The sequence below is a fragment of the Cynocephalus volans genome, chromosome 3 (genome assembly GCF_027409185.1).
Source record: "Cynocephalus volans isolate mCynVol1 chromosome 3, mCynVol1.pri, whole genome shotgun sequence".
In the NCBI taxonomy this organism is placed as follows: Eukaryota; Metazoa; Chordata; class Mammalia; order Dermoptera; family Cynocephalidae; genus Cynocephalus; species Cynocephalus volans.
In genome coordinates this window covers 6,625,238-6,766,811 of record NC_084462.1, presented here as the reverse complement: position 1 = coordinate 6,766,811, position 141,574 = coordinate 6,625,238, and the positions used below count along the sequence as shown (strand labels likewise).

General features: G+C 40.1%; 1 protein-coding gene across 7 annotated transcripts; it reads right to left on the bottom strand.

Moving 5' to 3' along the window:
- Nucleotides 1–43,945: 43,945 nt before the first annotated feature.
- On the bottom strand, nucleotides 43,946–100,672 carry ZNF331 (zinc finger protein 331). 7 transcript variants are annotated; one of them, XM_063090271.1, is made up of 8 exons: nucleotides 100,588–100,672; nucleotides 100,273–100,370; nucleotides 99,509–99,581; nucleotides 59,210–59,281; nucleotides 51,648–51,753; nucleotides 51,168–51,237; nucleotides 49,777–49,903; nucleotides 43,946–47,314 (listed from the first exon to the last, which is right to left on the bottom strand). In XM_063090271.1, exons 6-8 carry the CDS (start codon nucleotides 51,174–51,176, stop codon nucleotides 46,059–46,061), a joined length of 1,392 nt encoding a protein of 463 aa, XP_062946341.1. In that variant the 5' UTR covers nucleotides 51,177–51,237; nucleotides 51,648–51,753; nucleotides 59,210–59,281; nucleotides 99,509–99,581; nucleotides 100,273–100,370; nucleotides 100,588–100,672; the 3' UTR covers nucleotides 43,946–46,058. The 7 variants fall into 7 exon arrangements, with proteins under 7 accessions (XP_062946341.1, XP_062946339.1, XP_062946343.1 ...); XM_063090269.1 differs by having other exon boundaries at nucleotides 100,495–100,605; XM_063090273.1 differs by having other exon boundaries at nucleotides 100,546–100,592.
- Between the last annotated feature and the right edge of the window lie 40,902 nt (nucleotides 100,673–141,574).

The window sequence follows — 141,574 nt, the reverse complement described above, 5'->3', positions numbered from 1 at the left end:
GAAAAGAATAGCCTAGAATTTCAGGAAGTCAATTTCTCTAGGGAAAACTTTCAGCCAGTGGGGGGTGGGGGTGGAATGTGAAATTTGGCATATAAATGCTCCAGACTCCCATCTTTCTGGTAGGGAATTATATGAGGGATCATATACAGTCTTCAGTAGGTTTCAAAGTAATCAAGCCCCCATTGCTCACATCATGGACTTCAATAACTTATCCTTATATTGGCTTCCCTTCCTTCCCTTTCTAATTCTCCCTCCTACCCTCCCTCTTGATTTTTAGAATCACTTTCCAAATAAACCACTTGAATTAAGCCTTTGCTTCAGGCCTGGCTTTGAGAAAATCCAAATTAAGATGGTGTCATTCTGATAAACAGAATGGGAAGAGATGAAAAATCAGATTCAAAACTGACAGAAGTTCTCCATTCCTCTAAAAACAATGAATCAATTAGAGATTCGGTTAGTTAGAGCCTGGCCTTGTAACACCAAGATCAAGGGTTCAGATCCCCATATTGGCCAGTCTGCCAAAAAAAAAAAAGGAAAAAAAAAGAATGACAGAGGTAAAATACAGTACAAAAGACTCAGAGACAGAAAAATGGAAAGAAATGAGAGTTAGTAAAAGTGCTTTTTCCACCCATTTTTTTCTCCCCAGTCATTCATATTGCCTCTGGATTCTCATACTATGTTTAAAATAATTCTTCTGGGGAAAAGATACGATGGTGATCAGGGCTGGCCAGTTAGCTCAGTTACTTAGAGCATGGTGCTGGCAACAACACTAAGGTCTAGGGTTCCATCCCTGTACCAGCCAGCTGCAAAAGAAAAAAAAAAAAGATATGGTGATCAGGAGTCCATCAATGTGTAAGTGGTAAAGACAAGAGCTGTCTAATGAGCATGCTAATAATAAAAAATTAAAATTAAAAAAAAATTAAGACAAGAGCTGTTAACATGGAAATCATAAAAGTTCCACCAGCAACCCTAAATCTGTCTCTACATTCTTTCTCAAGTCAGTCCAAGAAGACACATCTGTGATGATTCGTGTTCTAATTGAAAGTAGGAGAGTTCATGAGTGAGGGCTTGAATCAATGCATAGGTTTTAGGGAGCTCAAAATGCTAAAGCGAGGGTGTATACCATGGAATTGGGAACCAAGACTGAAGCCTGATAGAAGGTCACCAGACTGGCTCCAAGGACACTGTGGCTATGAACTTGTCCTTGGCTAATATCCAAATCATCCAAGTTTTTTCTTTTTTCTTTTTTGACAGCTGGCTGGTACAGGGATCCAAACCCTTGACCTTGGTATACAATACCACACTCTAACCAACTGAGCTAACCCAGCCAACTTTCATCCTAGTTTTTATTTAAAAAAAAATTTTTTTTAAAGGTCACCGGTAAGGGGATCTTAACCCTTCGCTTGGTGTTGTCAGCACCACGCTCAGCCAGTGAGCCAACTGGCCGTCCCTATATAGGATCTGAACCCGTGGCCTTGGTGTTATCAGCACCACACTCTCCCGAGTGAGCCATGTGCTGGCCCCTAAAAATTTTTTTTTACATTGTATGTTGATAAATTAAAAAATAAATTTAAAAAAATTTTTTTGGCTGGTCGGTGTGGGAGTCCAAACCCGTGACCACCTTGGTGTTATAACGATGTGCTCTAACCTCATCTGAGTATCTACTGTGGCTTTTTCTGCTGCTGAGTTTATGTGTCTAGTCTTTCCTGATTGAGCCTGTCACCCCTAAACCAGAGCCGAGGAAAGAGCAATGGCTAGCCCCACCAGGAGAGTTCTCCTCCACTTCAAGGCAGCTGCCTCTGGGTGAGGATCTTTGTTTCATTCCTCTTCATCTTAGATAAAATTAAGAGTGCCCCTGTTAATTGGCCCCTAGCCAGGTGTTTCCAGGATAAGGGAGATCTGAGATGGAAATTTGAAAAACTACAAGAAAGGGGAAACTTCAAGAATGCCGACAGACAAGCATCAGCAAGAAGGGCCCTGGGCTCCCAAGCTGGGGTGGTGGGTGGTGAGGGCTTTTGCCACAGCCTCCTGACACCTGCACCCAGCCCGGCAATGACCAAGCCGCCCCTGGAAGCCCCCCCCCGAATGTGAGGGTGCCACAGGCCTCAATCCCACCCCTCCTCCTTCCTCCTCCCATCCCATTTCCTTCCCCTTTCCCCTCTCCGCCTCCCTCTAACTGCCCAAGTGCTCTGCAATAACATCCTAGAATGTAAAAAAAAAATTAATAAAACTACATTTAAAAAAAAAAAAAAAAAAAAAGAATGCCCATGGAGAATGGAAAGATGAATAAGTTTGTCCCAGGGGATTTTTAGCAGGGTTCGATAACGTGACTCTGTTGTCTTTTTTTTTTTTTTTTTTTTTTGGTGGCTGGTAAGGGTATCCAAAAGTTTGACCTTGGTGTTGTAATGCCGTGTTTTTTTTTTTTTTTTTTCAAAAAGATGACCAGGGAGGGGATCCCAACCCTTGACTTGGTGTTGTCAGCACCACGCTCACCCAGTGAGCAAACTGGCCATCCCTATATAGGATCCGAACCCGCGGCCTTGGTGTTATCAGCACCGCACTCTACCGAGTGAGCCACGGGCCGGCCTGTGATGCCGTGTTCTAACCAGCCAGCCCCGTGAGGTTATTCTGTAGTTTGGTCAGGAAGATCCAGGTTTAGGGTATTTTTTCCTGATCTTAAGAGATTTTAATTAGTTAATCAATTTTTGGTGGCTGGCCAGTACAGGGATGAAACCCTGGACCTTGGTGTTATTATAACCACACTCTAACCAACTGAGCTAATCAACCAGCCTTTTTTTAAAATTTATTTTTAATGTATCATTGTTTTATTTTATTTTAGGAGGATTCTTTTTTTTTTTTTTTTTTTAGATGACCGGTAAGGGGATCTTAACCCTGGCCTTGGTGTTGTCAGCACCACGCTCTCCCAAGCGAGCCATGGGTCCGCCCTAGGAGAATTTTTTAAATTAGAATATTCATTATTACAAATCACGATTTTTCTTTATGCCCTTTACCCGACTTATCCTTCCCCAAACACCCTCCCTCCTTCTTTACCCCCCATATCTAGTAAGCTTAGGTTTGTTCTTTCCTTTTGAAAGTTCCATGAATTGTCGTGGTCTTTTCTTTCTTTCTTTTTCTTTCATTAAAAAAAAAAGTTGTTTGATAACACCAAGGTCAAGGGTTTGTTTGGATCCCAGTACCGGCCAGCCATCAAAAAGAAAAAAAAAAAATTATTCTATATTTAAGGTGTACAATTTGATATATAGATGTTCCTCAATTTACAGTGGGTCTATGTCTGATAAACCCATTGTAAATTGAGAGTATTATTAGTCAAAAATGCATTTAATACACCTAACCTACCAACCATTATAGCTCAGCCTAGCCGAACTTAAACATGCTCAGAACATTTACATTAGCTTACAGTTGGGCAAAGTCATCTCACACAAAGTCTGTTTTACAGTAAAGTGTTGAGCATCTCATGTGATTTACTGAATAATAAATTACTGTTATTATGCACTGTTGTAAAGTAAAATCACTAAATCAGACCATTGTAAGTCAGGAACCATCTGTACAGATAAGTAGTGAAAGGTTAGAGTATTTTGAATAGGGTCTGGGATGCGAGGCTTTCAGGGATTATTACAAAGGGTTTCTGATCTTTTTGTCTACTCTTTTTTTTTTTTTTTTATCTGATTAAAACTAACATATTGCTTTCATGATCCACTAATTTGTTATTTTCCAGGTTTTGAAAAACACTGCTGAAATGGGGAAAGGACAGTTTTCTCAATAAATGGTACGGAGGGCTGTCCGGTTATCTCAACTGGTTAGAGCACAGCCTTATAACACCAAAGTCACGGTTTGGATCCCTGTACCAGCCAACTGCCAAATAAATAAATAAATGGCACTGGGACAACTGAACATCCATATGGGAAAAAGGCATTTGACCTCTACCTCATGCTATACACAAGATTAATTCTTGGCCTGTCCGTTGCTCACTCGGGAGAGTGTGGTGCTGATAACACCAAGGCCCCGGGTTTGGATCCTATATAGGGATGGCTGGTTAGCTCACTGGCTGAGCATGGTGCTGACAACACCAAGCCAGGGATCTTTATAAAAAAAAAAAAATTGAGGATTTGTGTTAATCAAAAGACACTATTAAAAGATTCCCTGATATTAATACCAAGGTCACAGGTTCAGATCTTCATACTGGCCAGCAGCAAAAAAAAAAAAAAAAGATTCCCCATCGCGTAATGGCAGGCACCTAAATCTGAATCTCCTTACATCCTTTAAAATTGGACAGATCAGCAGAACAAATAAAATCACCCATTGCCCACAACTAGAGTATCACACATGACCTTAGCCCTACCTCATCCCAAACACAAAACTCAATTACAAATAAATCGCAGTTCTAAAATCAGAAGGTAAGGGCCGGCCCAAGGCTCACTTGGGAGAGTGTGGTGCTGATAACACCAAGGCCATGAGTTTGGATCCCTACATAGGGATGGCCGGTTAGCTCACTTGGGAGAACGTGGTGCTGACAACACCAAGTCAAGGGTTAAGATCCCCTTACCGGTCATCTTTAAGAAAAAAAAAATCAGAAGGTAAAACTATATATATATATTTTTTTTTTTCCAAAAAGATGACCGGTAAGGGGATCTTAACCCTTGACTTAGTGTTGTCAGCACCACGCTCAGCCAGTGAGCCAACCGGCCATCCCTGTATGGGACCCAAACCTGTGGCCTTGGTGTTATCAGCACTGCACTCTCCCAAATGAGCCACGGGCCAGCCCTAAAACAATATATTTTCTAAGAAGACGATATAGAAGAACATCTGTCATACATGTATTTTTTTTTTAGAAGACTATCTTTATGATTTAGGTGTAGGCTAAGATTTACTACACAGGACACAAAAATTCTTACAATGAACAAAAATATATAAGTTAGACTATCTTAAAATTAAAGACTTCTGTTTTTAAAAAGACACCATTAAGAAATTGAGGGCCAGCCCGTGGCTCACTTGGGAGAGTGTGGTGCTGATAACACCAAGGCCACGGGTTCGGATCCTATATAGGGATGGCCGGTTCGCTCACTGGCTGAGCGTGGTGCTGACAACACCAAGCCAAGGGTTAAGATCCCCTTACTGGTGATCTTTTTTTTTAAAAAAGAAATTGAAAAGGCAGTCTACAGAGTGGGAAAAGATATGTATAACAAAGGACTAATATCCAGAATATAAAGAACTCCTACAAAAAAGAAAGACAATCCGATAGAGAAATGGACAAACAGATATTTTACAAAGAAGATATCCACATAGCCAATAAACATGAAAAAAAATTCCTCAACTTCAGTAGTCATCAGAGAAATCAACTAGAGAATTATTTGGGGTGGGGGGGCTTATTATTATTTAGAGGCCATCTTCTATCACAATTCCCTACGAAATTATTGTTATGTAGCTTTGAAATGATTCCAAACATATAATTGATGTTTTGGAGTATATTCCCACCTTCCTTCCAGACTGTGATGTCCTTTTAGGCCCCATACGTGAGAACTTGGAGCAAACTCCCCCTGCCCTGGGGAATGTTACGTCACACCTTATCAGGTGCATGTGTGAGTTACTGACCTCAATAATGGACTTCAAAATACGTATAGCTCAAGAGTTTGACAGACACTTTGAGAGCTTAGGTTGTGGCAGGCGACACTGTTGGCCATTTACCCAAAGATTCGAGAGCTCAGGCTGCGACAGGACAACACCCTTTCGGCCTTGGAGCTACTCCCCCAAGCCTCGCTGATGACCCCGCGCCGCCCTCTAGCGTCGAGGGACCTGACCTGTCCTCGCAGATCTCTGCTGTGGTGGTCAGACCAACTTCTGAGAGTCACTGGGATAAATGTGCACCTCAAACTTCAGTTAGACCTTGCTTTTCACATAAGCCAGCTTCCACCCTAACTGAGCAGCTAGATTTTTAATAATTTTGGAACCCACTCACTGTGTGGATAATGTACCTTGTCTTTTGAATGTATTCTCTGTGGTGTTCACATTATTCTCTCTCTCTCTCCCCTTTTTTTAAGGGGGTAGGGGTGGGGACAGCTGGCAGGTGTGGGGATTGGAACCCTTGACCTTCTTGGTCTTATAACACTGTGCTCTAACCAACTGAACTAACCCGCCAGACTTTCCTCTCTTTAAGCATTGTGAACCTAAGAAGAAAATTCTCTATATGGCAATAAATGGAATGATCTGTGAAATCATACCTTATTTCTCCCATCGCCAACAGCTATCATGAGAGCACTCCCTGTCCTGTCAATACGTGATTTACTTTTTAAAAAAAATCGTCACTTTGTTTAATTTGTGCTCAGGGTAACCCCAGATAACAGTTCCCAAGTGTGCAATGTTGACTGACCGTCGTGGGTGGCCTCTTTCTTATTTGCCTGCATCAAACCTGCTCCCTCCTGTATATTGCCATACGAAGAGAATTTTTTCTTAGATTCACAATGCTTCTGCTTCCTGTCTGTTTTCTCACTATATTCTTTTTTTTTTTTTTTTTTTTTTAAAGATGACCGGTAAGGGGATCTCAACCCTTGACTTGGTGTTGTCAGCACCACGCTCAGCCAGTGAGCGAACCGGCCATGCCTATAAGATCCGAACCCGTGGCCTTGGTGTTATCAGCACCTCACTCTCCCGAGTGAACCATGGGCCAGCCCTTGTTTTCTCACTATATTCTAAATTCTGGAGCTTAACTTGATAAGTGGGAAGATTTCACCAAGGGCACTTTAAAATTAAAACGGCCGACGTGAGGACCTTTTAATCTATCAGAAATAACACATATAAGAAAAGCTGTAGAAAAGAAGGCAGGCAAAATACCAAATATTCAAGGGTCAGATGCTGAGGACTTAAGAGAACACAGAGTCTAAAATAGCACTTACAAAAACTCTTTAGCAAAAGGCAAAGAAAGTAATTGTCTTAACATTTAAACCTTCCGAGATCTACTTTTTTGCACTACATTTTCTATCTAGTCTTATCTTCATCACTGCCCCCTCCTTCCCTCCCCCCCCCCTGACACTTTTGCTCCTTTTCCTAATGTTGGAGTGAGCAGGACTGAAGCCATTTTGGGACCTAAAACTGTCTGGGCTGCAGGAGGGTGGGAAGATTTTTAAAAGGACAGATTTTTTTTTATCTCTACTCTTTCTTCCTACCTCCTGACTTTCTTATCTTGTTTGCTAAATAGGAAGACAAGGCTGGGAAGCTAATCAGTACTGTTTACAAAGCTAATAGTTCTTTTTTTTTTTGAGACTTCTAGAGTTTTGAGACTTGATCAAGGCCAAATGACTGTAAGTTGACCTTGGATACCAGCCACGTCAACCAGAGCTCGGTGAAGTGAAACTATGCAAAAGGCTTTACAGAAAAGTTGATTCTACTTAGGGGCAAATCAAAACCTTGCAGGGTCCTGAGATTCCTGAGATAACAGTGAAGATGAGAACAGAAACCAGACGAGGTCTTGTATCTGACTCAGACATGGACGTCTCCTAGCTTATGTCTCCTCTCCTGCTTTTCATTTCCCATGTTCCATTCTCTTAACAGCCCCCTTTAAAAACCCCTCAGTAAATGTAAATCTTTGAGATGGGATAGCCTACCATCTCCTTCAGCTGAATACAGCTGCTTTTCTTTTTTTTCTTTTAAAAGATGACCGGTAAGGGGATCTTAACCCTTGACTTGGTGTTGTCAGCACCACGCTCACCCAGTGAGCAACCGGCCATCCCTATATGGGATCCGAACCCGTGGCCTTGGTGTTATCAGAACCGCACTCACCCGAGTGAGCCACGGGCCGGCCCTATAGCTGCTTTTCTAAACACCAGCCATTTGACTTCTGAGTCTTTTTTTCTTTCTTTCTTGAGCGGGCGGGTAGCCAGACCTATTAAGTTCGGTAACAATATTATCCTAAGTGAGCAACCTTTTTTCTGTTTTTGGGGTTTTTTTTATTCCTAAGGAAACAACAACCACATTGTACAATATATCCTTAAAATTTTTTTCTTCGTTATGTCATTTAAATTAAAAGACCAGAAGGTAAATCTGAAAATTAAATTTATTTATTTTTATTTTTATCTTTAGTTACAATGGCTAGAAACATGGAAGTTAAATTTAAACCCTGGAGGCTGGCCCGTTAGCTCAGTTGTTGACAGTGCAGTGCTATAACACCAAGGTCAAGGGTCCGGATTCTGCACTGGCTAGCCACCTCTCAAAAAACAAAAACTAAACAACAGAAAACCCTAGTATAGAGCTGAGTTAAGGGTTACAGTTAAGGATATTCCTAAACCTCAAGCAGGTAGATGAAATTGCTTAGAACTCAGGATTTTGTTAGATACTTACTGTCATGGAGTACTGTGGTCCCTCGGTATCCATGGAAGATTGGTTTCAGGACCTCCGAGTATACCAAAATCTACAGATACTCATGTCCCTGATAAAAAATGGGGTAGTATTTGCATATAAGCTATGCTCATTTTCCTGTGTACTTTAATCTCGAGTACTTATAATAAGTAATACGATGTCTACATGTAACTCCACTTATTCACGTGGATTCAACATAATACCTAGTATGCAGCAAATTGAAGTTTTGTTTTTTAGAAATCCCCACCCCCCCCAATTTTGGTCTGTGGTTGGTTGAATCCATGGGTGTGAAATCCATGCATAGTATGATATCTTACTAAATAAATGGTTCACTTAATTGTTAGACTGTCAGAGAAAAATAGCTGAAGGCAGAATATTGAGAAAGACCAGGATAGAATGAAAATAAACTGTGTGCATTGGCTGGCCTATGCAGCCAATTGATCTGTACAGCAACCAGCCTTCAAAAAAAAAAAAAAAAAAAGAAAAGAAATCATTATCTAGACCAGCAGCTCTCAAACTTTTTGTTTTAGGACCCCTTTATATGCTTAAAACTTTTTTATCTTTTTGGAAGGGTTATCTGAACCCTTGATCTTGATGTTATCAACACCAGGCTCTAACCAAGTGACATAATCGGCCAGCCCCTGTGTGCTTAAAACATTTTGAGGACCCAAAGGGCTTTTGTTTATTAGGTTACTTTTACAATCAGTATTTGCCATACTGGAGAAATTTTTATAATATTTAATTATTAATTAATTTTTTTTGTAGGGGGGCAGGCCAGTAAGGGGATCCAAACCCTTGCCCTTGGTGTTATGACACTGTGCTCTAACTAACTGAACTAACCAGCCAGTCCTAATTATTAATTAATTAAAAATAAAAACCCACTACGCAGTGGCATAAAAATATATTTTTGTGAACAATAACTATATTTTCTTTCTTTTTTTTTTTTTTAAAGATGACCGGTAAGGGGATTTTAACCCTTGACTTGGTGTGGTCAGCACCACGCTCAGCCAGTGAGCGAACCGGCCATCCCTATATGGGATCCGAACCCGTAGCCTTGGTGTTATCAGCACCGCACTCTCCCGAGTGAGCCACGGGCCGGCCCCAACAATAACTATATTTTCCCAAAGAAAAAAAGATTAGGGTGAGAAGTGGCATTGTTTTACATTTTTGCAAATCTCTTTAATGTTTTGTTGGAGTGAGCAAGACTGAAGCCATGTTGGGATCTAAAACCACATGGGCTCTAAAAGATTTTTACAAAGCTTTTTTTCAGTTCCCTCTTTTCCCATGGTCATTTGATATTTGGAGCCTTGGTTATGGGGCAAGATGACATTATTTACATGAATGTAAAGTTTTCCAGCCAGCCTGAAGCTGCAGATTTACACATACTATCCCAACACTGGGAAACAAGGAAGACATCAGTAAAGCTATGATGATTTCACCCTCTAGCAGGACCCTGAGATAAGAGCAAGGACAGGAGCAGAAACCAGATGGAATCTTGGCAAGATTGTACCTGGCCCCGTTGCATGCCCCCTCCTTCTCATTTGTCTTGTTCCACTCCCTCAGTTCCTCTTTAACCACACCCCCTCCCTGCCAAAGTCCTAAAGCAGGAAGACAGTTCTAGTCTGTCTCCTCAGACATCTGGTAATAAACTTCCTGCCTTGCACCAATATTTGGAGCTGATGAGTCTTTTGTTTCTGAGCTGAGGACAGCAGGACCTGGATGCTGGTAACAGTTTGGCTTAATAAAAGACTGCTGAATTTTTATATATGGTTCTGCATTCAATTTGTTTTTTGTTTTGTTTTTATTTATTTATTCATTTTTTATTTTATTTTACTTTTTTTTTTTGTTTTTTGCAGCTGGTTTGTATGGGGATCCAAACTTGCAATATGGTTTTTTTGCTTGGTGTATGAAAAAAAAAAAAAAAAATCCAATATCACACAGATATGGATTTAGAAATGGAAGAACATTTTGGGGCTGGCCCGTGGCTCACTCGGGAGAGTGTGGTTCAGACAACACCAAGCCAAGGGTTAAGATCCCCTTACCAGTCATCTTTAAGAAAAAAAAAAGAAATGGAAGAACATTTTAATAGACTTTTAAAGGTAATTGTTTTTTTTTTTTAAAGATGACCGGTAAGGGGATGGTAACCCTTGACTTGGTGCTGTCAGCACCACGCTCACCCAGTGAGCGAACCGGCCATCCCTATATGGGATCCGAACCCGTGGCCTTGGTGTTATCAGCAACTGCACTCTCCCGAGTAAGTCACGGGCCAGCCCTAAAGGTAATTGTAAAGGGCTGGCTGGTTAGCTCAGTTGATTAGACTGTAGTATTGTAACACCAAGGTCAAGAGTTCAGATCCCTGTACTGGCCAGCTGCCAAAAAGATAAAATAATATAAAATAAATGAAGATCATTGTAAATATTCTTCTTTGATATATACCAAAAGTCAACAAAGGATAGTTATCTAAAGGCTGGTTGCAAGACAATCTGACATCACATTAGTGAACTTCTCATACTCTGTTACGTTAAAATGCATTAGTTTGTTTTGCAGTTTGAATAAATCTTTTACTCATTTCTGATTTTGTCATTTGGAAAATATTCGTTCACTGAGTTATGCAGTTTTCAAATGTTGGTACATTTCATTATAAAATATGAAAAAAAAAAAAAAAACCCGTCCAGCTGCCAAAAAAAGAAAAAAAGAAAAAAAATCACATTCATTAATTGTACCCTAAACTCACTAGTAGAGTATTTACTATTGGGAAGCTGTCAAGCTCATGGTCACAGGTAAAAGATTTTCCAACATTCTTATTTTTACTTGAAAGCTCAAATTTTCTCGTTGACGAAACATACTGCCACTTTTTTAATTTTTATTTTTGCTTTGTTTTGTTTTTTTGCGGGGCAGCTGGCCAGTGCAGGGACAGAACCCTGGACCTTGGCGTTATCAGCACCATGCTGTCACTTATTTTTAAAGTAAGAGGTTCACTTATCTCATTTTTGAGAATATGTTTGCCAAATACCCAAGTCTGAATAACCATAGTTTGTCAGTTGTTCTTGTAAGTAAAAGTGGTTCCTCTTAAAAATAGCAGATAGATTAGCCTACAACTGAATCATTCAAGGGCTTTTCCTTGAGCAACCATTATACTTTGGTATGCAGCACAGTGCTTTAAGTTAAAAAGGCTGGTATTGAAAAATCAAGATTTAATAAAATTAATAGTTTCTACCACTTTATTAAGACTTTTTTTTTTTGCTCTTCGTGGCTAGTCAGTATGGGGATCTAAACCCTTGGCCTTGGTGTTATAATACCATGCTCTAAACAAAATACATATTTAACTGAAACTGGTATTTTACTTTTGTATAAGCACTTGACAGTGAAAAATGCAATGATTACTAGTACAGTTTAGTGCCACTGTCTCTATCTGCAGGCTATAGTTTGAGAATAACTGATCTAAACCATGGTCTGTCAGCTCAGGGATGGCATTATCTAAGGAAAGTTTACAAATTCTCCAAAATTACCAAAGATCAACCACTATAGATATTTAAGAGAATTTCAGAAATTGAGGATTGCACACAATCTCCTTCAGAAAAGCTGAATTTGGAAGGTCTCTGCTTGATTTGATTAAATCATTCAGTACCACTCCCATGGAACACAGATCCTGCAAAAGCCTTCAGTAATCTCAAAATACCTTTTCAACAACCACTCAGGCTAGTATCCAGATGAACATAAAGCTTTCTTTTTGTATGTACATGCAAGGTTTGGCCATGCTCTTGTTGTGTAAACTCAGTGGCACAGCACATGTCAAAGACCTATTAGAGCCTCCCTTGACTTATTGTAGCATCCTAGTCTTGCCTCGGAGCAGTTGTAGCTGAAGCATCTTCAGATTTTGTACTAAGAAAACCTTTATACCTAATGGTACCATAGGAAGAACAGCCTCTTTTGCTAGCTGAAAATACCCAACATTTTTCTGCTAGGTGATTAAATAGGACATGTTGTTTTTCCCTTCCCAAATTACTATACACTGTTGTAACACTGTCTGTCCACTGACTTCATCTTCCTTACCCAATGAAGAAGAATCTAATGATCGTATTTTGTTACTGAACTCAGGTCCAGTTGCCCATCCCCTCGAGTAGGAAAGAAAAAAAGACTCAGAGGTCGAATGGTTGGTGTTTCGAAAAGAAGACGTATTCAGCTGAAGGAGATGGTAGGCTACCCATTTCCAAGACTTAGATTTACTGAGGAGTTTTTAAAGGGGGAGTTGAGGGAATGGAATGTGGGAGGTGAAAAGCAGGAGGGAGGGGCACGTGAGCTGTGAGAAGCTGGTGTCTGTGAGTCAGGTACACTGTCTCTTCAAGGCCGTGTCTGGTTTCTGCTCCTGTCCTTATCTCAGAGTCTGGGTAGTACATGCAAGTCTGCAGCTTCAGGCTGCCTGGAAAACAACTTTACAATCACGTAAATAATGTCATCTTGTCCCATAACCAATGTTCAAAATATCAAATCACCGTGGGGAAAGAGGGAACTCAGGGAAATGCATGGCAAGAAAAAAAATGTCTTTTAAAAATCTTTTAGAGCCCATATGGTTTTAGGTCCCAACATGGCTTCAGTCCTGCTCACTCCAACATTTTGGTGGTTTGAGAATTATCTATATCCAGAACAGAGCTTTTGGATACTTGCACACTAAATCCTAACTCAATGTTGTTTATTGATGAGTTACCATAATTCAGCATCACCTCTGACGCTGAACTTCTGGTCTTTTTTTAAAGATGACCGGTAAGGGGATCTTAACCCTTGGTGTTGTCAGCACCACGCTCTCCCAAGTGAGCTAACCGGCCATCCCTATATGGGATCTGAACCCGTGGCCTTGGTGTTATCAGCACCACGCTCTCCTGCGTGAGCCACGGGCCGGCCCTGAAGCATTTTTTTAAATTAAAAAGCCATAGCACTCACAAAAATAACTACAAAAATAGCTACAAAAATAGCTGGATATTGCATTCCCTACCTTTTTTGATTTATTCATCTAGTGATTGAGGAGCACATTTTACTGGGATAATTACTTATTAAACATGCAAGTATTTGTTCTTACTTAAAATTGCACTGTCATAATTTAAAAAAAACAAAGAAAAGAAATTTCACTGTCTTTACCACTCCCAATCTAGTGGAACAGTGAAAAGATCAAATAGAATATTAAAATTGAAATTTGCTAAACTATCAGCTATCCTTGAACTCCCATGGAGTTCAAGCCACCAGTAGCTCTTATGACCCTGTACTCCTCAAAGACTGTCTCCTCAAAGATTGTCTTCTAGTTAGTCACCAGTAGGATGACATGATTAAAAAATAACCACTCATATTCGATGCCAGTCTTTTGCAAGGCGTTCAAGCTAAATATTATAAAGCTTTGATCTCTGTACCGGCCACCTGCCAAAAAAAGCCAAAAACAAAAAAAGAAATATTATAAAGGACTAATTCAATACACTCAGTCCTATCATTACATTAATAGGCACTGGCTGCTTTTTCCTCACTAGTCACCTAATCAGCTCTCCTGAGATCTAAAGCCAGCCAGTCTTGTTCTTCTGGCAGCTGGCTGGTCTGGGGCATCGGACCCTTGACCTTAGTGTTATAACACCTTGCTCTAACCAACTGAGTTAATGGGACAGCCCTAAAGCCTGGTGATCTAATGTAAAGGAAAAGATTTTCAAAGTAAGTATCTCTTCAAAACTTAACTGGAAAAGACCTAATGAGGTATTTATAACTACCAGCATAGCATTTAAGTGAAAAGGAATTAATCCTTGGATACATGTTTCCAAGTAAAGTGACATCACCCATCTGACGGAAGTTGGAAAGTTATACCCATTAAAGGATCTTAAGATTCCGCCGAGGGCTTCCCGAAGGGGATGGTTTATGGAAGTGGATTGCTAACCCAAGATCCTAAGAACAAAGTGACATCTACACAAGGACGATTTCCAGCCAAAACCCTTAGACAGGATTCTCCTATGTCTCCCACTCTGTTATATGTTCTTTATTATCTTTGGTCATGCTTTTCCTCTTTACTAGTTTAAGTTAGACACTTCTGACTTAGTCTATCACATTCCCTTTAGTACTAATAATGACTTACCTAGTCCAGGTGTGACTAAATGACAATTGTCCCTCTAACTCTTCCAAATTATTTCTAAGGCAGCCAGCTTAAAGGACTTGTTTGGTTAGAGCTGATGTCAAGGGTTCAGATTCCAGTACTGTCCAGCAGCCAAAAAAAAAAAAAAAAAAAAGATTGTTGGATATGCCACTTCCTAACAACACCTGGAAAACAGAAAGTGACAGCCACAATTGTTTTTAATGCCACAAAAGTGAATTTTCATTAGAATACTCTAATCAACAAATAATTTTAAGCTATTTTAGACTGATCTCTATCAATGAAATTTCAAGACAGAGTTGCTGTAACTACACTTAGGAAAAAGCTGTGACTCAACCTGATCTTATGAATTGGTCCAACCCCCGCTCCTTGTGTTGGCTTTACAAGGTATTTCCTTAATTTTGCTTTTTTTGAAAGCAGTCACTGTTTGGAGACAGCCGATCCTGCGTGCACAAGGCAGAGGCAGCGGCGGCGGCACCTGCACCTGCGAGCGGAGGCGGGGGCGGGGCATGGTGGCACTGGCTGTGCGGTGACAGCTGAGCGGCCTCGTCCCGCCTTGCGCTGGCAGCCCTGCCATGACGGCAGCAGGTCCAAAGCTCGGGGCCTGTGCCCTTCTCCTCGGTGGCGGGCGCTGACTAAGCTCTGGTGCAGCCTCGAGGCCGAGCCCACGCGCTGTGGCTCCGTGTTCTATGACGAGGATGCGCATCCGGCTCACGAGTTCTATGCGGAGACAATCGTCACCAAGAACGGGCAGATGCGGGCCAGGCTGGGGCGGGCGCATAAGAATTTGATTCCTCGGGGCATCGTGAAGCTGGATCCCCCTCTCCTGCACACGGATTTCCCTGTGATCCTCTATGAGGTGTGAGTCTGGCGAGTGGCAGACACAAGCACCCCCTGCCCCAGCAAGAAATCCCCAAGCTCAAGATGTGGCTTCCCGAATAAACTCCACTGGGGAGCCCAGGCTGGGCCACAGGCTGGGGCCACAACCCTGAATAAACTCCACTGCCCCAGAACCTTTAGCTTCGAGTGGGGCAGTTCCGCGGTGTTGGTTGGATATTGGTTGGGTAGTGCTTTGTGTATGGACAAGAGGTGGCTGGGGGCTGGCAAAGGCTAATGGCAGACTTACCAGCCCACCCTCCTCAGCCACCCCTGCAAGAAGCATGGCAGGGTATAGGTCAGCCAGGAATGCCTGGTTCCTGGTTCCCTGACTGGCCTGCTTTTCCTCCAAGCTTGCCTGGTGCCCAGCCCTGCTAGAGGCTATAGTGCTTTACAAGCAGGGTCTGTCTTCTTCCAGCCCCTGGGCTGTGGGGCTATAAATAAGTGGGAACTTCCTTTCCCTTACTCTCCTTACCCCCTAGTTGGTGCATTTCAGCCGTTTGCCACCTGGAGTCCTCCTGTGGACAGAGGCTGGGGGCAATGCCAGCCTGATTCTTCCCACCTACCTGCCCATCTGTTCCCACCCTCAGGTGGATGGACAGTTTGCTGGCTGTTGATAGGAGTTGGGACTGGTGAAAGGGGCTTCTCCCTCCACCTGGGGCTAGGCTGATCCTTCCCGCTACAACTACCTGTTGCCCCCAACCCCCGCCCCAGCTGAGAGGGTGCAGGATGCGGTCAGGATGGGCTGTGGATGCCTGTGCCTATGAGGAGTTGCCCCAAGCCACCTATTCTGTCTAATTTGCCTTGTCTTTGCACCAGCTCCCCTGCCCCCCATGGGAGGAGACTATCCACCACTCTGTGGTTAGGGACAATACCCTAGGGGTGGTGCCAATAGCTATGAAGAGCCCACCACCCCTTCCCTTACAGTGTCCCTACTGTAGGATCAGTCAAGGGAAAATACTGGATCCCCTGGGTAGGGACAGAAAGGACGGAAGAAACATAAAAGGAACTTTAAATGTGAAGGCTTGTAAATAATCTAGACCATAATGATGTTGGGTTAGAGTCTGATTCATCTTTTTTTAAATTCCTTACTGTGCAAACTCTGTGCTTCTAGAATGTGGGAAATGGCTTGGGGAGGGTGGCCCCCTGCCCAGGAAGACTGCCATGTTACTTGATCAATTTTGATAAAATTATTTATAGATCCTGAAAAAAAAAAAAAAGAGAGAGAGCCGTCACTGTTTATTAATTGACCAGATTACAGAATGGAATCGTGGCAGGCATTTTAGTCATCCTCCTAACGAGCCTGTTGATGTGATCTTCCCTGTTGCCGTCTCCACCTTCTGCAAAATGGGTGGCCTTTCTCTTCAATACACCTCATGGAGAAGATAATTGGAAGGGCCACAGGGTATTTCCTTAGTATTAACACTACAGATGAAATTCCAAAAAGAACTAAAACATATAAACCATGAATTATTCTATTTGCTAATGTTACTCTTTGTAGAGCACACATAAATGCAAAAAAAAAAAAGAAAGAAAAAAAAGGCCTTGGGAAGAAGAGAGAAATATATATATATATTCTTGGGATGTAAAAATACATGTTTGTCATGACAACACCTACAGACCGTATATCTTTGCTGTGAGCATGGAATAGAGGTTATTAATAACTTGAAGTGACCACAGTTCTGTCTTTCCACAGTGTCAAGCTTTATTGAATCACATGAACTCAACTCAGCCATAAGCTACTCGGAGTTCACGCAGAGTTATTTCCTGAGTACTATCCATTTGATTTAGTAGCGTGGCAGGCACACAGATCTCAATAACAGGAATCAACATAATTAATACTTCAAATAAAGGAAAATCAAATAAGAAAGGAAATGAGAAGGTGCAAACTCAATCATTCAAGGCTAGGCAGCCGTTAAAGTTTAGGGGTTAACCAGTCCCTGTCCTTGGTGTTGCTTGGCTGGGATCCAGACAGTCAACATCTTACACCTGTTTATGTTCAAGGACTCAGGCTGCTTGGAGGTAGATCTGGTGAATCAGTGCAGCAGAGTGATGGTCTGTGAGTCTGAGCAAGAGTTGACCATGTGTCAAGACAGAAGCAGTTTCTCTTTATAGCTTCAGGTTGTATCTTTTTTTGCCAGAAGTTGCTTGTTTCATGGGTTTGCATAGGCAAGCGGGTATATTCAGTGATTCCCCACTTGCAGTTTCAAGTAAACACTTTTAAACTTAAAAACATCAAAATAAAGTTGGAAACATAGATAACAAAATGGAGTTTACTTATGCTAAGTTGGGGTTGCTCTATACACCTTCAACTTCAATAAGGTTGACTGGGTCACCTGTGCAACTCCCGGGTTCTTTGTCCTATTTGGGAATCAGGCGTCCCTTCTCCCTCCCATGTTTTTCTTTCCATGGACCAGCAGTTCTTTTTACATCACACTGCACCTCTCTGCCTTCATGCTTGGCTCTCCCAGCAAACAGAGCTCCTTGAAAACTGGTACAAAGTCTCACTCATCTTTATTTTCTTCAGTCCCTATGTACAGGACTGGGCATGCGCATGATGCTTGTTGAAAGCTTTTGTTGAATGAATTCACCAAAAACAGAGATCTTCAGTATCCCCTTTCCCGGCTGGTACCCAGCTTGGCTTGGGCATCCTTGACACTTGAGTGTCTCAGGCCGTAGGCAGACTGTGGAAAGCTGAGGAGGGTAAGACCGGGAGGGAGTAGGATTGTGAGTAGGATCCCATGTTATACAGTCCTTACTAATAGGATCTTTAATGGTAAAACAGATTCAAACACTTTAAAAAATCTTAGAACCATATGACCCAGCAATGCCATTTATGGGTACGTACAAACTTTCAATTCCACATTATTGAAAGCAGGGTTTTGAAGAGATATTTGTACACTCACATTTACAGGATCATTATTCACAATATTCAAGAAGGGGAGACAACCCAAATGTCCATCCATGGATGAATGGATAAACAAAATGTGGTACAGAAGACAATTCCTACCTATGGTTTCAGTTACCTGTGGTCAACTGTGATCCAAAAATATCAAATGGGGGCTGCCTGCTTAGCTCACTTGGTTAGAGCATGGTGTTCTAACACTAAGGTCAAGGGTTCAGATCCCCATACTGGCCAGCCACAAAAAAAAATCAAATCAAATCAAATCATGTTTTCAATTGTGCACTGTTCTGTGAGTAGCATGAGAAATCTTGCAGCTTCTCAAGCTCTGCTTACCTGGGATATGAATTATTCCTTTGTCCGTTGTACCCATGCTGTGTACGGTACCTACCCATTAGTCACTTAGTATCTGTCGGGCTAGATCACAGATCCCTCTGCCCTGTGCAGATCATGTGAGTCAGGTGGTTGAAAAAAGACTTTGGCAGCCAATAACAGGATAGACATGGTTTATTCCCATGCAAGCTCTGCCGACCAGCAGTTCAGAGCTGCTGCCTTTTATACCAAAAGTACAGAACACCGGCAATCAGCCAAGGAGTATATGGGTGCACATGCGCAGTTACTCATATAGCTTGTTTACAATGGATATGCTGAATCATACCCAGCCAGATATGAGGCAAGAGGGCCTGACTAAACTAACTCCATTTTCGTCACAGTATCCATCTCGGTCATCAGATAGATCACAAGAAGGGTGAGTATGAGGCACCCACGCTTGCCTAGCTGTGCCTCACCCTGCTGTGACAGCTGACTGAACTGGGACTGTCCACCCCGGATAGAAAGACATCACCCTGTGAGGTCACCCCCTTACCCTACTGCAAAAAAACCCAGGAATGGGGCCGGCCCGTGGCTCACTCGGGAGAGTGTGGTGCTGATAACACCAAGGCCACGGGTTCGGATCCCATATAGGGATGGCCGGTTGCTCACTGGGTGAGCATGGTGCTGACAACACCAAGTCAAGGGTTAAGATCCCCTTACCGGTCATCTTTAAAAAAAAAAAAAAAAAAAAAACCCAGGAATGCTATGGTATACAAGAAGCAGCCCTGCTGCATTTGGGGCTCAGCCTTTGTGTCGTCAGTCCGCTGAGCCAGTGCTGGTACGCCAGTAAACCCTGCTTCCTGCTCCAAGCCTCAGTGTCCTGCCTTTCCTTCCAAGTTTGCTGTAACAAGCTGCGACATTTCTTGGGGGCTCATCCAAGATGGTGGAGGCAGTGGCTTGACCACCTCCCTTGCCTCTCCGTCTCTGCCTCTGGGACACCTGATGATGTGGACTGCACTCGGGAGCCAACGGAGAGTTCTCTGTGAGTGGGAAAGACCTTGCTGGGTGGACACGGAGCTCAAACCCTGAGCACAACGGAACCCAAAGAGGCACAGGAACCAGACCGAGGGAGCTCCACTCATCGGGTTAAGTAAGAACCTGGGTCCCGTTAGGTTCCTACTCCCCGGAGAGTGGAAGGGGAGCCTGATGAACTCCCAATGGGGGGAATGTCTTTGCACTCCATTTCATGGAGGAAACCACATTCCCCATTCAGGTCAGAATTTTAGTAGTTTTCGGGTGGTGAGTGAATGTGCATGAAAGCGTGTGGCTGAGATGTCCCAATCCGTGGTTCCACAGTGAACCTCATATGGCTAAAGGTGACTCTCTCATGAGAGGTCCTGACGGGGGTTTATACCATCTCACCAAAGCCAAGAGATGCCTGAAATATCACTGTGAGCTGAGCAGCCAGAGTCAGACGAAGCAATTGGAATACAGTGTCTGTTGAGACACTGATCACGGGTGGAAAACATGGGAAGAACACCTAGCAAACAAATTCCCCTTGCCTGTATGCTGGGGAATTTTAAAAGGGGCTTTTCTGGTGACTATGGTGTCAAACTATCTCCTGATAAACTCAGGGCATTCTGTGAGGTGAGTTGACTGTCTTTCAATGTACAATGGCCGTCTAAGTGGTCCTTTGACCTTTGCCTTATCCATTGCATCAAAGGGTTGTTATTAGCCACCATGGAAATGACCCTCAGGGCCACCCTGGCCAATATCCCTGTATTGACTCTTGGGAAGACTTAGTTTGTTCTCCACCCTCCTGGTTAAAGGCCTGCATGGAAAAACACTGCCAAAGTCTCCTGGACTGAGAAATGCCAGTCCTAGGTCAGACTCACGCCCAAAGGTAACTGCCATGTGCAGCCCCCAAGCCAGCCATCCTGCCCTCAGATCTGGAGGATCTGCCACTTCCCTATGGGACCGGGCCAACTGCCCCACTGCTCCCACAGTCCTAGTCGCTGCTTTCCACTCCAGCAGGAACTCTTGCATCTCCTCCTGGCCCATCAGATGAGACAACCTCACCCTCCACTTCCCCAGGGACCCCACTGCCACCTGTATGGTCCAAGCTGGACCCAGACTTCTGCTGGGCCAACACTGGGAATGGCTGTCCAGATGTTGCTCTGAGAGATTCAAGGTCCCTTATACTATGATCAGGATGGACACCTATAGGGAGGAAACCCCACCTTCATCTATCAGCCATTCACAATGACTGATCTTCTGAATTGGAAACATACACCCTCCTATACTGAGAAGCCCCAAGCCATGTTTGATCTGGTCCAGTCCATCATCCAGACTCACCTGCCCACCTGAATAGGCTGCAAGCAGCTCCTAATGACTCTTCTCAATACAGAGGAGCGATGCCGTATCAGCCAGGTGGCTCTAAAATTGCACCAAGACCATGCCCCATCTGGGATGGTAAATGCCCAAGCGTATGCTCAGACCCATTTCCCCAGTGGGGATCAACACTGGGACCCCAATACAGATCAGGGCCTATGGATGCTGCAGTGATACCAAGAGGCTTTCCTGGGAGGCCTAAAAGAAGGGGGAAAAAGCTGACAAACATGAGTAAGACCTCCAAAGTCCACCAGAAGCCAGATGAGAGCCCCAGATGGTTTTATGAAAAGCTCTGTGAGGTGTTCACCTCTACATGCCCTTTTACCCAGGACAGCCTGAAAACCAGAGGATGGTCAATGTCGCTTTTGTGGGACAAGCACAGGGGGATATTTGCCACAAGCTGCAAAAGCAGGAAGGGTTTGCTGGCATGAATGTTACCCAACTCCTAGAAATTGCAACCAAGGTGCTTGTCAACTGGGACCTGGAGGTCTGCTGTGAGGCAGACAAGAGAATGAAGAAGAAGGTGGACCTCCTAGCTGTTGCACTGGTCAAAAAGTTGGGACCTCTAAAAGGTCCCGAAGGCCAAGGCTGAAGGCCAGCCAGAAGACAGCCACAGAATGCACCTGGTTCCAGACCACCTCTGAGACCCAATGAATGTGCCTTCTGTCATGAAAACAGTCATTGGAAAAATGAGTGTCCCCAAATCCCAGCCACTGCTAAGGGCACTTTCCAGCCCCTGAGAAAGGGAAAAGCCTGCCAAGGAGACTGCAACCAAGGCAAACTGGCTACCAAGTCACCCCAGCAAAATTTCATCAGCTTGGATGGATTTGACCAATATGAAAGTGACTAGACCAACTGGGCTCCCTTCCCCTGGGCTCCTGGGACCCCTTGGTCCAAATGACGGTAGGAGGCCAACCTATAAACTTCATGGTGGACACTGGAGCTGAACATTCAGTAGTCACCCAGCCTCTCTTTCTCAGAAACAAACCACCATAGTTGGAGACACAGGAATTCAACAGAAACACACCTTCTTGCTGCTCAGAAGATGCAGCATCAGAAAACAAGAGGTCATTCATGAATTTCTTTACCTGCCTGAGTGTCCAATACCCCTGCTCAGATGGGATCTACTAATTAAGTTACAGGCCCAAGTAACTTTCTCGAAGACTGGAGAGATGTCCCTAACTCTGGGAGATTCAGAAGCTCAGGTCCTGTCCCTCACCATTCTCCAAGGGGAAGAAAGGTGGCTGTTTAGCTTAGAGACCATGACACCAACATTGCTGGAATTTCCCTTCCAGGTGCCCAGAGTTTGGGTTGAAGACAACTCACTAGGCCTGGCAAAGGACATTCCCCCAGTCCTGGTGGAACTGAAACCAGGAGCAATGCCAGTCTGACAAAAGCAATATTGTATTCCCTGACAGGCTCAACAGGGGATACAAAAACATCTGGACAGATTCCTCAAATATGGACTTTTAAGGCCATGACAGTCCCCCTGGAACACACCTCTACTGCCAGTTCAGAAGCTGGGGACCAACAACTTCTAACCGGTGCAAGATCTCAGGGCAGTCAACCAAGCAACCGTCATCCTGCACCCTGCTGTTCCTAATCCATACATACTTCTGAGCTTAATCCCTGCTACCACTTACTTCACCTGTCTGGACCTTAAAGATTCCTTCTTCTGCATCAGACTGGCTCCCCAGAGTCAACCTATTTTTGCCTTCCAATGGGACAGTCCCAAGAGGACCCAAGGATAATTGACTTGGACTTGATTGCCTCAGGGATTCACAAACTTCCCAACCATTTTCAACACAAGCCTGGCTTCCGACCTACAGGCTTTCCCAGTCAAACAAAGTGGATGTGCTCTGCTCCAATATATTGATGACCTGTTGCTGGCTGGAAGGACCCATCAAGAATGTATGAAAGGGACTGAACTCTTCCTCAACCCGCTTTAAGAGAAGGGACACAAGGTATCTAAGAAAAACGCCCAAATATTTGGGGTTCTATATCTCCCAAGGACAATGCCAACTGGGGCCAGCGTGCAAACAGGCTGTCTGTTCCATCCTGACCCTTAATACCTGAAGACAGGTTCATGAAATCCTGGGGGCAGTGGATTTGTGCAGGATCTGGGTCCCTAACTTTGCAGTGCTGGCCAAATCCCAATATGAAACAACCAAAAGGGGGGAAAAGGAACCCCTGATCTGGGAAAAAGCTCAACAAAAGGCCTTCATGGACATAAAAAGGACCCTTACAAGTGCCTCGGGACTGGGACTGCCTGACTTGGAAGAGTTCTTCTTTCTATACATCCATGAGAGACAGGGCATTGCAGTGGGAGTTCTAACTTAGCTTCTGGAGTCCTGGCACCATCCAGTGGCATATCTTTCAGAACAGTGGCCCAAGGCTGGCTGCCCTGTCTCTGGGCAGTAGTGGCCACAGCACTTCTGGTAGCCAAAGCTCACAAGTTAACTCTGGGACAAGAAACCACGGTGTGGGTGCCCCATGCTGTCCTCACTTTGCTGGACTCTAAAGAACATTACTGGCTCACTAATGCCTGACTAACTAGATATCAAAGGATGTTAGGTGGAAATCCTCATATACATCTGGAAACAGTTAAAACCCTCAATCCTGCTACATTGTTGCCACTCAGGACTGGAGTCCCAGATCATGATTGCATAGAAGTGCTTAATGAAGTGTATTCCAGCCGACTGGACCTCAAAGATCAGCCTCTCTCAGACCCTGATGTTGAGCACTACACAGATGGGAGCAGCTCTGTCATCAGTGGCCAACAGCAGGCAGAATATGCCATGGTCACTCTTGACTCTGCCATCGAAGCCAAGGCTCTGCCTATGGGGACTTTGGCCCAGAAAGCTGAGTTAATTGCCTTGACCCATGCTTTACAGCTGGAAGCTGGAACAAAAGTCAACATTTACACAGACTCCAAGTTCACCTTTGCCACCTTCCACGCTCACGGAGCTTTATACAAGGAACGAGGCTTGATCACTTCAACAGGCAAAAATGTAAAATACCAAGAAGAGGTGCTTGAACTCTTGGAGGCAGCAGTCTGGGCTCCAAAACAGGTGGCAGTCATGCACTGTAGAGGCTTCCAAAAGGGAAATAGCTCCCAAGCTAAAGGAAACCGCAAGGCAGATCAAGCAGCCAAGGTAGCCACCACAAGCCTGCCTCCCATGTCGAGAGACCAACAAAAATTAATAGCCCCCCTGCTTCCAACTTCTCTGCTCAGCTGGACCCCAGCTTACTCTCCCCAGGAGATAACCCGGCTCAAAACAGAAAATGTAATACTTCTCCTGGAAGGATGATGGAAACTCCCTGATGGACAGGTTGTTATCCCCAACACCCTGGCCCCGTGATAGTTAAGCAGTTCCATGAAGATTCCCATTTTGGACAAACAGCGTCCAAAGCCACTTTGGGCTGCTACTTCCATATTCTGCAGCTTGACAGTTTTGTCTGGACCATCTGCTCATGATGTGCTTTGTGTGCTCACAACAACCCCAAATCACACTCAAGTGCCCCTCCAGGAATCCAGGCTATGTGTGCAACTCCTTTTGAAAATCTTGCAGCAGACTTCAGTGAAATGTCTGGGTCTCAATGCTATAGGTATCTCCTGGTCTTAGTGTGCACCTATTCTGGTTGGGTTGAGGCCTTTCCTACCTTAACCAAGAAGGCTCATGAAGTAGCCCTAATACTCCTACAAGAAATCATCCCAAGGTTTGGACTGCCTTTGGTCATTGGATCCAACAATAGACCAGCATTTGTAGCTGAAATTCTTCAACTGCTAGCCCAGAATTTAAAAATTACCTGGAAGCTACATACTGCCTATTGACCCCCAAATTCAGGAATTGTTGAATGCATGAACAGGACTATAAAAACTCACCTCAGAAAGCTTTGCCAAGAAACTCACCTGCACTGGAACAAAGTGCTCCCTATGATCTTATTCCAGATCTGATCTACCCCCACCAAGTGCATTCTCTCCCTTTGAAATCCTGTACAGGAGGCCTCCCCCTCTGATCAAGACTATTCAAGGTGATCTCACATAGGTTGGACATGTGACTTTGCAACAACAACTCCTAGCCTTAGGAAAAACCATGTGGGCCATTCACCCATGGGTAGGAGAACAACTTGCAGTGCACCCCTACAAGTTAGAAATCCCCGTTTGGGTAAAAGAATGGAATGTACAGCCCCTCAAACCCCTGTGGAGGGGACATTTTACTATCTTGTTGTCTGCCCCTACTGCAGTCAAAGTGGCTGAGATCATTCCGTGGATACATCACAGCAGACTCAAACCAGCCACAACTGCTTGGGACTGCATCCCTTACCCCACTTCACCCTGCAAGCTGACCCTCCAGAAACAAGGACCCAGACCTGCTTCGGAGACCCCAGACAACAACAGACCTGCTTCAGAGACTCCAGACGACATAAGCCCTGCTGTAGTCACTCCAAGGGCTGACTATTCTATGCATGGCAGAAGTCTGAGGATCTCCAGTGAAAAATTGTGCCCTTACATAAATTGCTGAACTTTGCTTTTTGGGACTGATGGTATTTTTCTTTGTTTTGCTTTTCTGTTCAGTGTATCACATTATATCTTTCCCTTGTTAATAAGTTCAGGGACCTCCAGACAAGCTATACTTCCCATCCCCCAAGGGAACATGAACCCTAACCTGATGCTAGCTTGGGCTCTTGCCCTGGTACTCCCCCTTGGGCTCCCTATGAAGGGAGAAGACTTAGAGATGGAAGACCGACCTCCTTCTGGTGAGCCCCAAGAGGCCCAACCAGAGCCTCAAAACTACTCTCTCCTAACCATCCCCAACTTGATGCAAAATTGTTGGATATGACAAAATAGACAACAGTCCCTGGGTCTTATGCACCTCAATTGACCTGGTGGGTGGGATTCAAGATCACCTCCAACAGCCCACCTCTCAGAAGGCCAAGCCCAGCAACACCACTAGCCCCAAGTCCCCTCCCAGCCCAAACTCAGGACTCATCACCCCACTCAAAGCCATCCTTAAAAAGGCTGCCCTAGGGCCGGCCCGTGACTCACTTGGGAGAGTGTGGTGCTGGTAGCACCAGGGCCAAGGGTTCGGATCCCTATATAGGGATGGCCGGTTGGCTCACTTGGGAGAGCGTGGTGCTGACAACACCAAGTCAAGGGTTAGGATCCCTTTACCAGTCATTAGAAAAAAAAAAAAAAAAAAAGGCTGCCCTAGACTTACTCTCAATTGGCCAGAACCTGTTCATCCACCTGGCAGAAAACACAGTCCAAACCCTAAACATGTCAAACTGTTGAATATATGGGGGACCCCTAATGAGTGAAAATTGGCAGTGGAAGGGATCTAGTCTAAGGGTTCTTGAAATCTTCCTATGGAATGGGGCCATAGTCCCATGGCATCTGGCTCCCCTAACAGCTGGCTCCTACCCTGAGAGGTCATTGGACACCATGGCCTAGGTAGACATGGCAAAAACTTCACCCAATCAGTTGGAAAAACTTTCTGCCGACAGATGTACTCCTTAAATGGAGCCTCCTATGCCTGGTAGCCTAGAGTCACCACTCAGTACTGGGCCCAACCTCTAACCAGTGGAACAGCCCCCAGACAGTCTTTCAGATCAAATTCCATGTACCCTCAGTTACAAAATCATACAGGGTCTTGGCCTTTCCAGGGGATTCCAACCATTAACCAGTACTGGAGAAATTTAAATTGCACAGGCCCCAAACTTGGGGAGCACCTGAAGGGCTCTTCTGGATTTGTGGAAGAAGTGCTTATACCCATCTTCCCCCCAAATGGAATGGATGCTGTACTATAGGAACTACTCAACCAGGTTTCTTCCTGTTCCCAAGGAACAGGGCATAGAGTTGGAAATTCCCCTATACAATGACCTGAGGCCCAAATGGTCCATTGAATTGGGGGGAAGACAGATTTGGAATGAGGATGAATGGCCACCTCAACGCATAATACAGTATTATTGTTCTCCCACTTGGGCACAGGATGGTAGCTGGGGGTTCAGAACTCCCATCTACATGCTAAACCATATCATTAGGCTCCAGGCAGTCTTAGAAATAATTACTAATGAGACCGCCACAGCACTAGAACTCCTGATCCGCCACCAATCTCAAATGAGAGTGGCTATTTATCAAAATTGGTTGGCATTAGACTACTCCTAGTGGAGGAAGGAGAAGTTTGTGGAAAATTTAACTCTTCAGACTGCTGTTTACAGATAGATGACAACCAAAAGGCAGTCACTGACATAGCCACATAAATAAGAAATTAACTCATGTCCCTGTACAAAGATGGTCAGGCTAGAACTCAGGAAACCTCTTTGGAGGCTGGTTTAACATGTTTGGAGGATTCAAAACCCTTATTATTATGGTTCTTTTCATAATGGGCACCTGTCTCATCCTCCTGTGTCTACTGCCTCTGGTGATATGCACGATCACATCTTCCCTGGAGGCCACAGCAGCCAAAATGTTCTCACTATGGCAAAACCAGTCATTAGCCCAGGAGGACCCCAAAGGTTATAATAATGATGCTGTATGACTGGGCCATGCTTGGCCACAATAAATGCATCAAAGGGGGGAATGAGGGAATGAGGCACTCATGCTTGCCCCAGCTGCACCCTGCTCTGCCATAACAGCTAACTGAACCAGGACCCCTACCCTGTTCACATGCTCAGTAGGACCTCGCTCCACCCTGCTGTCATGATGGCCCAGCTGTAACAGCTAAGTGAACCAGGACTGTCCACCCATGACAGAAAGATATCACCATATGAGGTCACCCCCTTACCCCACTGCAAAAAACCCGGGAATGCTATAGTATAAAAGAAATAGCCCCACTGTGTTTGGGGCTCAGCCTTTGTGTCATGAGTCCACTGAGCCAGTGCTGGCATGCCAATAAACCCTGCTTCCTGCTCCAAGCCTCAGTGTCCTACCTTACCTTCCAAGTTCACTGTAACACACTGTGACAAGTATAGCACAATAAGGTATTTTGAGAGAGAGACCACATTCACATAACTTTTACTACAGTGTATTGTTTTGTTTTTTTTTTGTGACCAGTAAGGGGATTGCAACCCTTGGCTTGGTGTTGCCCGCACCACGCTCAGCCAGTGAGCACACTGGCCATCCCTATATAGGATCCGAACCCGCGGCAGGAGCGCCGCTGCACTCCCAGCACCGCACTCTCCAGAGGGAGCCATGGGGTCGGCCCTACAGTGTATTGTTATAATTTTTCTACTTTATTATTAGTTGTTAATCTCTTACAGTGCCTAATTTATAAGTTAAACTTTATCATAGATATGTACATGTAAGGGCCAAAGGAAAACTTCCTTTTTTTTTCCCTAAAAAGATGACCGGTAAGGGGATCTTAACCCTTGACTTGGTGTTGTCAGCACCATGCTCTCCCAAGTGAGCTAACCGGCCATCCCTATATAGGGATCTGAACTCGTGGCCTTGGTGTTATCAGCACCGCACTCTCCCGAGTGAGCCGCGGGATGGCCCGTACTTAACTTTCATTTCTGACTTCCTCCTTTCACATGTAGCACCACCCTTCCCAGAACTTCAGAGAAACCTGGTCTCAGGCCATTGCTCTAGGCTGGTACCTACCCCTACCTTCTCTCTCAAGAGGACTGGCACATAAGCTTCTGTATACCCCTACTGGAATTTGGGACATTTGGGACATTACTCTCTTGGAATAATTCTCTGGAATTTGGGAATTAGGGACATTGCTCTGATTCTCCCATGCTTTGCCCTCTCCCAGCGTGATAAATAATAAAATTTGTTATGCCTCTTCATGTTGATCTAAATTCGTCAGTGATTTTTATTATGTTGTGAGGCTGCCACATGCAAAAGGAACCAGAACACCCAACTGAGAATTTAAAAGGGGGGTTTTACTGGCCGGTGACTGTCCGTCCAAGAAAAGTCTTGGAAGGAAGCAGCCCTGAATTGAAGTTTAGAGCGATTTTTAAAAGGTACATTTTTACATTAGTCACACAGTTAAAATTATCATCTAATCAAACACACTCCCTCCTAGTGTGAGGAGGGAGGCAGAGGCCTAGCGCAAGCTGGTAACAGACGCTGAAACAAGCCTGTTAATCCGGGGGCAGCTTGGGTGGGGAACATTAACCAAAATTCAAACTTCTCTCTCTAAGTGCAGGCTACTATTTAGCTTTTATCTTCTGGGGGGGGGGGGGAGGCTGAAGAGCCAACGGGGATTTTTAAACAATAGCATGTTTAAGCAATTCAAACACTATTTAAACTTAATTAATCTACCTTGTCACACAGCAAGCAGTTTCACAGAAGCGAGTTGCACGTATGTTATGAAAGTGGGGGGTCTCCCTATCTCCATTAATAAAAGTTTTGTTTGTTTGTTTTGTGGCTGGTTGGTATGGCGCTCCAAACCTATAACATTAGGGTTATTGAAAGGAAAAGCCCCGGCCGGAGCGCAAAAGAAACACACCAGGAGACAGGGACGCAACTGGAAGTGTATCAGGCAGGCGGAATGAACAAGCGGCTGCCCTCTTGGGAGTGGGAGCAGCGGCAGGGAGAGTCGGGTGGGCCTTTTATACCCAGTCAGGCTGAGCTGGACTGTTCCTATTGGCTGAGAAGGAAGGGGCGGGGAGCGAGCAGGGTTCAGGCTGAGCTGGACTGTTCCTATTGGCTGAGAAGGAAGGGGAGGGGAGCGAGCAGGGTTCAGGCTGAGCTGGACTGTTCCTATTGGCTGAGAAGGAAGGGGAGGGGAGCGAGCAGGGTTCAGGCTGAGCTGGACTGTTCCTATTGGCTGAGAAGGAAGGGGAGGGGAGCGAGCAGGGTTCAGGCTGAGCTGGACTATTCCTATTGGCTGAGAAGGAAGGGGAGGGGAGCGAGCGGGGTTCAAGCTGAGTTGGGGGTTTTCTATAGGTGGAGAAATTCACAGGGGAAGGGGATGTGGTGGTGAGGAAGACGGGGGAGGGGTTTTTTTTGTGATTCTTGGAAAACGTGCTGTTCTAGGGACCTGAAACTCCACAGCCATTGTGGGTGTTCTCCCGTCCACCTGCTGCCGTCTTAGCCATCGGCTAAAACATAATTGCCTAACGTTTATAAGGCTGATTCTAACCAAATGAGTTAACCAGCCAGTTCCCTATTAATGAAACTTTAGGGGTTGAAGAAGTTTTCCTTTGGGGCTGGCCCGTGGCTCACTTGGGTGAGCGTGGTGCTGACAACACCAAGTCAAGAGTTAAGATTCCCTTACCGGTCATCTTTAAATAAAATAAAAATAAAAATAAATTAAAGTTAAGTGAGACATCTTGTATGCAAATCATCATATTTCAGGTAATCTCACAGCGGACCCCAGAAAGAATAGATAGTAGCCAAAGGAGGGACACCTCAGAGGAAGGCTGGCTGTTTGCATCTATAGATGTAAATTTCTTTTCATGAAGAAACAACCTTCTAGCCAATCTTGTTTTTCCAGTCTCTTTGAATTAGTCATCTTGAAATATGTCAAAGAAATGTATTTGGGGGCTGAAATATTTTGCTTTCCCACATGCAAATATATATATATAAAAAAAATAGTATATAGAGAATTTGGTACTATCTATAGTTTCAGGCATCCACTGAGGGTTTTGGAACATATCCCCTGAAGATAAGGGGGAACTCCTGTATAGACAGACAATGAAATATAATTCAGTCTTGTAAGAAAATTCTGATGCATGCTTCAAAGTGGGTGAAACTTGAGGACAACATGCTAAGTGAAATTAGTCACAAAATGACAAATATTATACGATTCCTCTTCTATGAGGAACCTAGAGTAGTCAAATTCATAGAGACAGAAAGTTGAATGGTGGTTGCCACGGGCTGCAGGGAGAAGGGAGAAAGAGGAGTCATTGTAATGAGTACAGAGTTTCAGTTTTGAAAGATGAAGTTCTGGAGATGGGTGAGGGTGGTGGTTGCCCAACAATGTGAATATACTTAATGCCACCAAACTGTACACTTAAAAGTGGTTAAGATGGTAAATTCTATGTTATGTGTATTTTATCACAATTTTAAAAAATAGGCTGGCTGGTTTGCTCAGTTGGTTAGAGCATTGTGCTGATAGCACCAAGGTCTGAGGTTCTGTCCCTGTACCAATCAGCCACCAAAACAAAACAACACAATGAAACAAAATCTTAGAATTGTCTCTTGTCCAGAATCACAGAGCTGTCAATCTGATAGCTTCACTGCAGATAAGCCCTGCCTTGTCCATCTTCACCCTACCCAGGAGTCTTTTGAGCCTTGGGGCTCCCAGCTGCTATTTTAAAGATATATCAGCTTCGGTCCAACTTCTTGACTTAAACTCAACCTCATTGACTCTTATCCAGTGCTCCAGGGTCTGCTCCAGTAGTCTGGTGAGTTTTGGGTAATCCCTCTTCTATGGAAGATACCCTAGTGTTCTGTTGTGTTGAGGATGGAAAGACCCATTTATCAGATAAAAGCAGTGTAGACTTGGAATCCAAGCACCATGAAACCACGTGAGACTGTGAAAATTCCCTCTGCTTTCTAACACCTCTCTCCACCTTCCATCACCTCCATTGCTGCTTTTCAGCAAAATCTGGAATGTGGGGGTGGGTGAGCCTGAAGGAGAAAGGCCAGGCTAAAACCATCTCAAAGACTCAGGTTTACTCAGGGATTTTAAAAGAGGGGGTTGAGGGAATGGAATGTGGGAAAATGAAAAGCAGGAGGGAGGGGGTGCGAGTAGCAAGGGCTTTCATGCAAGGTCTCAGGTGCAAAGTCTCACCAAGACTTTGTCTGGTTTCTGCTCCCATCTTTGTTACCTCAGTGTCTGGGTAACACATGTGAGTCTGCAGCTTCAGGCTGGGTAGACCCCACAGTATGGAACACCATTGTTACTGGGTGGGCCCATAATGACCACCCCCCCATAAAAATAAGTTTAAAATCAGGAGTAGAAACCTCTGAAAAAAAAATTCCCTTACAATAGGAGCTGAGCACCTTGGGTAGCTTGGCCCTCCTCTGCCCCACTTCTGTGGGAGCAAGGCTGGGTCCACCAGTGGGTGCCAGCTGCCAGTGGTAGGCTGGCCCTAGGGCTGTGATTTTTGTGACTTTCTCTGATTTCCAGCAGTAGTGTTAACCCCTGATTTCCCTCCTTTTGGGTTGGTGAAGGAAGACATCATTAACGAAAGCTTTAATGAGCTCTGAGCTGGTAATCCCTCTGGGCATCCTCTTTCTACACTGTTTGGTTGTTAAAAGGTGCCATTTTGAGTGTGAGAGATGACTCAAGGATGCAAAAGCTGGCATTCTGTTTTTTTGGGAGAGCTCTGTCTTTTTGGGTTTGAGTAACTAAGTTTGTGTCTTTTGGTCATTAAAGACTTGATGACCAAAAAGAAAATTTTTTTTTCTCAGTTTCTCTTGGCAAGCTTAAGAAGAAAAAAACCATGATCCAGAAAGTTATAATTGGCTAAGTGTTTGGACAAGATTTGTCTATCTGTGCACATAGTTAGAGAATCAAGGCCACTTGGAGATTTTGTTTTTCTTGTACAATTCAGCCAGTCCTAACTAAGTACAAATATTTGAGAATTTAACCCAAAACTCATTTAAAACCAAAACTGGAGGGAAAAAAAGGTAAAAAGTTTAAAATCAGACTGCTATGAGAAATGTTTTCAGAATTATCAGCATACATTCTTGCTGGCTTTACTGGTCAAACAAGCATATATTTGTCTCCGCTAGAGGTTTTTAAAGTTAAAGTTATAAACCCAGCGTAAAACAGAACAGTCTTTGTACAATTTTTAGTGAATGAGGCTAACTGATTTAGTACTGCTGATAGAAACGAATACGTAGGAGAGGAGAGGAGATTAGGAGAAAGCTATAGATGCGAAGATATAGTTGTGGTTACAAAGCTTCAAAAGAAAATAAAACATTTGTGCGAGAAAGAATTTTGTACGTATAATTAAGTTGTCTATAATCAAAAAATTATTTCTAAGTCTTTTTAAAGATTAAACTTTGGTACTAAAAAGACAGATACAGAACTCTTAGAAACCTAATGGATTTGTGAAACTGCTAATTAAGATCAAAAAAAGCATAGACGTTAAATACCTGGTGAAGATAGTGTTTTGTGGTTTTCCTTGTGGAGACTGGAACATTTGCATAAAAAATGAACATACACATAGGTGAGTAATATGGCCCTGTTGTTTCTTCTCCTATGTTGTTTTTGTTCATTGGTCCCACTGGCCAATAGTCTCTTAGAAACTAATGTAGTGGTTAATTTCCCTGGAATTATAGCTCAAGGAAACAACCTATCACAAGGTGGGATATGCCACCAACATCCACTTACTGGCCCTGAGACATAACAGAACCAATTGTAGGATGGTACTGTAATTTAGAGAGCCATTTGGGGGCCACTTTTCCCCATCATCTAGTTTATACTGAGGCCAAGCCACATTGCAGAAGAACATTAGCTTTTTGTTTTTCAGACCATCTAGTTTATTTTATTTATTTATTTATTTATTTTAAAAGATGACCGGTAAGGGGATCTTAACCCTTGTCTTGGTGTTGTCAGAACCATGCTCAGCCAGTGAGCGAACCGGCCATCCCTATATGGGATCCGAACCCGTGGCCTTGGTGTTACCAGCACCGCACTCTCCCGAGTGAGCCACAGGCAGGCCCCAAGACCTTCTAGTTTAAAGTAGCTCCAGCTCCCTCTCTTCTGAAAGTCAGGGTCTATCCATGTATTGAAAACATGGCCTTTATAGGACAGAGTTCACTTGGGAACTCGGCCCCTGCCAGGGTGAGCCCCCACAACAACACACACAGACAGACATGGGTGATAGGCTTAATATTGACAGGCATTGGGACAATAGCCGAGCTGCTCCCTGGGGGAGATTTGCATATCATGAGGTCACCTGACAAATGAAACTTAGTGCTGTGGCCAAGTTAGCTCAAACAACCAGTGATGCTATTCAAAAACGGCAAACATCCCTTGACTCCGTAACTGGAGTTTTCCTCAACAATCTGGCCCTAGACTATCTTCTTCCTGAGCAGGGGGAAGCCTGTGCGGTTATCAGCAAAACTTGCTGTACCTACTTTAATGTTACTGGACAAATAGAACAGGATATTTAAAAAAATATATATGCACAAGCCACATGGTTTCATGCATTTGGACAGAACACCACTAGCAACGGCCTATGGGCTACTATAAAAAGTACATTGCCTAGTGTGACCTGGATTCTTTTTTTTTTTTTTTTTCTTTGTCTTTTTCGTGACCAGCACTCAGCCAGTGAGCGCACTGGCCATTCCTATATGGGATCCGAACCCGCGGCGGGAGCTTTGCTGCGCTCCCAGCACAGCACTCTACCAAGTGCGCCATGGGCTCGGCCCTAGTGTGACCTGGATTCTGCCCCTGTTGGGCCTCTAATGTCAATCCTTATTGCCCCTGCTGTGATTAAACTCCTTGTCTCATTTATTTCCTCCAGAGTGACTGCCATCCAGAACACCATCATGGCACTTCAAGGACATGAGCCCCTGCACCTCTCCATACCTGAGCCTCCCCTGGGGCCACTTGACAGACTAGACAGAGAGTTTCACTCTCAGGGACAGGTAGGAACAACTGTCCTGGCCCAGCAGGAAGTAGCTAGAGGGTCAAGATCTATATACCTTTGCACCCCAAAAAGACTTTCTCAGGGGGGAATTGAGGCTGGATAGAACAGGGACTTGCCCGGAGATATGGCTCATGGATATTCAAGCTACACAAGCTAACACCTGCTAGCAGCAGCTAAACCACCTTACCAATAAGCTTGCCCTTCTTCAGAGCCCTCTGGTTTTCTGAGCACAAAACAAAACCACAACCACCAAAAAAAGCACTTTTTCTTAGAATAGAGCTTACATTTGCAAAGACACCCCCCCAACTTTATCACCCCTTTTCCTGAATATTCCTCTCTTTAGTTAAGATAGAAAAACACCTCTTCTCAGAACAACATATAAACCCTTCCCTAAGAATTCATGGGATGGTCCTCATTTGCAAGGTCACCTGCACACCCTTCTGTGGGTACTTTTGCTTTGCAATAAGTTTTAAGTGTGAGTGTGACTCTGCCGTGTCAGCTTGGAGTTATTGTGGGTTCCCAATGGGATTCTTTCCTCAGGAAATCCAAGAACCTGTGTTTCTGACATCATTACCATGCTCTCCTAAGTGAGCCACCAGCCAGTCCCAGATGAAATTTTTTTTTTTTTAAAGATGACCGGTAAGGGGATCTTAACCCTTGATTTGGTGTTGTCAGCACCACGCTAACCCAGTGAGCTAACCAGCCATCCCTATATGGGATCCGAACCCATGGCCTTGGTGTTATCAGCACCGCACTCTCCTGAGTGAGCCACAGGCCGGCCCTCCAAGATGAAATTTTAATAACATATTTTATTTAACCTGATATACCCAAAATGTTTTAATGTGTAACCAATATAAAAATTATTTTATTGTTTAAAAGTTATTAATGAGGTATTTTACCTTTTTATTTCTGGACTAAGGCTTGCAAACAAGTGTTTTTACACTTACTTTACAACCTAGCCACATAAAATTTTCTCTCATGTTTTCCTGTTGGTTTAGTGCAGGGGTTGGGCAAGCCATCTATGGACTAAATCTAACTTGGGTTCCTGTTTTTGTGCAGCCTAATGGATAAGAGCAGTTTTTAAATTTTTACAAGGTTGTAAAAGTAATAAAGGTAAATATGTGATAGACAATATATGTGGCCTGCAATACATAAGAGATTTACTACAGGTTGAGCATCCCTAATCTGAAAATACAAAATATGAAATGCTCAAAAATCTGAAAGTTTTTTTTTAAAAAAAGATGACCGGTAAGGGGATCTTAACCCTTGACTTGGTGTTGTCAGCACCACATTGTCCGAAGTGAGCCAACCGACCATCCCTATGTAGGGATCCAAACCCGTGGCCTTGGTGTTATCTGCACCACACTCTTCCAAGTGAGCCATGGGCTGGCCCTAAAACTCTGAAACTTTTTGAGCACTGGTAAAGGCTTTTTCTGCATTAATGGAGATGATCATGTGATTTTTTTCAGTCATTGTATTAATGTGATGCATGAAATTAATTGATTTTAGTATGTTGAACCACCCTTGCATTCCTGGGATATTCCCACTTGGTCATTTGTCTAATCCTTTAAATGTGTTGCTGAATTTGGTTTTCTAGTATTTTGTTGAGGATTCTTTGCATCTATGAAACTACTTTTAAAAGATCTGGAAAAATAAAATTAAAATACAATATGAATCTTTCCATGAACATTTTGAAGACCCCTCATATATTCACAAGGGCTACTGGCCTGCAGTTTCTTGTAATATCTTTGTCTCCTTTAGAAACAGGGTAATGCCGGCCTTGTAGGATGAGTTAGCTAGGGCTCTTTCCTCTTCATTTTTTTTTTTTTTTTGGAAGAGTTTGATAAAGATTGGTGTTAATTGCTCTTTAAATGCTTGATAAAATTTGCCAGTGAAGTCATCATATCCTGGACTTTTCTTTGTTGGGAGGCTTTTAATTGTTGATTCAATCTCCTTATTTGTTATAGATGTATTCAGATTTTCTATTTCTTTTTGAGTTAGTTTTGGTAGTTAGTGTTTCTAGGAATTTGTCCATTTCATTTGGTTATCTGGGTTTTGGTGCTCAGTTGTTCATAGTATTTTTTATTTCTGTAAAGTCAATAGTAATGTCCCTTCTTTCATTTTTGATTATAGTTATTTGAGTCCTTTTTTTATAGTTAATCTAGTTAAAGGTTTGACAATTTTGTTGATCTTTTCAAAGAACTATCCTTTGGTTTCATTCATTCTCTGTATTGTTTTTCTATTCTCTATTCTTTATTTTATTTATCTTTGCTTTAATTCTTATTTCCATTTTATTCCTTCTACTAGCTTTTGGTTTAGTTTATTTTTCTTTTTTGAGTTTTTTAAGGTGTAGAGTTCGGTTATTGATTTGAGATTTTTTTTTCTTTAATATAGGCTTTTACTGCTATAAATTTCATCCCGACTACTTCTTTCATTGCATTCCATGTTTTGGTACATTTTCTATTCATCTCTAAGTAATTTCTAATTTTCTTTCTAATTTCTTCTTTGACCCATAGTTTAAGTGTGTTTTTTAATTTTCAAATACAGTCATGAACTGCATAATGATGTGTTGGTCAATGATGGACTGTACACACAGTGGTGGTATATAAAATTATAGGTGTGTAGTAGGCTGTACCATTTGGTTTGTGTAAGTACTCTGTGATGTTCACACGATGAAATTGCCTAACAATGCATTTCTCAGAACACAGCTCTCTGGTTAAGTGATGCATAACCATATTTGTCAGTTTGAAAGCTTTCCCAGTGTTATTGATTTCTTGGTTCATTCTATTGTGTTCAAATTTTCTTTCCATGAATTTAATCTTTTTCAATTTATCAAGGCTAGTTTTGTAGCCTAACATATGTTCTATCTTGGAGAATGTTCCATGTGCACTAGAGAAGAATATGTATTCTGCTCTTGTCAATGGAGTGTTAGATGTAATTGGTTTCTAGTATTGAGGTATCAGTTTCCTTATTGATCTTCTGTCTAAATGTTTTATCTATTATTGAAAATGGAGTGTTGATGTCTCCAACTATTATTATAGAAGTATTTCTCTCTTTAGTTCTACCCATGTACTTCATGTATTTGGGGGCTATGGTTTGGATGTTTGTCCTCTCCAAAACTTATGTTGAAATTTGACCCCTAATGTGGTAGTGTTGGGAGATGTGGCCTAGTGGGAGATGTTTGGGTCATAGGTGTGGATCTCTCATGAATAGATTAATGCCCTCTCTTAGGTGTGTGAGTTCCCCTGAGAGGTGGTTGTTAAAAGAGCCTGGCACCTCCCCTCTCTCTCTCTTGCTTCCTCTCTCACCATGTGATCTCTTTGCATATGCCCACTCTGCCATGAGTGGAAGCAGCCTGAGACCCTTGCCAGTTGCAGCTGCCTAGTCATGGATTTTCCAGCAACCAGAATTTTGAGCCAAATAAACCTCTTTTATTTTAAATTACCCAGTCTCAGGCATTCTGTTATAGCAACACTAACAGACTAAGACAGTGTTTATAATTATGTCTTCTTAATGAAGTGACTAAACATATGTCCTTGTCTCTTGTAATAGTTTTTGATTCAGAGACTATTTTGTCTGTTACTCTTGTAGCCATCTCAGCTTTCTTTTGGTTACTATTTGCGTAAATTATCTTTTTCTGTCCTTTCATTTGTGTCTTTGGATCTAAGGTGAGTCTCTTGTATGTAGCATATAGTTGGAACATTTTTTTTTTTATCCATGTGTCACTTTCTCTCATGTTTGGGGGGTTTCACCCATTTATGCTTAAAATAGACTGATGAGAAAGGACTTCTGCCATAATGCTATTTGTTTTCTGTATGTCATACCTTTTATTTGCTCCTCGTTTCATCAGTTAGTGCCCTCTTTTGTGTTTGATTTTTTGTAGTGAACAATTTTGATTTCCTTTCATGTATATAATTTTTTTCTTAATGGCTACCATAGATTGTAGTTAACATTCTAAATTTAGTTTGTATTGATATCAACTTAGCTTCAATAACATACAAAAACTCCACTGTTATAAAATTTCACCATTTATATTATTGTCATCACAAATTATTTTAAACTACATTTTGTGTCTGCTAACATAGATTTACAAATTTTTATGTATTTATCTTTTAGAACATGTAAGAGATAAAAAGGTGTTAAAATTTAAAAATACCATAATACTGGATTTTATATTTGCCTATCTAATTACCATTTCTTTGTATTGTTATGGAATGAACTCAGTAAGAAAGGCTCCAGACATTTGGAAAGTTGGAGAGTCAGAAGGTTTATTACGTGTGGGACCCAGGTGAACTCTCATTATGAAATCCTTGGACCCTGAACATGAGTTTGACAGGGTTTTTATAGGCTATAGGCTTAGTTTTAATCTTGCATCTTAGACAAACAGCTGTTGATTTTAGTTCTTTCTCACCCATGTGACTTAGGCAAACAGGAAAAATTAGAAAGGCAAGTGGGGAAGGCTAGCAAGATTACACAAGCAGAAATGCCTGCAGGCAGTTGATTATTAGGTAGGCTGAGTTCTGGGAGGCCTTGGGAGATAAGCACATTTAGTTACAGAGGCATTTTACAAGTTAGTAAGAATTTAATTTTGAATTTTCTCTACAGTATGACTTCAAGTTATTGTCTGGTATCCTTTCATTTCAGCCTGAAGGACTCCCTTCAGCATTTCTGGTAGGGCATATCTGCTATCAATGAACCACCTCAGCCTTTATCTGGGAATGTCTTATTTTCTTTTTTGAAGGTAGTTTTGCCAGATAGCACTTTAAATATAACATCTCCCCTCCCTGCCTGCTCTTTTGGCCTCTGTCGTGTCTGATGAGATCCCATGAGCTCTTGCAACAGCTACTTAGATAAATCCTTAATGGCAAATAAAAGTATTTATTATTTATTTATTTGGGGGGGTTATTTTTTAAAAATAATTTTTAAAATGTATTTTTTGAATTGAAACATCATTGATTATACATATTTATGGGGTACAGAGTTGACTATCAGTATTTGTGAACAGTATGTGATGATCAAATTAATATTTTAAGCATGTTCATCATTACAAATCATAATTATTCTTTGTGTCCTTTTCCCAATTACTCTCTAGCCCCCTTGCCCCTTACACCTTTGTCACCTCAGGTAATTATAGGTCTGTTCTCTCCATCTGAAAGTTCAACTTCTTTCTTTCTTTCTTTTCCTTCCTTCCTTCCTTCCTTCCTTCCTTCCTTCCTTCCTTCCTTCCTTCCTTCCTTCCTTCCTTCCTTCCTTCCTTCCTTCCTTCCTTCCTTCCTTCCTTCCTTCCTTCCTTCCTTCCTTCCTTCCTTCCTTCCTTCCTTCCTTCCTTCCTTCCTTCCTTCCTTCCTTCCTTCCTTCCTTCCTTCCTTCCTTCCTTCCTTCCTTCCTTCCTTCCTTCCTTCCTTCCTTCCTTCCTTCCTTCCTTCCTTCCTCTGTTCCTTTCCTCTCACTTATGAGTGGGGACATGTGGTATTTCTCTTTCTGTGCTTGGCTTACTTCACTTAACATAATCTTCCCCAAGCTCATCCATGTTGCTGGGAATGGCAGAATTTCATTTTTTAAAATAGCTGAGTAGTATTCCATTGTGTGTGTGTGTGTGTGTGTGTGTGTGTGTGTGTGTGTGTGTGTGTGTGTATACCACCTTTTCCTTATCCTTATTTTTTTAATGCTGGTATATGGATCATTAGAGTCAATGAGGTTCAGTACAGTTCATTCATTCTGCATACATTTCTTGACTATACTACAAGGTAGTGTTCTAAGGGGTCAGGATTCAGAACAAGCCTACAAAGGCCACAGGATTCAGTATACTCGTGTTCTGATGGGGTACACAGACAATAAATTAGCAAAAATAGAAATTTGTTTCAAATATGCACCAGAAGCAAACAGACAGTGAACTGCATGGACGTGACTTCAACCTTATTCTATCAGATGAGGTAGCTGAAGAAAAAATTATGTGCTTGTGCTTTATTGGGCAGCTTAATGGATTGAATTACATCACTCTAAAACTCACTGAACCTTGGATTGTGTCCCCCAAGCTTTGTGTATTAGAAACTTGGTCCCCACTGTGACTGTTAAGAGGGAGGAAAGATATGTTATGGTGATTGAAAGGTGGAGCTGTGAAGAAGAGATTAGACTATAGGATCATGCTCTAGTGAATGGATTAAAAATGGTGGTCAGGGGAATGGTTCTGAGGGCTTTAAAAGAAGAGGAGAGTCTGTCAGTCTCTCTCTGTCTCTCTCTGCTTCCACCATCTTGCAATGTGAGACCTCTGGGTCACTGTTGCCATGATCAGATGGACTTTGGACTTCCCAGCCTGAGAAACTGCAAGCAATAAATTTCGTTTTCTTATAAATTACCCAGTTCCATGTATTTTGTTATAAGCAACAGAAATGGACTAATACAGGCAGTGAGAAGGAACTTATCCAAACTATTCTGATACCAGAGTGGCAGCCACTAGGAGGCTACCATTTATTTGGAATTGGAAGATCAAGATGATAATCCAAAGAAGGAGCCTGAAGGTTTTTAAAGTTGAAATTGTGGAACAAAGGGAATCTTTCAGGTAAGAGGAAATAAAGGTTTAGGGAGAAATACAGGAAAGGCTGAATGCTGACATAAGACTGGTTACCAAGCAAGAAGTAGAAACACTGGCTGGATAGCATTGTACTGAAGACTAGAGCAATGGTCAGGCAAGCAACACTAAGTGCTGGAGAAAAGAATTGGAATTTTGCATAGAATGCTAATGAAATAGTATAGTGTGGTGAAGCCCCAGAAATGGGGACCAGATGGACACTTAAAAAAAAAAAATTATACCTGTTGTCAAATTAGAAAATACTTGTTTGGAGAATATATGAACTGTTTTGTGTAAAATGGAAGTTGTAGGGAGTTTTATGACAAATTTCTAAGCTCTAGTGAACAGAGTCATTGTTAAAATTGTGATTTCAGTAAGCCAGGCCAGGTTGAAACATGTCATTACCTACCTTAATAAAGCTCTTTGATTTCATGGCCACCTCCCACTCCATCTGGGATTTTATTGTTCTTTGTAAGAGTATAATTTTATTTTTTTTAAGATGACTTGTAAGGGGATCTTAACCCTTGACTTGGTGTTGTCAGCAACATGCTCCCTGAAGTGAGCTAACCGGCCATCCCTATATAGGGATCCAAACCCATGGCCTTGGTGTTATCAGCACCACACTCTCCCAAGTGAGCCACGGGCCGGCCCTGTAAGAGTATAATTTTTAAAGTAAAAAAGGACAGGAAGTTGCCCCCAACATGGTGTCAGCCTCTTCTGAATGTAGTAACGTTCTGGTTCCCGCTCTGGGGTGGACAGTTACAGATTCTGCTGCCCAGTATCTGGAAGCTCCTGCTGTTCTTAGTTTAAAAACCCCAGCCCCACCCTCTGTGAACCTCAGTTGAGTTTCAAGGTGGTTATGAAGCTTGGCTGGCACCTCAGATATTTTGAATTTTCCTTGCCACAGGAATAGTTTCCAGGATAGACTCATAAACCAGTCAGTGAGACCCCACTGTGTGAAATCTGTGGACGTATTTGGAAATGTTTCTTTTCTTCCTGGAACTGCAAGCTCTTAAGTATAGTGGGATCCTGTAAGCAGTCAGGACCACCATGTGCAGTCTCAGCATAAAAGCTACTCTTAAGAAAGCAGAGCCAAAACTCGAGGCAGATGTCTTGAAGTTTTGGGAGTCCTAAGTCCACCTGAGGCAAGCAGTGATACTTCTGGGCTTTCTTTTTTTGTTTATTATTTTTTTTTACATTCTAAGATGTTGCGGAGCAGGTGTGGGGGAGGGGGAGAGGCAAAGGGAGAAGGAAATAGGGTGGGAGGAGAAAGGGGGAGTGTGGTTGAGGCCCGTGGCACCCCCTCATTCTTGCAGGGGAGACCAGGGGGCTTCCAGTGGTGGCTTGGTCGTTGTTGGGCTGGATGCAGATGTCAGGCGGGTACGGCTGAAGCCCTCGGCCCTCCCACCTCCCTGGCTTGGGAGTGCACGGTGTTTCCAGTGATGGCTTGGTGGTCCTTGCTGGGTTGGTTGTGGATGTCGGGGTGGGGGGTTGGGGGTCGTGGCCAAGGTCCTCAGCCCACCTTCCTACACCGTCCCCTTAGGCTGCTTTGAATAAGGGTTCTTGCTCCTTGAACCAAGTCCTAACTAATGCACACTCTTTCCATATTGCCTTCCCTCAATTACCCCTGACCATCCAGGCTGTGTGCTCCTGTACCCTCGGCTGGGTTCACCTGAGGCCTGCCCCTGCACCACCTCCTCTTATTTCCCAGTATTCTCCCCACTGCAGTCCTCCCATTCTCCCGGCCTCCTCCTGTTTTCATCCTCTTTATGGGCCTCCTCCCCTTCCCATCACTAACCTTCCAGCTCCTCCTCCTCTCACTTCTCTCCTGCCACCTCATACTCCTTCCTTTGCTCTTCTTTTCATACCTCATCCATTTCCTTCTTTTCATACGGAAGAGTCTGGAAGGGCAGTGCCCACACATGCATGTAGCTCTTGGTTGTGAGGGGACACTGAGCCCCTTCTGCTGTTGGCATAGGGTCCGTAGGAGAAGGGGACACTAAGGATAACTCCCACAAGGGATGCTTATTACAGGTTCTTAAGCCTAGTCCAGAAAGGAATCCAGCTGTGAAACCTGGGTCTGGCACTCTTCCCCCAAACACTCTCCCTCACTTCCTACTCTTGGAGGTTCCAGATCTTTAACTTAATGCTAAGGTATTCATAACCCACGGACTAAGTAGCTTGAACTGAAACGTAACCCTAACCCTGAGGTAAATCAAACATAAGTTCTACTTCAATTCTATATTGCACATCCTTTGTCAGCCTTTATAGGGCACTCCTGGGCTTTAATCACACCACAATCCTGTGCTGAACGTTCTCCCACTAGCTTTAGCATCTGTCCTAGATCTGCCAGGATATTCTCATGAGCATCCAAATCCTCCCCAAGTCTGAAAGGCTCCCGTCCTGGACTCTATCCTTCTTCAGACTTGCAGAACTTGTCCTTGAGCTCTAGCCGTTCCTTCTCCACTTCCTAGGCTCTCCCCAACCTGTTCAAACTCATTTCCATGGGCTCTAGATCTCCTTATCCATATCCTCATTCCTATTATGGGTTCTAGTCCTTTCCCCAAGATAATGCTGCCTTCACTCTAGGACCATCTGATGACAGCTCAGGTCTCTCCCGAGCTTAACTGCGCTCTCGACTCTGACTCTCCCAGGACTCTGTCCTGGGCCATCGCCCCTCCTCCAAAGTCCACTCTCCTCCCTCCTCCCTGTCCTGCTGCGGGACCACCACAGTTCTCTGGCCCATTCCTTCCTAAACGGGATGTTTGAATACCCAACAAAGAGACAAGATCATATGTAATATTTCTTCTTTATTAATATTTTTAATTGATAAATAACAATTATCACATCTATGAAGTACAATGTTATGATGTACGTATACAATGTGGAATGATTAAATCAAGCCAATTAACATATCCACACCTCATTTATCGACTTTTGTGATGAGACATTAGAAACTTACTCTTAGTTATTGTGATTTTAATTTTAGCCATTCTGGTGACTGTCTAGTGACATCACGTTGCTCTACTTTGCATTTCCTTGATGAGTAATGATGTTGAACACATTTTCACTTACTTATTGGCCATTTGGTGATTTCCTGTGAAGTGTTTAAGTTTTCCCCCCTCTTAATTCATTTGTCATTTTATTCATGAGGGATTCTTTATATTTTCTGTGAGTCCTTTGTCAAGTATATGTACAGCAAATACCTTCTTCCAGTCTACTTCTTGCCTTTTGCCTATCTTAATGCATTATCTGATGAACAGAACTTTGTACTCTGATGAAGTCTAACGACACTATTTTATGTTTAGCATCTTTTGCATACTACAAAATCACTGTCTAACCCAAAGTTGTGACAGTAATCTCCTGTGTTTTCTTCTAGAAGTTTGATAGTCTTTTCTAAACTCACTGCACCTGAGGGAGGAGAGGGGTTCTTGTAACAATTCACTTAGAGCAACACTAATGGGAATGATCATAAGAACAATAGCTAATATTTGTTCGGCTTACACAATATTCCAAATACATTTTCCAGGAGTTTACATGTACCAAACATTTAATTTTCACAATAGCAGTCTTAGGTAGATGTGATTATCCCTATGTACAAATAACGCACATAATGTACATTTTACAAACAATGCACAGGGGTAGTGAGCAGTTTGGTCAGTGTCTCACAGGGAGCAAAGAGGTGGGACGGTGATGACAATGGGTGGGGCGTGTGCCATGACTAAAGGCTTTCCCACACACGTTACATTAGCAGGGTTATTCCCTAGAACGAATCTGAAATGTGGTAAAGACAGAATGGTATGGGTAGGCTTCCGCGCGTCCACTAAATTAAACTATACAATAAAAACACATACTTTACACTGAGTATGTTGTGATCATTAAGAAAAAACGATTTCTCCACTCTCCAGGTTTGTCTCTAGTACGACTTCTGATATTCTATAAGTAGAAGAGTGGCCAGGGAAGGCTTTCTTATGTTAAATTATATCATAAACTTTCCTAATGTTGAGGAAGGAATGAACGTAGTTTAGACGACTTTGTACATTCTTTTCTTTTTTTTTTTTTTTTCGTGACCGGCACTCAGCCAGTGAGTGCACCAGCCATTCCTATATAGGATCCGAACCCGCAGCGGGAGCGTCGCTGTGCTCCCAGCGCCGCACTCTCCCGAGTGCACCACGGGCTCGGCCCTGTACATTCTTTGTACAGTGGTTCCCCCTCATCCACAGGAGAATAAGCTCCAAGACCCCCGCGTGGATGCCTGAAACCATGGATAGTAATGAACACCATATATACTACGTTTTTTCCTATACGTACATACATATATACCTAAACTTTAATTTATAAATTAGGCACAGTAAGAGATTAACAACAATTAACTAACAATAAAATAGAACAATTATAACAATATAGTGTAGTAAAACTTCTGTGAATGTGGTCTCTCTCTCAAAATAATCTTGTTATACTGTAGATCTTAGCAACCTCAGCATATAAGTTTTTTTTCTTGCCTTATTGAGTACTTTCACCTTTTCATCTAAAGGAAGCACTTAGCTTCTTTTTGGCATATCCAAATTGCCGGCATATCCAAATTACTGGCATATCCAAATTGCTGGCATCTCTACTCTTGCGCTTTGGGTTATCAAGAAAAATAAAGGTTACCTGAACATAAGCACTGCGGTACCATGACAGTCGATCTGATAACTGAGATGGCTACTAAGTGATGAACAGGCAGGTAGCATATACAGCATGGATATGCTGGGCAAAGGGAGGATTCCTGGTCCAGGCTCATGGAGTTGGAAGGCGCAAGATTTCATCATGCTATTGAGAATGGTGCATAATTTAAAACTTATGAATTGTTCACTTTTGGAATTTCCCATTTAATATTTTTGGACTGTATTAACTGTGGGTAACTGAAAGCATGGAGAGCAAAACTGAGGATTGGGGGACTACTGTATTCAAAAGGGTTTTCAACTGTTATGAGTCTTCTGATGTTCTCTTAGATGGTTTAAATGATTAAATACCTTTCCACATTCCTTACATTCATAGGATTTCGCAATATGAGTTTTCTGATGCTGTGTAAGTTGATGGCCATGACTAAAGGCCTTCCCACATTCCTTACACTCATAGGGCTTCTCCCCTGTATGAATTCTCTCATGCTTAACAAGGCTTGAGCCATAAATAAAGGCCTTTCCACATTCCTTACATTTATAAGGCGTTTCACCAGTGTGAATTCTCTCATGCTGGGTAAGGTGATAGCCACAATTAAAGGCCTTCCCACATTCTGTACATTTATATGGTTTCTCCCCTGTATGAATTCTCTCATGCTTAACAAGGCTTGACCCCCAACGAAAGGCCTTCCCACATTCCTTACATTCATGAGGTTTCTCACCAGTATGAATCTTCTGATGTTGAGTAAGATAATTGACTCGGGTAAAGGCCTTCCCACATTCTTGACATTCATAGGGTTTCTCACCTGTATGAATTCTCTTATGCTGAATGAGGCTTGAGCCACAAATAAAAGCCTTCCCACAGTCTTTACATTCATAGGGTTTCTCACCACTATGAATTCTCTTATGCTGAATAAGTTTATATACACGGCTAAAGGTCTTCCCACAGTCCTTACATTCATAGTCTTTTTCACCAGTATGAAATCTCTGATGTTGAGTGAGTTCATCACCACGTCTAAAGGCCTTTCCACAGTCCTTACATTCATAGGGTTTTTCACCAGTATGAATTCTCCTATGAATAACAAGGCTTGAGCCCCATCGAAAGGCCTTCCCACAATCTTTACATTCATAAGGTTTCTCACCAGTATGAATTTTCTGATGTTGAGTAAGCTGATTACCCCAACGAAAAGCCTTCTTACACTCTTTACATTGGTAAGGTTTCTCACCAGTATGAATTTTCTGATGTTGACTAAGTTGATAGCCACGACTAAAACCCTTCCCACATTCCTTACATTCATAGGAACTCGCCTTATTATGATGTCTCTGTTGTGATCTAGAAGGTGTACTTTCTTTATTGGTAGGCCTTTTCCCTCTGCTGATTTTCTTTTGATTCAAACGTCCCTCTCGAGAGCCCCGTGGTCCTGCAGGATCACGTTCCCGCATCCAGTTAATGCCAAGGGATTTACTTTTTCCATCTGAATTCCCTTTGGAAAAATTTATTCCAGAAATGTTCTTTTCTGCAGCTAAGCTCTTAGTCTCATATGCTGACTCCAAATCTGGAAAAGAATAACATATTTTGTTTCCTTTACAGAGAAAGAAAAACAAACAAACCTAACCACAAACCAAAAACTTCTCTAGTAGAAATAAAAACTCTTTAGTAGGATAAAAATGAATCACCTATGGGTCTTGTTGTAATACTTGGTGAGGGAACACTGAAGCCATTCCTGCTGTAGTCAAACATGAAAAAGATCCCAATTATTAGTCCTATTATTTCCTATCAGCTGACACAAAATAAATTAAAGGGGTAAATCTCAAAAGTGAAGATGAAAACAAGTATGATTTGTAGTCATTTGTATGATATGATGATATACCTGGAAAACCCAAAAATCAAGTATAGAACTACTGTAAAAAATAAGAATAAGGAGTTGAATAGCTGTGTAAAAAACTAATATTCTGAAATTTATATATATATGTTAATATTTATATATAATTTGTAAATTATATATAAATATATAGCTATATCTATATACATATTAGTTAGTAATATAATTACAAGTAATTCTGGATAAAAAGACCCAAAATTCAAAAGCAACCAAAAAAATAATGTGAAGACTAAATTTAATAAAAGATGTGAAAAGTTTAAAAGAATTATGAGGAAAAGCTTAGAAGAACTTAAAAATCAACAAGGATGTTAATTGCAAAGTACTGAAAAACATCAAACATGTTTAAATCCATGAGTTCATAATGACATCAAAAAATGTTTAATGGGGGCCGGCCCTGGGGCTCATTCGGGAGAGTGCGGCACTGGTAGCGCCAAGGCCGCGGGTTCGGATCCTATATAGGGATGGCTGTTGCGCTCACTGGCTGAGCATGGTGCAGACCACACCGTGCCAAGGGTTGCGATCCCCTTACTAGTCAAACAAAACAAAACAAAACAAAACAAAAAAAATGTTTAACGGCCAAATTTGGAGCATGCTAGGAAGCCAATCCTTTATCATAAAAACTGGTAATTAAAGAAAAAGAAAAAAGTTTTTATCCTTCTTATCCAATATGAACAATGCCACTGTGTAAGCAACAAGTAGATGGAGCAAAATTTTTCTTTAATAATTACAGCTAATAAATGAAGAAGCAATGATAGAATATTGCCATTTTAACCCCTCAACGAAATGATGGATAGGTACTGAGTGTCAGTGACTGCTAGTAGCACAAAAAGAGCTATAACCAGATATTAGGTGCCTCATGATGGAAGAACATAATAGCACCTGGAAGCTGTGCTGCCAAAAACTAACTAAAAGAAAAAAAGCACTTAAAATTAGGATAACAACCAACTTTCAGGAGTTACAAAGGGCAGAGGATCATGTTATTTACACCCTTTCTACTCAAGGCGTGGTCTACCAGCACCATCAACAACACATGAAATGGGGGCGAAACCTGAGAAGAAAAATAAGAGAAAAATGGGAGGAAGATAAAGGTCATGGTGAGACCTTTATTTCCTCCCTAGAGGCCTTAGGCCTGAACCTGTGTAGGGAGCTTCCCAAACACTTCAGGGGCATGCTTGCTCCCTGCCCATCTGGGCCGTTCTTTGTCAAGATAGCTTGCTCTTGGCCTGACTGGCTTTCCCTCTCCTCTGGGCCTTTCGCCTCAACCATCAAGGTTCTCTCCCTTGCTTCCATAAGGAAGCTGCATTTGGCTTAGAAATGAAATGTCCTGCTTTTACAAAAACAAATGCCACATGATGTAGGACTTAAAAAAAAATTACAAGCTCAAACATTTTTTGATTGAGCATTAGTCAAATTTGTAATAACCTAAAAGTCAAAATGATATTGATAAAGACTTCATTGACAGAAAGAATGAAAGAACAAACAGGAAACCAGATAGATAGGAAAAGCATATTATTTTAAACTCCTGTAGCTATCATCCCTGGAGGCAAGTAGAACATGGTTGACAGAAGGGATTCTGGGGACCAGAATTCTTGGATTCAATTCTAGCTCCTGTCTCCTCTGTCCGACCAGGTCACTTTGTGCCTCAACATACTCACCTCTAAAAGAGACATAATAATTGTGCCTATCTCATAAACTTGTGAGAATGAAATGAAATGTACACACACACACACACACACACACACACAATGCTTAGAATAGTGCATGACAAAAGAGAAAGCCCAATATTAGCTATTAATATTACTGTTATTTTGCCACGAGAAAAACAAATTTCCTGAGATGTTTATAAGATATTGTCATTCATTGTTTAACTCAAAGTTTATGGATTGTAACTTTCATTCTAACTGCAGGTACACTGTGTAGAAAGTGGAATACGCTCCACTTTAGTTTTACATGAATTCTGTTTGTCCGATCCACTCTATATCAAACACATAGCCTGCTCATTTCCATACTGACATAGCTCAAAACATTCCTTGGGAATAGAAGAAATTCAACTAGTTTCTTGAAATTCTAGTTGTCACAGTGGAGAGCTGATATTCCAGCAAGCAGGGTCCAGGGATTTGAGGCAGGCAACTTACCTAGTGAGACCAAGTTACTGTAGTTCTCCAACATCACATCCCAGTATAGGTCCCTCTGAGCAGAGTTCAGACAGGCCCACTCCTCCTGAGAGAAGTCTATGGCCACATCTGAGAATGTTATCAAACCCTGAAAATATAAAAACACATATTCTTGATGAAATGAAAAGAACAGCTTATAGATGAAGAAAAGGAGACAAAAAGCTACGCTCTGGGTATGGGTGAACACAGTGAGTAGAAGAAATGCCTGTGATATGGGTAGGGGGGGCAGTAAGGACATTGTAACTGTGACTTAAGCAGAATATGGACATGTGACTGAAGAGCCCTACTGCTCCAGAGAAAATGACCTGTACTCTGTGTAATTCTTAATTATTCAAACCTGTCAGGAAGTGGATAAAACAATCCAAGTTCTCCTCTTGTTTATAAGCACAGTCTGTTACATGCCTGCCTTGTAAATTCTCCACAAGTGTGGATGTCTACAGTACCCTTTTTAAAAAAAAAAAGTCATGAGATTTTTGTTTGTAATATAAAATCTTTTATTTTATAAAACAGAGCTTGAATGTTAGAATGCTTTCAAGCCTCAAGTTCATCATCATACCAGATTATATTTTAAGCAGTCTTTCTTTGTAATGACAAAAGCGCTTTTTTAATTCCATCATACAGACAAGTCGGATTTAGCCTATCATAGTTATACACTTAGGTTGAACAAAACATCTAAGGTTTTCTCCAATTCTGGGTGTACAGGATCATCAGCTACCTCCATCCTGGATGGTCTTTGTGTTTGTTACCATCTACCACCCCTGCCTCGCCTCTTCCTTGTTCCTGATTCAGAGGATACTGGTGCTGAATGATTCAGAATCATGTGGACGTCTGGCAGGTCCATTCAGTGACAAAATTTACGTCTCAATTTCCCTGGCAAGAACAACATGATCTCTGTCCATAGGCCCTAATCACAACCCTATCCAATTCTAAAAGCCTTATAAATCTTGAGATCTCACCACACACTAAGATTAAAACCAACAAATATGAACATTTCCTCTTATTGACCTTTGTTTCTTGTGGTCAAAAGGGACCAACACATTTAACTCATCAAACCATGGACTTGACTTAAATACTTCCCTCAAAAGACTTTGCTTTTTCATTGCTCCATCACACTCTCGACCAAAAATCTGAACACACAGGATATACTGAAAAATCTGTTCACTGATTAAGTAAACATTAGCCAAAAAGGTACACATGGGGTATATGGCATTATTCACTGGAATAGGAAGAACTGGCAAGTAGGTAATTAGATGCGGCTTGCTTAGGTAGAAAGAAGGCTTCAGATAATTCACAAAAATATCCATAAGACCTAAATACCACATTTTAAGAAGGAAAGAGAAATGCACACTTACGTGGGCCATAGCTTTAGAATTCAAGAACTGATCAGTCCTCCTGGGGCTTCTTCTACAGAAGACACAAAATCTGAGAGGCCAGAGCCAGGAGTAGAAAAAGAGACATTAAAACCAGGTGTCCTTTGGATTCCCCAAGTCATTTAATATTACCTTTTAGTTTCTCTATCTTGGCTTCCCAACACACACACAAATATGACACATCTGGGGAAGTTTAAGAGGATTCTGGAGAAAACCAGGCTCTTCCTAAAACCCCAGGACACCCAGCTGCACACAGCAAAGAAGAGGAGCTGTGTGTGTGTGTGTATTTTTTTCCTTGGCCTTAAAGACATACCCAGACATTTCAGCAGGAGAATTTCTGACCAGCTTCCTATAGGAGAAGGGGTGGGGAGGGAGGGCAGAGGATGTAGTAAAAAATTTGGCTTCACTCAAAGAGAGGTCTGCCCTTTGCACTCAGCTTCTAAGAGGTAATCTATGTCATACCTGATAGGAATGTCTTTGTTTCCAAGGGGGGCTGGCCACTCCAGAAAGACCAACTAGGTGATTCAGGTGGGAGCTTTGGGTAACGCAGTATCAGTTAACCTGGAGACTGAGATTAATGATGTAGATAATCAGTCAGTCGATCATTCTTACAGGTTGAAGCCCCAATAAAAACTTTGGACATCAAAGCTTGGGTGAGCTTCCTTAGTTCACAGTAGTCAGTGCCTGTTGTCACACATCAATGCCAGCAGAGTAATGAGTCCTGACACCACAGGGAGAGGACAATAAAAGTGCCATGTTTGGAACCCTCCTGGACTTCAAATTATGTGCTTCTTTCCTTGGCTGATGTTAATCTGCATCTTTTCCCTGTAATAAACTGTAACCATGAGTAAAACATCTCTCAGTGAGTTTTGTGAGTCCTTCTCGCAAAGTATTGAACCTTAAGGTGGTTTGGGGAACCCTCCAAACTTGAAGTTGGTGTCAGAAGTGAGCGTGGTCTTGGGTGGAGACTTTTCCCTCAAACCTCACAGGTTAGCTAACTCTGCTTAGGGGGCATTGTAATCTGGATCTGAGGATGGATGCTCAGTGTATTTAGACTCACTGTGAGCACATCCTGACCACTGCAGACAACCTTTCAGGTGGAAAAGGGGCTGTGTCATCCAAATTTAGATCTGTTCTGACTTCCAGATTGAGTGATGTCACTCATGACATGACAGGCAAACAGGGTGAAGAAACTGCTCAGGCCGTGTTCATTATTTATCTATTTTTAAAATTATTTATTTTTTTCATCATACAAACAGCTTTTATTGGCTGCAATGGGAAATAGAAAAGAGGAGGGGATACAACAGCTCCCACTCCTGGGTTGACATGTTGGTCACCACCCTCCAAAAGCAGTGTTCAATATTCTAAAATCCAGAAAAGCTGACTATAGATACACACAGAATGTCAATGTAAAACAGTGAGTAGTTACTGAATGCTAACTTGGAAGAAATACTTAAAGACATGAGAGATATTTCAGACATACTGTCAGTAGAAAGATAGGCTATGTGATGACACAATGATATATTTCTAAAACTCTACATATGAATATAAAAATTTATATCTACATATACACATATACATCTATATGGGGAGAGAGAAAGGGTGGGGACATAGAGACACACACACACTGACAGAGCAACCATAAGATAATAGAAACAGAGATATAAAATAAAGATATAAAAACAGAAATAGAGAAATAGGAAAAGTCTGGTAAGTTATATATCTCTTATGCAGAAAAGAGTTAACACAGTGAACTTGAAACTGCTATGCTTATACCTGTTCACAATATCGGCCCTTGGCTGGCACCTGGGAACTAAACCCCAGAGTATTTCACTGTTCCTTAACAGATGAGAGTGGCTCGCTGTGCCTAAACCATTTGTACAAACAATGTGACATGCTGAACACTTGGTTTCCTGAGAGTATGGGATTTTGGTATATGCTAGTCAGAGTGTTTGGATGAGAACGAACCAGGACAAAAACCTTGGACTCCCTGGCTCTGGTGAGCTTGCCTGGTAGACAACATAGAACAGGGGCTGTCATAACTTGTTGCTAGAGGAATTAATAACATCTTGTGAGATTCCACCGGAGTGGATCATGGAAGACTGATCCTGGCTTCCTCTAGACTTGTCCCATGTGTGCTTTCCCTCTGATTTTGCTTTATATCCATCCTTTCACTGGAATAAATTTTAGCCACGAGTAGGACTATACTCATTATGTTGAGTCCTCTGAGTCCATCTAGAGAACAACCGAACCTGGGGGAGATATTGGTGACCGCGGCACACCCTCTGATCTTGAGTTTCTTCTTTCTGTTTAAGTGCACTTCACTAGTTGTTGTAACAGTCAAGCACTGCCTTAACATATATAAATGTGTGTGTGCATTTATTTCTTGTAAATTTATTAAAAGGCTGTTAGGCTCTCAAAAGACAGAACATTTCTTTCCTTTTTTTTTTCCATTTTTTCTGAGTCTCCCCCTGAACTCACAGAAAAAACCCAGAATACATTAATTTTGGATTAATTTAAATTACTGAGTGACTTTTCTTTGTTTCTTGTCACTTAACAATACCTGAGCCAACTCTTGTGATGCCTGCCTATGTTGGAGCATTGACTGGAAAGAATTGCTAAAATTCCAAGAAATGCCCTAAAGATACTGAGAGTTTTCTTGATGCTGCTTCCTTTTAATGTGTCCTTTCAGTCATGGTGGCCTGCAGTCAATTGCTAATCAACTTACCCTATTGGTTTTCACTTTGCATCAAACATTATGAGAAAGAATATGTAAGGTATAAAAGTTAGATAATAAATCCCATTTACCTCCGCACAGAGCCCATGCATTCAGAATTACGTGGTCAGGACCTGACATAGTGAGTGTCCTCAGAATGACGCCCCCTTCTGGCACCTCTCGAAGCACATCACCTGGAATTCTCTCTTTGCTCATAGGCTGCCCTGAGCTGCTTCTATTCAGTTTCCCTTCTTTGCTGGATTATAAACAATGTACAGGTAGCAGCTATGTCCTTGTAGTCATTCTCTCATTTCAAGTACTAACATCCCAGGGTTTAGCATACTGCAGGCAGTTAGCAAAAGCCTGATTATGACACAGAATTCTACTTTTTGGAATTTATCCCAAGGAAATACAGTCATGTGTTGCTTAACGATAGGCATATGTTTTGAGAAATACATCGTTTGGCAATGTTGTCATTGTGCGAGTATCACAGAGTGTACTCACACAAACCTAGATTGTACAGCCTACTACACACCTCGGCTACATGGTATATTCTATTGCTCCTAGGCTACAAACCTGTACAGCATATTATTGTACCAAATACTGTAGGCAACTGTTATACAATGGTAAATATTTGTGTATCTAAATATAGAAAAGGTACAATAATAATGCGATAGAAAAGATAAAAAATGGTACACCTGCATAGGGCACTTACCATGAATGGAGCTGTAGGACTGGAAGTTGCTCTGCGTGAGTCAGTGAGTGAGTAGTGAGTGAATGTGAAGTCCTAGGACATTACCGTAAACTACTGTAGAATTTATAAACACTGCACACTAAGGGTACACTAACTTTATAAAAAAAAAAATAAAGTAATTGTGCTATGATGTTAGCTACAATGTGACTAGGTGGTAAGAATTTTTCAGCTCCATTACTCGTATAATCTTATGGGACCACTTTTGTATATGTCCACTGTTGACCAAAATGCTGTTATGTGGTGCATGACTGTAGCTTCAGTAGCACACAAATGTAATGCCTAAGAATGCCCAGAGAATAATTTTTCTTCTGGGAAAGCTTTTTTTTTAAAAAATTGATATAACTGTAGATTCACATGTAATTATAAGAAATAATACAGAGAGATACTGGTACCCTTTACCTGATTTATACCTATGCTTATACCTTGTAAAACTATAGTAAAATGTCACAAACAGGACACTGACATTGATACATCTTATCCAGATTTTCCAGGGAATAATGTTTAAAAGTGAAAAAATTAGAAAAAAAAAATCTCCTAGTAGAGTACATATAAATATATTATGGTCTGCTATACAATGGCATGGACTTCATTTACTAATAATATCGATCCATATTAACTGAAAATTTATGATGAATTACCAAATAAAGAAGGTATGTATGTATTTAAGAATATAAAGAAGGTATGTATGTATTTAAAAAGGTATGTATAATTTGGGTAGACATGTTTTGGTGAAATTAAGAACACAGACTCTGTGGTCTGACTTTCAGGTGTTGAATCTGAGCTCTGACAGTTTTTAACCTCACAGTGTCAATTTACTCACTGGTAAAACTGGGATAAAGATACAAGAAGGGACTGGATGGTTAGTTCAGTTGGTTAGAGTGCAGCCATAGAACACCAAGGTCATGGGTTTGGACCCCTGTACCAGCCAGTCACCAAAAAAAATACTGCAATGTATGACTGTCTCAACTATTAAGATAATCTATCTAAAATATGCAGTGATATGTAATGATTTTTTAATATAAGTTAGCTGTTATTATTGGAGATCAATAACATTCCACATCCCTTAATTCATTATTCTAAAAGAAACTCAAGTCAAATTAGCTGTTAATATAATGAATGCTAACTAAAACAACTTTAAAAGCCTGATCTTAAGAATGGAATTCTTTTTTTTTTTTTTTTTTTGTCTTTTTGTGATGGGCCGCACCGCACTCAGCCAGTGAGTGCACCGGCCATCCTTAATATAGGATCCGAACCGGTGGCGGGAGCACTGCTGCGCTCCTAGCGCCGCACTCTCCCGAGGGCGCCACGGGGTCGGCCCCTGAAATTCTTTTTAATTAGCAACATTAGCAAGATTCTAAGACACATAAGGAGTAAATGTTCCCTCTCAACCAGTAACTAGTGGGACAGATGTATGATTATGCATAAAAAATCTCGTTTAATGAATCTAATTAGGCACTCTAGTGACGTATACAACTAATTGATCACAACCAGTTACAGATTTTTTTGTTCCTTCTCCACTCCCACTACCTTATTTAACTTGCCTTTAACAAAAAATAAAAAAAATAAAAAAAGATTCTAATCTGGGAAGATGCCAATTTGAGAACATAAGAGGCTAATGTGAATCGTGTGTTCTGTGTGATATGGGAGATATTTGTGACCATTTTAACTATTGCCATCTTATTATTTTTCGTATATCTTGGAAATGTTACTTATACAGTTCGTATTTGTTGCCTGTACATATAATCTTGCAAATGTTACTTGTAAAACCTGTATTTGTAAGGCACTCAGTCATTATTGTCATGTTCTGTGAAAGAAACATTAAAATCCCAGAAAACCTAATTCTGAAAGGCTGTCTTTCCTGATAATTTGTTGCTACGGATTAGTTTTAAATGAGGTACTAGTAACCCTATAAGGTGTAAACATGTGAGGTTTTTCAAAGCAAGAGAATGATCATGCCCCACCTATCCTCACATGCTCTCATGTATAATGTGACCCATGACTGTTTTAGATTCCTTTTACCAACTATGACTTGGATAGCCTTTGGCTCATTTACTCGATTAATTAGCAAGCTACAATGCTCCAGAAGCAAAAATATACACATGCTCAGAGGCAGAGAGAACTGGAAACATACACATGAAAATGTTAACAGTAATTATCTCTGGATGGTATAATTATGGGTAATTTCAAGTTTCTTCTTATGGGCTCCTTAAGAGACTGTTTTTTTTTTTTCGCAGTAAGCCTGCTTAATCCCATTATAAGAAATATAACAAAGGGTTGGCTGGCTAGCTCAGCTGGTTAGAGCATGGTGCTGTAACACCAAGGTCAAGGGTTATGATCCCCTTACCAGCCAGCCATCAAAAAAAAAAAAAAAAAAGTAAGAAATATAACAAGATAGTCCAAAAGTAGGAAAAAAAACTAGAAAAGGACCCCAGTCATGGAGGGAGCAGGTACATTGTAGTCATTATGGAAACTCTGAATGGATAGGCCTGTGGAAGGTAAAATAATTGTCTCTCAAAGATGTCCATATTATAATTCTTGCACCTGTAAATATGTTACCCTACACAGTAAAGGGAACTTAAGGTTGCAGATGGACTTAAAATTTCTAATCAATGACTTAAAGATAGGGAAGATTATCCTGAATTATATCAGTGGGCCAAACGTAATCATAAAGATGCAGGGGGTCAGAAGAACAGAAGGATGTGAAGACAGAAGCAGGGTCAGTGATAGGATGGGGAAAGAATTTGACTTGTCATTGCTGGCTTTTATGATGGAAGAAGGGTCATGAGCCAAGAAGTGTGGGCAGCTTCTAGAAGCTGAGAAAAGCAAGGAAACAGAATGCCTCCTAAAGCCTCCAAGCAGGAACACCACAGAGCCCTGCCAACATGTTGTTTTTAGCCGAGTCAGATCCATTTCAGACTTCTGACCTCTAGGGCTGTAAAACAATAACTTGTGTTGTGTTAAACCATTAAATTTGTGGTACTTTGTTACAGCAGCAAAAGCAAACTAACATAAGGCCCAAAATTGAAAAAAAAGTCACTGAAACCAGTAATCACCTCTCTGATCTTGAACATCCTTTCACTGTGTTTCAGCAATACAATCAGACACTGAACACAACAATGTAACTATGTTGTCTCTGCAGACTCCCAATGGATCCAATGGTTTGTCCCAACCAAATCCCAACACTGAAATCCTAATACCTAATTTGATGATATTAGTTAGTGAGGTGTTTGGGAGGAGATTAGGTCATGAAGGTGGAGTCCTCATGAATGGGATTAGTGCCCTTACAGAAAGGATGCCAGCCGAGCCCGTGGCGCACTTGGGAGAGTGCAGCGCTGGGAGCGCAGCGACGCTCCTGCCGCGGGTTCGGGTCCTATATAGGACTGGCCGGTGCACTCACTGGCTTAGTGCCGGTCACGAAAAAGACAAAAAAAAAAAAAAGAAAGGATGCCAGAGAGCTCTCAGCTCCTGTTACACCATGTGAGGATACAGTAAGAAGGTGGCAGGGAGTAGGCAGTCTGGAAGAGGGCCCCCATCAGAACCCAACCATGCTGGCACCCTGATCTTGTACATCCAGCCTCCAGAACTATGAGAAATAAATGTTCCAGTCTATGACACTTTATTATAGTAGCCTGAACTGAAAGACTAAATTAATGAATGTGTGCAAAGCAGACAGAAGAGTTTGGTACAGAGAAGGTGCTCAATAAATGTGGGCATGCTTACTGAACAATCAATTTAAATGTCATGTTGGATATAATACTTAAAAAGTACCTTAATTAAATGGGATTTCTAAGTAATTAAAATTTTTTATGCATACTACTGTTAATAACTATTCGTTCTTGATATGTCACACGCATTTTTCTTTCTTATGACTATCTCTAAACATACTTTGTAGCTGAACTCTATAACATGAATGTGGCATGATTTACTTAGTTATTTCCATCAGTCTGAATGCTAATTGTGGTCAAGGTAACACAGTCTTTGGTTTTTTTTTTTTTTTTTTTGGTTGCTGGCCTGTACGGGGATCTGAACCCTTGACCTTGGTAATTATAACACCACACTCTAATCAACTGAGCCACCTCGCCAGCCTCAGTCTTTGATTTTAGACTGATGGGTCTAAAGCTCTGTGGCACACACACTTTCCTTAATACCATAAAATTACAGAGTAAACCACATTGACAAAACATTTATAATAAATATGCATACAATTTCCCAGGAAAGACTTCAGGGTAAGGATTCTTGTTCTAGATCATTTGAGGCTCTGGTTGGTTTGTAAAGTTGCAAGTACCCACCTTCATATGTATGTTGCTCCTGGTATAAATATCCAGGCTTACTGCATAACAACAGTTAGTAATTACAGAGCAATTATACTCCGGGAGGCTGTTATATGGGTTTTGTGTATGTTAATGCATTTAATCCTCATCACAACTCTATCTTCAGAAAACTCAAAAAGCAAGGAAGAGGCAAGAAAAGGACTGAAATCTTGGTAATCTACATCTTAAGTTTAGTCCTAAATCCTATAAACAAAAATTATTTAATGAAAAAAAGGAAACTCACCTGAATCTGGATTTTAAGATGTGTAACAATTCTTCCTCCTCCTCAGGATGCTTTTCCTGAAGGACAGCTGGCCTAGGGGAAATAAGAATGAGACACTAGAGTCTTTCAGGAGTGCAAGCTACATTAAAAAATACCCTCCAAGGAACATCTGCCCCAGGATCACATAAACAACACAAATCAGAGAGCACTGTGATCTGAGTTTTTGAGAGATTTCTTAGGACTAGGCTCTAGTAAATGGGGTTCTGAAACATGCAGCTACCCTTCTTCCTACCTCCCCCTACAAAAGGAATTCTACTCCTGAGGCCACTGCTTCCTGTCATTCAGGTAGCCAGCATGGAGAGCACTTCTGACTCTAAAACAGTCATCTCATGACTATGCTCTCCTGGTTGGTCATTTTCATGACAGGATCCAGGCTCTGACATCCTTTTGGGACCACTGTTCTCAGGCACTGTTCTAACTTGGCTAGAAACTGGAGACACAGAAAGCAGTAGAGACACTAGAAACACAGATTACTCTGTCACAAACACCTGTGCTCACCCTAAGGACCATCCTCCCAATTAACCAGTCAAACAAGCATAAACCCGCACCAGTCACAGCCTCACAATCTCACACGCTGTCATGAGACATACTCCAGCTTTGTCACACCCACAGAAGCCCACATCAGTGAGCCACTGCTCAGCTCTGCTAACCCCATAGCAGTGCCGACATTCATCTGTCAGGTACACAAACACATTCTGTCCATGCCATCCCGAAGATTCCACACCAATGTACCTCACAAAAGCAGAGTTGCAGAGACACTGCCGGCTGCTTCACCCCCGACAGACGCTCACACATGAAAGGCTCCAGCACGCAGTCACCTGAACAGACACACCTGTGACAGTTATGAAGCGAGAACCCGACTGCGTCACCTCCACACTCTCACAGCAAGTGCGTCACGATCACACGCATTGCCCCCGTCACTCTCCCCACCAAAGCCCCCCCACACGTATATTACTGCAGAGTCGTGGAGACACGGCGGCTGCGTCACTGCTACAGATGCTCACCCAGCAGGACCCCAATGGCCATTGTGACGCTTACACGCACACCTGTGTCACACAGGGGGATGGGGCCCCGCGCACACTCCCACGCAAGTGCGTCATACACTCGCACACGTGGTCCCCGCCAACACGGCCGAGGACATCGCGCATGCGCGCACATCCGAGTCGCAAGGACAGGGCCCAGACCCATCCGGCTGGGCGCGCACGCACACAAACACAGGCGCACACAAGCGTTTCCATCTTCCGCTGAGGCTGTTTCCGCGCCCTCACTGTCATCCCCTGCCGCACCCCGAGCTGGGTTCCTCCTAGAAGCATCTCCTTGTTTGTGCCCACCACCCCCCAAACATCGGGAGGGGCGCAAGGGTTGAGGAGCACGCAAGTCGGTATCCAGGGAAACCAGATACTAAACACACTGCGTGTCCCAGCAGGCAGCTCGGCACGCTCCTACTGGGGCCGAGCTGCAGAGACCTCTGGGAAATGTAGTCCAGCTCATTCTCTAGGCAGGTGCCTGAGATCTGGATCTGAGACTGGTGGTCAGGACGTTTAGTCTTACTCTGAGCACATCCTGCTCCTCCAAACACCCGTTCCTGTGTGAAGAGGGGCTGCGCCATCCACACTTGGCCCTGTTCTGGCTTCTAGAGCGAGTGATGTCAGTCAAGACATGGCTATCCTCAGAAATGATGTGCCCTTCCTAGCACCTGTTGGGCAATATCCCAAGTCTTGATCACAGGCTGGCTTGAGCTCCTATTCAGTTTCCTTCCTTGATGAATTATAAGAAATATGGAGGCAGCAGCTATGCCGTTTCACTCATTGTCTTGTACTAAAATCAAAGGGTTTGGCATATTGCAAGAACTTAAAAAAAGTCTGATTTTGAATAAAAATTCTACTTCTTGTAATTTATTCCAAAGAGATAGTTATAGTAGTACACAGATGTATGCCCAAGTATGCTCAGAGATAGTTTCTTTCTGGGATTTTTTTTTTTTTAAATTGAGAGAATTGCAGATTCACATGTAGTTATAAGTAATAATACCCAGAGATCCTCTGGACCTTTCCTGGGTTACTCCAACCGGTGACTGTACTACAGTATAATACCTATAACCAGGACATTAATATTGATATAATCTATCTACGTTATATCGAATTTCCAGAGGTTTTTTTTTTTTTTTTTTTTTGGTGTCTGGCTGGTACAGGAAATCCAAACCTTTGACCTCAGTGTTATCAACACCACATTCTAACTGAGCTAACCAGCCAGCTCCAGAGAATAATTTTTAAAAATGAAAAATATAAGAATTGAAATATTTCAGAGAGCAGATTAAATTATGGCCTGCTATATAATGGCATATAATAATAATGACATTCACATTAATTGAGGAAGAATTTATGGTGAATTACCAAATGAAGAAGGTAGATTTAAAGGGTATGTATAATTTGAGCAGTGATATTTTGGTGAAATTAAGAACACAGGCTCTGTGATCTGACTTTCAGGATGTGAATCTGAGCTCTGACAGTTATTAACCTCACAGTGTCTGTTTCCTCACTGGTAAAATTAGAATAAAATCGTACAAGGCATGACTGTCTCAACTATTATTAAGTAAGATAATCTGTCTAAAGCACACAGTGATAATATGCCAGTTTGTTACAGTATGACATAAGCTGTGTAAATTTTGTGAAAATGTATCATCAAAACAATCAATTAAAAAAACATGCAGTGATATGTAGTGATCATTTAATATAAGTTAGCTGTTATTATTGAAGATCAGTAACATTACACATCTCTTAATCCACTTTTAATAAGAGACTCATCCATGAATATTCATATCCAATAAATAAAATAAAAATAAAAAGTGAAAATCTGCTGCCTGCCAAAAAAAAAAATAAAAATAAAAATAAAAGAAACTCAAGTCAAATGAGCTTTCAGTAAAATGAATGGTAACTAAAACAACTTTCAGAGCCTGATGTTAAGAATGAAATTCTTTTTAATTAGCAACATTAGCAAATAAGATTCTAAGACACATAAGGAAGGAATGTACTTTCAACCAACTCATAGAACAGACATGATTCTGCCTAAAAAATCTCGTGTAAACAATCTAATCTGAGAAGATGCCAATTTGAGAACATCAGCAAGAGGCTGTATTGTGTATTCTATGTGATATGGGAGATATTTGTGAATATGTTCAGTTACTAATATCTTTTCATATATCTTGGATTTGTTATTTGTTCAAATAGTAATGGAAATACTACTTCTGAAATGCATACATGTAGGGCACCAGGCATCAGTTATTATTGTCATGTTCTGTGAAAGAAACATTAAAATGGTAGAAAAACTAAATCTGAAGGGCTGTAGTTTTTGACAGTTGGTTGCCATGGAATTATCATCAGATGATACATATATAATCCATAAAGTTTAAATATGCGACAGGTGTCTCACAGTAAGAGAATGATCAGTGGCATGCCCCATCTCTTCCTATATGCACACGGGTATGATGTGATCCATGGCTGGATTAGATTCCTTTCAAAAACTACAATTTGGACAGTCCTTGACTCATTTGTATGATTAATTAGTAAGATTTAATGCTTCAGAAACAAAAACACTCTTATGCCTAGAGGGGAAGTGTAGGACTAGAAACAGATATACATATATATATTAACAATAATTACTTCTGGATGGTACAATTATGGGTAATTTTAAGATTATTTTATATGGAAGAATCTTAGGGAACTCAATTTTTTGGCAGCAGGTATGCATTTTTTCCCATTATATAAAATTTAAGGGAGTCCCAAATTAGAAAAAAAAATTAACAAAAAGAACCAGAACTATGGGGTGCAGGTACATTCTAGTCATTAAGGAAAGTTTGAATGCAAAGGCCTGCTGGGCAGAATAACTGTCTCTTAAATATACCCATATGGGGGCCAGTCCCATGGCTCACTCAGGAGAGTGTGGCGCTGGGAGCGTGCAGGTTCGGATCCTATACAGGGCTGGCCGGTGTGGTCACAGCTGAGCCTGGTGCGGACCACACTGTGCTGAGGGTCGCGATCCCCTTACCAGTCAGAAAAAAAAAAAAAACCCACTTGGTAATTCTGGAACGTGGGAATTTAGCTTGCAGATGGAATTTATTGCTAATTAGGTAACCTTGTTTATTTATTTTTAAAATTTTTTGTGGGACTGTGAGCATCCAGCTAACCTTTAGAGAGATCATCCTGAATTATGCTGGTGGGTCCAATGTAGTGATAAGGGTCCTTAAAAATAGATGAGGAGGGTCAGAAGAAGAGAGAAAAAGATGTGATGACAGAAGCAGGGACAGAGTGAGGTGATATGAGAGGGACTTCACTTATCTCTGCTGGCTGTGAAGATGGAGTAAGACATCATGAGCCAAGAAATACTGGCAGTCTCTAGACTGGGAAAGGAAAGGAAACAGAATGTCTCCTAGAAACTCCGAAAAGGAATGCAGCCTGAAAACCATGGTTTCAGCCCAGGGAGACCCACTTCAGACTTCTGACCTCTAGGACTTAAGATGATAACTGTGTAGTTTTTTTTTTTTTTTTTTTTTTTTAAAGGATGACCGGTAAGGGGATCTCAACCCTTGGCTTGGTGTTGTCAGCGCCACGCTCAGTCAGTGAGCAAACCGGCCATCCCTATATGGGATCCGAACCCGAGGCCTTGGTGTTATCAGCACCGCACTCTACCGAGTGAGCCACGGGCCGGCCCGATAACTGTGTAGTTTTAAGCCACCAAATCTGTGATGGCTTAATTTGTTACAACAGCAAAGGGAAACTGACACAAGGCCTAATACTGAAAAATGTGTGATGGAAATAAGTATCACCTACCTGACCTTGAACATACTTTCACTGTTTCAGCAATACAATCAGACCCTGAGGAAAATTCTGCAGCTTAGTAGCCTCAGCAGAATGAATAAGGGAGTGTGTGCAAAGCAGAGAAAAGTGTTTAGTACAGAGAATATAATCAATAAATAGGGCCAGACTCCTCTCTCCTTTCACTGAATAATCAATTAAATGCCACAAGGGCGAGGTTACTTACAAAGTTATCTAAATAAAGGGGATTTTTAGATAATTAAAATTTTTCATGCATACTATTCTTTATGACTATTAATATTATGACACATGCATTTTCCCACCTTATAACTATCCTTCTATTTTACTGAAACATAACTGATTGTATCTATGTGTGGAGTACAGTGTTGAATATTAATACCTGTGTGCAATGTGCGATGCTCAAATCAGGGTAATTAGTATATTCAATGTTAAACAACGTAATCATTTTTTGTGGCCCTTTATCAATTTCTCCTACCCCCCCTTTCTACTTTTTCCTACTTCTGGTGGCCTCAGTTCTATTCTCTCCTTTTGAAACTGCAATAAATTATTGTGATTGCTGTATTTTTCTTTCTTTATTTTTTTAGTTCCCACTTAGGAGCGAAGACATGCAGTGTTTCTTTTCTGTGTCTGATTTATTTTTTACTTAACATAATTTTCTCCAAGCTCTTCCAAATTGCCTGTGTATACATAACAAATTTTCTAATCTTCCGTGATGGACATTTAGGCTGGTTTCAATTCCTGATTATTGTAAATAGAGCTTGGATAAAGATGGGAATGCAGGTATCCCTTTGACATGATTTCTTTTTAAAAAAATTTTATTGGCTATGCATATTCAGGGGTAAAAACCTGACCATCACCACTTGTGCCCAAGATGTGATGGCCAGATCAATGCTATCGGCATGCCCACTACCACAAGTTGTGATTATTCTCCGTGTCCCAACCCAATTAATCCCTGACCTTCCTCCCCCTCTCCACCCCTCCCATCTCACTCCACAACCCTAGGAATGCTCTCTCCTTCTGCAAATCCAATACACCATTGTGGTCTTTCTTTACTTTCTTCTTTCTCTCTTAGCTCCCACATATGAGTGAGGACATGCAGTATATTTCCCTCCGTGCCTGGTTTATTTCACTCAACATAATTTTCTCCAAGCTCATTCATGCTGCTGAGAATGTCAGAATTTCATTCTTTTTTATGGCAGAGTAGTATTCCATGGTGTATATATACCATAGTTTCCTTATCCAGTCATCTGTCAATGAACATTTTGGTTGGTTCCATATATCGGCTATTGTAAACAGAGCTATGATGAACACGGAAGCACAGGTATCCATTTGACATGATGAGTTCCATTCCCCTGGATTTATACCTAGAAGTGGGATTACTGGATCATATGGTAGATCTATCTGTAGTTGTTTGAGAAATGTCCATACTGATTTCCATTGTGTTTTCCATAATTTACAGTCCCACCAACAGTATAGGAGCCTTCCCTTCTCTCCACATCCTTGTCAGCATTTGTTATTCTCCATCTTTTTGATTATAACCAATGTAACTGGGGTGAGGTGATATCTCAATGTGGTTTTAATTTGCATTTCCCTGATTAGTGATGTTGAACATTTTCTAAAGTACCTGTTGGTCATTTGTATGTCTTCCTTTGAAAAATGTCTATTCAGCTCCTTTGCCTTTTTTTTTTTTTTTTTTCTTAAAAGATGACTGGTAAGGGGATCTTAACGCTTGACTTGGTGTTATCAGCACCACACTCTCCCAAGTGAGCCACGGGCCAGCCTCATCCTTTGCCCATTTTTTAATTGGGTTATTTATTTATTTTTCTGTGTAATTGCTTGAGTTCCTTGCATATTCTAGATATTAATCCCTTGTTGGATGTAGAGTTTGCAAATATTTTCGCTCACTCTGTTGTTGTTTCACACTGTTGATTGTTTCCTTTGCTGTGCAGAAGTTTTTAGCTTGATATAGTCCCATTTGTTTATTTTTTCTTTTGTTGCTTATGCTTTTGGGCTCTAGTTCATAAAGTCTGTGCCCAGTCCTAGTTCCTGAAGTGTTTCCCCTATATTTCCCTTAGCAGTTTTACAGTTTCTGGCCTTACACTTAAGTCTTTAATCCATTTTGAGTAGATTTTGGTATATATATGCTGACAGGTATGGGTCTAGTTTCATTCTTCTACATATGTATGTCCAATTTTCTCAGAATCATTATTGAAGAGGCAATCTTTTCCCCAAGGCATGTTCTTGGTTCCTTTGTCAAAGATCAGTTGGCTGTAAGTATGTGGGTTAACTTCTGGGTTCTCTATTCTGTTCCATTGGTCCAAGGGACTGTTTTCATGCCAGTACCATGCTGTTTTGGTTACTTATAGTTTTGTAGTATAATTTGAAGTCAGGTAGTGTTATACCTCTGGCTTTATTTGCTCAGGATTGCTACGGCTGTTCAGGGTCTTTTGTTGTTCCATGTAAATGTTAGGATTTTTTTTTTCTCTATTTCTGAGAAGATTGTCATTGGTATTTTGATGGGGATTGCATTTAATCTGTAGATTGCTTTGGGTAGCATGGGCATTTCAAAAGTTTATTCTTTCAATCCAAAAACATGGAATGTCTTTCCATCTTTTTGTGTTCTCTTTAATTTCCTTCAGCAGTGATTTATAGTTCTCAAAGAAATCTTTCACCTCCTTGGTTAAAGTGATTCCTAGGCATTTTATTTTTTTGGTGACTATTGTAAATGTGCTTGCTTTCTTGATTTTTCTGCTAGTTCATTATTGGAGTGTTAAAACACTATTGATTTTTGTGTGTTGATTTTGTATCCTGCAACTTTACTGAAATCATTTATCAGCTCTAAGAGTTTTTTGGTAGTCTTTAGATTTTTCTATATATAGGATCATGTCATCTGCAAACAAGAACATTTTGACTTCATCTTTTCCAATCTGGATGCCCTTTCTCTTGTCTGACTGCTCTGGCTAGTACTTCCAAAACTATGTTAAATAGGAGTGGTAAGAGTGGGCATCCTTGTCTTGTTCCTATTCTTAAGGGAAAAGCTTTTAGTTTGTCCACATTCAGGATGATACTGGTGGTAGGTCTGTCATATACGGCTTTTACTGTGTTGGGATACTTTCCTTCCATTCCTAATGTGCTGAGATTATGATGAACTGATGCTGAATTTGTCGAATGCTTTTTCTGTGTCTATTGAGAAAATCATATGGTTTTTGTCCTTGATTTTGTTGATGTGGTGTATTACAATAATTGACTTGTGTATGCTGAACCATGTTTGCATCCCTGGGATGAATCCCACTTGATCGTGATGTATAATTTTTTTGATGTTGCTGTATTCTGTTTGCATATTTTGTTGAGGACTTTTGTGTCTGTGTTCATCAAAGATATTGGTCTGCAGTTTTGTTGTTGTTGTTGTTGATGTTGTTGTATCTTTGTCTGGTTTTGCTTTCAGGGTGATGCTGGCCTCAAAGAATGAGTTTGGGAGATGGTCTCAGTCTCAATTTTTGGGGACAGGTTGAAAAGAAATGGTATTAATTCCTCTTTAAACATTTGGTAGAATTCAGCAGTAAAGCCGTCCAGTCCTTTGTTGGGAGACTGCTAATTAGTACTTCAATCTTGTTGCTTGTTATTGGCCTGTTCAGGTTTTCTATTCCTTCTTGGTTCAGTCTTGGTAGTTTGTATGCATATAAAAATGTATCCATTTCTGGAAGAGCTGTGTGGCTTTAGCAAGTTACTTAGCACTTCTGACCTTTAGCTTCCTTATATATAAAAGGAAAATAATATGTAATCTATTGCTGTAGACTGAATTTTTGTGTCTCCCTCCCTCCTTCCCCCAAGTACATATGTTGAAGCCCTTACTCCAATGTGATGGTTTTAGGAGATCGGGCTTTGGGAAGTGATTAGGTCATAAGGGTGGAGTCCTCATGATGAGATTAGTGCTCTTACGAGACACCAGAGCTTGCTCTATCTCTACCATATGAGGACACATCAAGAAGGCAGTTGTTTGCAAGCCAGAAAGAGAACCTTCATCAGGAATCAAATCAGCCTGTACCTTGATCTTGGACTTCCAGCCTCCAGAACTATGAAAAATAATAAAAAAAAAAACTACTTCCTCCAGGTTTTCAAATTTCTTGATGTATGGTAGTTCAGAATAGTCTCTGATGATTCTTTATATTTCTTGGTATCAGATGTAATATCTCCTTTTCCATTTCTAATTTTTTTAATTTGGGTTTTCTCTCATTTTTTCAGTTAGCCTACCTAATGGTTTGTCTACTTTGTTTTTTTATAAAAAAAAAACCAAACAACTTTTTGTGTCATTGGTCTTTTGTATGGTTTTTTTTTTTTTTTTTTGGTGTCTATTTCATTTAATTCTGCTTTGATCTCAATTATTTCTATATACTAATTTTGGAATTGGACTGTTGTTCTCTAAATCTTTGAGGTGTAGCATTAGGCTGTTTATTTGAAATCCTTCTATTTTAATGTAAGCATTTATTTGCAATACACTTCCCTCTTAGTACTGATTTTGCAGTATCCTACAAGTTTTGGAATGATATGTCTTTATTTTTCATTAGTTTCAAGAAATTTTTTGATTTCATGTTTATTCTTGGACCCATAGGTCATTCAGGAGTATGTTTTTTAATTTCCATGTATTTGTATAGTTTCCAGAGTTTCACTTGTTACTGATTTTTAATTTTAATCTGTCATGGTCAGCAAAGACGCTTGAAATGATTTCAATTTTTAAAAATTTGTTGAGCTTGATTTGTGACCTAACATGTGGTCTATCCTAGAGAATGTTTCATGTGCTGATGAGAAGAATACATACTGTATAGTTGTTGGATGAAATTTTCTCTAGATATCTGCGAAGTCCATTTGGTCTTAAATCCTATGTTTCTCTGTTGATTTATTGCCTAAGAGACCTGTCAAATGCTGAGGGGGGGGTGTTTAGGTCCTCAAGCATTATTGTGTTGGGGTCCCTCTCTTTCTTTAGGTCTAACAGTGTTTGCTTTATATATCTGGGTGCTCTGGTGTTGTGTTCATACATATTTATGATTGTTATGTATTCTTGCTAGATAGATCCCTTTATCATTATGTAGTGGCCTTCTTTGTTTGCTTTTATGGTTTTTGATTTAAAGTCTATTATGTCCAAAATAGGAATAGCTATTCCTGCTCATTTTTGGTTTCCATTTGCATGGTATATCTTTTTCCATTCCTTCACTATTAGTCTGTGTTTATCTTTACAGGTGAGGTGATGAATCACTTGTAGACAGCATATAGCTGGGGTTAGCTTTTAATCTATTCAGCCAGTCTGTGTATTTTGCGTGGGGAATTTAACCCATTTACATTTATGGTTGTTACTGAAAGGTATTGTCTTACTCTTGGCATTTTATTGATTTTCATTTGGATGTTAAAAATATCTTTGTTCCTTTCTTTCCCTTTATTGTTGGTCTTTGGTGTTTGCTGGTAAGATATAGTTTCTTTTTCTCATTTGCAAATTTGTTCTACTGGTGCATTTTGTTTTTTCTTGTGTATTCATGGCAGCAATTACCACTTTTTGGATTCCAGATGCAATTCCCTTGAGGAGTTCTTGCAGGGATGGTCATGTAGCGGTGAACCCCTGTAGTTTTTGTCTGGGAAATACACTATTTCTCCTTCATTCCTGGAATGTAGCCTTGATCGGTATAGTATTCTTGGCTGGCATTTTTTTTCTTTCAGTGTTTTGAATATATCATCCCATTCTGTTCTGGCCTTTAGAGTTTTTGTTGAAAAGTCTGCTGTCAGTCTGATGGGGACTCCCTTATAGGTGACTTGACACTTTTCTTTTGCTGTTATTAGGATTCTTTGTGTCTGCATTTTGCCCATTTGACTATAATGTGTCTCAGAAAGGACCTTTTAAAATAGAATCTGTTTGGGGATCATTGAGCCTTCTGGATCTGAAGATCTATGTCTCTCCCTGTACCTGGGATGTTTTCTACTATTATTTTCATTGAATACGTTTTTGATGCCTTTTCTTTTCTCCTCTCTTCCAGAACACCCATGATTGAGATGTTTGTGTGCTTAAGGTTGTCTGCTAGCTCTCTTTGATTTTCTTCATTTTGGGGGGATTTTTTTTTTTTTTTTTTGGCCCATCTAGTTTATTTCAAAAAGACTCTTTTCAAGATCAGAAATTCTTTCTTCTGCTTGGTCTAGCCTGCTACTTAAGCTCTTGTTTGGTTTTTTTATTTCACTGAATGAGTCCTTCAGTTCTAGGAACTCTGCTACATTTTTAAAGGTATTAATCTCTCCGTATATTTCCTCCTTCATATCCTGGATAGTTGCTCTCATTTAGTTGTGTCATGTTTCTGAGTCTTCTTGTATCTCATTGAGTTTCCTTGCAATTTTTTTTCAGTCATTTCAAGGGTTTTCTACTCTATGTGGTTTGGTACTTGACAATTATTGTATTTCTTTAATGGCGTCATATTTTCTTTCTTTCTTTCTTTTTTTTTTTTTGTATTTCTAGTATCTCTGTGCTGATGTCTGGTCATGTGGTAGAACAGGTGCTTCTTCTATTTCTCTGGAGCGGCCTTTTAAAGAGACTTCTTCCTGTAGATGTGTTTTATTTTTACCATTGAGTAGGGTGTTTTAGTATTGGTTCCAGGTAGACACAGTCATATAGTGTCCGTGTGGGTATTTCAGCTATATTCAATGTAAGCGTTGTATGTGAGTGCCTCCATGGCCTAGGCACTTAGCGTTAGTGATTCCCTGCTGAGTTTAGTGACACTATGTTGGGTTAGAGGACATGGGCAAGCTCTAGAGTTCTTGGGAGTAGGACCTGGATGTCCTGCTGCTCTTTGGTTGGGGTGCGTGACCCTGGGCTGGCTTGTTGGCAGTCCAGCTCTCATCCCATGACCCTAATGGGTGTACTTGAGTATACTGGAGCTCCTCAATTTGAACGGGTGACCCTGGGTAGGGTTTCAAATTCCTTTTTCCCACAGGCAGGTGCTCCTCCTGGGTCCTAGCTTCCCCTGGTTGGGAGATGGGTTGGTGGTGGTTGGGCATTTCCTTCCTTACTCTATTTGGCTCTCCTGGGTTTTAGCACTCGCTGAGATTCTGCATGTGTCTCTCCCTGGAGCATGGCAGCTGTGTGGGCTGTGAGTGTATCTCTTATCCCCAGGTATGCTGCCATGGAGGGCAATATAATTGCCCCTGTGAGTTGGGATGCTGGGTCATTGGTCTGTGTTTGCTCAGCTCTTTCCCTGGGCTCCACTGGTGATCATCCTTGGGTCAATTAAGTTGGTGGTCAGTAGGACACCTGTGTGGTGGTGGGCCACCCTTGTGGTGGCAGAGGCAACAGACCATTTTTGTGGTGGTGGTGGCTGTGGCAGTGGTGGACCACCTGCACAGTGGTGGTGCCTGTGGCAGTGGCAGGCTGCTCATGTGATGGGGATTCATGCTCCTGCCATTCACTGGAAGGGGCTGCCCTCAGCTCTGGAAGGCCCCTGTGCTCCTAGTATGACTATCCTTAAACATACCACTTTGTAGCTGCATATTTGTCACAGTACATTTGGGCTGTGATAAAACACATTATATGAGTAATTTAAAAACAATTGAAGCTTACTGCTCACATTCTAGAGGCTGGGAAGTCCAACTTCAATGCACCTGAAGGTTTGATGTCCGGTGAGGGTGCATTCATTATATTGGTGATTTCTTGCTGAGTCCTTATAGAGAAATAAGTAGGAACATGCTCCCTTTAGCCTCTTTCTAAGGCCACTAATCTCACTCATGAGGGCCTAGCCTTTATTAACTAATCACCTTCTCAAGGCTGCACCTCTTAATACCATCCCCTTGGGGGGTTAGGTTTCAATATATGAATTTTGGGGGGACACCATCTTTTGAACCAAAGTAATATTATTCCATATCATGAATGCTTCATAACTTACTTAACCATTGCCATAATCCTCAATACAAACTTTGTTCAAGGTAACAGTCTTTGATTCTAGACCAATGGGTCTAAATATCCTTGGGGCATTTACACCCTTCTTAATGCCATGAAATTATACACTTCTCCCTCAGGCAAAAACAAAACAACCCTCCAACCCCCCCATCCCCAGATTATAAACATATACAATAAGTGTGTATACAATTTCCCTTGGAAAGTTATAAATGGAGTTATAGAACCTCAGGTTAAAGATTCCTGTTCTAGACCATTTGAGGCTCTGGTTCGTTTGTGAACTTGGAAGTACCCATCATAATTACCTTCATGTGTACATTGCTCATGATCTAGAAACATCTAGACTTACCATATAACAACAACGATTAGTATTTACTGAGCACTTATGCTCCATTGGCTGTTTTTCAGAGCTTCATTCTCATCAAAACCCTATCTTCACAGAGCTCAAAAGCCAAGAGGCAGAGATAGGACTGAAACCCTGATAGTCTAGATCAGACCAGGGAGACTAATGCCTGCAGCTCAATCCAGCCCTTAGCCTGTTTTTGCATGGTGAAAGAGCTAAGAGTGGTTTTCACATACTAAAAAGAGGTAAAAACAAAAAGAAACAATAAACAAAAACGGAGGAGGGAGCATAACTTCCCACCCTGTAATTATGAGCTTGCATAGTGACTTCCTTCCAAAGAATGCAGTTAAAAAGGAGTAACTTTATGGTGGAGAAAAGTGACAAACACTGTCTTTGCCAGGTGATCAAGGGGAACCTCAACAGCCATCAATCATGTCGACAGTATATACCTTTTGTATGTCATTAAAGTAGCAATTTACCTCTGTGATTGTCCACCTCCGACCTACTGACCTAGTCTAATCATAAGAAAAAAGTCAGACAAATTCTAATAGGGGGCATCCTACAAAATACCTCAACTCTGAAAACTATCAATGTCATCAATAACAAGGAAAGTCCAAGAAAATGTCATAGCTGAGAGGAGTCTAAGAAGACAAAAATGTAATGTGGCATTCTGGATGGGATCCTGGAACAGATGAAGAACATTAGGTAAAAACTAAAGAAACCTGAATAGAGCATGGAGTTTAATAATAATATATAAAAACCGGTTCATTAATTGTAACAAATGTCCCATATTCATCTAAGATATGATTGGGAGAAATGGGGTGTACAGTATCTGGGAACTCTTTCCTTTTTTTTTGCAATTGTTTTGTTATGTTAAAAGTATTCTGAAAAGCAAAATGTATCAAAAAGGAGAAGAGAAGGGTGAAGTCAGAAAGATGGTAGAATGGGAGGTCCCCTGCTCCTATGTCCTTAATTCAACAATTATTTCACAGCCATCCACAGAGAACAGTGCTTTGTGGGAGGCTAGGGATTCAGGTAGAAGTCTGTAAAAATACAATGGAGCCCAAGATCTAGGAGGTAGTTTTGAGAGGTTGATATAAACCTAGGTGGCAGGACTCACTGATTGCTGTCTTGGCTCCAGGAGCAGAAACAGCTCCATCACCCAATGAACTTACCACATCCCCATTTGGCCTTGAACCTACTACCAAAACCTCCTGCCACAGGGCCCAGGAGGAGTCATGCACACTAGTGCCTTACGAGACTGAACTTGTTCCCAGGTTTGGATCTTGAAATCATGCCACCCCCCACCCATCACCCCCCATGATCCCAGACTAGTGCTGTTTGTGGAAGCACCCAGAGGTAAACACTCCAAACTCAGTCTCAGGGGTAGGCTCCCTGACCTGGGTAACAAAGCAAAGCCTGTAGAAGCCTTGCACCTTGGATCCAGTGTCTCTTGGCTGTGCTCCTGGAGTAATTCTGTCAAATAAGGGTCTGGGCAGAACTCGATCCCACAGAAGATCCAGAAACTTCTCTGAATATCTGTCCCAGTTGCAGTCTGGGAGCAGCTCTGCCTGTCTGGGTACCCAGAGGGAGGCAAGGTCATCAGTGCCCCTGTAGCTTGATCACCTGAACTTGATCCCCCTGTGGTACTTGAAGAAGCCAATAAATCATCTCTAGGCCCTCTCAACTGTGATGTAACAGTATGCCTACCAACCCAGTAACTTTCTAGGAGATTTGCCTGTTGTTACCCCAGAGACAGGTGTGAAGGCCTTGGTCTTGGTTGTGGACCCAGAAGCAGCCCTGTGACTTTGTTCCAGCCACTCTCAGCTGCAAACTGAACTGCTTGCACAGGGACTGACCCAGTGATCAAGTGGGAGTACATGCAGGGACCAGATGGTGTCTCCATAGCTGGTAACAGGTCAGCCAGGTGTGAACTCAGAAGAGGACCCTTTTCCCAGCACCAGCCCTATGGACCAAGTAGATTATACTTAGGGACCAGACAGGATTCTGAGCACCTGATAACATGCCTACTAACTGTGGACACCACTGTCGATTGAGCAGAAGCCATGTGACCTGGCTCGAACCTCACTCATCTGTGATCCCAGGGGAAATCCCATTAGTCCTGGGTTCTGACAAAAGAAGGCACTAACATGCACAAAGCATAGATAAAGACTGGAAGAGGTATGTGCTACCTCAAACAGACTTCAATGCAATGATACACAAATAACAAAGAATCAGGCAAATATGACACCACCAAAGGAAACTAATAAAGCTGCAGTAACTTATCTTAAAGAAACAGAGACCTAGAAATTGCCTAAAAAAGAATTCAAAATAATCCTCCTACAGATGCTTAATAAAATGCAACAAAACATAGACAGCTAAATGAAATTATAAAAAGCAATGCATGGGGAAAAAAATTAATAGAAAAAACAGAAAACATAAAAAAGAACCAAACAGAAATCCTGGAGCTGAAGAGTACAATGATGAACTCAAAGATCCCAGAGAGCACTGACAACTGAGTCAATCATGCAGAAAAAGAATTAGCAAACTCAAAGACAGGTCATTTCAAATTAGCTAATTAGAAGAACAAAAAGAGGCTGGCTGGTTAGCTCAGCCACTTGGAGCACAGCCTTATAACCAAGGTCAAGGGTTCAGATCCCCTTATTGGCCAGCCACCAAACAAACAAACAAACAAACAAAAAACCCTCAAATCAATAAAACCAAAAATTTCACTTGGGGGTGTTTAGTGCTGATACCACAGTCCAGGGTTTGATCCCTGTCCTGGAGACAGCCAAACAAAAAATCAAATGAAAATCTGAAATGAGAGAAGAGACATTACAACTCATACTACAGAAATACAAAGGCTCATAACAAACTACTATAAACAATTATAAATTAAAAAATTGAATAACCTAAAAAAATAGATAAATTCCCAGGAACATACAACCTATCAAGATTAAATCATGAAGAAATAGAAAACAATAATGAGTAAGGAGACAGAATAAGTAATACAAAGTATCCCATCAAAAAAAGTCCATCAGAAAAACCCTGATAGCTTCACTGATGAATCTATTAAATATTCAAATAAGACATAATACCAATTTGTCTCAAACTCTTCTAAAGATTTGAGGAGGAGGAAATACTTCCGAACTCATTGGATGAGGCCTACATTACCTTTATACCAAACCCAAACAAGGGCACTACAAGAAAAAACCAATTACAGGTCAATCTCCCTGATGAACATACACACAAAAATTATCAACAAAATACTAGCAATTTGAACTCACTAGATATTAAAAGGATCATTCATCATGATCAAGTAAGATTTACCCTTGGGATGTAGGCATAGCTCAACATATACAAGTTAATAAACATGATATACCATATTAACAGAATGAAGAACAAAAACCAGGGCTGGCTGGTTAGTTCAGCTGGTCAGAGTGCAGTGTTATAACAACATGGTCAAGGGTTCAGATCCCCGTATTGGCCGATCACGAAAAGAAAAGAAAAAGAAAAGAAAAGAAGACACCATATATTATCATGTCAATAGATGCAGAGATTGTAACTGACAAAGTTCAACATCCTTTCACAGTATAAACTCTCAACAAGTAGGTATATAAGAAATGAACCTCAACACAATACAGGTAACATATCACAAGCACACAGATAACATCATACTCAGTGGCAAAAAGTTGAAAGTTTTTCCTCCTGTATCAGGATCAAGACAAGAATGTCTATACTCCCCTTTTCTATTCAACACAGTACTAGAAGTCCTAGCCAGAGCAATTAGGCAAGAAAAAGGGGGGGAAAAAAAAGTATCTAAACACAAAAGGAAGAAATTAAATGGTCTGTTTGAACATGATATGATCTTTTGTATAGAAACCTCTAAAGACTCCACCAAAAAACTGTTAGAAATAATAAAAAATCAGTAATTGCAAAATACAAAACCCACATATAAATATGAGTAGTACCTGTACACACTAACAATGAATTACATAAAAAGAAATCAGGAAAACAATCTCATTTATAAAAACATTTTTGAAACTTATAAATAAATTTAACCAAGGAGGTGAAAGATTTGTACACTGAAAACTATAAAACACTGATGAAAGAAACTGAAGATGATGCAAATAAATGGAAAGATCCCATGTTCATGGATTGGAAGAATTATTATTATTAAAATTGTGAAATTGTCTACACTATCTAAACGATGTCTACACTATCTAAACCAATCTACAGACTCAATGGAATTATTATCAAAATTCCAATGACATTTTTCACAGAAATTAAAAAAGCAATGCTAAAATTTGTATGGAACCACGAACGATCCCAAATAGCCAGAGCAATCTTGAACAAAAAGACCAAAGCTATAGCATCATACTATGAGATCCAAAATCTACTACAAAGCTATAATCAAAACAACATGGTACTGGCATAAAAAATGACACTTAAACAACGGAATAGAATAGACCCCAGAAATAAGTCCAAATTTATAGCCAACTGATTATTGACAAAAGTGCCAAGATTACACAATGGGAAAAGGACAGTCCCTTCAATAAAATGATGCTGGGAAAACTGGATATTGTCATGCACAAGAACCAAATGGAACTTTACATTACCTTGTATACAAATATCAACTCAAAATGGATTAATGAAATAAAATGTAAGACCAGAAACTGTAAAACTGCTAGAAGAATACATAGGGGAAAAGTTCATTAACACCAGCCCTGGCAATGATTTTTTGGATATCATACAAAAAGCTCATTCTACAAAAGCAAAATTAAATAAATGGGACTACATCAAACTAAGAAGCTTCTGCACAGCAAAGGAAACAATCAACAAAATGAAAAGGCAGCCTCTGGATTGGTGGAGAATACTTGTAAACCATATATCTGCTAAGGGGTTAACATCCAAAATATATAAGGATCTTGCACAGCTCAATAGTAAGAAAACATATAACCTGATTAAAAAATGGGCAAAAAACCTAAACTGATAGTCCTCAAAAGAGCGTATACAAATGGCCAATAGGAATATGAAAAACTGCTCAATGTCACTAACATTCAGGGAAATACAAATTAAAATCACAATGAGATATCATCTCACACCTGTAAAAATGGCTTTTACCAAAAACACAAAAGATAACATGCTGGTGAGTACATGGGGAAAAGAGAACCCTTGCACACTGCTGTAAGAATGTAAATTAGTACAGCCACTATGGAAAACAGTATGGAGATTCCTCAAAAAACTAACAGTGGGGGCTTGCCAGTTATCTCAGTTGGTTAGAGCATGGTGTTATAACACCGAGGTCAAGGGTTCAGATCTCCACACCAGCCAGCCACCCCCCAAAACCCAAAACGAAACAAAACTAAAAATAGAACTATCATATGATCCAGCAATCCCACTCTGGGTATTTATCCAAAGGAAAGGAAATCGGGATCTCAAAGAGATGCCTGCATTCCCATGACCACTGTAGCATTATTCACAATAGCCAATATAAGGAATCAAATTACATATCCATCAGCAGAGAAATAAATAATAAAAAAAAATGTGGTATATATACATAACAAACTACCATTCAGTCTTATAAAAAGAAGGAAATCTTGTTATTTGTGGTAAAATGATGAACCTGGAGGACATTGTATTAAGTGAAATAAGCTAGGCATGGAAAGACAAACACTGAATGATCTCACCTATTTGTGGAGTGTAAAAAAGTCTAACTCATAGAAGCAAAGAGTGTAATGGTGCCTACCGGGGCTGAGAGGGGGTGGGGAACAAGGACATTAAAGAGTACAAAGTTTCAGTTAGAGAGGTGAAATATGTTCTGTAGATTTTACAGCATGGTGACTAAAATATATATATAAATCATCCCTTTGTTAACTAAATACAAATAAAAAAATTAAGGACATGATAAAAATAAATAACTATAATAATCCAAACAAACAAATGAAAACACTAAAAATATGCAACTATATGTGGCTCACAAAGCACAAATCATTTACTACCTACCTCTTTACAGAAATAATTTGCCAACCCCTGCTACAGAGATCCAGAACTCTTACTCAATATCAAACCATACTGCTTCTGAGGATTCACACAAAGGTAAAACTGAAAATAACTGAAGCTGTCAGTCTTAAACAAGCCTTGGTTAATAGAACAAGTTTCTACATATTGATTTCTTAAAAAACATCCCTTGGCTGGCCAGTTAGCTTAGTTGGTTAGAGCATGTACAGGTAACATCAAGCTCCAGTGTTGATGCCTTTACCAGCAGCCTCCAAAGAGCAAACAAAAACAACAACACAAAAGAAAAACATCTTTGCCTTTGATAACACAGAAATTTGCTCACATCTCACTGTTGAAAGCCTCATAAAGCTGAAAACTTGGTCATGTAGGGACTAAACAATCAAACCTTCTGCTTTCTAGCTGTGCTCTGAAAATTTGGCCCATGAAAAAGACTAATGATACCCAGTGTTTGATTGCACCTAAAAATAATCTCCGACTTATAAAACCACTCTGTGAAATGCAGCTCTAACACTAACCTCCAGGAGATATTTTCCTATACCATTAGATTCTTAGAAAAGCAGATCACACAGGAAGACTTCAACAATTTGGAAAATGGGTAAGTGTTCAAAGGAGAAGTTTGGTCAATGCAGAAGTACAAAGAGAAATACACCTGCATGGATCTTGTTAAACCCCTTTAGGAGGAATTACCTGGATAAATTGCTATTAGAAAAAACATTTATGGCCAAGAAAAGCATACAGTACTAAATCATATAAACACAAATCATTTAATGAACTAAAGGGTGAATCACTTGAAAGTTCATTTTAAGATACCTAATTCTTCCTCCTTAGGATGCTTATTCTGAAGTATGGCTGGCTTAGGGGAGAGAGGTGGAAAAGAATGAGACACTAGAGTCTTTCAGGAGCACAGCCTGCTTTATTTTTATTTTTTATTTTTTAAAAGATGACCGGTAAGGGGATCTTAATCCTTGATTTGGTGTTGTCAGCATCACGCTCTCCCAAGTGAGCTAACTGGCCATCCCTATATAGGGATCCGAACCCATGGCCTTGGTGTTATGAGCACCACACTCTCCCAAGTGAGCCACAGCCAGCCCTAGCACAGGCTACTTTAGAAAACACCCTCCACGGCCCACCTGCTTCCAGGCCATATCTAAAACCGATCAAACATAAGAAGGCACCGGGATCTGAGTATTTCAGAGATTTCTAGGGACTAATCTGACTTAACTGGGGTTTTAGAACATGTACATGCACCCCAACCTCACTCCATCTGACAAGTTAGGCAACTCTCCCCACAATAAGGGAATTCCACCCTTGAAGGCACCTCTTCCCATCATTCAGGTAGGCTGTATGGACAACACTTCTTCCTCTAAAACTGTCATCTCATGACTATGTCTGCACCGTTCCTGTTGGCCATTATCATGACAGGTGCTGGCTCTGACGTCCTTTGGGGTCACTGCTCTCAGGCATGTACCTCATCTTTAGAATGTAAAGGCGGAGCAAACAGCAGAGACACTAGAAACACGGGTTACACTGTCACTCATACCAATGCTCACGCACAGACAATACCAATTACCCAAACACAATCCTGCACCTGCCGATGAGAATCGCAGGCTGTCACCCACTGACACCCATGCCAGAGAGAGGCTGCCCAGCCCCCTGTCAATCCCACAAAAGTGCAAACAATCATGTCTCAACCATGGAGACACATCTTGGCCGTGTCACTCCGCATATTCCACACCAATGTACCTAACAGAGCAGAGTTGTGGAGACACTGCTGGCTGCTTCATTCACCCACTACAGACGCTCACACACAACAGGGTCCAGCACCCACAGTCACCTGAACACACACACCTGTCTAACGGTTATGAAGACAGCCCGGCTGCGTCACCCCTGTGCCCAACCAAGTTCGTCAGAGACAACGCCTGGTCCCCGTAACCCCGCCCCCCACCCCACCCCAGAGCCCACACTGCGTCACTGCTACACATGTTCACCCAGCAGGGGCTCCATTGTCCAGTTACACTCACACGCACACCGGTGTCACATATGGGGACAGGGCCCCGCGCGACAACCCACACACCTACACACAAGTGCACCATCGTCCCGGGGACAGGATCCCTCATTGTCATTCAGTCTCTTTCACAAGGGTGCGGGCGGACACGCACTCGGACACAGAAATTTCCATCCTCGGCTTGTCCTACACTGTAGGCGGAGGCTGTGTTTCTCGCCCTCACCGCCATTCCCCATTGTATCTGGAGCTCCTCCTGGAAGCTAACTCCCCGTTTGGATCGAACTACCCCCCCAAACGTAGGAAGGCGCAACGGTCCAGGAATACGCGAGACAGTATCCAGGGAAACCAGAGCCTAAACACACTGCGTGTCCCAGCAAGCAGGTCTGCACGCTCCTACTGGCGCTTAACCTGAGGCTTCTGGGAAATGTAGTCTAGCATTCTTCAGGCAGGAGCCAGAGATCTGGATCTGACGGCATTTAGTCTCACTTTGAGCACATCCTGCTCCCTCCAGACACTCTTTCCTGGGTAATTACGGACTGTATCATCCACAAACGGACCTGCTCTGGCCTCTAGATGGGGTGATGTTGGTCAAGACACAGCAGGTGGAGAAGAAAGTACTCAGGCAGCACTCTAAGTCCAGAAAAGAGTGCATAAATATACGCAGATTATCAATGTAAAAATGCTCGTTGTTACTGAAAGCTAACTTGGGAGAAATACATAAAGACATGAAAGATATTTCAGATATATTATAAGCCAAAACGTCAAAATACCAAAACAGGAAGACACTATACCTTTGAAAAATTATAGTGTGTGTATATATATGATATATAAAAAATATGTGTATATATGAAAAATATTTATATATGTAGAGAGACATACCCCTAAACCTTAAGACATTAATAGATTTAAAATAGAAATAGATGGCTGATGGGTTAGTTCAGTTGGTTAGAGCCTGGTATTCAAGTTCAAGGGTTCTGATGACTGCACCGGCCAGCCAGCAAATAAAAAAAAAAAGAAAGAAAGAAAGAAAAAGTCTGAGAAGTCACACAATCTCTTAATGTAGAAAGGCTCAACACAGTGATTCTGAAACTATCCTCAGGCCTCCTTGCAAGATTGGTCCTTGGCTGGCACCCGGGAGCCAGATCCTGGAGCGTTCTGACTCTTCTTTAACAGTTAACAGTGCTTCACTGTGCCTAAATTGTACAAACAATGTACTTATGCTGAACCTTTGGTTTCCTCTGGGAGTCTAGAACTTCAGTATGTGCTAGGCAGTGTCCTATGTGACTGACTTTGACTAAAAACACCGTACTGGGCCGGCTGGTGGCTCACTCGGGAGAGTGTGGTGCTGATAACACCAAGGCTGTGGGTTTGGATCCTATATATGGACGGCCGGTTTGCTCACTGGCTAAGCGTGATGCTGACAACACCAAGTCAAGGGTTAAGATCCCCTTACCGGTCATCTTTTAAAAACAAACAAGCAAAAAAAAACAAAACAAACAAACAAAAAAAAACCGCCTTACTCCCTGGCTCTGATGAGCTTCCCTGGTAGATAATAGTCAACAGGGGTTGTCATAACTTAGAGTGGAGGAATTAAGGACATCCTGTGTGAATCTACTGGGAGAGGAACCTCAGAAGCTTGAGTTGGTTTCTTCCAGACATGTCTTTTTATTTTTTCTTTTTGTCAGCAGGCCAGTATGGGGATTGAACCTTTGACCTTGGTGTTATAACAACACACTCTAACCACCTGTATTAACTGGCCAGCCCTCCAGATGTGTCTTATGCACCTTTTCCCTCTGCTGATTTTGCTTTGTATCCTTTCACTGGAATAAATCTTAGCCATGAATAGGAGTATATGTTAAGTCCTATGAGTCCATCTGGAGAACCACTTAACTGGGTGGAGGTATTGACCATCTCTGACACAGCAATGGGTCTTGAGTTTCTTCTTTTTGTTTAAGTGTACCTCACTAGTTGTAGGAACTAGTTGCTTTAACATATATAAATGACTGTGTTTTTATTTCTTTTAAATTTACTAAGGGCTGGCCGGTTAGCTCAATTGGTTAGAGTGTGGTGCTGGTAACACCAAGGTCCAGCGTTCAATACCTGTACTGGCCAGCCACTAAAACAAAAACAAAGGGTGGACCCAGTGGCTCACTCGGGAGAGGGCGGCACTGGGAGTGCCGAGGCCGCGGGTTCGGATCCTATACATAGGGATGGCCGGTGCGCTCACTGGCTGAGCGCAGTGCGGGCAACACCAAGCCAAGGGTTACGATCCCCTTACCAGACACGCACGCACGCACGCACGCACGCACGCACGCACGCACGCACGCACACGCACACGCACACGCACACGCACACGCACACGCACACGCACACGCACACACACACACACACACACACACACACACACACACACACACACACACACACACACACACACACACACACACACACACACACACACACACACCCAACCAAAAACAACCACATAACAAAACAAATTACTAAAAGACTGTTAGACTCTCAAAAGACAGAGAACATTCCATTTATTTTTCCTTAAGAGGTCTTCTCTTGAACTTGTACAAGGAATTCAGAAAATATTCTTTGGATGAATTTACTGAGTAACTTTGTTTCCTGTCACTTAGCAATACCTAAACCAACTCTCTGATGTCTATGTACGCCCACATACGTTGGAGCCCTGACTGGCTAAAATGGCTAAAATTCCAGGTGATATCCTGTAGATATCGACACTTTTCTTCAGGGTGTTTCCTTTTATGTCTTAATAGGAATGTGAATTTTACTTGTGAACATGCCCTTTCAGCTACGATGGCCTGTGCTAAATCATTTTACCTCATATGTCTTCACTTTCCATCAAACAATACAGATAGTCCCAGATTTACAATAGTTTGACTTATAATTTTTCAATACATTCAGTAGGATCTGTACTTTGATTTTAGAATTTTGATCTTTTCCCAGGCTAGCAATATTCAGTACAATACTCTTGTGGTGCTGGGCAGTGGCAGCTAACCACTGTTCCTGGGTCAGGACACGATCATCAGGGTATACAACTGACACTGTACAGTGTACTAATTTCAGTAATTACATGATATGTCACCATTTTAATATAAAATAGATTTTGTGTTGTATGACGTTGCCTAACTGTAAGCTAATGTAAATGTTCTGAGCACTTTTAAGTTAGGCTAGGCTAAGCTATGATGTTTGGCAGGTTAGGTGTATTAAGTGCATTTTCAACTTACGACATTTTCAACATACAATGGGCTTGTATGTAGGTAACCCCATCGTAAGTTGCAGAGCATTTGTATTAGACAAAATATACAAGGTATAAAACATAGGAAATAAATTCCATTTATGTCCACATAAGAGCCCCTAAATTCAAAATTATGTAGTCAGGACCTGACATCAGTAGGTGTCCTCAGAATGATGTCCCTCCTGACATTTCTCAAGGCACATCATCTGAAATTCTCCATAGGCTTTGATCATAGGCTGCCCTGAGCTGCTTCTATTCAGTTTCCCTTCCTTGATGGATTATAAACAATGTATAGGTAGTAGCTATGTCCTTTTAGGCATTCTCTCATTCCAAGTACTAAAATCACAGAGTGCAGCACAATGCAGGCATTAATAAATCTGTTTTAACTCAAAATTCCACCTTTGGAATTCATGTCAAGGAAACTGCTATAGCAGTACACATATTTATGATCAAGAATGTTCAAAGAATAATTCTTTTCTAGGAAAAGTTTTTTCTTCTTTTTAAATTGAGATAATTGTAGATTCACATGTAGTTAAGAAATAATACACAGAGATGTTGTTTACCCTTCTCCAGATTTATGCCAATGTTAATACCTTGTAAAGCTATAGTATAATATCACAAACAAGACACTGACATAGATACCCTATCCAGAGTTTCCAAATAATGTTTTAAGAAAAAAAAAAAAAAAAAAAAGAACTATCTCACAGTAAAGGACAGATTAAAAAATTATGGTCTGCTATATAATGGCATAAAATACATTTACTAATAATGATATTCATTCTAACTAAGGAAGAATTTATGATGAATTAGCAAGTGAAAAACGTAGATTAAAAAGGTATGTATAATTTGGGTGAAGACGTTTTGGTGAAATTAAGAACAGGCTCTGCAGTCTGATTTTCAGGACATGAATCTAAGCTCTGAAAGTTACTAATCTCACAGCGTCTGCTTCCTCACTGGTAAAATTACAATAAAAATTCTACAACATATGACTATTTCAACTACCCAGTAAGATAATCTACATAAAACATTCAATAATATGTAACAATTATTCTATATAAGCTAGCTGCTATTATGAAGATCAATAACATTACCTGTGCATCCATCCACTTATAAAAGAAACTCAAGTCTGCTATTTACCTTTTTTTAATTATAATGCTTCCTGAACCTGCTGTCTACATAATAAATGCTAACTAAAACAATTTTCAGAGTCTGATTTCAAGAATGAAATTCTTTTTGTTTAACCACATTAGCAAAAAAGATTCTAAGATAAAAAGGAAATGTTCCATCTCCAGCTACTAGGGGAACAAAGACATGATTCTGCATCAAACATCCAGCTTAAACAGTCTAACCTGAGAAGATGCCAGGTTGAGAACATTAGTAAGAAGCTGAAAATATCTTCTTTGTGGTATGGGAGTTACCTGAACATTTTTAACTACTGCCATTTTATTATTTTTCATAAACCTTTGAAATGCTACTTATATAGTCTATATTAGTTATTGGTACATATAACCTTGAAAATGTTATTTGTACAGTCCATATTTGTAAGGTACACTGTGAATATCCATGTTCATCAGTGATTATTGTCATGTTCTGTGACAGAAACATCAAAACCCTAGAAAATCTAATTCTGAAAGGCTGTCTTTCTTGATAATGTGTTGCCAGGGGATTTGTTTCATATGACGTATCTGTAATCCTTAAAGTGTAAATATGTGAGAGAGCTTTCAAAGCAAGAAAACATGACTGGTACACTCCACCTAGCCTCACATGCTCAACTGGTAAATGTGACCCATGGCTGTGTTAGATTCCTTTTACAGGAGAGTCTTTGGCTCATTTATGTGATCAATTAGCAGGATTTAATGCTCCAGACACAAAAGCACACAATACTATGGAGGGAATATGGAGGGAAGGACTAAAGACATACACATGAAATGTTAGCAGTAATTAATCTCTAAATGGTACAAATATGGGTCATTTTTAATTTCTCCTTATGTGCTCTTTAGGGGGCTGAATTTTCTTTTTTTTTTTTTTTCTGGTAGGCCTGCATTAATCCCATTATAAAAAATATAACTTTAGAAAGTCTCAAAGTAATATAAAAAAAGATTAAAAAGAAAAAGAACCAGAGTTATGAGGAGACAGGTACATTCTAAGTATTAAGGAAAGTTTAATGAATAGGCCTGTGGTAGGCAGAATAACTGTCTCTCAAAGATGTCCATATGGTAATTCTGGAACAAGGGAATATGCTATATTAATGGCAAGGGAATTTAGGTTGCAGATGGAATTTATTGCTAATTAGCTAATGTTAAGATAAAGGGATTATCCTGAATTACCACAGTTGTCCCAATGTAATGACAAGGGTCCTTAAAAATAGGTGGGGGGGGGTCAGAAGAAGAGAAAGAAAGATGTAATGACAGAAGCAGGGACAAAAGGAAGGGAGGGAGGGAGGGAGGATTAAAAAACAACAAGAGAAAAACAAGAAAAACATAAAAAGGAAAAAAGAACATCAAAACAAAAGAAGAGGCAGGGACAGAGTGAGGCAATATGAAAAGGACTTGACTTTTCTTTGCTGGCTGTGAAGATGGAGTAAGGGGTCTTGAGCCAAGGAATGCTGGCAACCTCTAGACTGGGAAAGGAAAGAAAACATAATGTCTCCTAGAGACTCCAAAAAGGAATGCAGCTTCAAAACCACGCTTTCAGCCCAGTGAGACCCACTTTAGACTTCTGACCTCTAGGACTTAAGATGATAAATACATGTAGTTTTAAGCCAACAAATCTGTTATGGTTTAATCTGTTACAACAGCAAAAGGAACTGATACAACGCTTAATATTGAAGAAAAAAGGGTAGACTGAAACAAATATCACCTCCCTGATCTTGAATATCCTTTCACTGTCTCAGCAACACAATCAGACCCTGAGCTCAATAATGCTGCTAAGTAGCCTCAGCAGATTGAATCAGGCAGTGTGTGTGTTGTAGTCCATTTGTGTTGTTATAAAAGAAATACCTGAGACTGGGTAATTTACAAAGAACAGAGGTTTATTTGGCTTACGATTCTGCGACAGCTGCATCTGGCATGGGCCTCAGGCTGCTTCTACTCATGGTGGAAAGTGGTAGGCAGCCAGCAGGTACAAGCAGATCACATGGCGAGAGGAAGGAAGAGAGAGAGAGAGAGAGAGAGAGAGAGAGAGAGAGCGCAGAGAGAATATTTGGTATAGAGAACATGCTCAATAAACATGACCACACTCCTAACCTCCTTTACTGACTAATCAATTAAAATGTTATGTTCGATATGTTACTTACAAAGTATCTAATTAATGAAGATTTTTAGATAATTTAAGTTTTCATGCATACTATTATTTCTAACTATTAGTATTGCTTAATATGACACTGCATAAATTTTTCCTTTTTATGAATATTGCTCAACATATTTCTTTGCAGCTGCATAGTTGTCATTCTGTTGGGGCTATTATTACAAAATATCTTAGACTGGGTGATTTATAAACAATAGAACTTTATTGCTCATAGTTCTAGAGTCTAGGAAATCCAATATAAAACATCTACAGATTCAGTGTCTGGTGAGGGTTCGTACTTCATAATGACACCTTCGTCCTCCTCACATGGCAGAAGAGACAAAAACCGTATCCTCAAATGGCAGAAGGGGCACACACGTTCCCTTTAGCCTTTTTTATAAGGACACTGTTTTCATTCATGAGGGCTTATCTATCATGGAAAAATCACCTCCCAAAGGCTGCACCTCTTATTACCATCACCTTGGGTGTTAGGTTTCAATATATGAATTTTGAGGGGATACTAGTCAGACCACAGCAACAGCATTCCATAATATAAATGTTACATGATTACTTGTAAGTTCCTGTGAACTTACAAGTGACCATCACAATTACCTTCAAATATATGTTGCTAATGATCTATAAACATCCAGACTTACCATGTAACAGCAATGGTTAGTATTTACTGAGTACTTATGCTCTGCTGGCTGTTATATGGGGCTTTATGTATATTCATGCGTTTCATACTCATCAAAGTCCTGTCTCCATAAAGCTCAAAAAGCCAAGAAGAGGCAGAGACAGGACTGAAACCCTGATAGTTTAGATCAGACTGGGGAGACTACTGCCTGTGGCCAAATCCAGCCCATGGCCTGTTCTGGTGGACAAAGAACTAAGAATGGTTTTCACATTCTAAAGGTGGTAAAAACAAATTGCAAACAAAGATGGAGGAGGAAGCATAATTCCCCGTTCCTTAAGTATGAGATGTACATAGGGACTTCCCTCCAAAGAGTACAGTATGAAAAGCAGGAAAAAAGGAGTAATTTTACAGTGGAGCAAAGTGACAAACACTCCCTCAGCCAGGTGATCAAGATCAACCTCAGCAGTCATCAATCACGTTGATTATACGTACCCTTGCTATGGTGTAATGAAAGTAGTAATTTACCTCCTTGATCATCATCCACCCACATCTATAACCCCATTATAAACATGAGAAAAACACCAGAAAAATTCCAATAGAGGGGCATCCTACGAAATACATCACCTCTGAAAACTATCAATGTCATCAATAACATGAAAGTCCTAGAAACTGTCATAGCCAAGAGGAGTGTAAGGAGACATTAAATGTAATGTGGTGTCCTGGATGGGATCCTGGAACTGATGAAAAACATTAGGTAAAAACTAAAACAACCCAAATTAAGCATGGAGTTTAGTGAATAATAATATATAAAAACTGGTTCATTAATTTTACCCAATGTCGCATACTAATCTATAATGTTAATAGAAAAAACTGGGTACAGAGTATCTGGGACCTCTCTGCACTATCCTTGGAAATTTTCTGTAAAGCTAATACTGTTTTAAAAAATTCAATCTAAGGCCGGCCCGTGGCTCACTCGGTAGAGTGCGGTGCTGATAACACCAAGGCCACGGGTTCGGATCCTATATAGGGATGGCCGGTTTGCTCACTGGCTGAGTGTGGTGCTGACAACACCAAGCCAAGGGTTGAGATCCCCTTACCGGTCATCTTTTAAAAAAAATAAATAAATAAAAATAAAAATTAAAAATTAAATCTATTTAAAAAGCAGAAGAGAGGCGTGATATCGGCAAGATGTTGGAATAGGAGATTGCCTGCTCATACCCCAACAATTATTTTGTAGTCATCCCCAGACAAAAGTGTTTTGTGGGAGCCTAGGGATTTAGGTAAAAGTTGTGAAACCACGGTGGAGCCTAAGACCTAGTAGGGTTGTTTTCAGGCTGATCCTCACCTAGGTGGCAGACTCACTGATCATTGTCTTGTCTCCAGACGCAGAAACAGCCCTGTCATTCATCTTGTGGCCTTTCTACAGTACTATTAGGCCTTTATTCTGCTACCAAAACCACCCTTCAAGGGGCCGAGGAGAAGTCACTAGTGCTTCACTCTCGACTGTGAACCTTGAAAATACCCTGTAACTCAGATCCACTCCCATCAGCTGTGGTCTCAGACCAGTCCTGCCCGTGCAAGTACCTAGAGGGAGACATGCCCAACTGAGTCCCAGGAGCGGGCTCTCTGGCCTCAGTCCCACAGCAAAGCCTGAATCTCAAATTCAGCCCCTCTTGGCTATTCTCCCAGAGCAACCCTGCCTGCTGTGAGAACTTTTGGGAGACCTGCACATCTGGGCCACCACGACAGGCTTGCCAAACTCTATCCCATAGCAGATCCTGAAACTGCCTTCAATCTCTGTCCTAGCCCCCCTCAATTGTGGTTTTGTAGCAGTTCTGCCCATCGGGGGACCCAAAGAGAGGTATGCCTGTCAGTGCCCCATAGGCTGACCTGCTGAATTCAGTCCCACTGCAGAACTTGAATAAGCCGTATAAATCAGCTTCAGCTTCCCTCAACTATAGGCTAAGAGTAGGGCTATCCATCCAGGAACCCATCAAGATACACACCTATCTGTCCCCAAAGACAGGTCTAAAGACTTTGGTCTCTGTTGTGGAACTTCAAGCAGTCCTTTGACTTGGTTCCATTCTCTCTCAGTCACAGACCATGGCAGTAGTAATCGTCCAGGGCCCCACACAGTGGTAAAGCAAGAGCCTACCTATAGATCCAGAGTATACCACACACGTCTGCACACCTGGCAATAGACCTGCCATTTATGGATCCTGAAGCAGGTTCTTATCCCAGCACCGGCCCTATGGACTAAATTTATGGACACAGTGAAGTCTATGCAGGGACCAAAGAAGATTCATGTCCTGTACCGTCTCTGGTAACAGGCCTGCCAACTGCTGACTCCACTGAGTACCCAGCAGTAGCCATGTGACCTGGCTTCAACGTGACTCAAAAACTAGAGGCAATCCCATCAGCTTGGGGACCTAACAGAAGAAGGCATTATTATGCTGACCAGACTGCAAGGACTGGAAGAGGTGTTTGATTTCTGAAATTCTCAGTCATCAATGCAAGGCTACACGGGTAACAATGAATCAGGCAAACACGACACCACCAAAGGAAACTAATAAAGATGTAGTAATTTCTTCCAAAGAAATGGAGATCTATGAAATAAAAACAGAAACTACAAAGAAAAAAAAGAGAAATCCTGGAGCTGAAGAATACTATGACAGACTAAAAAATCCAACAGGAGAGCATCAACAAAAGATTTAGCAAATGTGAAAACAGGTCATTTCAGTTGGCAACTAGAGAAACACAAGAAAAAAGATCAAAGAAAAGTGAAAAAGCATAAGGGATATACGAGATACCATCAAACATAAGAATATATGAATTATGGAGGTTAAAGATGGAGAAGACAAAGTGGGAGAAGGCTATTTAAAAAAATACTTGATAAAAACTTCTCAAATTTTGACAGGAATTTGAACATGCAGCCCTGAATCTCAAGGGACTCCAAGCAAGATCGATTCAAAGAGGAATATTCTGAGACACATTATAAAGAAATTGTCAAAAGTCAAAGACAAAGAGAGAATCTTGAAAGCAGCAATAGTTGAGAGACTCATCATACATAACACAGAAGTCCCATAAGGTTATCAGCAGACTTCTCAACAGAAAACCCTGCAAACCAGAAGGGAGAGGGATGATATATTCAAAACGATGAATGAAAAAAAAAAAAATGCCCAACAAGAACACTATAATTGGCAAAGCTGTCCTTCAAAAATGAAGGAGTGGGGCCGGCCCGTGGCTCACTTGGGAGAGTGCGGTGCTGATAACACCAAGGCCATGGGTTCGGATCCTATTTAGGGATGGCTGGTTTGCTCACTGGCTGAGCGTGGTGCTGACAACGCCAAGCCAGGGGTTGGGATCCCCTCCCCGGTCATCTTTTTAAAAAAGAAATGAAGGAGTGGAAGAAAATCAAGATCAAACAAAGCTGAGGGAGTTTTTTGGGGTTTCTTTTGTTTTTTTAAAAGATGACCGGTAAGGGGATCTCAACCCTTGGCTTGGTGTTGTCAGCACCACGCTCAGCCAGTGAGTGAACCGGCCATCCCTATATAGGATCTGAACCCGTGGCCTTGGTGTTATCAGCACCGCACTCTCCCGAGTGAGCCACGGACCGGCCCAAAGCTGAGGGAGTTTATCACCACATGATCTGCATCACGAGAAACGTTTAAGGGAGTTCCTCCAATTGAAATGAAAGAGCATTAAGAAACAACATAAAAATACAGGACATCATAAAACTCAGTAGAAAAGGTAAATAAAGAGATAAATTCACAATAATTTAGTACTGCAAGGGTGGCTTGTTAATCACTTTAAAATTAGTATAAAAGCTAAAAAAAAAAAAGTATTAAAAATAACTATAATGAAGAGAAAGGGGAACCCTCCTACACTGTTGGTGGGACTGTAAATTGGTGCAGCCATTATGGAAAACAGTGTGGAGGACCCTCAAACAACTACAGATAGAACTGCCACATGATCCAGGAATCTCACTGGTATATACTCAAAGGAATGGAAATCATCATGTTGAAGGGATTCCTGCACTCCCATGTTCATCACAGATCTGTTTACAATAGCCAAGAGTGGGAACCAACCTACAAGTCCATTGAATGGATGAGTGGATAAATAAAACGCGGTATATACACTCAATGGACTACAACTCTGCCATAAAAAAGAATGAAATTCTGCCATTTGCAGCAACATGGATGAACTTTGAGAAAATTATGTTAAGTGAAATAAGCCAGGCACAGAAAGAGAAATACTCACATCCTCACTTATAAGTGGGAGCTAAAACAAACAAACCAAAAAACCCCATAAAATTAAAAAAAAAAAAAAAAAGATACAACAATCACAATAATATGTTGAACTTTCAAAAGGAGAGAACAGAACTGAGGTTACCTGAAGTGGGAAAGTGGGAGGGGGAGGAGGGTTTTAAGGAGAAATTGGTAAAGGGCCATAAAAAATGATTATGTTCTGCAATGTTGAATATACTAATTATCCTGATTTGAGCATCACATATTGCACACAGGTACCAATACTTAACATGGTACCGCAGAGACATGTACAATCAATTACGTTTCAGTAAAAAAAGAAAAATTAATAAAAAAATAAGGTAAATCAGTTGAAAAAAATAAAATTTGAAAAAAGAGAAACCTATAGCTACCATAATCTGCTAATTAATACAATTTAAAAGAATAAAGTGTGACATTAATAGCTTAAAATGTACATGGGGGGATAAGTAAAAGTGCAGAGTTTTTGTATGCCAGCCAACTTACATTTTTATCAGCTGAAATTAGAATATTATAAATATAAAATGCTTTATATATGTCCCATGGCGTCCATAATGAAAACCTTATACATAAGAGATAAAGAGAAAGGAGCAAAGCATACCACTAGAAATATTCAACAGATCATAGTGGATGTCAGCAAGATTAGAAGAAAAGAATAAAAGATATACAAAGCAGTAAGTAAACAATTAACAAAGTAGCAATAGTAAATCCTTACTTATTAATAATTAGTTTAAATGTAAATGAATTAATTTTTCCAATGAAAAGACGCAGAGTGGCAGGAGAAAAAAGATAACAAGATCCAACAATATTCTGCCTAGAAGAGACTCATTTTAGCCTTAAGGACACAAACAGATGGGAAATGAAGGATGGAAAAAAATATTCTACGCAGATAAAAACCAACAGAGAGCTGGGATACCATACTAATATTAGACAAAACAGAATTAAATCAAAAAGTGTAAGAAGAGACAAAGAATGAGATAAAAGGTTCAATTCATAAAACGGATATATCAATTTAAATATGTATGCACCCAACACTGCAGCACCTAAATATATAAAGCAAATATTAAGAAATCAGAAAGGAGATAGAGTACAATACAATAATAGTAGAGAACTTCAGACCATACTTTCAATAAAAAAGAGGTCATCCAGACACAAAATCAATAAGAAAACACTGAACTTAAATTACACTTTGCATCAAATGGACGTAAGAGACATACACAGATCACTCCATCTAACAGCAACAAAATGCACATTCTTGTCAAGCACAGACATAACATTCTTCAGGATAGATCATATGTTAGGCTACAAAACAGCTCTTAAGAGATTTAAGACTGAAATCATGTTAAGTATTTCATCCAACCATAACAGTATGAAGCTTGAAATCAATAACAGGAGGAATTTAGGTAAATTCACAAATATGTGGAAATTTATCAATATGATACTAAACAACCAAAGGGTCAAAAAGGAAATTAAAGGGGAAATTAAAAAAATCTCGAGACAAACATAAAATGAAACACAATACACCAAAACTGATGGGATATGGGAAAGGTTCTAAGAGGGAAGTTTATAGCAATAAATGCTTACATCAAGAAAGAATACCTCACACGACCTAACATTACACCTCAAGGAACTTGAAAAAAACCACAACTAATTAAGGCCAAAGTTAATAGAAGGAAGAAAATAATAAAGATCTGAGCAAAAATAAGTAAAATAGAGATAGAAAAACAATACAAAAAGATCAACAAAACTTAGAGTTGGCTTTTCGAAAAGATAAATAACGACAAACTCTGAGTTAGACTAACAAAGAAAACAAAAAGACTTAAATCAATGAAATAAAAAATGAAAAAGAAGACATTATAACTCCTGCCACAAAAATAGAGAATCATGAGGCTATAAAATAATCATACACCAACAAATTGGATAACCTCAGAGAAATGGATAAATTCCTATCAAGACTGAATCATGAAGAAATAGAAAATATGAGTACACCAATAATGAGTAAAGAGATTGAACAAATAATTCAAATTTTGCACTAAAGAAAAGCCCAGAACATAATTCCTTCACCGATGAATTCTACACAACATTTGCATAAGAACTAATACCAAACTTCTCAAACTTTTCCAAAAAATTAAGGAGAAGGAAATACTTCCAAACTCATTTTATGAGGCTAGCCTTAAGTACACAAACAGATGGGAAATGAAGGATGGAAAAATACAAACCTGAATAAGAAAACTGCAAGAAGACCACTCTCTTTCCCTGGGTAAATTCCAATTATACTTGATATCCACCTAAGAGGACCCATCTCTTCTCACCTCTTTCCTAGTCAGTATATTCAGCAAATATTTACTGAGCCCTTACTGTGGGCAAAACATTGTACTAGATAACTGGGGAGAAAAACAGATGATTCCCTTAATCAATAACTTTACTGACTACAATCTAGTTAATCCTTACAGTATGGCCTCATTGTTTTGTTTGAGGTGTATTATTCATAACAATATTATACACCATATCCTACTGTAATTATAAAACCCAATATACTATCAAAGATAAGTAATTTTGTGGTTATCTGCCATTTAAAAGTATCCAGTATTTCTGTTTGCATCCTATTAATATAAATAATGAAAAAATGATTTGTTTTCATCTGTAATAAAGTGATTTATTGTGCAGTGACTGTAATATACTAGAATTATATTAAGTTGTTAACTCTGCCTCATTAAACACATATTAGTAAATAATTCCAAAAATAGTTTTGTATTAGATATAAAGGAGACTCTGGGTGCTATAATTAGATTATTTTGAGTTAAACAGCTGTTATCAAAGCTGATTTAGTATGCTCTGTAATTGAGAAAATGTTCAGCAAATTATGCTTTTTAGTGATTTACGTGTGCATTTTACAGGGGACATGTTTTGTGTATAGTGAATAAAAAACTTTATAGTGCCAAAAAAAAAAAAAATTGCAAGAAGAAAAAAATTACAGGCTAATATCTCTGGTGAACATAAGTGTAAATATCATCAACAAAATACTAACAAACTGGATTCAACAGCACATCATAAGGAACATTCTTTATGACCAAATGGGATTTATCCCAGAGATTCAAGGATGATTCAACATATGCAAATGTATAAATACAATACGCCAAGTTAACAGAATGAAAGACAAAAACCTCACTCGATGCAGAAATAGCACTTGACAAAATTCAATGTCCTTTCATGTCCTTTCATCAAAACTCTCAACAATTTAGATATAGAAGGAATATACCTCAACACAATAAAGGTCGTATATCACAAGTACACAGCTAACATCATAATTAATGAAGAAAAAGTGAAGACTTCCCTTTAAAGATCAAGATAAGGATGCCCACTCATGCCAAATCTATTCAATAAAGTACTAAAAGTCCTAACCACAGCAATCAGGTAAGAAAGAGAAATAAAAGACATACAAATAGGAAAGTAAAAAGTTAAATTGTCTCTGTTTGCAGATGACATGCTCTTATATATAGCAAACCCTAAAGACTCCACCAAAAAACTGTTAGAAATAATAAACAAACTTAGTAAGGTCGCAGGATACAAAATAGACATACAAAAATCAGTAGCATTTCTATACACTAACAATAGACTATTTAAAAAAGAAATCAAGAAAGCAACCCCATTTACAATAGTGTCAAAAAAATACTTAGGAATAAATTTAGCCAAAGAGGTAAAAGACCTGTATAGGAATAAATTTAGCCAAGGAGGTAAAAGACCTGTACATGAATAACTATAACACATAAATGAGAGAAATTGAAGAAGACACAAATAAATGGAAAGATATTGTGCTTTTGTCAAACGGAAGAATACTATTGATGTGCCGGTACTACCCATAGCCATCTACAGATTCAATATGATCTCCATAAAAATTCAAACGACATTTTCACAGGAATAAAAAAAATTTAAAAAATCCTAAAATTCGTATGGAGCCATGAAAGAACATGAGTAACCAAAGCAATTTTGAGCAAAAAGGACAAAGCTGGAGACATCACACTACCTTATCTCAAAATCTACTACAAATTCTATAGCAATCGGAACACCATGGTACTGGCACAAAAACAGACACTTAGACCAAGAGACCAGAGAAAAGAACCCAGAAAATATTCACACATTTACGGTCAACAAATTTTCAGCAAGGTACTAAGATCACGCAAGAGAAAAGGACAGCCTCTTCAGTAAGTGGTGTTGGGAAAACTGGATATCCAAATGCAGAAGAATGAAATTAAATGCTTATCTCTCCCATATACAAAAATCAACTCAAAACATATTAAAGACTTAAATATAAGAAATGAAACTATACAACTATTGAAAGAAAACAGAAGGGAAAGATCTTGACATTGGTCTTCATAATAATTCCCTGGATATGACCCCAAAAGCAAAAATAGACAAATGAAGTGAATCATATTAAAAAGCTTCTGCAGAACAAACAAGCAGAATGAAGAGAAAATCTACAGACTAGGAGAAAATATTTGCAAACCATACATTTGATGAGTGCTTAATATCTACTATATATAAGAAACTGGCACAACTTGATACAAGCAAGAAAACACATAACCCAGTTAAAAAACATAACAAACACCTGAATAAGGTTTCTCAAAAGAGCACATACAAATGACCAACAGGTATATGAAAAATGTTCAACATCACTAATATTCAGGGAAAAGCAAATTAAAAGCCCAATGAGATATCACCACACACCTGTAAGAATGGCTTTTATCCAAAAATAACAACAACGACAACAAAACATATCAAATGTTGGTGAGGATATGGAGGAAAGGGAACCCTATCTCACTATTAGTGAGAATGTAAATCAGTATAGCCATATGGAGAACAGTATGGAGGCTCCTCAAAAAACTAAAAATAGAACCACCACAATTTCCAGCAATCCCACTGAGTATATACCAAAAGAAAAGGAAATCACTACCTCAAAGAGATAACTGCACTCCCACGTTCATTGCAGCATTATTCACAACAGCCAAGATAAGGTATCAACCCAAGTGTTCAGTAGAGGAATGAAGAAAATACGGTGTATGTACATACAATGAAATATTTGTACTTAAAAAAGGACATCCTGTCATTTGCAACAAAATGGACAAACCTGGAGGACACTGTATCAACTGAAATAAGCTAGGCATAGAAAAATAAACACTGCATGATCTCAGCTATTTGTGGAGCATAGAAAAGTCCAACTCATAGAAGCAGAGAGTGGATAGTGATTATCAGCGGCTGGGGAGATTAAAGGGTACAAAGTTTTCATGAGAGAGAAGAAATAAGTTCTTATCTGTTATTGTGTGGTGACTAACTATAATGAATGACAATGTATACAGCAAACCCTGAACAACAGGGATTTGAACTGTGTGGGTCCATTTATACACAGATTTTTTTCAGTAAATGTATTGGAAAAATTTTGGTTAGGTATGTTGTGAGTGCATGACATACCTAAACAAATAGTTAAGTAGCCTACTGTTAGGTATTTAACTACTTAAATACTATTTAAGCACCCCACATGGCTTGGGGTACAGTGGCATGTAGCAGTTGTGACCCAGGAGAAAGCTACATATAAATTTTTGACTGTGCGGGGGGGTCTGAGTTGTTCAAAGGTCAACTGTAGAATACTTGAAACTTGCTAGAAGAGTACTTATCACACAAATGATAATTATTGATAAGAGGGATTTGTTCTTCAGCTTGATAATCACTCCACAATATGCACATATAGAAACATGTTGTACAGCATAAACATAATTTGTGAATTAAATAAACATAAAAGGTACGTGCAAAAATAAAAAGTACAATAATCCAAATACATAAAAATAGAAATATATGCAACCATATACAGCCCACAAAGCACAAAATATTTACTACCTAACCCTCTACAGAAAAAATTTGCCATCTCCTGGTCTAGATCCAGAACTCATACATCAACATCAAACCACATTGCTTCTCACAATTCACACAGAGATGCAACTGAAATAAACGGGCTGTTAGCCTCAAAAATACCTGGTTAATAGTACAAATTTTGATTTATTGATTGCTTGAAAAATATCCCTGCCCTTGATGACACAGACCTTTGCTCAAACCTCACTCTTAAAAGCATCACAAAGCTAAAAACCTTGTTGTGTAGTAACTAAACAGTCAAACCTTCTTTCTAGCTGCACTCTAAAAATCAGGCCCATGGAAAAGACCAAAGATTTCACCTAAAAGCCAATCCCAACTTGCTAAATCAAGCTTGCTGTGGATTTAATGTCCTCCCAAAACTCACTGAAACATTACACCCATTGTAACAGTATTGAGGGTGGAAAATATGATTATGATATTTGAAGAGTGGGGCCTTTAAAAGGTGACTGGATTGTGACTGACTATGCTCTTGTGAATGGATTAATCCATTCATGGAGTAATGGGTTAATGGTTTAATGGTTATCATGGGTATAGACTGGTGGTTTTATAAGGAAAGCACTCTTGCCATTCTTATCATGTGACTGCCCGCATTGCCACAGGATTCCACACAAAGGCCGCACCAAGAAGAAAGCCCTCCCCAGATGTGCTCCCTGGACCTTGGGCTTCCCTTCCACTAAAACTGTAAGAAATAAAATTTATTTCTCTATACATTACCCAGTTTCGGTATTGTTATAAGCAAAAAAACCCCAAATAATTTAACACTGTAATGTAAAGCACTAACGTTAACCTCAAGGATGTATTTTTACATGTAATCAGATTCTATTTTTATATACAATCAGGGCACACGGGAGGATATGAACAGTCTGCCAAATGGGTAGGCAAATACCCTCAGGGGTTATGTTCTAAGACCCCCAGTGGATACCTAAAATTGCAGGTAGTACTGAACCTTACGTATACTATGTTTTTTCCTATACATACATAACTATGATTAATTTATAAATTGTACACAGTAATAAATTAACAGTAATTAATAATAAAATGGAACAAGTATGACAATATACTGTAATAAAAGTTATATGAATGTGGTCTCTTCCAAAATATTTTAGTGTAGAGCTGAATCTTAGCATATGATGTATTTTGTTTCCTTATTAAGTCAAAGACTTTCACCTATTCACTTAAAGGAAGCACTTTATGGCCTCTCTTTGGCATATCTGAATTGCCAGCATCACTACTCTTACACTTTGGGGCCATTATTACATAAAATAAGGGTTACTTAAACACTAGCACAAGTGCTGTGAGAGCACAGTCCATCTGATAACCCAGACAGCTACTAAGTGACTAACACATGTTTCTGGTCTAAAGTGTGGATATGCTATTCAAAGGGATGATTCACATTCTGGGTGGGACAGTGCAAGATTTCACCACACTATTCAGAATGGTGTGCAATTTAAAACTTATCAATTGTTTATTTGTGGCATTTTCCACTTAATATTTTTGGGCCATGGTTGACTATGGGTAACTGTAACGTTAGAAAGCAAAACTGAGGATAAGGCAAGACTACTGTGTATTCAGAAGATAGGGCTGGTCGATGGGGAATATACCGAGGGATACACTTAAACAGGTCTTGCCACACCCCTTGCGGAGGAATTACTGGGATAAGTTGCTATTAGTGAGAACATTTAGGGCCAAGAAAAGTAAACAGTTCTAAGTCTTATAAACACAAGTCATTTAATGAACAAAAAGGTAACTCACCTGAACCTTGATTTTTAAGACGTATAACAATTCTTCTTCCTTTTAAAGATTTTTTTTCTTAAGGATGGCTGGCCTAGGGAAAAGAGGAGGGAAAGAATGAGACACTAGGAGCACAGGCTGCATTGGAAAACACCTTCAAGGACCACCTGCCCCGGGCCATATCTAAAACCAATCAGACATAAGAAGGCACTAGAATCTGAGTATTTCAGAGATATCTGGGGACTAGTCTGAATTAACTGGGGTTTTAGAAAATGTAGTTGCACCACAAACCCACTCCATCTGACAAATCAGGCACCTCTTCCCACAAAAAAGGAATTAACTCTTGAGGCCATCTCTTCCCATCATTCAGGTAAGCTGTATGGAGAGAACTTCTTCCTCTAAAACTGTCATCTCATGACTATGTCGGCACCGTTCCTGTTGGCTACTGTCATGACAGGTGATGGCTCTGATGTCCCTTTGGGGCCACTGTTCCTAGGTAGGTACCTCAGCTTTAGAACGTAAAGGTGGAGCAAACAGCAGAGGCACTGGAAACATGAGTTGCAGTGTCACTCATACCCACGTTCACTCACAGACAGTACCCTTAATTACCAAAACAAAATCCTGCACCTGCCACTGACTGAGAATCGCAGGCTGTCACCCACTGACGCCCATGTCAGAGAGAGGCTGCCCAGCTCCTGCCAACCCCACAAAAATGCAAACGCTCACGTCTCAACCACGGAGACACATTTTGGCCGTGCCACCCCGCAGATTCCACACCAATGTACCTCACAAAAGCAGAGTTGCAGAGACACTCCCGGCTGCTTCACCCGACAGACGCTCACACATGAAAGGCTCCAGCACGCAGTCACCTGAACAGACACACCTGTGACACAGTTATGAAGCGAGAACCCGACTGCGTCATCTCCACACTCACAGCAAGTGCGTCACGATCACATGCATTGCCCCCATCACTCTCCCCACCAGAGCCCCCCCCCCACGTATATTACTGCACAGAGTCGAGGAGACAGGGCGGCTGCGTCACTGCTACAGATGCTCACCCAGCAGGACCCCAATGGCCACTGTGACGCTTACACGCACACCTGTGTCACATAGGGGGATGGGGCCCCGCGCACACTCCCACGCAAGTGCGTCATACACTCGCACACGCGGTCCCCAACACGGCCGAGGACATCGCGCATGCGCGCACATCCGAGTCGCAAGGACAGGGCCCAGACCCATCCGGCTGGGCGCGCACGCACACACAGGCGCACGCACACACATAAACACAGGCGCACACAAGCGTTTCCATCTTCCGCTGAGGCTGTTTCCGCGCCCTCACTGTCATCCCCTGCCGCACCCCGAGCTGGGTTCCTCCTAGAAGCATCTCCTTGTTTGTGCCCACCCCCCCCCAAACATCGGGAGGGGCACAAGGGTTGAGGAGCACGCAAGTCGGTATCCAGGGAAACCAGATACTAAACACACTGCGTGTCCCAGCATGCAGCTCGGCACGCTCCTACTGGGGCCGAGCTGCAGAGACCTCTGGGAAATGTAGTGCAGCTCATTCTCTAGGGAGGTGCCTGAGATCTGGATCTGAGACTGGTGGTCAGGACGTTTAGTCTTACTCTGAGTACATCCTGCTCCTCCAAACACCCGTTCCTGTGTGAAGAGGGGCTGCGCCATCCACACTTGGCCCTGTTCTGGCTTCTAGAGCGAGTGATGTCATTCAAGACATGGCTATCCTCAGAAATGATGTGCCCTTCCTAGCACCTGTTGGGCAATATCACAAGTCTTGATCACAGGCTGGCTTGAGCTCCTATTCAGTTTCCTTCCTTGACGAATTATAAAAAATATGGAGGCAGCAGCTATGCCCTTTCACTCATTCTCTCCACGTACTAAAATCAGGGTTTGGCATACTGCAGGTAGTTAAGAAAGGTCTGACTTTCAATAAAAATCTCACTTTTTGGAATTTATTCCAAAGAAATAGCTATAGTAGTACACAAATGTATGACCAAATATGTTGAGAATAATTTCTTTCTGGGAATTTTTTTTTTTTAATTGAGAGAATTGTAGATGCAAATGTAGTTGTAAGAAATAACACTGAAATCCCATGTACCTTTCACTAGGTTACGCCACTCGGTGATTGTCCTACATTATAATATCACAACCAGCACACTAATATTGATACAATCTATCCATGTTATCCTGAATTTCCAGAGAATAAACGGGTTTTTTTGGTGGCTGGCCAATACTGGAAATCCAAACCCTTGACCTTGTTGTTATCAGCACCACACTGTAACCAACTGAGCTAACCAGCTAGCCCCAGAGAATAATTTTTAAAAATAAAAAAAACAGAAATAGAAATACTTCACAGTAGAGGACAGATTTAATATGGTCTGCTACATAATGGCTTATAATATATTTATTAAAAATGACATTCAACTTAATTAAGAATTTATGATTAACTATCAAAGAAGGTAGGTTTAAAAAGGTACACGTAATTTGGGTGGAGATTTTTGGTGAAATGAAGAACACAGGCTCTGTAATCTGACTTTCAGGATGTGAATCTGAGCCCTGACAGTTACTTCATGGCATGTTTCCTCACTGGTAAAAATAGAATAAAATTCTACGGGCGGAGCCTGGGCGCACTCGGGAGAGTGCGGCGCTGGGAGCGCAGCGACGCTCCCGCTGCGGGTTCGGATCCTATATAGGAATGGCCGGTGCACTCACTGGCTGAGTGCCGGTCACGAAAAAGACAAAAAAAAAAAAAAAAAAATCCTATAAGGTATGACTGTCTCAACTATTAAGATAATCTGTCTAAAACATGCAGTGATATGTAATGATTAGTTAAGTTAGCTGTTACTAGTGAAGGTCAATAACATTAAGCATCCTTTAATCCATTTTTATAAAGGAAACTCAAGTCAAATCAGCTGTCAATATAATGAACACTAAAATACCTTTCAGGTGTTTTCAGATGCTAAGAATGAAATTTTTAAATTAGCAATGTTAGTAAATAAGATTCTAAGACATAAGGAGGAAAGGAAGTGTTCAAACAGCACACTGAGTCCAGAAAAGCTGACTGCATAAATACATGCAGATTATCAATATAAAACGATGATTGGTTACTGAATGCTAATTTGGAAGAGATACCTAAAGCCATGGAAGATATTTCAGACATATTATAAATAGAAAAGTTAGGATACCAAAAAAGGAAGATGCATTGATATCTTTGAAAAATTGTATGCTACATAATGACTGTTATATATGAAATATATTTATGTGTATATATATGAAAAGCATATTTATATAAAGGGAGACACATACCGAGACAAACCATAAGATAATAAAAGAATGAAAGTGATAGAAGAGTTAACATAGCAGGTCCCAAACTGTTATCCTTAAACCTCCTCAAAAGACTGGTCCTTGGGGGCTGACCCCTGGCGCACTGGGGAGAGTGCGGTGCTGGGAGCACAGCGACGCTCCCGCCGCAGGTTCGGATCCTATATAGGAATGGCAGGTGCGCTCACTGGCTGAGTACCAGTCAAGAAAAAGACAAAAAAAAAAAAAAAAAAAAGATTGGTCCTTGGCTGGCACCCGGGTACCAGAATCCAGAGTTTTCTTACTATTCCTTAACAGGTAACAGTGCCTTACTGTGTCTAAACTGTTTGTACAATGTGGTTTATGCTGGACTTGCTTTCCTCTAGGAGTCTGGAATTTTGGTATATATGCTAGTGAGAATGTTTGGGTAAGTATGAATGTTGAAGGGATGGCCAGTTGGCTCAGTTGGTTAGAGTATGATGTTGTAACACCAAGGTCAAGGGACTGGATCCCTGCACTGGTGAACTGCCCCCCGACCCCACCCCCCAAAAAAGAAAAAATGTTGATTAAAAACCCTGAACTCTTAGGCTCTGGTAAGCTTCCTTAGTAGACAAAACAGAACAGGTGCTGTCATAAGTCATTGCTGGAGGAATTAAGCACATCCTGTGTGATTCCACTGGAGAAGAACAAGGAAGACTGATCCTGGTTTCCTCTGGACCTTGTCCCATGTGCCTGTTCCCTTTGATTTTGCTTTGTATCCTTTCACTGGAATAAATCCTAGCCATGAATAGGGCTGTATGTGGAGCCCTGTGAGACCAACTAGAGAATCACTGAACCTGGTGGTGGTCTTGGTGATTCCTGACACATCTTTTGATTTTGAGTTTCTTCTTTTTAAATGTACTTCACTAGCTGTTGTAACAATAGTCATGCATTGCTTTAACATATATAAATGGGTGTTTCTTTCTTTTATATTTATTAATAAATAAATATAAAAGGCTGTTAGACTTTCAAAAGACAGAGAACATTCCTTTTTTTTCTTCCTTAAAAAGTCTACTCAAACTTGTAGATGGAATTCAGAAAATATTAACTTTGAATTAACTTTATTAAATATTAACTTTCGGATTGACTTTGGATTAATTTACTGAATAACTTTCCTTTGTTTGCTGTCATTTAGCAATACTTAAACTAATCCTCTGATGTCTACCTATGCCCACACATGTTGGAATACTGGCTGGAAAAAATGGTTAAGTTTCCAAGCAAAGCTCTTCAGATACTGACAGTATTCTTGACTTATGAACACTGACATTTATGTCTTGATGGGAGTGTAAATTTTACTTGTGGACCTGTCCTTCAAGCTATGAGGGCCTCTAGATAAGTGCTAAACCATCTTACAATATTGGTCTTCACTTTGGACCAAACATTATTAGAAAAATATAAGGTATACAACTTAGAAAATACATTCTATTCAGCTCCACAGAGTCCATGCACTCAGAATTATTTGGTTATGAACTGACATCAGTGGATGTCCTCAGAACGATGTCCCTTTGTAGGACCTCTTGGGACACATCACCTGGAATTCACCACAGGCCTTGACCACAGGCTGCCCTGAGGTGCTTCTATTCAGTTTCCCTTCCTTGCTAAATTATAAACAACATAAAAGCAGCAATTACGCCCTTTTATTCATTTTCTCATTCTCAGTACTAATATCACAGGATTTGGCATATTGCAGTCAGTCACTTAACAAAAGTCTGATTTTGACTCAAAATCCGACTTTTCAGAATTTATCTGAAGGTACGGCTATCGTAATACACAAATGCTTGTGCAATATTATTCAGTGGATAATTAATTTCTGTGAATTTTTTTTTCTTAAATTGAGATAAGTGTAGATTCACATGCATTTGTAAGAAATAATACATGGAGATCCTGTGCTATCCTTTACCTTATTTATGTCAATGGTGATTATTGCAAAACTGTAGCATAATATCAGAACCAGGACATTGAAATTGAAACAATCTATTGATATTATCCAGATTTTCCAGAAATTATTTTTAAAAATAAAAACAATAGAAATAAAAATATCACAGTAGAGGACAGATTAAAAACATATACTTTTACTAATAATGACATTTATATTAATTTGGGAAGAATTTATGATGAATTACCAAGTGAAGAAGGTAGGTTTATATAATTTGGGTGGAGATGTTTTGGTGAAATTAAAAACACAGGCTCTTTTGTCTGACTTTCAGGATGTGAATATCTCAGCTCTCACAGTTTTTAACCTCACAGTATATGTTTCCTCGCTGGTAAAACTGGAAAAAAAAAAAATACTACAAGGTATGACCGTCTCAACTATTAATTAAGATAATTTACATAAAACACACATTAATATATAATAATTGTTTAATATTAATTAGCTGCTATTAATAAAGATAAAGGACATTACACATCTCTTAATCCACTTTTATAACAGAAACTCAAGTCTGCTGTGTCCTTTTTTCTTATACTGAAATATTTGCTTCTCAAACCCAGCTGTCAATATAATAAAAATAACTTTCAGAGCCTGATGTTAAGAATGCAATTATTTTTAATTAGGAATATTAACAAAAAAAGATTCTAAGACACATAAAGAGAAAATCTTCCCCCTCCACTAAGAAACTACTGGGACAGAGACATGATTCTGCATCAAAAATTGAGCTCAAAGAATCTGAGAAGATGCCAATTTGAGAACATTAACAAGAGGCTGAATCGTGTTTTCTACGTAGCAAGGGAGATATATGTTAACATGTTTAATTATTGCCATCTTACTAATTTTCCATATATCTTGGATTTGCCACTTTTACAGTTCATATTGTATGTACTGTACCTGTATATATAATCATGGAAATATTACTTATATAGTACATATCTGTAAAGCATCAGAAATCAGTGATCACTATCATTTTCTGTGAAAAAACATTAAAATCATAGAGATCTAATTCTGAAATGCTTTCTCTTTTGATGATTTGTCGCTGCAAAATTAGTTTTAAATGATGTATCCATAATCCTTAAGATGTAAAATATGTGAGGTTATTCAAAGTAAGTGATCAATGGCCCCATCTCTCCCCATGTGCTCATAGGTATAATGGCTGTGTTAGATTCCTTTTATTTGCTATGATTTGGACATCTGTGACTCATTTATATAACCAAATAGCAGGATTCGATGCTTCAGAAACAAATATATACATACATGCTTAGAACAGGAGCAAAGGACTGGAAACATACATATGAAATGTTAACAGTAATTATCTCTGGATTGTACAATTATGAGTAATTTTGAGATTATTCTTTGTGAGCTTCTTAGGGGACTGAATTTTTTTGCAGCAGGCTTGCATTAATCCTATTATAAGAAATATTACTTAAGGGAGTCACCCCCCCGCCCCCGCCAAAAAATAGGACCAGATATTATGGGGTAGCTGATATCTTGTAGTCATTAAGGAAAGCTGGAATCTAGATGCCTGTGCTAGGCTAATGACTGCATCACAAAAATGTCCATATCTTAATTCATGATCCTGGCATAAGGAATTAAGGTTATAGATGGACTTAAGTTGCTAATTAGCCACACTTAAGATAGAAAGATTATGCTGAATTATCCCTGTGACCCAAATGTAATGACAAGTGTCCGTAAAAGTATGTGAGAGGGGTCAGAAGGAGAGAGAGACAGATGTGACAACAGAAGTAGTAGTAGAGTAGTAAGATGATGTGAGGACTTAACTCTTCTTTGCTGGTTTTGAAACTGGAGGAAGGAGTCATGAGCCAAGGAATGCTGGCAGCCTTTAAAAAAGGGAAAGGCAAGGAAACAGAATGACTCCTAGAGCCTCCAATAGGGACTCAGCCTTCATCACCTTGGTTTTAACCCTCTGAGACCCACTTCAGACTTCTGACTGTTAGGACTGTTAAGATACTAAATTTGTGTTGTTTGAAGACACTAAATCTGTGATGGCTTACTTTGTTACAATAGAAAAGGGAACTGAAAAAAGGCCTAACGTTGAAAAAACAGTTTGACTAAATAAATACAGGTTAAGCACCCCTAATATGAGAATCTGAAATCCGATATACTGCAAAATCTGAGATTTGTGAGCCCTGACATGATGCTCAAAGAAAACGCTCATTGGAGCATTTCATTTGGATTTTCGGATCAGGGCAAAAAACAAAATCCAAAATCCAAAAAACTTCTGGTCTTCAGCATTTTGGATAAGAGATACTCAAACTGTATTACCTCTCTGCTCTTGAACAACCTTTCACTGTGTCTCAGCAATACTATCAGACCTTAAGAGAAATAACGCAGCTGAGTTCCCTCTGCAGACTAAATCAGGTAATGTGTGCAAAGCAGACAGAAGAGAGTCTGGTACAGAGAAGGTGCTCAATAAACGTGGCCACACTCCTCTGCTCTTTCACTGAATAATCATTTAGAATGTCGTGTTAGATATGATACTTTCAAAGTGTCTTATTAAGTGGATTTCTAAGTGATTTAATTATTTCATGGATACTGTTTTTCGTAACTCGTAGTATTGCTTAATATTATGTCACCTGTATTCTTCTTCTTTTTTTTTTCCCTGACATTTTTCCTTTTTATGGCTATCTCTAAACATACTATTTTGTAGCCACATAGTATCCCATAACATAAATGTGGTATGATGGGCAACCATTTCCGTCATCCTCAACACTAACTGTGGTCAAGGTAACACACTTTTGTTGTAGACCAATAGGTCTAAATCTCTTAGGAGTGTGTACAGTCTTGCTAATGCCATAGAATTATAGACTTTGTCCTCTGAGAAAGAATACCACATTGTCAAACATATACAATAAGTGGGTATACATCTTCCCTTGGAAGGTTATAAACAGAGTTAAAGAAAGGACCTCAGGTTAAGGATTCCTGTTCTAGACCATTTGAAGCTCGATTCATTTTATGAATTTCTATGTACCCATCACAACTGCCATCCTGCTCATGATCTATAAATATCCAGACTTACCACATATGACGAGAATAGTTAGTATTTATTGAGCTCCTATGCTCCTTCAACTGTTCTATGGGGTTTATGTGTACTAATGCATTTAATCCTCATCACAACCCTATTTTCACAGAGCTCAAAGAGCCAGTAAAAGGCAGATAAGATTGAAATCCTGACACTACAGATCAGCCTCAGCAAACTACTGCCCTCAAGCCAAATCCAGGCTACATCCTGTTTCGTAAGGCCAGAGAGATAAGAATGTTGTTGTTTTTTTTTAACAAAGAACAAAGAAAGAGGATGGAGTATAACTCTCCACTCCTTAAGTGTGAGTTGGGCATAGGGGCTTCCTTCCAAAAAGAACAGTATGAAAAAGAGGAAAAAAGGAATAAATTTTAAATGGAGAAAACTGACGAACACTACCTCAGCCAGGTGATCGTGTCAACTTCAATAGTCATCGATCATGTTGACACGGTAACATGGTGTAACCTCGCTATGGTGTAATGAAAATAGCAATTTACCTCTGTGACTGTCCTCCCTCAACCCCAAACCCAGTGTAATCATGAGAAAAACATCAGACAAATGCAGGGGCATCCTGCAAAATACCTCACCTCTGAAAACTGTCTAGGTCATCAAAAATAAGGAAAGTCTGACAAACTGACAAAGCCAAGAGGAATCTAAGGAGACATGACAACAAAATGTAACGTGGTGTTCTAGATGGGATCTTGGAACAGATGAAGAACACTAAGTAAAAACTAAGGAAACTGGAATAAAGTATGGACTTCAGTTAATCATAATATATAGTTAGTGATAATTTATCAAAATTGGTTCATTAATTGTAAAAGATGCTCCATACTCATCTAACATGGTAATAGGAGAAACTGGGTGCGGGCTATCTGCTAATTCTCTGTACCATCGCTGCAATTATTCTGCAAATCTAAAACTAGTCTGAAAAGTAAAATGTATTACAAAGAGAAAGAAAGGAGTAACGTCAGTAAGATGGCAGAACAGGAGGTCCCCCACTTATATCTCCTCACAGCAACACATATTTTACAGCTATCTATGGACAACAGTGTTTTGTGGGAGCCTACAGACTCAGGTAGGAGTTTACTGGTGGAAGTAAATCATTTTGACAGGGCAGATTTGTACCCAGGTGGAAGACTAACTGATCATTGTCTCAGCTTCATTCTCAGAAACAGACTCTTCACCCTGAGGACTTGCTGTCTAGCCTTGATCCTGTTACCAAAAAAAACCTACCAGGGGCCCAGGTGGAGTCATATATACTAGTGTCACAGGAGACTGACATCAATCATGGGTCTAAACCTTGAAATTAATCTGCAACTGGGCTCTAAGCTCTCTCTCCTCACCTGTGGTCTCAGACCAGTCCTGCTTGCGGAATGACTCAGAGGGAGGCACTCCTGACTGAGCCCCTTGGGCAGGCTACCTGGCCTCATTCCACAGAAAAGCCTGAAGGAGCCCTGAATTCTGAATCCCGCTCTTCTTGGCTATGCTCCTCCAGCAATTCTCCCTGCTGAGGGAACTTCTGAGAGACTTGGCATCTGGGCCACCAATATATGGGAGTTCAAGAAGAATAAATAGAAAAGCTATTTAAATATATAGTAGATGAAAACTTCCTAAATCTTAGCAAGGATTCGAACATCTAGTCCATGAAGTTCAAAGGATTCCAAGCAAGATCAATGCAAAATGGAATATTCTGAAACACACTATAATGAAATTGTCAAAAGTCAAAGACAAAGAGAGAATCTTGAAATCAGCAATAGAGACTATCAGGAGACTGCTCAAGAGAAACCTTGCAAGCCAGAAGAGAGAGGAACGATATATTTAAAACGGTAAAAAACAAACAAAAAACTGCCAACCAACAATACTATACCTGGCAAAGGTGTCCTTCAGAAATGAAAGAGAAGGCCGGCCCGTGGCTCACTCGGTAGAGTGCGGTGCTGATAACACCAAGGCCACGGGTTCGGATCCTATATAGGGATGGCCGGTTTGCTCACTGGCTGAGCGTGGTGCTGACAACACCAAGCCAAGGGTTGAGATCCCCTTACCGGTCATCTTTTTTAAAAAAAAAAAAAAAAAAAAAAAGAAATGAAAGAGAAAGATATTCCAGACCAAACAAAAGCTGAGGGAGTTCATCAACATGTGATCCATCTTGTAAGAAATGCTAAAAGTAGTTCTTCAAGTTGAAATTAAAGGACATTAAATGACAATATGAAAACATAAGAAAACATAAAGCTCACTAATAAAGTTAAGTACACAGTCAAATTCACAATACTCAAATACAGTAATGGTGGTATATGAATCACTTTTAACTCTAGAATCAAAGTTAAAAGACAAAAGTATTAAAAATAACTATAGCTACAACAATCTGTTAATGGCTACACAATTTAAAAGATGTAAAGTTTAATGTCAATAGCATAAAATGTGGTGGAGAAAGAAGTAACAGTGTAGTTGTTATTAGCTTAAATTAGAATATCATAACTATAAGGTGCTTCATGTAAGTCCCATGGCAAACACAAAGAATGCATAAAAAGGATTAAAGTATACCATTACAAAAATTGAACATATCAAAGATGTGAAAGTTGCCAATGCCAAGATAAAGACACATATCAGACTCAAAGCAGAGCCAGGAGGTCATGAAGGAGGGAATCTCATGCATGCATTCTGAGATTAAGTATTATATAACAAGGGCTTTGTAAAAACCCACAAGAATTATTGCATGCCCTGCTCATTCTGCACGTGTCTGTAACAGGACTTATCCTCACAAATTCCTCAAGACTGCATTTCAGATAAGCCATCCTCGCAAGAACCCATGCCTAGCAATGGCTGTTTCCACCAATGATTTCTGCTTCTGACACAGGCCCTTGTGATTAATCATGTTTGTTTCAAAACAGCTTACCTGAACTCCATTTTGCCTTTAGAAGTTTCTCCTTACTCCAATCTCTTCAGATGCGCCTATAATTCTTTATAGCATGTGTATCCCAGATTATAACCCTCTGTTTATTCTTGAATAAGTTTACTTCTTTGGAGAGCCACTCTCCCCATTGTTATTCTAGGGTTGACACAGAGAACAACAGCATGACTGGAAAAATGGAATAAAGGAAATATATAACAGTCAGTAAACAATTAACAAAATGGCAATTGTATGTCCTTACCAATCAATAATTACTTTAAATAAAAGTGGTAAAATTCACCAATCAAAAGAAACACAGTGGCTGAATGTATAAAGCGACAAGATCCAACAACATGCTGCTTATAGACACACACTTTGGCCTTAAGGACAAATGTAAATGGAGAGTGAAGAAATGCCAAAAGAAATTTCATGCAAATGGAAACCAAAAAAGAGCAGGGGTAGGTATACTTATGTCAAACAAAATAAAATTTAAGTAAAAAACAAAGAAGGTCATTATATAATGGTAAAGGGATCAATTCATCAAGATGATATATCAATTGTGCATATTTGTATGCATGCAACATTGGAGCACCTAAATATATAAAGCAAATATTAATGAATATGTAAGGAGAAGTAGACAGCAATACAATAATAGTAGCGGACTTCAAACCCTACTTTTAACAATGGACAGATCATTCAGACAGAAAATCAATAATGGAAACATTGGACTTGAGTTCTATTTTACATCAAATGAACACAATAGACATATACAGAACATTCCATCCAACAACAGCAGAATACACCCTCGTCAAGGACACGTTGGATGTTCATAGATCATGTTAGGCCATAGAACAAATCTTAAGATGTTTAAGATTGAAATCATATCAAGTATCTTTTCTGACCACAACGGTATGAAGTTAAAAATAAAAAACAGGAGGAATGTTAGAAAATTCACAAATACACAGAAATTAAACAACATGATCCTAAACAACCAATGGGTCAAGGAAGAAATTAAAAGGGAAATTAAAAAATATCTCGAGACAAATGTAAAAGAAAACATACCATTTCAAAACTTATGGGATGTAGCAAAAGCAGTTCTAAGGGAGAAGTTTACCACAATAAACACCTACATTAAAAAAGATCTCAAATAACCTAATGTAACATCAAAAGGAAATAGAAAGAGATGAACAAACTAAGCCAAAATTTAACAGAAGGAAGGAAATAATAAAGATTACATCAGAAATAAATAAAACAAAGAGTATGCGGGAAAAAAAAAAAATCAATGAACTCAACATGGACCAAGCAGAGAAAGACAGAAAAAAAAAAAGATCAATGACCTAAGGTTTGGTTTTTTGACAAGATAAACAATTGACAAACCTTCAGTTAGACTAACAAAGAGAAGACTCAAATCATTAAAATCAGAAATGAAAGAGGAAACATTACAATTCATAGTACAGAAATAAAGAGGGGACCATAAGACTACTATGAAAAATTATATGCCTCAAATTAAATAACCGAGTAGAAGTGGATAAATTCCTACTAACATACAACCCACCATAATTGAATCATGAAGAAACAGAAAATCTGAACACACCAAAAGTGAATAAGGAGATGGTACAAGTAATAGAAAGTTTCCCATCAAAGAAAAGCCCAGGACCTGATGGCTCCAGTGCTGAATTGTACCAAACATCCAAAGAACACCTAATACCAATTCTCAAACTCTTCCAAAAATCTGAAAAGCCACGAATACTTCCAAACTCATTTTATAAGGCCAGCACTACCCAACTCAAATGAAGAAACTGTAAAAAAAAAAAAGAAAATGACAGGCCAATATCCCTGATGAACATAGATGCAAAAATTGTCAACAAAACATTACGAACTCAACTGATCAGCACATAAAAAGGATCATATGCCACGATCAAGTGGAATTAAAAAAAATTTTTTAAAAAAATTTTAATCGACACATCATAATTATACATACTTATGGGGTACAATCTGATGATTTGATACATATGTATGTTGTAAAATGATCAGCCAGGGTAGTTAATGTAACCATCACCTCACGCACTTATCATTTCTTTTTGGCAAGAACTTTCAAAAGCCTCTTCTCTAGCTATTATGTAATATACAAAACTTAACTGTTAACCACAGTCACCCTACTGTGCAACAGACCACCAAAACTTATTCCTCTTACCTAACTGTAATTTTTGTAACTGTTGGCCAACCGCTCCCGGTTTTCCCTTCCCCGTGCTCCCCTGTCTCTGGTAATTACTATTCTACTCTCAGTGTCGGTAATATTGACTTTTTATGTATTTATTTTTTAAAGCTCCAAGTATGAGTGAGACCATGTGGTATTTGTCTTTCTGTGCCTGGCTTACTTCACTTAACATAATGATCTCCAAGTCCACCCATGTTTCAGCAAATGACAGGATTTCATTCTTTTTTATGGCTGAATAGTATTCCACATTTTTAAAAAAAATACATCAGTTTTTTTATCCATTCAAGTATCATCCGTTGTTGGGCACTTATGTTGATTCCATATCTTGGCTATTGTGAATAGTGATGCAATAAACATGGGAGTGCAGACAGCTCTTTGACATATTGACTTCATTTCCTTTGGGTATACACCCAGTACTGGGATTGCTGGATCATATTGTAGTTTCAAGTGAGACTTATCCCAGGGACGTGAGTATGGTTCAATGTACACAAGTCTGTAAATGTGATACAACCACATTAACATAATGAAGGACTAAAACCACATGACTGATCATCATAACAGATGCAAAAAAAGAAAAGATTTCACAAAATTCAACATCCTTTCATGATAAAAACTCTCATCAAATTAGGTATAGAACAAATGCAACTTAATGCAATAGAGGCGATACAATGCAAGCACACAGCTAACATCATAATCAATGGTGAAAAGTTGAAAGGTTCAGGAACAAAACAAGGATGCCCACTCTTGCCACTTCTTATCGACACAGAACTAGAAGTCCTAGCAAGAACTAGGCAAGAATGAGAAATAAAAGGCATCCAAATCAAAAAGGATTAAGTTAAATTGTCTTTTTGCAGATGACATAATCTTAAATACAGAAACTCTAAAGTCGCTACCAAAAAACTCATAAATAAATGAATTCAATGAAATTATAAGATACAAAATCAACATGAAGAAATCAGTAGCATTTCTATACCCTAACAGTAAACTATCCAAAAAATAATACAAGAAAACAATCTCACTCACAATAGAATCAAAAAAAAAAAAAAAAAAAAGAAAAGAAAAGAAAAAAGAAAATCAGGAATAAATCTGACCTAGGAGGTGAAAGATCAGTACACTGAAAAGTATAGACTACAGATGAAGGAAACTGAAGAAGACACACAAATAAAAAGAAAGCTATCTCATGTTCATGGCTTAGAAGAATTAACGTTGTTGAAATGTCCATACTTCCCAAAGCAGCCTACAGATTGAATGCAATACCTATAAAAATTGGAACATTTTCCACAAAAATAAAAGAGAACAATTCTAAAATTCACATAGACTCACAAAAGACAAATAGTCACAGCAATATTGAGCAAAAAGAACAAAGTTGGATGCATCATACTAACTGACCTGAAAATCTACTACGCAGGTATAGTGATCACAAAACCATGGTACTGGCACAAACACCAGACACTTACACCAATGGAACAAAAATAGCCTAGAAATAAATCCACATACTTACCATTAGTTTATGTTCAACAAAGGTACAAGATCACAAAATGGGGAAAGGACAGTTTCTCAAATAAACGGTGCTGGGAAAACCATATCCACAGGCAGAAGAATGACATCTCACATACAAAAATCAACTGAAAATGAATTTAAAACTTTTTTTTTTTTTTTTAACTATGGCCTTTTCCCTAGATTCCCTCTTACCTTCTTTCTCTTTCTCTCCTCACTCACTCTCAGGAACTCCAGCTGTCAATGCTGTGTGACGAGCTCTCAGGAGAAGCCTGTATGACCAACAACCGAAGCCCCCTACCAATGGCCACATTAAGTGAGATTCTCCAGTGCCATGATAAAACTGCAACCTCTGTCTACAACTTGACTGCAGCATCATGAGAGACCCTGAGCTAGAACCACCCAGCCACACTACTCCTGAATTCCTGACTTCCAGAAAATGTATGAGATGACAGATGTTTGCATTTTTTAAAAAATTTAATTTAATTTTACTTCTCAAAATACATTGTACTTGATTTTCATGTCCCTTTACCCATTCCTCTCCACCTCCTCCCCTTGTCCCCCACATTGTATCTGTGCACTTGGCTTAAATAGTTCAAGGAATTTTTGTGGTTATTCTGTCTTCTTCCCTCTATGCTTTGTTTATTTATTTATTAATTTTTAGCTCCCACAAATAAGTGAGAACAAGTGGTATTTCTCTTTCTGTGCCTGAATTGTTTCACTTAATATAATTTTCTCTAAGTCCATCCACGTTGTTGCAAATGGTAGTATTTCCTTTTTTTATAGCAGAGTAGTATTCGACTGTGTAGATGTACCACAGTTTCCTTATCCACTCATCAGATGATGGACATTTTGGCTGGTTCCAACTCTTTTTTTTTTTTTTTTAATTTTTATTTTGTCAATATACATTGTGGCTGATTATTGCTCCCCATCACCAAAACCTCCCTCCCTTCTCCCTCCCCCCCTCCCCTCCTGATTCCAACTCTTGGCTATTGTATATAGAACTGCAATAAACTTTGGAGTACAGGTATCCCTTCAGCATCATTATTTCCATTCCTCTAGGTATAGTCCCAGCAGTGGGATCGCTGGGTCATACGGTAGATCTATCTGCAATTGTTTGAGGAGCCTCCATACTATTTTCCATAAAGGCTGCACCATTTTGCAGTCCCACCAACAGTGTATGAGAGTTCCTTTTTCTCTGCAACCTCACCAGCACTTATCATACAGTTTTTTGGATATTAGTCATCCTAACTGGGGTGACATGGTATTTCAGTGTGGTTTTGATTTGCATTTCCCAAATGCTGAGTGACGTTGAGCATTTTTTCATGTCTTTTGGCCATTCGTATATCTTCCTTTGAGAAATGCCTATTAAGCTCTTTTGCCCACTTTTTAATTGGGTTACTTGTTTTTTTTGTTCTAAAGTTGTTTCAGTTCCTTGTATATTCTAGATATTCATCCTTTGTCAGTGTATATTTTGCAAATATTTCCTCCCACTCTGTTGGTTGTCTTTTAACTCTGTTAATTGTTTCTTTTGCTGTGCAGAAGCTTTTTAGTTTGATATAATCCCATTTGTTTATTTTACCTTTAGTTGCCTGTACTTTTTGGGTCCTATTCATGAATTCTGTACCCACTCCTACTTCCTGGAGCATTTCCCCTATGTTTTCTTTAAGGAGTTTTATAGTTTAAGGATGTATATTTAACTCTTTAATCCATTTTGAGTTGATTTTGGTATATGGTGAAAGATACGGGTCTAGTTTCATTCTCCTACATGTGATTGTCCAGTTTTCTCAGTACCATTTGTTAAAAAGGCAGTCTCTTCCCCAGTAGAGTAGACTTGCTTCCTTTGGCAAAGATCAGATGGCTGCAGACATATGGGTTAATTTCTAGGTTCTCTATTCTGTTCCACTGATCTGTGTGTCTGTTTTTATGCCAGTACCATGCTGTTTTGGTTATTATAGCCTTGTAGTATAGTTTAAAGTCAGGTAGTGTTATGCCTCCAACTTTATTTTTATTATTATTTTTTGCTCAGAATTGCTTTGGCTATGCATGGTCTTTTGTTATTCCATATAAATGTCTGGATAGTTTTTTCCATTTCTGAGAAAAATGTCATTGGAATTTTGATGGGGATTGCATTGAATTTGTATATCATTTTGGGGAATATGGACATTTTCACAATGTTGGTTCTTCCAATCCAAGAGCATGGGATCTCTTTCCATCTTCTTGTGTCCTCTTTAATTTCTCCCAACAGTAGTTTGTAGTTCTCTTCGTAGAGATTTTTCACATCCTCGGTAAGCTTTATTCCTAAATGTTTTATTTTTTTGGTGGCTATTATAAATAGGCTAGCTTTCTTGATTTCTCTTTCTGCATGTTCACTGGTGGAGTATGGAAATGCTACTGATTTTGGTGTGTTGATTTTGTACCCTACAATTTTGCTGAAACCGTTTATCAAGTCTAGGAGGTTTTTTTATAGAAGCTTTAGGCTGTTCAATATATAGGATCATATCATCTGCAAAAAGGGACAGCATGACTTCATCCTTTCCAATCTGGATGCCCTTTATTTCCTTCTCTTCTCTGATTGCTCTGGCTAGTACTTCCAACACTGTGTTGAATAGGAGTGATGAGAGTGGGCATCCTTGTCTACTTCCTGTTTTTAAGGGAAAAGCTGAAAGCTTTTCCCCATTTTGGATGATATTGTCAGTGGGCTTATTGTATATGGCTTTAATTATGTTGAGAAACTTTCCATCTATGCCAATCTTGTAGAGAGTCTTTATCATGAAAGGATGTTGAATTTTGTCAAATGCTTTTTCAGCTTCAATAGAGATGATCATGTGGTTTTTGTCTTTGTTTTTATTAATGTGGTGTATCACATTTATTGATTTGTTTATGTTGAACCAACCTTGTATCCCTGGGATGAATCCCCCTTGATCATGATGTATAATTTTCTGTATGTGTTGCTGTATTGTTAGCTAGTGTATTATTGAAGATTTTTGTATCTATGTTCATCAAGGATATTGGCCTGTAGTTTTCCATTTTTGATGCATCTTTGTCTGGTTTTGGAATCAGGGTGATATTTGCCTCATAAAATAAATTTGGGAGAATGGCCTCTATTTCAATCTTTTGGAATAGTTTGTAGAGAATTGGATCAGTTCCTCTTTGAGGATCTGGTAGAACTCTGCAGTGAACCTGTCCAGTCTTTGGCTTTTCTTTGTTGCGAGCCTTCTGATAACAGCTTCAATCTCTTTTATTGTTATTCGTCTCTTCAGATTTTCTATATCTTCTTGCCTCAGTTTTGGTAGCTTGTGTGCATCCAGAAATTTATCCATTTCCTCCAGATTTTCAAATTTGTTGGTATATAGTTGTGAATAGTAGTCTGTAATGATTTCTCGTATTTCTGAGTTATCAGTTGTAATTTCACCTTTTTTATTTCTAGTTTTTGTTATTTAGGTCTTCTCTCTTCTTAGACTTGCTAAATGTTTGTCAATTTTATTAATCTTTTTATAGAACCAACTTTTTGTTTCATTGATCTTTTGTATTGTTTTTTTGTGTTTCTATTTCATTTAGTTCTGCTCTGATCTTAATTATTTCTTTCCATCTACTAACTTTAGGTTGGGATTGTTCTTGTTTTTCTAGATCTTTAAGGTGAAGTGTTATCCATTCTTCTGAATTAAGCATTTAATGCAATAAATTTACCCCTTAAAACTGCTTTTACAGTATCCCACAGGTTTTGGTATGATGTGTCATTATTTTCATCAGTTTCAAGAAATGTTTAAATTTCCTCTTTAATTTCTTTTCGGACCCACATGTCATTAAGTGGAATGTTGTTTAATTTCCATGCATTTGTATAGTTTTCAGAGTTTCATTTATTATTGATTTCTAATTTTAATCCATTGTGATCAGAAAAATTACATGGAATAACTCCAATTTTTTTGAATTTGTTAAGACTTGCTTTGTGACCTAACATGTGGTCTATTCTGGAGAATGTTCCATGTGCTGATGAGAAGAATGAATATTCTTAAGTTGTTGGGTGGGATGTTCTGTAGATATCTGCTGAATCCAATTTGTCTAAAGTATTGTTTAGATCTTCTGTTTCTCTGTTGATTTTTTGCCTCGATGATCTGCCCAATGATGAGAGAGGGGTGTTCAGGTCCCCACTATTATGGTGTTAGTGTTCATTTCTTTTTTTAGTTCTAAAAGTGTTTGCTTTGGAAATCTGGCTGCTCCAACATTAGGTGCACATATATTTACGATTGTTATGTCTTCTTGGTGGGTAGACCCTTTTATCATTATATATCGGACATCTTTATCTCTTTTAATGGTTTTTGCTGTAAAGTCAATTTTATCTGATATAAGAATAGCTACTCCAGCTCGTTTTTCATTTCTACTTGCATGATATATCTTTTTCCATCCTTTCAGTCTTAGTCTATGTGTGTCTTTACAGGTCAAGTGAGTCTCTTGAAGATAGCATATTGTTGGGTCCATCTTTTTAATCCAGTCAGTCTGTGTCTTTTGAATGGGAAATTTAGTCTCTTTACATTCAGAGTTATTACTGAAAGGTGCTGATTTACTCCTAGCATTATACTGATATTTGTTTAGATGTCTTAAATATCTTTTGTTCCTTTCTTTCAAATTTTCTGTTTGTCTTCTATATTTGTTGGTTTCTTGGGGTGATAAACTATTTTTTCTCCCTTTTGTTAGCATTTTTGTTTTGCTGGTAGGTATTGTTCTTTCTTGTGTATTCATGGTAGTGATGGTTGTTTTTGTGGTATCAAACCCAGTACTTCCTTGATAATTTCTTGTAGGGCTGGTCATGTGGTAGTGAACTCCCACAGTTTTGTTTGTCTGAGAAATACACTATTTGTCCTTCATTTCGGAAGGATAGCCTTGCTGGGTAAAGTTTTCTTGGCTGGTAGTTTTTGTCCTTTAGTGTTTTGAATATATCATCCCATTCTTTTCTGGCTTTTAGAGTTTCTGATGAAAAGTCTGATGTTATTCTGATTGGGGCTCCATTATAGGTGACTTGCCGCTTCTCTCTCGCAGCTTTTAACATTCTCTCTTTGATTTTTGTCAGTTTGATTATCACATGTCTTGGAGAGGACCTTTTTGGGTTGAATGTGTTTGGGGATCTTTGGGCTTCCTGAATCTGGGGATCTGTGACTTTCCCTATACCTGGGAAGTTTTCTGCTTTAATTTCATTGAGTATGTTTTCAATGCCATTTCCTTTTTCGTCCCCTTCTGGAATACCCATGATTCAGATATTTGAGCGCTTAAGGTTGTCAGTTGTCTCTCATAAATTTTCTTCAATTTTTGGATTCTTTTTTCTTTTTTCTGGTCTGCATGTGATAATGCAAACAGCCTGTCTTTAAGGTCAGAAATTCTCTCTTCTGCTTGTTCAAGTCTTCTGGTTAAACTCTCTGTTGTATTTTTTATTTTGCTGAATGAATCCTTCATCTCCACAAGCTTAGCTACATTCTTTTTCAGGGCACTGATTTCTTTGTACATTTCTTCTTTCAGATCCTGTATGTTTTTTCTCATTTCACTGTGTTGTTTCACTGAGTTTTCTTGTATCCCATTTAGTTTCCTTAGAATAGTTACTCTAAATTCCTTGTCTGTCATTTCAAAGACTTCCTGTTCTATAGGATCTAGCACTTGTAAGTTATTAATTTCCTTTGGTGGCAATGTACTTTCTTGATTTTTCATATTTCTGGTTTCTTTCCTTTGGTGTTTTGTCACTGTGGCCGGGGGTATCACAGTTCACTCGTTTCACCCTGATATATGGCTTGGATCCTGAAGGGTCTGCTGCTTCTCTGCAGTTTTAACCTCCCTCCTCCACCACCGTCTGCGGTTCTCCACAGGTCAGGCCACGCGAGTATGGGCACAGGCGGGGGAGGGGCGCCTTGGGGACTGGGCTGCTCTCAAATTTATCTGCTTTCTTGGTGGTCTCACAGTCCCCCCCCCCCCAGTCTCCCTGGTATTGGGCTGGAATTTAAAACGTAAATGTAACCTGAAACTATAAAACTAGTGGAAGAAAATGCAGAGAAAAGCTTCTTGAAATCAGTCTTTGTAAATTCCTTGAATATCACTCTAAAAGCACAGGCATCAAAAGCAAAAATAGGGGCCGAGCCCGTGGCGCACTCAGGAGAGTGCGGCGCTGGGAACGCGGCGATGCTCCCGCCGCAGGTTCGGATCCTATATAGGACTGGCCGGTGCACTCACTGGCTGAGTGCCGGTCATGAAAAAGACAAAAAAAATAAAAATAAAAGCAAAAATAGGGAAATAGATTGCATCAAATTAAAAAACTTATATTCAGCAAAACAACCAATCAAAAGTGAAGGGAGAACCTATGGATAGGTAGAGTATATTTGCAAACCATAAATCTGATAAGTGGTTAATATCTACAATATCACAATATATAAGGAACTCATATAACTTAAAAGAACAGGAAAACAAAACCCTCATTAAAAACTTGGCCATATACCCAAATAGACATTTCTCAAAAGAATTCATACAGATGACCAACAGGTATATGAAAAAGTGCTCAACATCACTTATATTCAGGGAAATGCAAATGAAAACCATAATGAGATGTCTATATACATCTGTAAGATTGGCTTTTATCAAAAAAAACCAAAAGATCACAAATGTTGGCAAGGATGTAGGGAAAAGGGAACCCTTCTACACTGTTGGTAGAAATATAAATTAGTGCAGGCATTATGGAAAAGAGTAGAGAGGCTCCTAAAGATACTAAAAAGAGAACTACCATACGATCCAGCGGTCCCAATCTGGGTATATATCCAAGGAAAATGGAGTCAGTATCTCAAAGAGATACCTGTACTCCCATGTTCACTGCAGCATTATTCACAATAGTCAAGATAAGGAATCAGTTTACATGGCCATCAGCAGAGGAATGGATAAAAATGTGTTATAAATACACAATAAAATACTATTCAGTCTTATAAAAAAAAAAAAAAGAAAATTCTGTTGTTTGTGGCAACATGGATACTGTATTACGTAAAATAAGCCAGATATAGAAAGACAAGCATGCACGATCTTACTTATATGTGGAGTGCAGAAAGTTGAACTTATAGAAGTAGAGAGTAGAATGGGGGTTACCAGGGGCTGAAAAGTGGTGGTGGGGGGGGGAGGTGCAGAATAGGATGAGAAGGTTAAAGGGTACTAAGTTTCAGTTACAGAGGAGGAATAAGTTCTGGAGACTTGTTGTACAGCTTGCTGACTATAATGAATAATAATGTTCAGTATACTTGAAAACTGCTAAGAGTAAATTTTTTTAATTTTAAATTTGTATTTATTATTAGCATATTCATTCTTACAAATTGTGATATTTCTTTATGCCCTTAGCCCAACCTGTCACTTCTTAACCTACTCCCTCCCTCCCTCCCCCCATCTCTAGCATCCTTAGGTTTGTTCTCTCCTTCTGAAAGTACAACTTATTGTTGTAGTCTTTTCTTTCTTTCCTTCCTTCTTCCCTCCTTCCCCACCCTCTCCCCCTTTCTTCCTTCCTTCTTTCCTAGAAGCCAGTTATGAGTGAGAACATGAGGTATTTCTCTTTCTTTGTCTGCTTGTTTCACTTAACATAATTTTCTCCAGACTCATCCATATTGCTGCAAATGGCAGAATTTCTTTCTTTTTTTTGTTTTTATGGTTGAGTAGTATTCCATTGCGTATATATACCACATTTTCATTATCCAGTAGTCCATCGATAGACACTTAGGTTGGTTCCATATTTTGGCTACTGTAAATAGAGCTGCAATGAACATGGGAGAACAGGTATACCTTTGACATGATTTCCATTCCTCTGGATATATACCCAGATGTGGGATAGCTGGGTCACATGGTAGTTAAGAGAGTAGATTTTTAAATTATCTTAAAAAAAAAAAATACATATTTTTGTTGGCAGCTGGTACGGGTATCCATAACCCTTGATCTTGATGTCATCTGCACCATGCTCTAACCAAGTGAGCTAACGTGCCAGCCCCCCAAAATACTTTTAAGTGTGCATGTTTATGGGGTACAGTGTGTTGCCTGAATACATGCATACATTGTACAAAGATCAAATCCGAGTAGTTAGCATATCCATCAGCTAAACATTTATCATTTCTTTGTGGCAATCACATTCAAGATCCTCTTTTCTAGTTATCTTGAAATATACAATAAAATATTATTAGGTATAGTCATCCTAGAACACCAGAACTTATTCTTCCTATCTAACTGTAACTTTGTAATAAGCCAGGCACAGAAGGACAAATGCCACATAATCTCACTCATAAGAGTAGATTTTTAGATGACATCACAAAAATGACAGTGAGATGAGGGATATGTTAATCATCTTGATTTAATCACTTCACAACATATACCTATGTGAAAACATCATGTTGTACACCATTAATGTACATTTTTCATTTGTCAATATTTTAAAAAATTAGCCACATTAAAAAAAATGTCAACTTCAATAATCCAAAACAAAGACCAAAGTTATCTGTTGTTTCCTTCCACTAAAAACTAATCCCCTCCTTACCAAACCACACTGTAGTATAAAATTAATCCCCAGCAGGCATTTTTCTGTACCTTATGACTGACAGAAAAGCAAAGCACACAGGAAGAGTTGAACAATTTGCCACATGGGCACATGGATACTGAATAGAGAGGCTTGGTCAATGGGGAGTACACTGAGGGATGCTCCTGCATGACCCTGTTACACCCTTTGGGAAGGGATTATAGAGCCCTTCCTATCCATGAGTTCTGCATCTACGGATTCAACCAACCACTGATTGAAAATATTTGGACAAAAAAAAAAGAATGGTTGTGCTTGTACTGAACATGTACAAACTTTAGCATTCACATTGGATTAGGTACTGTAAGTAATCTAGAGATGATTTAAAGTGTATGGGAGAATGTTCGTAGGTTATATACAAATAATAAGCCATTTTATATAAGTGACTTGAACATCTATGGATTCTGGTATCCACTGGGGGACCTAGAACCAATCTGCCATGGGTACTGAGAGACAACTGTACTGGGCTAAGTTGCTATTGGATAGAATATTTAGGGAAAAGGGAAATATATAGTCCTAAGTTCTATAAACTTAAATGATTTAATGAACAAAAAGTTAACTCACCTGAACCTTGAATTTAAGATATGTAACAATTCTTCCTCCTCCTCCTCAGGATGCTTTTTTTCTGAAGGACAGGTGGCTGGCTGGAAAGAGTAGAAGGAGACACTAGGGCTTTTCTGGATCATAGTCTACATTAGAAAACAATCTTCAGCCCAGAACCCACACTGCCAAGGTGAGCCCAGCAGGAGCAGCAGCAGTCAAACTGCGTGGCCAGAGGTGTCCAGTCCCCGCTTCTCGGACCTGTGGGGGGGGTGGTGAGTGCTAGCCCCTGCCCTGAGCCCCGAACCCGTGCCGCTGAGGTGAGTCCAGCAGCAGCAGCGGAACCGCTTGGCCAGAGGCGGCCCCTCCCCTGTTCTTGGACCTAAGGGGGAGCACCAGCCTGTGGGGTCTGATCCACTGAGATGGGTCCAGCAGAACTGCACGGCACTAGGGGCTCATTCTACGACTAGAGTCTGGAACAGGAACCAAGGTGGTTTAACGTAACCACCACCACATCTACTGTCAAGCAAAGACAATTCACCTCCACAGTAGCAACCAGGGCCACTCCACAGCCAACCTCGGTGTAAGACAAGAATCAAACCATCTACCAAATGACCAAGCGTCAGCAAAAAAATACTAGACATACAAACAATCAAGAAGAAATGACACCACCAAAAGAATACAGTAATTCTCCAAAGTCAGAATCCATAGAACAGGGAATCTTTGAAATGTCTGAAAAAGAATTTCAAGCAATGATCTTAAGAAAACTTGAAGAAATAAAGGAAGACTCAATTAGAGAACACAATGAAACAAGAAAAAATATCCAGAATATGAAGGAGGAAATCTACAAAGAGATTAATCCCTTAAAAAAGAGTGTAGCAGAACTTCTAGAAATGAAAGATTCACTCAGTGAAATAAAAAACACAACAGAGAGCTTGAGCAGCAGGGTAGGGCAAACAGAAGAAAGAATTTCAGAGCTTGAAGATGGTCTTTTTAAAATAACTCAGGCAGACAAAAAAAAAAAGAACTAAAAATAATGAGGAAAACCTGAGAGAGACAGCTGTGAAGGTTAATTCTAGATGTCAACTTGGTTAGATGAAGGAATGCTGAGAAACCTGGTAAAGCAATCTTTTCAGGTGTGTTCATGAGAGTGTTTCCAGCAGAGATTAGTATGAGAGTCTGAGCCGCCTGGGTGTAAAAGACCCACCCTCAGTGTGGGTGGGAACCATCCAATCCACTGGGGGTCTAGAGAGAACAAAAGACAGAGGAAAGAGGTGAATCTCTCTCTCTTGATCCACTGGAGCTGGGATACACTCTTCTCTCCTGTCCGTGGACATCAGAGCTTGAGACTCTTCAGCTTTTGGGTTCCAGAACTTACACCAAGGACACCATCAGCTTCCCTGGTTCTGAGGCCTTTGGACTTGGACTGAGACGCTACCGGCATCCAGTTTATAAACGGCCTATCACGGGAGTTTTCTTCATAGCCACGTGAGCTAATTCCCCTAATAAATCCCTCTCATATAATTATAACATATCCTATTCATTCTGTCTCTTTGGAGAACCCTGACTAATACAGACAGCAGACAACCTCAAGTGCTCTAACATCTGAATTGTGGGTATTCCTGAAGGGCAGGAGAAAGGAAAAGGTATTGAAAACCTACTCAAGGAAACAGTAACAGAAAACTTCCTAGGTGTATGGTAGGATACAGACATTCAGATCCAGGAAGCTCAAAGGTCCCCAAACAGATTCAACTCAAAAAGATCCTCCCCAAGACATATTATAGTTAAACTTGCAAAGCTCAGAGACAAAGAGAGAATTCTACAAGCATCAAGAGAAAAGCATTAGGTCACTTACAGGGGAACCCCCATCAAACTAACAGTAGACTTCTCAACCCAAACCCTACAGGCCAGAAGAAAGAGGAATGATATATTCAGAACACTAAAAGAAAAAAATTGCCAGCCAAGAATTCTTTACCCAGCAAGGCTCTCCTACAGAAACGAGGGAGAAATAGTGTATTTCCCAAACAAACAAAAGTTGTGGGAGTTCACCACCACATGACCAGCCCTGCAAGAAATTCTCAAGGGAGTCATTTATCTGGAATCTGAATAATGGTGACCACCATCACAAATAGACAAGAAAGAGCAAAACCCACCGTTAAAACAAAAATGCCAGCAAGAAAGAGAAAGAAACTAAATCATTCCACCTTAAATTCCCAACTAACATTGAAGAAGAGAAATAAAAGAGGAAATAATGATCAAAAGATATTTAAAACTTCTAAACAAGAAGCAATTAAATGATAGGAATTACACAACACTTGTCAGTAAGTACCCTAAATTTTAATGTACTAAACTCCCCATTCAAAAGCACAGACTGACTGGATTAAAAAGCTAGACCCAAGGATATGGTGTCTTCAAGAGACCCACGTCACCTGTAGAGACACACACAGACTAAAAGTGAAGGGATGGAAAAAGATATACCATGCAAATGGAAACAAAAAATGAGCAGGAGTAGCTATTCTTATATTGGACAAAATAGACTTTAAACCAAAAAACATAAAAAAAGACAAAGAAGGCCACGAGATAATGATAAAGGGATCTATCCAGCTAGAAGACATAACAATCACAAACATGTATGCATCCAATACCGGAGCACCCAGACATATAAAGCAAACACTCTTAGACCTAAAGAAAGAAATAGGACCTAATACATTAATAGTGGGTGATATGAACACAGCTCTCTCAGTATGGGACAGGTCTTCCAGGCAACAAGTCAACAAAGAGACACAGAATTTAATCTACACCCTAGACCAACTGGACTTGGCAGATATATACAGAACATTTCACCCAACAGCTAAAGAATACACTTTCTTCTCCTTAGCTCATGGTACATTCTCCATGGATAGACCACATAGGTCACAACTCAGCAAATTCCAACTATCTTTTCCAACCACAATGGACTAAAACTGGAAATAAACAAGAAGCAAAATGCTGGAAGCTACATAATTACATGGAAACTAAATAATAGGCTCCTAAATGACCTATGGGTCCAAGAAGAAATTAAACAGGAAATCAAAAAATTTCTAGAAACTAATGAAAATATAGATACCTCATACCAAAACCTGGGGGATACTGCAGAAGAAGTACTAAGAGGCAAATTTATTGCAGTAAATGCTTATATCAAAAGAATGGAAAGACTTCAAATAAGTGACATAACACTATGCCTCAAAGAACTTGAAAAACAACAACCATGCAAACCTAAATGTAGTAGACGGAAAGAAATAATTAAGATCACAGCAGAATTAAATGAGATAGAGAGCCAAAAAACAATAGAAAAGATTAACAAAACAAAAAGTTGGTTTCTTGAGAAGATAAATAAAATAGACAAACCATTAGCTAGGTTAACAAAAAAAAAAAGAAGAGAGCAGACCCAAATAACAAAAATCAGAAATGAAAAGGGAAACATTACAACTGATACCACAGAAATACATAGAATCATTAGAGGCTATTATAAACAACTGTATGACAACAAATATGAAAATCTGGAAGATATGAATAAGTTTCTAGACACATATAAACTACCAAGACTGAACCAAGAAGAGATAGAAAAATGGAACAGACAAATAACAAGCAAGGAGATTGAAGCGGTAATTAGCAATCTTCCAACAAAAAAAAGTCAGGGTTTGGATGGTTTTACAGCTGAATTCTATCAAACATTTAAAGAGGAGTTAATACCAGTACTCCTCAAACTATTCCAAACAATTGAAACAGACACTACTCTCCCAAACTCATTCTATGAGGCCAACATAAAATTGATACCATACCAGATAAAGACAACAAAAAAAGAAAATTATAGGCCAATATCCTTGATGAACCTAGATGCTAAAATCCTCAACAAAATATTAGCAATCAGAATATAGCAACATATTTAAAAAATTATACACTATGATCAAGTGGGATTCATCCCAGGGATGCAAGGATGGTTTAATAAACAAAAGTCAATAAATGTGACACATTACATCAACAAACTCAAGGACAAAAACCACATGATTACCTCAATAGATGCTGAAAAAGCATTTGACAAAATTCAACAACCCTTCATGATAAAGACTCAACAAACTGGGTATAGAAGGAAAATATCTCAACACAATAAAAGCCATTTATGACAAGCCCACTGTCAGTATCATTCTGAATGGGGATAAATTGAAGGTCTTTCCCTTAAGGACAGGAACAAGACAAGGATGCCCACTCTCATCACTTCTATTTAACATAATACTAGAGATCAGCACATAGCAATCAGGCAAGAGACAGAAATAAAGGGAATCCAGATTGGAAAAGACGAAGTCAAACTTTCTCTATTTGCAGATGACATGATACTGTATATAGAACACCTAAAGATTCTATCAAAAAACTCCTAGAGCTAGTTAACAACTTCGGTAATGTTGCAGGATACAAAATAAATGCCCCCAAGTCAGTAGTATTTATATACTCAAATAATAAATTAAGAGAAAGAGAAATAAAGAAAGTAAGCCCATTTACAATTGTCAGAAAAAAAAAAAAGATACCTAGGGATCAATTTAACCAAGTAGGCGAAAGACCTCTACAATGAGAACCACAAACCACTTGTGAAAGAAATTAAAGAAGACACAGAAAGATGGAAATACATCCCATCTCTTGGATTGGAAGAATTAACATTGTGAAAATGTCCATACTACCCAAAGCGATCTACAGATTCAATGCAATTCCCATCAAAATACCAATGACATTCTTCACAGGAAAGGAAAAAACAACCTTACCTTTCATATGGAAAAACAAATGACCCCGAATAGCCAAAGCAATCCTGAGCAAAAAAATAAAACCGGAGGCATAACACTACCTGATTTCAATTAGAGTACAAAGCTATTGTAATCAAAACAGCATGGTACTGGTATAAAAATAGACATTCAGATCAGTGGAGTAGAACTGAGAACTCAGAAATCACTCCTCAGGCTTATACCCATCTGATATTGGACAAAGGCACCAAAATCTACACTGGGGAAAAGGTTGCCTCTTAGCAAGTGGTGCTGGGAAAACTGGATATCCATATGCAGAAGAATGAAACTAGATACACTAAAATCAACTAAAATGCATTAAAGACTTAAGCATAAAACCTGAAACTGTAAAATTACTGAGGGAAAATATAGGTGAAACACTTCAGCAATCAGTCTGGGCACAGGCTTTATGAACATGAGCCCAAAAGCACAAGCAGCAAAAGAAAAAATAAACAAATGGGATTATATCAAATTAAAAAGTTTCTGCACAGCAAAGGAAACAACCAAAAGAGTGAAAAGACAACCTACAGAGTGGGAGAAAATTTTTGCTAACTATGCATCCGACAAGGGATTAATATCCAGAATACAGATAGAGCTCAAGCAATTATACAGTAAAAAAACAAATGACCCTATTAAACAATGGGCAAAGGAGCTGAATAGACATTTTTCAAAGGAAGACATACAAATGACCAACAGATACATGAAAAAATGCTCAACATCACTAGTCATCAGGGAAATGCAAATTAAAACCACATTGAGATACCACCTCACTCCAATTAGACTGGCTATAATCAAAAAGACCATGAATAACAAATGCTGGCGAGGGTGTGGAGAGAAGGGAACACTACTGCACTGTTGGTGGGACTGTAAATTAGTACAACCACTATGAAAAACAGTATGGAGCTTTCTCAAACACCTACAGATAGATCTTCCATTCGATCGAGCAATCCCCCTTCTGGGTATGGAATGGAAATCATCATGTCTAAGAGATACCTGCACTCCCATGTTCATTGCAGCTCTGTTTACAATAGCCAAGATATGTAATCAACCTAAATGTCCATCAATGGATGATTGGATAAGGAAACTGTGGTGTACATACACTATGGAATACGAGTCTGCCATAAAAAAGAATGAAATACTCCCATTCGCAACAACACGGATGAAACTGGAGAAACTTATGTTGAATGAAATAAGCAAAGCACCGAGGGATAAAAACCGCATGTGCTTACTCATATGTGGTAGCTAAGAGAGAAAGGAAGGAAAGACTACAGTAGTGCAGTGGTCTTACAGAGGGAAGGAACATTCCTAGGGCTACGAAGCAGTGTGTGTGGCAGGTGGGGGGGAGGTTAGGGGATAATTCGGTGGGGACACAGGGTACAAAAGTAATTTCTGGTAATGGGTATGCTGCCAGTACGAATCTGGCCCTCACATCATGGGCACTAGGGGTGACAATTAGCTTTGTATCTCATGAATATTCTTAAAAAAAATAAAATAACCTTCACAGCCAACTTACCCCAGTCCATATCTAAAACCATTTAGAAATAAAAGGAGATCTGAGTGTTTCTGAGATTCCCAGGGACTAAGCTGTAGTAATTGGGGTTCTGAAACATGTAGCTGATCCTCTCACTGCCTCCTTCATCAGGTATCCCTCCTTCCCACAAAGGTATTCTATTTCTGAGGCTATGTCCTTTTGTCCTTCAGGTAACCTGCATGGAGAGAATTCTGGCTGTAAAATTGTCATCTCATGACTATGCCTTTGCCCTTCTTGTTGGTTATTTTCGTAACAGGGTCCAGACTCTGATGTCCCTTTTGGCTCACAGCTCCCAGGTAGACACTCACGTGGTTGGAAGGGAAAAGCAGAGAAAGCAGTAGAGACACCAGAAACAGATTACACTGTCACTCGTATTCATGGTCACTCAAAGGCAATATCCCCAATTACCCAAACAGAATCCCCCACCAATCATTAACTGAGAATCGCAGGCCCTGTCACCCACTGATGCCCACGCCAGAGTCACTGCCCAGCCCTGTCCACCCCACTGAAGTGCAAACACTCTCATCTCTCAGCCACGGAGACACATCCTGGCCACAACACCCCGGCAGAGCCCACACCAATGTGCCTTGTAGAGTAGAATCCCAGAGACACTGGTGGCTGCTTCACCCCCTACAGACACACACACAAAGGGTTCCAGCACCCACAAAGATGCCTGAACACACCTGTGTCACAGTTATGGACACAGAGCATAGCTGCATCACCCCCATACTCTTACAGGCAAGTGGAGTCAGTTAAACGCCTGATGCCTGTTACCCCCTCAGGGTCCGCACACACTTACCTCTACCATCAGAGTGATATAGCCGGCTGCATCATCGCTACATATGCTCACCCAGCACGGCCCCCGTCGCCCACACGCACACCTGTGGGACATCCAGGGACAGGACCCCGTGCGTCAACTTCACACACTGATATATGTTCAGTCCCTGTCACCATCTCTCACACTAGGTGCATGCGCACAAATCTCAACCCTGGAAACAGGGTACGGACTCACCACCTAGATGCGTGAACATACTCACTGACATTCTTCCCCTGCCCCTGCCCCTGCCCCTGGCCTCCTCTCCCCCACTTGCACATCTCTCCTAGTCTAAGGCTTACGCTTTTTGTACCTTTTAAACAGAGGCAGCACCCTTACTTCCATTCCCCAACATACCCCGCGCTGGGTTCCTTCTGGAAGTAAGTCCTGGTTCAGACCCAAACGCCCTGGAGATGTCAGAAGAGGGGGCAAGGGTTGAGATGCAGGACGGTATCCGGGGAAACCAGAGCCTGCACACAATGCACATCCTACGGTGCACTCCTACTGGCGCAGAGGTACAGGCCTCTGGGAAATGTAGTCCAGCATTCTCCAGGTAGGGACTGGAGATCTGGATCTGAGACTGATGCTCAGGGCATTTAGTCTCACTTTGAGCACATCTTGCTCCCTCCAGACACCCCGTCCTAAGTAAAGAGGGGCTGCGCCATACACACTCAGACCTGAGTGGAGAAGGAAGTACTCTCAGGCAGTACTCATGATATAGAAAAGCCGACTGCATAAATACATGCGGATTATCACTATAAAACAGCTAGTGGTTACTGAATGCTAACTTGGAAGAAATACTTAGAAATGAAAGCTCTTTTAGACATATAAATAAAAAAGACAGGATACCGAAACAGGAAGAAACAACAATACCTTTGAAAAATTATATACGCAGAATATAAATACATGATATATATGAAATGTATGTGTATATATGAGAAATATATTTATATATAGAAACAGACATCCAGACAAACCTTAAGACATTAATAGAAAGAAACAGATTTAAAAGAAAGAAATCTGGGAAGTTACCTGTCTATTATGCAGATAGACTTAACATAGTGGGTCTGAAACTGCTATCCTCAGGCTTCTTTGCAAGACAGGTTTTTAGCTGGCACCTGGCAGCCAGATCTCTGAGTGTTCTCAATACTCCTTAACGGATAAGAGTGGCTTCACTGTGTCTAAACTGTTTGTACAGTGTGGTTTACACTGAACACATGGTTTCCTCTGGGAATCTGGAAGTTGGGTACATGGTAGGCAGTGTTCCAGGTGATTAAACCTTGATACACCCTGTACTCCTTGGCTCTGGTGAGCTTTCCTGGGAAACAATAGTAAAGAGGTGTTATAAGTCCTCGCTGGATATATTAAGCTCATCCCAAGTGATTTCACTGGAAGAAAAATTTTAGAAGCTTGAGTTGGTTTCCTCTGGACATTGTCCCACATAATTTTTCCCCCCATTGATTTTGCTTTGTATCCTTTCACTTGAATAAATCTTAGCCATGAGTAGTACTATATGGAGAGTTCTGCGTCTATGTGTCCAATCACTGAAACTGGTGGTGGCTCTGGTGACCCGACACACCTTTAGATGTTAATTTTCTCACGCTTAAGAATATCTTACTAGTTACTGTAACAGCCATGCATTAATTAGCTTGACGTATATGAATGTGTATGCATTTTCTTTAAAAATTATTCAGAGGTAGTTAGACTCTCGAAAGACACAGAACCTTCTTTTATTTTTCTCTTTTTTAAACAGGCTTTTTAAAATCAGGTCAGAATATATTAACTTTGGTTTAATGACTTTCCTTTGTTTCCTTTCACTTCAAAATACCTGAATCAACTCTGTGATGTCTACATATGCCTACATATGTTGGAGCACTGACTGAAAAGAATGGCTAAAATTCCAAGCAATGCCCTGTAGATACTGACAGTTGCCTTGATCCTACTTTATGTCTTGATGGGAGTGTGATTTTTACTTCTAAAATTGTCCTTTCAGTCATGATTGGCTGCAATCGCTAAATCATCCTACCCTATTGCTCTTCACATTGCATTAGACAATAGTAGAAAAAAAACATAAGGTATAAAAGTTAGAAAATGAATCCCATTTATCTCTACATAAGTTCTCTACATTCAGAGTTAGTTGATCATCACCTGACATCAGTGGCTATCCTCAGAGTGATATCCCTTTTCTAGCATCTGTTGGGGCACATAACCTGAATTCACCACAGGCTTTGCTCATAGGCTGCCTTGAGATTCTTCTGTTAAGTTTCCCTTCCTTGCTGGATTATAAACAATGTACAGATAGCAGCTATGTTCTTTTAATCATCCTCTCATTCCAAGTGCATATTGTAGGCACTTAACAAAAGTTTGATTTTAACTCAAAATTCCACTTTTTGGTATTTATCCCAAGGAAGTGGCTCTAGAAGTACACAAATACACAAATGCACATATAAGAATTTTCAGAGAATTTTGTTATTGTTGAAAGTTGTTTTTTTTTTTTAAAAATTGAGATAATTGTAGATTCACATGAAGTTGTAAGATATAAGAGATAATTGTTATATACCTTTTACATGGTTTATGCCAATGGTAATACCTGGCACAGCTATAGTAGAATATCACAACCAGGACACTGACAGTGATACAATCCATTGCTGTTATCCAGATTTTCCAGAGAATAATTTTTAAAAACATAAAAATAGCAATATCTTCTAGAATCTGAGATGTCAAGTTAAGAACACATAAATCTTGTGTTTTACATGAAATGGGAGATTTATGTGAATATATTTAACTATTACCATCTTATTCTTTTTTGATATATCTTAGACTTGTTACTTGTACAGTCCATATTTGTAAGACAACAGACATCAGTAATTATTATTAAGTTCTGTAAAACATTAAAATTGTAGAAAATTTAATTATGAAAGGCTGTCAGTTTTGAAAGTTTGTTGCTATGGAATTAGTTTCAAATAATATGTCTCTGATCCCGTAAGGTGAAGATATGTGAGAGATTTTACAATGCAAGACCAAGATCACTGGCATGACTATCCCCCCCCCCCCCCACACATGTAATGTGACTCATGGCTGGGATAGATTCCTTGCACAAACTATTTCAAAACATCGTGTTGTATACTATATACATACACACATATATTTTGTCAAATGAAAAAAAAGAAGATGAGGGGTCTCAGAGTAAGAGAAGGGTGTGATAACAGAAGCAGGGACAGAGTATGATGTGAGAAGGACTTGACTTGCCTTTGCTGACTTTGAAGATGGAGGAAGGAGTCATGAGTCAGGGAATGTGGGCATCCATGTACCGGAATAGAAAAGCAAACACAATGCCTCCCAGAGCCTCCAGTAGGAACACAGCCTCCAACACCTTGGTTTTAGCCCAGTGAGACCCACTTAAGACTTCTGACCTCTTGGACTGTAAGATACTAAACTTGTGTGGTTTTAAGCCACTAAATCTGTGGTTATTTGGAATAGCAGCAAAAGGCAATGACACAAGGCCTAATACTGAACATATAGGGTGACTAAAACAAATTTAACCTCCTTGATCTTGATCATCCTTTCACTGTGTCTCAGCAATACAATCGGACCCTGAGTACAATAATGCATCTAAGTTGGCTCAGCAGATTGAATCAGGAAGTAGGTACAAAGCAGAAAGAAGAGAGTTTTGTATAAAGAATGTGCTCAATAAATGTGGCCACACTCCTCACCTCCTTCACTGAATGATCAATTAAAATGTCATGTTGAATATGGTACTTACAAAGAGTCTTATTAAAATAAGATTTCTAGGTAATTTAAATTTTTCATGCATACTGTTTTTTATATTATGTCCCATGCATTTTCCCTTCCTATGACTATCTCTAAGCATACTTTTTTGTAGCTACATAGTATCCCATAACACAAATGTGGTATGATTTACAACCATTTCCATCATCCTGAACACTAATTGTGGTCAAGCTAACACATTTTAGTGGTAGACCAACCGGTTTAAATCGCTTGGGATATATATAGTCTTGCTAATGCCATGAAATTATAGACTTTGTCCTCTGCAAAAAAATACCACATTGTCAACATATATAATAAGTGGGTATACAATTTCCCTTGGAAAGTTATAAATGGAGTTAAAGAAAGGACGTCAGGTTAAAGATTCCTATTCTAGACTATTTAAGGCTCTGGTTTATTTAGTGAACCTCTACGAAACCACCACAATTACATTCATATATGTGTTGTTCATGACCTATAAACATCCGGACTTACCACGTAACAACAGTTAGTATTTACTGAGCACTTTTGTTCTGGGGGCTGCTCTAAGGGACTTTATGCATATTAATACATTACATTTTTATCATAACCCTATCTTCATAGAGCTCAAAAAGCCAGGAAGAGGCAGAGACAGGAATGAAATCCTGACACTATAGATCAGGCTCAGCAAACTACTGTCTGCAGACCAAATCTGGCTTACAGCCTGTTTTGTATGGGCAGAGAACTAACAATAATTTTTTACATGTTTCACACTCTAACCAAGTGAGTTAACTAAAGGATTTTATAAATGAAAAAAAACACACACACAAGAAAAAAAGGAGGAGGGAGCATAACTGCCCACTCTTTAAGTGTGAGCTGGGGGTAGTGACTTCCATCCTAAGAGGACAGTATGGAAAGGAGGAAATAGGGATAATTTTACAGTGATGAGAACTGACAAACACTTCTTTAGCCAGGTGATCAAGGACAACCTCAACAGTAACCGATCATGTTGACAGTATGTACCCTTGGAATGGTGTGATGAAAATTGTATTTACTTCTGTGATCTTCCTTCCCCAACCTATAGACCCAGTCTAATCACGAGAAAAACATCAGACAAATTCCAAAAGAGGGACATTCTACAAAATACTTCACCTCTCAAACTGTCAGGATTATCAAAAACAAGGAACATCAGAGAAGCTGTCACGGCCAAGAGGAATCTAAAGAGATGTGACAACAAAATGTAATGTGAGATGCTAAATGGGATCCTGGAACAGATGAAGAAAATTAGGTAAAAACTAAGAAAAACAGCATAACGCAGGGATTTTAGTTAATAATAATAATACTGTACATTAAAATTGATTCACTGACTGTAACAAATTCTTCCATACTAATCTAAGATGCTAATAAAGGAAACTGGATGCAGGTTATCTGGGAACTTTCTGTACCTTCTTTGCAATTTTCCTGTAAATCTAAAACCCTTCTAGAAGGAGAAAAGCAACTTTAAAAAAAAATAAAAATATGCAACCATACGAGTCATACAAAGCATAAAATATAAACTATCTGTTTACAGACAAAATTGCTAACTGTTATACTAGATCCATAATTAATACTCAACATCAAACCATATTGGTTCTCACAGTTCACACAAAGAAGCAACTGAAAAAATCTGAGGCTGTCACCAAAAGAAGACCTGGTTAACAGAACAAATTTCTATTTTCTAATTACTAGGAAAAAAAATCCCTGCCTTTGCTCAGATCCCACTTTTGAAAGCCCCACGAAGTGCACAACTTTGTCATTTACTGACTAAAACAATCAGGCCATCCCCTTTCTAGCCATGCTTGGAAGTCAGACCCAGGAAAAGATCAAAGATACTTGGTGTTTGATTCTACCCAAAAACCAAATCCCCTCCTTACCAAACCACACTCTAAAATTAAAGCCCTAACATTAACCCACAGGAAGTATTTTTCTATACCTTAAAAAAGCAGAGTACACAGAAGGATTTGACCAATTTGCCAAATGGGTATTGAATACTCAAAGGAGAGGGTTGGTCAATGGGGAGTACACTGAAGGCTATATTTGCATGCCCTGCCACATCCCTTGGGAAGGAAATACTGGGATAAGTTGCTATCAGGGGGTCTGGGACATTTAAGGCCAAGGAAAACAAATAATCCTAGGTTGTGTAAACACAAATCATTCAATGAAGAAAAAAGTAACTCACCTGAATCTTGACTTTAAGATGCGTAACAATTTTCATTCATCCTCAGGATGCTTTTTGTAAAGGACAGCTGGCCTGGGAGAAAGATACAACATGAAAACATGAATCTGACCCTCTCATTGGCTCCCATGTCAGGTACCTCTCCTTCCCAAAAAGGAATTCTATTCCTGTGGCTACCTCCTCTCGTTTGGGCAGGCTGAATGGAGAAAATTGTCACTTAAAGACTATGTTGTTGCCCTTCTTCGTGGTCACTTTCGTAACGGGGTCCAGACTCTGACGTCCATTTGGGGCCGCTGCTTCCAGGCAGGTACCGCATATTTGGAATGAGAAGACAGAGGAAGCAGCAGACACTAGAAACACAAGTTACGCTGTCATACACACCTGTACTCACTCAATATTAGGCCATGCACCCAAGCACGATCCCGCACCAGTCACAGCCTCACAATTGCAGGCCCTTTCACACTCACTGACACCAACACCAGATGTTGCCCATTCCTGTCAACCCGACAGAAATGCAAATATTTCTCTCTCACCCAGGGAGCCATATCCTGTCCGTGCTACCCCCACAGAGCCCACAGGCATTTACCTCACACAGCAGAGTCGCAGAGACTCTGTCACTCCTATAGATGCCCCCACAGCCAGGCTCCCTCGCCCTCATAGCGCTCACACACATCTGTGTCACAGTTATGGGGACAGAGCCCGGCCGCGCCAAACACACATATACGTGTATCACAGTCAAGGGGACAGGGTCTGTCCCCGTCGCCCCCACAGACGCTAACACGCACATCTCTTAGTCACTGGAACATGGCGGAGCCCCGTCTGGCAGTCTCTGATTCACTCACACACACACACACACACACACACACACACTCTCATTGCCCTGCTCGGCCGCTCCCGAAGCTTCACGCTGAGGCTCCGTTGAGGGCCTCCAGGTCTGGGGCCTCTCCCTCACCGCCATTCCCCGCGGAACCCCGTGTTGGGTTCCTAGTGGGAAGCGAACTCCCCACTCGGGGCCCAAGCACCCCCGGGACGTCAGGACAGGAAGCATTGTTTGAGGCGAAGTCGGGATGGCGTCCAGGTGAAGCCAGTTTAAAAAATCCCGCGAGCAGGAAGCACGCCTCCCAGTATGCACCTCGGCACGCTCCTCATTGTGCTGTGCCCCAGAGACCTCTGGGAAATGTAGTCAATAACTCGGCTATCCACGGAGAGGGAATAGTGTGTGTCAGTCTTTCCCAGCATGCAACTCTACTCGATCTCAAAGGAACAGTGCCTCAGAGGTCTCTGGGAAATATTGTTTACGTCGCGGGAGAGCTTGGCTCTGGAAGGGCGGCATTCAGAAGGTTCTCTATGGTAAAGGAGCTATTTCCCTCAGACTTCTGGGAAATCATATTTCAGACCCGGAGAATTTTCAAGTGTTGGAAGTTCTGTCGGCCTTTTAGGTTTCTCTTCCTATGAAATTTGGTCTGTTGCTTAGGACAACGCATCACGAACTCCTTGGAAATGTAGTTCAGTGTCAGGGAGCACTGCCGTCTTCATTACCCACAACTCGCATTTCCCACCCCTCCTTAAGGGAGGTGTATCTCCGGCGGCTTACAGGAAATGTAGTCCAAAATTCGAGAACTCTCAAAAGGTCTTATTTGTGAATATCGATTTTTTACCCAGCATGCAACAATGGATCTGCTCTTAAAAGAGCTGTGCCCCCAGACAGTTCTTGGATGTATTTGCACAATCGAGAGACAAAAAAATATTTAGAGAATGTAAGCCAGGGCGTTCAGAGAGGTCCCAGTTTGCTACTTGGTTCCCTGGGATTTGGGGGAGTTCCAGCCCATTCGAGTGGATTCCGGAGCTCCAGGCACGTCTGTATCCCGGGTCGGTTGGTTCCACGAGAGTTACCTTGGACGTTACTGGGTTTGTGACAAAGCTCGGGGTCCAAGCTTGAGGTCGGGACTTTGTGTTTCTGTCCTTGACGCCGCTCTGTCTCTTAGAGCACTACCTGGCTTGTTGAATGTCTCTGTGAGTGTTACCTTGAGAATGATCTTGTGATCAGGACCTTGCCTACGGTTGTTTCTCTTTGTGGTGTGGTTTCTGCCTGTGAGATTCTTTGTCCTTGAAATTATATGCGGTTGTGGGAGACAACCGTTGGTGACTGTGACTGGATTTGTGACTGTGGAATCACGAGGGAGCCTCATGGTATTAAAGGACGGGAGGGCGCCTGTGAAGTATTGACCTTGATTATGATCTTGATTATGGGTGATATTGTATGTTTCTGTGAATGTATAAGTAGGACTACTAAAGTCTGTTCGTTTTGATGTTTGTGCTGCTGTGTGCACTTTCTGGTCGTTATAAACATGTAGCACTGTGAATGAGTTTGTTAAATGGTTGACATGAATCATGAGTGCCTAAGCTGAGTGGTTTTGATGACCTGAAACTACGCCACCACGTGTGCCTGTGGAATTATAACTCGTGTACTATTGAGAACATAAGCCCAGTCTCCTCATCTGAAACGAAGTGAATAATACTTTCCTTTGAGAACATCAAATTTGTTAAAAAAAAAAAAATTTAGTCGTACATATTTTCAATTTATCTGACACTGAAGTAGACACTTCATATTTAGTCAAAGAATGGAGAAGTGTGTAAGTCAACATAAAGTTTTTTTTTTAAATAGGAAGGAAGAATCAAAAGTAATAACACTTTAATACAAAGTAAGTAATGAATAAAAGCAGCAGCTGTTTTGCCTTTTTTGGAAGTTGTAAGGAATTGGCTTCCATTTTCCTGTTAAGAGGTTTGGATAACTGTTTGAAAAGCTCTGGACTAAAGAAGTAACTTTCCACTTGGATGTAATGAGGTTTAGAACCTAGAATTGGGAAGTCAAAGACGCTCCTGGATGCTAGGTAAGGTATTTTTTAATTCTCTGAATGAGAAAAGTTGCCAGAAAAGGCAAGTAGTACTCTGTTGAAGACTACAGTTTGTCCTTAGATAATGTGATAGGTAATTAATACATATTGTTATGAATAGTCTAAAAAGCAAAATTAGCCTTCCGCATTTTAGTAAGGATCTGGTTTCCATGTTACAGTTTGTTCAATTTGAATATTTATTTATTTATTTTAAAAGATGACCAGTAAGGGGATCTTAACCCTTGACTTGGTGTTGTCAGCACCACGCTCTCCAAGTGAGCTAACTGGCCATCCCTATATAGGGATCCGAACCCGTGGCCTTGGTGTTATCAGAACCACAACTCTCCCAAGTGAGCAACAGGCCGGCCCTCACTTTGAATATTTAAATAGTCTTTATTTTGATGGAATTTCTTTTCACTCTAGAATAGTAGTTAGCAAATGAGTAGTAGATGGATGTGGGAGTTAAAAATTACTTTTCTACATTAGTTCTAAGAAAGGCATCAAATATTTATAAGGAAGAATTTTTCTAATTATTGTTTTGTTCTTTTGTCTATAAAATGCCCTCTTTGAGGTCTTCATAGGTAATGTTATTCAGAACTCCTTACTGGTCATCAAATTCAATGGCATGGCTTTCATCAATATCACTAAAACCGTTCTTATCTGAGACATAAAAACTGATATACAGGAGATATATCTTTCATTCACAAAATCAGCACAAACTTAGGCTGCTGACTTACAGTAGGCTGTTTAGAACAGAGTGACCTCTCAGAATACTAGGTTCATAGTTATCTTCCTTGTTTTTCTCAGTGAATTTTGTGCATGTATCTTTAAAAAATTCAGTTCCTCTTGGAGTTCATAGTATACAAAAAATTGTAGTATAATGCTTTCCTTGAAGTTTACAAAGAAAATATCTTATTCCTTCAAATCTTCAAATTGAGTTCATATCAAACTCGGGGATAGTCTTGCATAAATAATCTGCAGAATAAGCTACAGATACACCTGAATTTTGGGGTAGCAAATGTGATTTTCTAGCAATTATTATTTCTTTTAAGTCCAAATTTACTCATATCTTCTCATGTCAGTATTATCTACAACATTATATATCTGCAAACTTTCAAAATTTTTACCACTTAAAGAGAATTTGTTTGTTTTTATTTTCTGCATCCTGCTAAGTTTACAGCTTCTCTGAGGACTTTTGAAATCCATTTGTTCACATGTAATAAAATGACATCTATATATGTAAGACTTTCTGACATGAAGGTAATTGGGCCAAATGTACTGATTTGGTAAGATAGTTTATCAGGCAATGCACTAATTCATCCTTAAAGGGTATTACAGTCATTCTTATTTTTTTGTAATGCTGGATGCTTTCTTGGAGTTCAGTAACCAAGTTTTATGGCACAGAGTGGGGTCTGTGAAGATGGGCATGTGGGAAGGTATGAGAGGACAAATGAGTCTTAAAGAAGGTGATGCTGAGTACTCATACAGTCTATATGTTCTCTGTGGTGATTGCCCACAGTCTACCTAGCAGCAAGGCAAAGGCTCACACCTGAGGCCCTTCCCTAGCAGTAGTCTCGGAGGCTGCTGTGTAGGACATTGCAGCTTTGATTTGGGCTGCATTGTCTGCTTCTCCTTCTTGTAATATCACTGATCACCACAACTCCTGTCATTGTCCAAGAATAGGCAGGTTGGCGAGTGTGAGGGTATACAGAAGGCTATGTTTCAATGACTTCATAACCTTTAAGAAAACCCAAATGCCTCTGGTTGTCATTTAGAGTTTTTAATGATTGCATATTCATTTTTCAGTGTTTTCCTCCATCTTTTCCCATTCTGCACCTACATTCAAGTAATGAGTTTGCTGAACTCGCCTTTCTCTCCTTGCCTCTTTTGGACATGCTATCCCCTTTGCCTGGAGTACTCTTCCCTTCTACCTCTCACTATGAGTTGTCTCTTGAAAAGCCTTCTAGTTTCCTCAAAACTGCCTGCCTGCCATATTGACTGCTGTTTAACCTCATTCCTTTGTTTCACTGACCTTAGGGTTAATCT

Excerpts from the sequence above, each read along its gene's own strand:
- ZNF331 (XM_063090271.1), bottom strand. Across the intron at positions 47,315-49,776 it reads CAGTAACTTGGTCTCACTAG|ATTTGGAGTCAGCATATGAG; the intron begins GTAAGTTGCCTG and ends ATTCTTTTCCAG.